Consider the following 128031-nt stretch of genomic DNA (forward strand, 5'->3'; position numbering starts at 1 on the left):
CCTGAAGCCTCCGCCTGCGGCGCTGACGGGCGAGAAGCGCATCATCAAGCTGAACGGCAAGCGGTCAGCCGAAGGCTCTCTGGACGGCATCGTCATCCGGCGCCGCACTGAAACCAGGGAGGCCACGCCGGACGAGGGTGCGAGGTCACGCGTCACGCCCCCAGCCGGCGGCGCCGCGCCGGCGGGCGTCACGGTCGGCGCCGTGGGCGCGACGGCGGAGACGCAGCCGGCAAACAATGGGAAGCAGGAGCCGGTGGACTGTTCGCTGGACATCAAGGCGAAGCTGCAGGTGGAGAAGCGGAAGATCAAGATACGAAGGAAGGTGTCCGGGCCTGAACCGGAGGCGAAGCGAACTGCTGGAGATCGGTGAGTGGCGGTTGCCATGGGGGCCTCATTTTGGTGTCAGGTAGATAGGTTGGCCCTTGCGCCTCAAACAGATGGGAACCTCGCCCATCTGAGCTGTCTTTCGCTGACGATCATTGGTTGACTCATGTGGACGTCTTGTCATTTGAATATGAACTTTGAGACAGCAGAGGGGTTGTTTTCCTTCTACAATACAGCACGATGTGCTGGTTGCACTGGGATGCGTGCGTTTTACAGTACGAAGGTTCGGCCGCGGCGATTTGAAGGCGCGTGGGCTGTTCAAGTCTTGGTTCGTGAGTTATGATTTATGTTTTGCCTGGCGCTGGGTACATCCAACAACGTGCTTGAAATGCACTGAACAGGTCACGCTTGTGAAAGTTCATAGTCGGCTTCCGTGATCCGCTGTCGGGTGTGTGTCAGGAGCTGACAGACGTCAACGTTACTCATCCCGCACCTGGGCCCTCGTGCGAGCGAGACCTCAGCCCGCCGACCGAGCGTGCCGTGTGGAAACTCTGGGAAATTTGTCACCTTCAGCGACCTGGCCCGGCCAGGCCACATTTTGCAAGAGTGAATATCTTTGCAACCACGGATTGCAGGTTTATGCAGTTTTTGGCAACATGAAGCGCGGCTGTTGTGTACGTTTTGATTTATACATTGTCAGGCATTGTGGTGTGCCAGATGTTTGACCGGACGGGTGTCCAATGCAACATCGCCACATTTCCACGACCCGACCTTTCCGATTGAATTAACATGGACGAGCTGGAGCCTGCAAAGTGGAAAAATCAACACCTGGAGAACATGGATTGAAACCAGGTGCATACATCGCCGACTCGGGAGTGCAGCGGGATGGGCAGTGCAGCACATGGGACTGGCACACACTCGGCATTGCAGCACATGGGACTGGCAGATCCAGACTGACGCGAAAACGGACGAATATTTTTTCGCAAAAACCTTGGACGATGATTGCAGATAGTCAAGCTGTCATGTCCAAGTAAAGGTTATACCCGTCCTAAGTTTTTAAGGATTTATTCTGTGCTTCAACAATCAGAGCAGATGAAGGGACGAAACTAGCTGGTGGTGCAGGCAGACATGACGTATAACTCAGTCATGATATCGCGGAACTGTCCTCCCCATTGGTGCGCCAGAAAGCGAGCGGCTAGCGACCATTGACGGTTTCCCTCGGGACCAATCTCCCCCCCCCCCCCCCCACACACTGAAACCCCTCGGAGCAGGCCTGAGCGACGGCTCCGGTCGTGCGGCGCCGCAAGAGACGTCTCACGCGAGGCCTGAACGCTTGCACTGTACAGTGTAATGGTGGAGGACTTGGGAGACAAGCTTCGTGTCTGACACGCATCGGTGTCTCCCAACGTTGGGCCAGCGGAGGCGCGCGTCCCTCATGACGATCCGGGAGGCAGACGGAATGGCGATCCTCTCCCAAAGTTAGGAAAGTGCATACTAGGCCTGGGATGGCGCATAATAAAAAAAAGATCAAAATATGTTTTCCGTCCCCCCCCCCCCCCCCTCCAACTCGTCTTCCTAAGATTCCTCGCCTGATGTGAAACGGCATGACAGACTCAATGATGCCGGAACGCTCGCTTCGGTCACTAGTCACTTTAATTGCGAAATTTGGCGCTAGATGGCAGGAGTGGCCGGTGTTAAACGTTCGTGGGAACTATAGCCTTCGTTTTAATGTTTTTCGCATAAGATTCACCACCAATGAGGCTAATTAATTCTAAGCCACCGCTGCAATGTTTGCGCTATTTGGGGCGACGAGCATGCGTTTTTAAGAATTTGACCGAACCGCGAAAACTACAAAAATGGTATCGCGAGAAGAGGTCGTCTGCAAGGACCGCAGACAGCCTCGGAAAGGAGGGAGGGGGCACAGGGATGGCAGAGGGTTCTTAGATGTTAAGAGCCCCCCCCCCCAAAAAAAAGATAATCGGGGCGAGTGAAAGTGATGCGCATTTGTGAGGAACTCTCTTGAACGCTTAAGGTTGCTGAGAAGGAACGGATGAATTGGAATGGAACGAAGGAATGGATTGGACCGGGCTTGTGGCCCCAGATCGATACGGGAGCCCTCATTGACGCAACACGATGCCTTATCGCTGCAGAGGTCCGATAATTGGCACAGGCTCAATTTCGGCTTGACGAGCCCTCGGCTGAAATGAGTTGGAGGGCCACCCGTTCCACACTGAAGGCACTGACTGGTGCGGGGCCCTTCCATTGTCTCATTCCGGACTCTCATCATGAGGTTTCATATTTCCCTCCATTGTCAGAGGGCCCCGACCAACGCAAGAGGCCCCTTGGCACTCGCGGTCCAGTCTCTATCTCTAGTCAGCAAGTATTCCCTTTGCCGACTCGGGACCTCTTACCGACGACGGATCCCTTTAAGGCACTGAAGGTCCGTGACTAACGGGAAGTAGGACGCAGCGTGCTGTAATCCATTGTAAAAAGAATATAGAGATCACGGTGTGAATTATCCTCGATTTTGTTTAGGCGTTCACTGTTCGCCAGCCCTGTTCGAAAGCCCCCACCACCCACCCGATGATTCTCCCGAAGCTCGAAAGTCCGCGGGTATGACGCCATCAGAGCACTCAGCCGTGACGTCGCTATTTGACGTCACTCTACTCAATTTCGGCGCGTGACTGCAGACCACGGGGGGGGGGGGAGGGCATGGTCCCAGGCGCGGCTCCAGCTGCTGGCACGCCCCGCAACGAACTCGCCGCGCCGTCGAGCGCGGCACCACCTGCTCGCATCACCCCTCCCGCGTCGCGACGCCCCGCCGTCGGGCGACGTGTGCCGAACGCCGGCACCACCGCCGCCGCCCCCCCCTGGCGGCGGCGGCGGCGGCGAGCCGCCCGACAGGTCACAGGCGTTGGCAGGCGGCGGCGTCACGTGGTCGGCTCGGGTGTCGGCGCCGCCCCTCCAGCCGGGCCGGGGCACCGCCGCCTGCCGCCGCGGCCGGCGGCCGGGTCCCTGCCAGAGCGAAGCGCGGCACGGTCCGGTTGAGGTTGACATGTCCCTGAGGCGACGAGAGGCAGCCCGATGGGGCCTGGGACAGGGGCTCAGCGGGCCCTGGTGGACGCCCATAACACGCTGACTGTTCCCGAAGTAGAATAACTGGGAACCGAAATAGCGACAGTAACATCATTTGGGTCAGGCAGCTGAGCGGACGAGGTGATCGGCCACCGTGAAAACGCTGATGGGATGCGGTTCGTGGAGCCATATCATTCCCAGCAATCGTGTCTGAGCCGGTGCGATGGGGCCGTTCGAGGTCCGCCGCCTCGCTGAGGTGGCTGGTGCCCCTCAGCAGTGCGCGTGGCGGCGCGCTGCTGGTTGGTTTTCTGGCAATATGAGTTTTAAGTTTTTATGCTGGGTTATCGATATTCAACATACCTGGAGGTCCTGGTGAAATCATGAGATAGGGCAACTATTGGTTACACCGACAGTTCTGAACGTTTCAAGCCGTGAGCATAAACCCAGCCTGAAACGTTTGCTTAAACAACATAACCAACGTGTGCGCTACAACACGGCACCTTCTGGTGTCTCGAAGGTCGATAGCCCACCGTAAGAGCTCGGTTCACCCCCGGCAAAATCGACAGCCGTCAACCGCACGCCCCCCTGCGCCGGGCGGCCTCGTCCAGAAGGGCCATCTTTGGCGTGTCGCGGTCCTGCCATCGACCTAGGCGTCGGCGCCGACTGCCTCCCCTCCCCCCTCCGTGTGTGGGGCCAAAACTGGCCGTCGGCGCCGCCCTGCGCTCGCCGTCGGAAGCATGCCATTCCACGGCGGCCGGGCCGCGCCAAACGGAGCCGGGCGGCGGGCGACGTTGCCGGGGGGAGGGGGGCGGGGACGAAGCCGAGGCGGGGCGGTGTCTTGGCGGCGGTGTTGCCGGGGCTGGGATGCAGCTAGAGCGGGAACGGAGCCAGGGCGATGACGGAGCCTAGCGGTTACGGAGCCAGGCGGGGACGGAGTCATGGACGCCATATGACCGACGTGGTCGGTGCGCCCCAAAGCCCAAATAATCATCACGGGGGGCGGAGTCAAGCAGGGACAGAGCCCCGGTCCACGCCGGGCAGGGACAGAGCGCAGCACGGACGGAGCCCCGGTTCACGCCGGGCGAGGACGGAGTCAGACGGAGTCGGACGGGGACGACGCCGGGCGAGGACGGAGTCGGACGGGTACGGTACCCGGGCGGGGACGGAGTCAGACGGGGACGGCGCCGGGAGAGACCGGCGTCGGACGGGGACGGCGCCGGGCGGGGACGGAGTCGGACGGGGACGGCGCCGGGAGGGGACGGAGTCAGATGGACGCGGTATGGCCGGACGCTCCTGTGCCACGTTGTACCCAAACGAAGCGAGTCTCGTTTGTAGTCGTACTCGGATGATCGTCTCGATGGGGTGGAGCACATCCTCAAAAAGTGAGCTGAGTTTTGAGGTAGGACGTATTGTATCACTTTGAGCAATCTTATCGCAGGTGTTTTGCGTGGTAGCATGGGTGTCGATTTGCATTCTTTTGCTGGGCCCCTGCCCGCCCCCCTCCTCCTACCTCCAATGTTGAGTTGGGCCTGCGAATGCGGTTTGCCCCCCTCCCCCGCCCAATATTTTGGGCTGGAATATTACAAAAAACGTAGGAAAGAATTGGCCCATTACACAAGTACGATCTTCTTTGATTCTCCCTCCTAGCGGCGTTTCCAAGGAGGGTGCAGCAGCTGGGTAGCTTGAAACCCTGACCTGAATGTTACGTCTTGAGCCGATGGGTAACTTGACACATTGGGGTGAACTACTTTATAACTTAACTGCTTTCTTTGTTGTAAGCCCAGCTGTTTCCCGCAACCTAACATGATTTTGACGCCACGGATTTTTCGATGCAAGATCTCCTAAAACAACAAAATTGCGTAGCAATTTCAACGTTGGCGCGGCATACATGGTGCAAATTATGGGTCAAGTTCCAATTTAAAAATTATGAACTTTCACGGAAAAAGAAAATTTTGCGCGGGACGATCTTTAGTCTCTGATACCGCGCTAAGCATAAATAATTGTTTGCACACTTCAGCCGCTATTCCATTATTGTCATGCATATTCAACACATCCATTTTGCCTTTGTCCAAAATGCAAATAACACGAAAGGACCTCCAACGTGCCATGCGGCTGCGCGACTTCGGCTGCCGTGTAACCGGGCTGACGCCTTCAAGCCAACGGCTAAATTACCCTCGTTGGTGGGCCATTTACTATGTTATCTAATTTTATCCTTTTTTTGCTTTATTGTATATCCGCTATATACGCATTTGTTCTGGAAGGCAAATCTGACACTGCGCGTTTCGCTACATCACGAATGTGGCCAGCATAGCTGCAGAGCTCTGCCGAAGTCGGGCTTCCGCCACGGTGATTGGCGTCTCAGCGCGACAGACGCTTTGTTGCGAGTATTTTACGCGTTACAGCCAACGGACTCGTACAGAGGCGGTGTGGTCAAAAGACATCGCCTGCGATGTGAAACACAGTCACACCTAAAGTGGGATGAATGCATGACATCATCGGGACAATGTGAGAGCAGAGTTCGAGCTTAGTCTGGAATCGTGTGGCCGATGTGTTATAAAATGGACATGGAGCTGCATAGCTGTACCATTTCGAGGAACTCAGCTACTCGGAATTAAATCAGACTGTCAAGTTGCAGGGGTTTCAGATGCATCCCTGTGTGCAGCAGATTATGATACCATTTAATAATGCGCAATATTATGCATCTGAATCAAATCTATTTCTAGGCTGACCATTAATCACTTTGTCATGTCGATGAAGAGCTAGCCCATATCAAGTTGAACTGGCTTACATCATATGACGTCCTTCCATTTGTAGTGTCTATGTATCGTCGAAATGAAAATCATTTACATTCCCCGTATTATCATACCCTCCCGGGCTACCAAATAGAATGAATCCCTGTTTGACCTTGAATAAACTAACAGTTCCCCCACCACTGGTTCTATGGTTCGCACCGGACCAGACCATACGCGGGCTGAGCGAGCTCCATAAACACCACATTTGGCGACGAGGTATTTTTTCGAACTCGCCGGAGAGTTTACCATACCCCAGCACCCTGAATGTTATCTATACGGCAAGTTAAATGCGTTTCAAGGCGGGCCAAGATGGCGACCGCCATATCGCCGCCCGCGTTACCGCCGTTGAACCCCAACGAACCCGTGGCTCCGCGATGGACTAAATGGTTGTCCCGCTTTGATAACTACCTGATCGCAGCAAAGATCACTGATCCTAACCGAAAGAAGGCTCTGTTACTGCACTGTGCAGGAGAAGCCGTGCACGACGCACTTGCCGCGCTGCCGACGACGGCCGACGAAAACGGGACGGATTCATATGGGAGCACGAAAGACGTTTTGACGTCACACTTCAGCTCGAAGAGAAACATCCAGTTTGAAGTGTATACGTTCCAATCTACGTACCAGGAAAATGGAGACACTCTGGATCAGTTCGCAACCCGTCTGCGAATGCTCGCGAAGCACTGTGAGTTCACCGATGTAGATCGCGTGCGATCGCGATTAAGACCCGCATTATTCGCGCCTGCAAATCGACCATGCTCAGACGCCGCGCACTGCGCGAAACAATGACCCTCACCGAGCTGCTGACCATCGGAATAGCGTTGGAAACTTCGGAGGCACAGGCCGCAAATATCGAGCGCTGTGCCGATGTAGCAATCAACCGTGTCCAAACCTACCGTCCGCCGCACCATCAAGCGCCTACCAATCGACACAAATCCAAGTCGACGCCGCAGCCGTCGACCACACGCGGGATGTGCGGAGGAACCTACCCGCATGACGGTGGTCCCACCAAGTGTCCGGCGCACGGAAAGACATGCTACCAGTGTGGCAAAGTGAACCACTTCAGCCACATGTGCCGCTCAGGAGCCGGCAGATCGCACATGCCACACCAACCGAGCCCCGAAGTACAATCACAATCCCATGAAGACGAAGTCTTCAGTGCGTCAGGTCACTGAACAGACGGAGTCACCTAGCGACGGTGAGTGCGTTTACGCTCTGGCTACGCGTCAAACACAGCCTCGCACAACCGTGCAAGTCGCAGGCACATCAGTTGGTGTCATTATCGACACAGGGGCCAACAAAAACCTGATCGACAGCATCACGTTCCAACGACTGCACCCACCACTGCAGCTCGCTCCCACCAAGACAAGGTTATTCGCCTACGGAGCCACAGACCCTCTGCCGATAACGGGGGTGTTCACGGCCCCAGTAACGCACGGAAACCGCACCGTCACGGCCAGCTTCTGCGTCGTGGAAGGAGCACACGGATCGCTCCTCAGCTTCCAAACGGTGAAGGACCTCAACCTGCTGGAATTCATTCAAGAGGTAACAAGCAGCTCTCCAGGCAGAACACTGATCGAAGACCTGCTGGGAACCCACCCCATTACCGAAGGAATCGGCAAACTCAAAGACCACCAAGTGGAACTCCATGTTGACCCAGCGGTAAAACCCATCGCTCAACCGCACAGGCGCATACCGTTTCACACACGGAAGGCTCTGGAGAAGGAACTCCACTCGCTCCAGGAACAGGACATCATCGAACCCGTCACCGGGCCGACGCCGTGGGTATCCCCAGTCGTGTGCGTCCCAAAACCCAAGGACCCGACAGCTATCCGCGTGTGCGTGGATATGCGCCGTGTGAATACCGCTATCCAAAGAGAGAGAAACCTCACTCCAACAGTAGTGGACATCATCCACGACCTAAACGAAGCAAAGGTATTCAGCAAGATCGACCTGCGTTCAGGATGTCATCAGCTGGTACTCCACCTGAGCAGCAGACCGATCACGACCTTCTCTACTCACAAGGGTCTGTTCCGCTACAAGCGTCTCAGTTTTGGTGTGCGCACAGCCAGCGAAGTCCTCCAGAGCGTCACCCCAGCACACGCTCAGTGGCATTGAAGGAGTCCGCAACTTCTCTGACGATATCATCGTCTTCGGTTCAAACCAAGCCGAACACGACAGAGCCCTGACCAAGGTCATCCAAAGGCTACATGAAAAAGGGCTGACCATTAACCGTGAGAAGTGGGCCTTCAACCAGAACAAGATGACCTTCTTAGGCTACACGTTCTCATCGGAGGGGATGCCAGCAGATCCCAGGAAGGTATCGGCGATCGTGAACACCAAGGCACCAGAGAACCCATCGGAAGTGCGAAAGCTTCCTCGGCATGACGAACTACCTGTCACGGTTCATACCGAACTACGCCAACCTCACGAGCTCGCTGCGAGCTCTCTCCAAGAAAGACACTCCTTGGGAGTGGACCAGCCATCACGAGGCCTCCTTTCAGCGACTCAAAGAAGCTCTGAGTAGCTCTGGAACGATGTCCTACTTCGATCAGAAGAAGGACACGTGCCTCATCGTAGACGCCAGTCCGCACGGACTCGGTGCCATCCTGTGCCAGACCACACCTGAAAATCCTGAGGACATCAAGATCATCGCATACGGAAGTCGTGCTCTGACCAGCGTGGAAAGCCGGTATTCGCAAACCAAGCGAGAGGCCCCCGCCATCGTCTGGGGATGCGAACACTTCCACCTGTACATACACGGTCAGAGGGTGAAAGTTGTAACGGACCACAAGCTGGTGCAACTCATCTGGAGCAACCCAGCGTCGAAGCCTCCAGCGAGGGTTGAGCGCTGGGGTCTGCGCCTGCAACCGTACGATCTCGAAATCGTCTACCGACCTGGGAAGGACAACCCAGCCGACTACATGTCACGCCACCCACTAACCAGCGATTCAAGCGACGGAATCACCATGTCCGATAAGACGGAAGCCTTCATCAACTTCGTCATGAATTCTGCTGTACCAAAAGCCATGACTCTCGAGGAAATCCAGACCTATACCGCAAGAGATGGAACTCTCCAGAAGGTCCTCGAGCTGGTGAAGTCGAACCAGTGGCACACCGTCACTCAGCGACCTCAAGAAACTGGTCAAGGCGACGGTGACCACGACGCCCTGAAATGTTTCGCGGCCATCCATGGAGATCTGACTGTCTCGGAACACAACACCGTCATCCTTCGTGGAAATTGGCTGGTCATCCCCGCTGCGCCTGCAAGGCAAGGTCATCGCCCTGGCCCATCAGGGACACCAAGGCATCGTCAAGACGAAGAAACTCCTGAGAGAGAAAGTGCGGTTCTCACGCATCGATACACAAGTGGAAGCCACCACCAAGACCTGCACTGCATGCCAAGTCACCGAACCAGTTCGATAGAAAGAACCTCTTCAGATGTCGCCGCTCCCGACTGGACCATGGAAGGAGATGTCTACTGATTTCTGTGGACCTTTTCCATCGGGCGAATATCTCCTTGTTGTTATCGACGACTACTCGAGATTTCCGGTTGTCCGTACGACAAAATCAACCTCTGCTCGTACCATCATCCCCATCCTGGACGACATCTTCTCGATGTTCGGGATTCCCGATGTCATGAGAACAGACAACGGACCTCCGTTCAATGGACATGAGTTCGCCCAGTTCGCGAACTACATCGGCTTCAAGCACCGCAAGATCACCCCGTTGTGGCCAAGAGCTAACGGGGAAGCAGAACGTTTCATGAGAACGCTATCAAAAGCTGTGAAAGCTGCTGTCGTCGAGCAAACGCCCGATCAAGCAGGAAATGAATAAGTTTCTACGAAACTACCGATCGATACCGCACAGCACTACTCAGAAGAGCCCGGCTGAACTACTGTACGGTCGCACAGTGAAGATCATGCTGCCGTCTCCGATAACGACACATCCGGAGGATGGAAAACTGCGCGAGACGGACACAGCCGCGAAGAAGAAGATGAAAGAACAAGCTGACCGTGGAGCCAATACAACGAATCTTCAAATCGGAGACCAAGTTTGATCCCCGAATTCAAGAAGGGAAAGCTGACAGCCTCGGTTCTGCCCAGCGCCTTACGAAGTGATCGGAATCCAAGGCACGATGGTCACCACATCACATGGAGGTCACCAGGTGACGAGAAACGCGTCGCTATTCAAAGCGTGCCCGAACCTCCATGGACAGGACGCTGATTGCTCCGAAGAAGAGGACGAGGAACAGGCGATAGATGACATCCTGGAGTCCATGCGGCGCCACGCCCCTATTCTCCGCGCCGCTACTGCGTCCTCCCACGCCACGACGTCGTTCCCGGCGCCAGTGTGTTCCCCGACCATGCGTCATCGCGCGCGGCGCCAGCCCGCGTGGATGGAGGACTATGTGCAAGCGATCATCTGAAGAAGGGGAGGGATGTAGTGTCTATGTATCGTCGAAGTGAAAATCATTCACATTCCCCTGTATTATCATACCTTCCCGGGCTACCATATGGAATGAATCCCTGTTTGACCTTGATTAAATAAACAGTTCCCCCACCGACCGTTACCACGCGTTTTATGGTTCGCACCGAACCAGACCATACGCGAGCTGATCCAGCCCCATAAACACCACACTATTCAACGCAAATTTGTGCGCACCTCAGACGGCGCAACAATTTAATACTAGCCATTTTATGTGGCGGTCCTATCAATAGCACGTGTATTTTCCACATCACTGTTACAACAAACTCACCCTCACCGTCGTGCTAACAGCACGATTTTTCATGCATCCAACTGAAGCAGTTCGCTTTTAGCCTCAACCGCACACCACTATTTGTGAATGTGAATTTCTCATGATGCATTGTTGAACACAGTTGAGTGCTGTTGAGCAACCCATAAGGGATATGATTGGATTGCTTATTACAATTGTTGATGCTATAACGCAGTTGAGTTGAAAAATGTTGCAGGACACTAAATTTGTAGTGAAAGCTTCGCGTTCCACTTGCTGTTCACGCGAAAATCGTAACTTAAAAAGATCAGCATTTTGCACGGGAGGCGCTGCGACCTAACTCCACGCGCAAAAATAAAATTGGGGTAGATTGAGCAAGTTGGTCACATGGTTCACATGGCTTCGCTCCAAAACCCCGTAACTGGATTCGTTAAAATAGCTAGATATAAACCGCTCCATGGGAACGAGGCGTATGTTTGCCGTATAGAGCAGTGTGCATACCAACAGAAGAACACCCTCTATCTCACCACCAGAAGACACATGCACGATGCAGTAAGCTTGACGCAACTAGGGACAAAAGACACGCAAAGGTCTGAGACGTTAAAATTAAAAGCTTCGGAGTACGGTAATGAACGAAGCCCTCATAACTTGCCCTGACTGCGTCTCCCACAACCAAAAGTGGGTACCGCCACCCATGGCCGCCATAAAAGGAAGGCTTCGGCGTCCTGAGACGGCCTCCAGAGGGCCGCCTATGTTTTTAGATCAGAAGGGGCAAGTGCCTCTAGTGCCCTCCCCTTGGATCCGTCCCTGCGGACCGCTGTGATGCTTAAAGTTAAAGCTTAAGAAAAAAAGAACTATACAAAAATTCAGTCTAATTGCCCCTCGCCAAAACAAAGTCTGTTGAAAAAAATCGGAGGAAGAGATTGTCGAGCCCTAGGCTCGCTCCCCCCCCCCCCATCATTAAAAAAGTTATAATAACCCCTGCGTGGTGGTACTGGCAAAACCACATGCTGATCTGAGCTTGTTGTTCGTGTTGCGAGCCCACCATACGGGCTGGTCCATTAGTGCTATTTCAGTTCAACAGATAATTTGGCTCCGATCTTCTGGTCAGGCATGCATATACATCTTTTCGTATGGAGGTCTTTGAAACGCTGGCTCCGTGCCAGGGGGGTTCCAACCCGCCAGCCCCCAGCTGATACCATACAGGTCGCTGTCTCTGGGACCATCAGCCCGGGCGCAATGGACCCAGAACCCCTGCCGTCGTATCTCCACGTTGCAGGGATGTTGACACCTCATGACTGCAGGAATATAAAAGCCGCCATCTGAAAAGCAGTAGTGTGGTACTTCTGTTCTCGCGCGGTAGTTCCGTCCAGAATTCTAATCAAACGGTTGCATTTATATTGCCTGTCCCAGCTTTTCTAGCCGTGTGCTCTGTGAATCACATTCTAGATGGCATACTTCAATCTGCAGATGTTATTTGGATACAGACCTCAGGTTCTTCCTCTCCATAATACTGTGTTATCAGCATCACTCTGGATGGACACGGACACGGACACGGACGGTCACGGAATGGACATGGAACGGACACGGCGTTCACTTTGTGTGCATCGCCCGAATTAATGTTCCACGACCCGGGCTCGATCCCTTCGCACGAACGTTCTCCAGAGATTTTCCCAGGGCGACGCCAAACAGGTCCCTAGCCCGCGCACATGCTGACCGCGGCTAGAACACCCCGGCAACACCCCATTCCGGTAGCCAACAGCGTAATCGAAACGGGGGTCAGACATCCCTGGCAGAAGGAGCGCTTCACGAGGGACCAAAGGGCTTAACCGCCATCCAAACTTTAGAAAAAAGTAGCATTGGTCCTTGAGCCATTGAGCGTTAACTGGAATGCAATCACCACAAACAGCTATCGGCCCCCGGTCTTGGTGGGCCTCCCATTTGGCCCATGTCCAGTAGTCCTCCCGCCCCCAGAAGTCCCCACCGCATCCAGCGAACGAGGTGGAAGGGGGGGGGGGGGGGGGTCGGGTCGATAGGGCCCAGACTGGTCGCCGTCAGCGCCGCCAAGCGGCCGTCCCGGTACTACTGGCAAGGGCGCGGAGGAGCTCGCTGGCGTGTAGTTTGGGGGGGGGGGGGGGGGGGGGGGGGGGGGTGGGGGGAGGGGAAGAGCATGATGAGCCGGCCCAGCCGCCCCTGGGAGCAGGACGGCCTACTGGCCCGGAAGGGTGACCCTCACAGCAAACCCACCAGGGGCAGCGGTGCACCTGCCGCACTAGTGCCACGCGACGCCAGTTTGCAGCAGAGCACCAGTCTGGACACTGGCGCTCCGCACCCTCGCGTGCCGCGGGTCGAGGATTTCAGCAGCCAGGCCCGGCAGGACTCGTTAACTGGTGAAACATTCACACGCCTGAGTGAGTCTCTCGTAATGCGAGGCTCAATGACCAGCATTGCTGCCGGGGTGCGCGATATCCGCGGACGCCACCCTTGAAGCCGGGTGCTGCGACTGTCAGCGCTGGGCAGGGTTCAGCCGAGCAAGCGACTGTCAGCGCTGGGTAGAGCTCAGCCGACCAAGCGACTGTCGGCGCTGGGCAGGGTTCAGCCGACCAGCGACTGTCAGCGCTGGGTAGAGCTCAGCCGACCAAGCGACTGTCAGCGCTGGGCAGGGTTCAGCCGACCAAGCGACTGTCAGCGCTGGGCAGGGTTCAGCCGACCAAGCGACTGTCAGCGCTGGGCAGGGTTCAGCCGACCAAGCGACTGTCAGCCCTGGGTAGGGTTCAGCCGACCAAGCGACTGTCAGCCCTGGGCAGGGCTCAGCCACCATGTGTCCCGTGGGCACGAATCCAATAGCTGAGGAAAACACAGTCTTTAATATTTACACTGTATTATGTCTCGAAAATAAAACAGTAGCAAAATGTGAAAAATCAACACATATTAATAAGTACACTCGGATCAGGCCGCGTAGTAGATACTCCAAAATACATTCCACATCAGTAATAAAATATATGCAAAGTTCGTCACGTGCCCTCAGACCCTGCCTTACAACTGAGCAAGATCTCCAACATCGAAAAGTAATTGTTTGTACACAACAAAAAGCTCGCACAACACAGACTGTGGGACGTTGGTGGCCGTGCAGGATGAAAGTGACGGTGAAGTATCTAATTTACATCACATTGGGGTATATACATAGGACATAGCACTACAATCTATATAAGTATTTGCATTAATCATAAATTTCCATTGTATTATTACATTTACGTATTTGTTCGATAGTTGTTCAGCGAATACTCATGGAATGTGCACTGCCGACCCACCCGTAAGGAGAGCGGACGTGCTTATCAGCGTCCTACGGGCCGTCTGCCCGGCTACACCGCTAGCGATAATAAGACTTCAGGTACTAGTTGGGGCTACAAGCGAATTCCCGGTACGTGCCTGCCGACACTCGGCGGCTATAGTAGAAAGGGGGAGGGGGTGACGGGCCACCAACGCCCGACCTCACACGCCACGCCAACATCCATTGATTCCGGCGCCACCTCTAACATCCAGGAGTATGTACAGCGACGCGCGGGGCTGGGCCGGCAGGCCGAGCCCCGTCAGCGGCCGCCGCGGTGATGGGCCGGCCGCCCCGGCCCCCGTCAGCGGCCGCCGCGGGGCTGGGCCGGCCGCCCCGGCCCCGTCAAGCGGCCGCCGCAGGGCCGGCTCTTGGCTTGCGTCGCCGCATTCCGACGGGGCCGGTCGATGCTGTGCCGCGGCCGCTCTCAGTGGGGCTGGGGCCGACAGCCCCCCCCCCTCTCTCGGCGCCTCACGTGACCTGAGCTGAGCCGGCGTCACTGCCGTGCCCCCGGTCGCGCCTGTTCTGAATTGAGACGAGAGCTCGCATGCATAGCGCTACATACGGGGGCGACGCTACCACGACGGGCGGCCACACACTTCCACCTCCAGCAGGATCGACGTATTTGCATACGTTTGAAGGAAGGCAATGAAGGCCCAGTTATTGCCGCTGAGTCGATGGTGCAAAGTAACTTCATTGTCGTGTTTTAAGGCATCAACGACGTAAAAAAGTACAAAACGTTGAAGTTACTGGGAGGAATCACGACACAAAGTACTAGGGTTGTCTAAGGTACAAACCGCCAGCGCGATGCCAGACGGCGGGACATCTAAACGGGCAACGCAAAGGTACCACAACAATTTTGGAAGACTATTACTCATCTAGCAACCAAACTGGTGTGGAGGCAGTAACCACAAAAATAAACACCTACACTCTACACAGATTCACGTCCCTGTACGAAAATAATCTCGTCCGTCACTCGCACCATCCGCAACATATATGAGCTATCGTAAGAAAATAAAACAGTTTTGTGCTCCGTTTCATTCTGTTGGTGCCTGCGCCCGGCCACAACGGCGGCGACGGCGGCGGCGGCGGCCGGCTATGGTCCGCTAACAGCGCTGTTGCCGCCGACCGGCGTGGCGCGCCTCGCGGAGGCCGGCGGCGGCCACGACGATGGCGGCGGCGGCGGCCGGCTATGGTCCGCCGGTAGCGCTGTTGCCGCCGGCCGGCACGGCGCGCCCCGCGGACGCCGGCGGCGTCCGCAGTGCGGTCCGGGCGGCGCGCGCGAGCGAACGATCGATGCACGCCCCGGGCTGGCGGCCGGCCAAGTCGCCCCGAAATATCGACGCTGGTGGACGAGCGGCCGCCGACGGCCAGGACACGGCTGGGCTCGCCGGCGGAGCGACTGAGTATTTTACAACCGTGAGTCGAACGTAAAACAGGGGCGCTCCGGCGGGCGGCGGCGGGCCGGCGCCACTCCACACCTTTGTGCGAGGCGAGCCGCCCCACAACGGCGGACGCTGTCTCACTCACATGCACGCGGTCACTCGGGAAGGCGAACGGGACCCTACGGTCGGAGAAACCTGCATCGACGGGAAAGACCACTTTCCTAGACGCTGGAGCGTCACTCGAGGCCGGCCAGGCTGACGGTGACGCACACTGAGCCGACCGGGCGGATGATGACGTCACTCGGAGCCGGTGAGGCTGGCGGGGCTGGTGCGCTTGGAACCGATGGGACCGAAGGCGGTGCCGTCGAGCGGCGGCGGCGTGGCCGTCTCAACGCCCGAGTCCGAGTTGAGCGTCTCGCTGGAGCCGTTGGAGGAGCCGTCCCGCGCCGTGGCCGGGGTGCCGGGCGCATCCCAGGCGAGCGCCGCCGGCAACCGGTACAGCAGGCCGGCCAGGCCGTGTCCGTCGGCCGAGCCGCGTCGGCCCGGCACCGGCGGCGGCTCTGTCGGCAGGCTGGCCGTGCGGCCGCGCACGTCCGTCCTCTCTCGCCCTGGCTCCAGCTGCGGCTGCGCTGCGGCTGCGGCTGCGGCTGCGGCTGCGGCTGCGGCTGCGGCTCCGGCTCCGGCAGCGCGAGGCCGCGCAGACACGCGCTCAGGTCGGCCAGCGGGCCAGCCACCGCGCCGAATGATGGCGGCGGCGGCGGCGGGGGCGGCAGCGGAAGTGGCGGCGGCGGCACGCCCGTCCAGCTGCCGCCCAGGCCGGTGCCGCCGAGCGGTCCCAACAGCCCAGTGTCACCGTCGTCTAGGCCCAGGTAGGGCAGACCAACGGCGGCGGCGGCGGCGGTGCCGAAGGCGCGCGGCGTCGCCGCCGGCCGCAGCCAGCTCCTCGCAGCGAAAACTTTCCACCCGGGCTGCTGATGTGCATCTGGATGGCCTGGCGCGCCTGCTCCACGTCGGCCTGGCTGACCCCACCACCTCGAAGATGGGCCGGTGACGGCGCGAAGGCGTCGTGATGTACGTGCTTGTGTCCTGCTGGATGCGCTTGATGGTGGCGCCCTTCTGGCCCACCACCAGGCCCACGAACTCGTACGGCACCTCCACCGACACGGTGACGTCACCCTCGCGCTTGGGCGGGCCCAGCGCCGGCGCCGGGCCGCCCGGGTTCTGGCGGCGCGCCTCGCGCAGCTGGCTGAAGTGCTCCGCCGCCGCCAGGATCTTCTTCTTGGCGAAGCCCACGTCCTCCTTGCGACCTGGCGGTGTGGGAAGGCTATATGGGTCCAGTTCACTGCTGACGGGTACGTTTGGTTCGCGAGCGCGCCGTAGCCGTGGCCTAATGCCAGGATAGGTAGTCACAGGTGGCACGGGATGAGCAGGTGGCGCCGACGGCGGCGCAACACGACAAAAGGTGAACGCCGAGCGAAACTTGGTCTTGTGTTCCTGACATCGCAGCAAACGTACGTCATACCAAAACGACTGGGCCACGCCGATTTGTGCCCGGTCGGTAAGCGCCGAAACAAAAAATAAAGTTCGCATCATTAAAAAAGACTGAAAACGGCGTGACAGTTAAGTGGCAATGCAATGTACGCCCAGGCAAAACATGACAACGGCAGCTGCTGCCATCAGTCAGCATTGGCATCAAGCCTATTAAAAAAATGCGGTCCGGCAGACGAAAGTGATTCAAGAAAATGGGACAAACGCCAAACCAAAGGATTTGCGAGGATTGGGCGAGGACAACATTCGTTTCCTCCATCCCCGTTAGGGGCAATTTTACGCAGGCACATCAGAACAGACAACAATAAGACCATTCTGATAAAACATCTACGCGTGCTTCACCACGGACAAGGACGGCGAAAGCTATAAAGCAGCAAAACCGAGCGTAACCTCGTTGAAGCAGGACTGTAAAACATTAGTCAACCGTGCCAAACACAGAACGTTTTACAAATAAATGCTGATGAGCTAATAAACCAAGCAGTCATAACCTTGACTTTGAGAATAGCATTTATCGCACCGACAGCAATTATTGATAGAGGTCTCCCTTGTCAGATGCCGCCAGCACGCAGAACGAAGCGAAAACAGATGCGTCCACCACGCGATGGTGATGCCGCAGGCCACGCCGCGTGGCGTACCTGTGATGACAAACACCGGCTCTTCGTCCCGCTTCGGCGTCTTGATGTACGTGTTGGTCTCAGCCCGGATGTTCTTAATCTTTCCCCCTGAAACAGACAGCGGGCGTGAATCATGCTGTGCGGAAACGCAACATGCGGCGCGGGGGCTGACAGCACAGCCGTCCGCGGTCTCAGAGCCTTCTGACAGCCCGGGCAGCGCTCAGCATATGGATAAGATGGCGAGGACAGGAGACAGGCAAGGTTGATTTATCTTACGTGTGGGAAGTCCGACCCGGCACATGCGACGACATTCATGTGTTTTTGCCTCATCACGTTAGGACACCATTCTCTTCTTTTTTGCCCGGGTCGTAAGCAAAAAAAAACCGACTACGTCATCATTTCGTCATTAGCATTACTAGGCGTGATTGAGGCTGATGCATCACAACACAGACGACCGGCGCGGTCAGGACGCACGGCGGGCCGCGACCGCCCGCGTGCAGCACGCGCCGGCGCAAGTCATCCCGCGAGCGTGCAGCACGCCCTGCAGCCGCGTACAGCGCGGCAGGGAGAGCGCCGCCAGCTATGAGCCGCTACAGATCGGCTTATTGAGACGACCACTCTGTGTTTCTAACTTCCTAAGCTATCGGGCTCCTCTGCTCCTAATGACGAGCGTTCTCATCGCTTGGTCACCGTTCGCCACGTCATAGTATACTGCAGGCATTTTGCCGAGTCCTTCGAGTCCTACTTAACCGCGTTCGCACGGTGACCGAGTAGCCAACGCGTGAACATCAAAACACAGCGTCTGCAAGCGGGCATGGTCATCAGAACAACGGCTTCAGTCGCCAGTTCTTCCGGTATACCTCATGCAGTTATACTGACATTTGAGACCGCATTCCGTATTCAAAGAACCCTTCGTCACCGTTCTGGAAGTCTAGCATGCTCCAGCTATCACGTAAAACGCCAACATAAGCATATTTAGTTAGACGCGTCCCACGTCGAATGAAGAATTCTTTGACTGCCTATCTGCCGAATAAAAAAACAAAAACGGTGCACCACTTGAATCCTTCTTTTCAAAATCTGCAAGTTTTTCTTGCTCCAAGTTAGCATCTGTTATGAAGCATACCTTGTTCTCACATAAACCAGTGTAAACGCCGGCGTCTCCAATCAGTCCTTGGTGTTTGGACCATCCTCCTGATCTGCCAGCACGCGCCAACCACGTCCTGCACGTCCTCCGACTCCTCCCCGAGCCTCGGTCGCGCCCGTCCTGCACGTCCTCTGGACACCTCCCCGCGCCACATCCTGCACGTCCTCTGAACTTCTCCCCAGGCCTCGGCCGCGCCCGTCCTGCCCTCTGGACTCCTCCCCGGGCCTCGACCGCGACCGTCCTGCACGTCCTCTGAACTCCTCCCTGCGCCACGTCCTGCACGTCCTCTGGACTCCTCCCCGCGCCACGTCCTGCACGTCCTCTGGACTCCTCCCCAGGCCTCGGCCGCGCCACGTCCTGCACGTCCTCTGAATTCCCCCCCCCCCCCCGAGCCTCGGCCGCCCTACGTCCTGCATGTCCTCTGGACTCCTCCCCGGGTCTCGGCCGCGTCCGTCCTGCATGTCCTCTGAACTCCTCCCCGCGGCACGTCCAGCACGCCCTCTGAACTCCTCCCCAGGCCTCGACCGCACCACGTCCTGCACGTCCTCCGAATTCCCCGCGAGCCTCGGCCGCGCTGCGTCCTGCACGCCCTCTGGACTCCTCTCCGGGCCTCGGCCGCGCCATCGATCATGGCCACACCCGCACATGACCACAGGCGTCATCGGCCGGCGAAGCGACCGGCGGCCGCTCTGCAGCCGGGCCAGCTGGGGAGCTCGGCTACAGTGCACGCCGCGTGACACAACTCGCCAGTGCGCGTAACGGCTCTCCACACACCGCAGAGCAGTGGAACATTGGCATGTTTTCCCGGTATGTTGCATACACCGTCGCCATCTATCGGGACCGGTCGTCATAATATAGCCAGCTCATGGCAAGCCAAGCCAGCCTGAGCCCAGCGACTGCAGTTTCATCTCTTACGTGATGCGTCGTCATCTCTTACCATTCTGACTTCCTCACTACCCACATCCAGGCGATCGGGAGCGCCGCGCCACGAGCCAACGGGCCGCAGCCAGCGTTATAACGCACACTCCATCCCTGCGCAAAACAATAATGAAAGTCGCACGATCCGCCAGGGAACGACTGCCAACATGCACAATGACCACGCGATAACTATGCAATTAAATGACTTTCCAGCCAGTGGTAAGAAACCCGTGCTTCCACGAAGCTGCTTCAAAGCCTGTGGTAACCTCGGCCCAGTACTGCGCGACACTTTCCCTCTCCGCCTCCTCTCATTCGTCTGCACATTTCATTAAAGTTATTATGTTCTGCACCCGACAACAATGTTGCGGGCTCCATGGTAGTTTACCCGGTTGTCTCGGTTGAGCAGGTACGTGAGGTCGTAGCAACGACAAGAACCAGTTTATAGGCAGGTTGCCACTGGAGTATATAACCCGGGTGAAAATAATTGGACCGGCCGTTAAATCGGGCTTTAAGCGTATAAAACTGCAGCATGCTCTTCCTGTTCATTTCGTCTCTCTCTCCCTCTTTTGTCGGCAGTTCTCCTTCCACGACGCAATAATTATGTTAAGTTCTGACCTTGGCAAAGACACCATGAGAGACAAGTGCGCAATGACACTTTCGTCATAGAAACGCTAGCCCATAACATTGGGACCTAAGCCGAAAATACAGAAACAGTAAGATATCAGTTGTTTGGGGGCTTTTGGGCTTAAACCTGTAAAAAAACTCACTTTCCGTCTATTAAAAACTAAAATCAATTTGTTTCGGGGTGGACCAGGTCGTTTTACGCTGCAAAGTGACTGAAGGGCAAACATGAGAGGATTGAAAACTGACAGGCAAATACAGGCATATGTAGACAACGACGTACGTCGGACAAGACAAAGACAGGCAAATACAGGCATATACAGACAACGACGTACGTCGGACAAGACAAAGACAGGTAAATACAGGCATATACAGACAACGACGTACGTCGGACAAGACAAAGACAGGCAAATACAGGCATATACAGACAACGACGTACGTCGGACAAGACAAAGACAGGCAAATACAGGCATATACAGAAAACGACGTACGTCGGACAAGAAAAAGACAGGCAAATACAGGCATATACAGACAACGACGTACGTCGGACAAGACAAAGACAGGCAAATACAGGCATATACAGACAACGACGTTCGTCGGACAAGACAAAGACAGGCAAATACAGGCATATACAGACAACGACGTACGTCGGACAAGACAAAGACAGGCAAATACAGGCATATACAGACAACGACGTACGTCGGACAAGACAAAGACAGGCAAATACAGGCAAATACAGACAACGACGTACGTCGGACAAGACAAAGACAGGCAAACACAGGCATATACAGACAACGACGTACGTCGGACAAGACAAAGACAGGCAAATACAGGCATATACAGACAACGACGTTCGTCGGACAAGACAAAGACAGGCAAATACAGGCATATACAGACAACGACGTACGTCGGACAAGACAAAGACAGGCAAATACAGGCATATGTAGACAACGACGTACGTCGGACAAGACAAAGACAGGCAAATACAGGCATATACAGACAACGACGTACGTCGGACAAGACAAAGACAGGCAAATACAGGCATATGTAGACAACGACGTACGTCGGACAAGACAAAGACAGGCAAATACAGGCATATACAGACAACGTTCGTCGGACAAGACAAAGTTGAATGGCGAACGACGAGCAGGCGCCCCCACGGTTCAACATACAACCGTATATCAGAAACATTAATCAGACATTCGTGCATTGGTAAATCTAGGTAGTAAATGAAGAAGACAAGACAATAGCATAACTAACGACCGCTGCGTAGGTAAGAATACAACAGACAAGCCGCGATGGGAATCGAACCTACAACCATCGGTTATGCTCGCCGCATCAGCAATCCACACAGTCACTCTAAATGAGCTGTCACATCACTACGGTTGGGCTCGGGCGAGCTTGCTCCGTCCCGACCCGAGCGTGACGTGTATTACACCGAGTGACACGCCGAGGCAGGACCAGCTGCAATCAAGGCGCAGCTGGAGGCCATAAAGACGCCCTGTGTGGTCGGCCCCCAGAAGCCTTTAAAGCTCCACATCCGGCGTGCTGCTGCGCGAAGCGGCAGAGGGGAGGGGAGGGGAGGGGAGGGGCAGCTTTTCCTGGGCCATGGCGCGGCATCAAGCAACAGCGCACTGATGTACACACGGGCAGATCCACCGTGTGGGTCGGGCTAAAAAACCATCTCCGGTCCAGCGCATCGCTGGCTGAAGAGGCCGTTGACGCTGTTGACCGCCTACATATAGTTTGCACAGTCTGCACACAATGTGACTGATGCCATATGCGCGTGAGTGCGGTGTGCTGTTACGCGCACCATAAATGTCGGCAAAAATTACATGAGTTAGGGATTACGCCTCAGCCGCACACCTAACTGAGCCCACCGGACTGCTCCAATATCACGTCATATGCTGTCAGAAGAGCTGAAGGCTCAGCGCGTGCCAGGCATTTCGTCAAAGGCACGAGCACAGCCAGGAAAAGGGGCCCAAGGGACCTACCCTTATGAGACGCGATTGCTTTTATTTTCACCAAATGGCTCCAACAGAAAGTTTTAAAAATACAGCGTGACGCGTTCTCGCTGAAGTCCACTCACGAAAATCCCTGACTGCGCCCCTGGTTTAGGGAATTTATCAATATTTTACGGTAATTCACTTCCACCTCTTCAGTCGTCTGCCGTGCGTTTTCCTCAAACACCTCGTGGGTGGCGGAACGATATCAAGACGTCCATCTCTTTACAGTACAAACATTGGCCCACCCTAGTTCTGGAAGGCTATTGACCCCCAGTGGCTCCGGCCTTTTTACCATCGGATTCCTTACAAAGCTACCACGAAACCCTGCTTCCAGTTGACTTATAAACTTTCCCCTGGCCTTTGTCGGCTGGCGCAAGAACCCCCCCCCCCCCTCACGAGCAACAGCACACCTACGCGGCATCTTCCCTCCCCGTCACCCCTCAGCAGACCCGCACCTCTCGCCCAGTGCCAATCAAGGACGGCAGTCGACGCCGCGGAGAACGCACGGAACCCCGTCCGTGGCCAGCCGGCCGCCCATCCACGCTTCACCGTACGCCGCCGCTCGCTCCCACGATCGCCCGCGTCCAGCGCCCTCCCCCGCCACGGCGCCCGGGGCACGATAGGGTTCAAGGGCAGCCAGGGCGGGCGGCGCGGCGCGGCTGCCCGGCACCCACGTGGTTGCGCGGTGGGCCGGCCGCCCCCCCCCCCCCCCCGGCCCTTCCGTCCCCTCCGCGCGGTTCCGAGACGGCCGGCTCCGACCCGGTCAACAATTACCCTGTTTACATGGGCAGCTGTGATTCGAATTAAGCCGGGACCCGTCCTCGATCCGAACTATCCGGCCCATGTATACACTCACGCGCCGTTCCGCTGATTCGAATCGTGCGCCGGAGGAAATCCCTTCCCGTGAGAGGATCATCCGTTCAGGAAGGGATTTCGTCCGAATTATCGGCCGTCAGCTGTCTAAACAAAAAAAAAGAAAAATGCCTGGCGCACGCAGTTCTGTTCATAGCCATTTCAGCTTTGTGCGGTGTTACCGCTTTTCCACGGGTTTTTAGCTATTGCTCGAGACGGTTCAAGTCCAAGATGGTAAGGGAAAAGAGAAGGAAGGTGAAGTTGACATCATGCTGCTAAAACTACTCTTATTATTGAGGGCCTTGAGTGGCTAGCACCACAGAAATGCTCACGTAATTTAGCCTTGCTAGGCGCTTGATCTATGCAGACAGCAGGCGTCGACGGTGTTTGGTGCTATCTTTGCGCCTAAAGGTTAGATTAGCTTACATCTGGGGCAGGCTCCATGCGTCCAAAAGCCAGATGGAGGTAATATGGTTATTTTATATAGCTTTGACTTGTTCTCATTTTAATTTTGGATTGTTCAAAATTCTTGCAGAGAATGCCTCCAAGTTTCGTTCATTAAGTTAATACCTTAAGTCCCCAGGGGTGTTTTTGCAGATGTTCCGTAAATTAGGATGCTGGTTGCTTGTCAGTTTAATTTGTGTGAGAAAGGTAGCTTAAAAATTGCTGCATGATATGACGGATGAACAAGTATAGATCATTGCAGTCAGCTCGGAATGTGAACTTTTTTAATGGTAGGACCGAAATTGCCCAATGATGGGGTCAAAACAGCAAGAAAGCAAATCTGAACACTGGATGAAAATAGTTGTCATCATTACTCTGCTAAATCCAAGTTTGTGTGTTCCATGTGCAGGAAAACAGTGCATAAACTAACACCTAACACGATGGCACATGCTGCATGGAGAACATGTCTGTGTTGCATATCATCACCTGTTTTTGTGCTGGTGATTAAATATGTCACCTTGGTGCTTTTTTGTGATGGGTGTCTTTGCAGGCCACTAGGTAGGTAATTCAACTGTTCAACAATTCTTGCAGGGAGTACCAATAGTTTCTTTCATTAGGTGAATGCATAAATGCCCCAGGATTGATTTTGCAGACATTCCTCCTGTGACTTGAACATTTGGTTGACCACCTATTGGCAGGAGGGATGTGCTGGATATTGGTGACTGGCTTGTCAAGGAAATATGAAGTTACGTCACACTGGTAGACCAACTGGCAAGGAAGCGGGGGCTGGAATATTTGTTTTTGATGCAATTAGGCTGTTTGTTGCTTGTTGGTTTAATCTGTGTGAGATAGGTAACTCAATAATTCCTGCATGATGCAAAGGATCAACAAATATAGGCAATAGATTATTGCAGTCAGTGCAGAATGTGAACTATTTTTAATGATGGGACCAAAATTGCCCAGTGATGGTTCCAAAATGTCAAGAAAGCAAATGTGAGCACTGGATGAAAATAGCTGTCATCAGTACTCTGTCAAATCCAGGTTTGTGCATTTCATGTGGGAGAAAACAGTGCATAAACTAAGTAAACCCAACATAATGCCACATGATAAGCAGAGAACATCTGTGGTGCACATCATTACCTGTTTTTGTACTGGTGAGTAAATATGTTACCTTGGTGCTTTTTTGTGACATGTATCTTTGCAAACCATGAGCTGGATAATTGAGCTGTTGTTGTAATTAATCATTTGTTGTGAATTTTGAGCCCAGATTGCTTTTGTCATGACAGCTCTGGGGCTGGTTCACATGTTATGATCTTTGGACTGTGCGAACACAGCTGTTTGTGCCACCTAGCCATCAGTCCATATCAGCCAATGCTGTTGACTGCAAGGATATCAAAGCAGTTTTTCAACCCTATTATGTCAAGAAAGCAAATAGCTGCATTCTGACTTGCCAGTCCATGCCAAGTCTAAATGGCAATGCTGCCCTCAGGTACTGATGATGCATTGGATGGGGAAAGACAACATAGTTACACAATTTTTGCCACTAACTATGTAGCATTCATGAGTCATTTCTGTAGCTTAGCTCACTGTTGCAGGCTGCTCATAAATGCATTAGTGTGGGAGTAGGTAATGTGTTTCTTGGGCTGCGCAAAGTAGATGACATGATGCTGGGTGGCATACTGATATGAGTGTGGTAAGTTTGTGAGTGTCATTGGCCAATACAAGAAAATACTGATTTCCTGCTAGCCAAAGTTTCCCGCTAGTAAAAAATTGCATATAACACTGCTTATGTGACAGATTTGGCAGTGCTGACTGCGCAACTCTTGTGTTTCAAGTGTTATGGCTTGTGCTGTAGCTATAAAGCCTATGAGTCCCGCACATATCATTTTTCCAACGGAGTCCATCTTCCTCCTCGCCCTCAAAGCTGTCTGGCGCCCACCATGGCTCGTGACATTCGCCATCCATACGCAGAGTACCTGCTTTTTTCTTCTTGTTTTGTTCAGTTCGCCTCAAAAGCGCAGTTTTCGCCCATAATCCGTTCCTTGATTCGAACTAAGCGGGATCGAACTATCGACCGTTAATCCGACGTAAAGCCGGTTTCGCCCATGTAAACGCCCCTCGCCGAGAGGGTTAACGTCGCATGATCCGTTCCGATCTTAATTCGAATTATCCTCGGCTGCCCATGTAAACCGGGTAAATGCGCCTCAGTGGTTAGCGGATAGTGCGCCGACGGTCAGAAGAGCGCGATTTTCCCGGGCCCGGCGTCTGGAAAAGGTCGAAATTTAGAGCGCCGGCACTTCGAGAGGGTTTGGGTTGGGGGGGGGGGAAGCGATTTTCGGCAGCCACCGGCTTGGAGCGCGTCGCTTCAGAGGGCCATTGAGGCCCGACAGTCCCGCGCCCGGCAGTCGGCGGCGGCCCGGCTGGGCCGCCGGCCGGCCGCGGTGAGAACAACAGACTTGCGCCGGGCGGTCCCGGACGGACGGCTGGGGACGCGCGCGGGGAGCACACAACCAGCAGCGGGGCAGCTCGAAATCCCACTAGCCGCGCTCCGGGCAGAGCGCCTGGTCACCACGTGCGGCGCGTTGTGTACCACGACGCACCGAAAAAGGAAACGGTCGATACGACTGACGCACGAAAAGAACCAGCTGAAGCCCCAAACTACATGCGCGCTTTGCTTCTATTAAACATTATAGTTATTATATTAGGCAGCGCGCATTTTTAAGTTCCAGTCCTTCCATAGCTCACAGCTAACGCACGGGCCAAACAATGCAACCAACAAGGCAAATGCGTTCAGCATTTCCGAAATAATTTATAAGAGAGTAAATTGCACCCCAATGCCATGTCAGGCGAACACTGCCCGCCCGCGTGGTTGCAACATAAATACAACCAGACTATATCAGCGATGTTCTTTATCTGTTAACGCGGTGTCCTACGGACTGCTTGCAGGATCCCAATGACCTCTTGTGGTTGCAACGAAACATCAGTTGCCCACGCACCAACTCGAAAGTCGACAAAGAGCACGCGCATCAGCGTGGTTAATATTCCAACCGTGAGGAAGCTGTTTACGCTTGAAGAAGTCGTTTGCCTCATATTCTTACGTATACGCGCCACGTTTGTATGAACACTTCAACGGAGGTGGCCATCGCGCCGTCCGTAGATACTGAAGTTGAATGCAAGTGGTCAACGGGTTATGGCACGTTCACACGGGTGCTTTCTACCTGCCAACGGAGTGTCAAAGACATGCGGCAGTTCACGAGAAAAGGGGTGACAAATAATACATACCGGCGGAGGCTCAAACTTGGATCCAAGAACGCTTACTCGTCCCACTTTTAAGTCACTTAATATCTAAACGTCCGCTCAAGCTATCTCAAATATTCAAGTCCATAGGAAAACTGCACTCGACAAACCCCGGCAAATCGTTTAAAACGTGATACCACGGCCACGTAAACACTCACTATAAACCTTACGCGGGGTATAAGACCAGCCGGAAGCCAAACCAGGGCCACCCCGTTTAAGTCCGATAATTCGACCGACCTGTACCCGACTCACTACTAAAACACGTCGTGAGGCGTGGGGGAAGCGCTGCGATACCAGGCACAGACATGTCCCACCTCGTAACTCATCCCGAAACCTTGGTAATGGAGCCCAGACACGCCAAGAGCACACACCAACGAGGTCTTGGGGCACTCAAGACGCATCGTCTCCGAGTTAACGGACTTTCAAACGTATAGTCTGATCCGTGCGTTCGAAAGTCCGTCATCCATGACAGTTCAGAAGGCAAAGGTTCACTTCAGGCTATACATTAAGGCAGGGCAGCATTTCCCCAAAGCGGGGTCTCAAACTGCTGTATACGACGGCCTCAAATGGCATAATGGCGGAACTGTCCTTGCAATGCGTTGTCCCGACATCTGGCGATGACATCCAACCAAACGCAACTTAGACCTCAAATGGTCATAAAAAGCCAACAACGCGAGATCTGTAGCCAAAGCACAATCCAAGAATCGAAATCCTCCGTGCGTATTAAATCTAGGCCAGCATATCCAAAAGCGTCGAAAACCAATTTGACAAACGGCATTTGGGACACCAAACGGCTGTAACATGAATACTTAGTCCGCGACAATGTCCAGCAGCTCACAGTCGCTACCCACGGCTGGTTGGCAATCTGCGTTCGTCGCCTGCCCGTGAGCATATCTTCTGCTTTCCATCTACGGCGCAGGACCGTCACGGTGGTGTCTCTCGTTTCCGCAATGCGAGGCGCTCTTCACTCATATGGCGTTCACGAGTTTATTCATAACTCAGATTGGTTCATCACTGGCTAGTTGTGTTTGGCAGCGTTCATAATTTTTGCCGACGACGATGAAGTTGTAATGATCGACATTTGTGGTCGCTGTAGTTGATGGTGACTATCTAGTATTTTTGTTTTGTTTATTTTATGTTTGTAAAATTTATTTGCTAATCATAGATTATTTATCTCGCGACGGTGAAGCAGCGCAAGACAAATAATATGGGCGGCTCCTGGGCACACAAAGCTGGGCTACACACCTGCGTCCTATTCATAGTTCAGCACTGTGTCTCGGTTGGTGTCGTAGGGTGCTGTACTCGACACCGGTTCCACAAAAGGTGACATCACCCGCTTCCCAATCGATTTCTGACGCGGCTAAGTGTCGGACGGTTATTAGACGGTGCATTGGCATATGCCGTGTCTGCGGCTGAGGTGAAACGTTTCTTTTTCTTTTTCGCGGCGACGGCAGCTGACAAACTGTCACCATGTGGGAGGATCAGGGTACGCACTAGGTTCGCACGGGTGGCGTGCAGCCTCTCGCAATCATCCAGCTTTACGTGTCCAATGCTCCTTAAATTGATGGCATGCTAACTCCACATCGCACCGTGGCACGAAAACCACACATAATCAAACGGCTTGGACGCTCGAACAGCTTGAACGCACATGCCCTGAAACTGAGGCAGCACAACATTTCAAAGGAATATTCGACATTTGAAGATATTGATGCAAACACCAGATACAGCAAAATAAGCCCACTTATACCTGTTGGTACCCTTTAAAGTGGACAAGACTGCTCTAGACATCATAATTTATCTTTTACGGTTCGGAGTACGTTGTTTGATAACGTCATCGTACTTCGCACAACACCGGCTGATCGCCAGTTGACGACCATTGTATCTAGAAAGCGCGCTCATGAACGACAGGTATGAACGACTCACCAATTATATCTGTCTTGGCGATGATCGTCGGATGGCCAATGGAATGGCAGGATTTAAAAGGCGTTATTGTGACGTCATGGATGCGTGGGTGACATTGAAAGTCCGCACGAAATAGTCTGTACATCTTCACACGACATGTGGGTCAGAAAGTAAGGGGGTTTACGTCTTGAGGGTAGCGCTGTGCACTCCACCGAATAATCCTGAAGATGATTATTTCAGCTCAATATTCCACATCAATGAGGAACACCCCCTTTAAAGAATTGCACCTCTCACTGCTGCAACCTGCACGAAGCCAGGCTCTGCGCCTGCAGACGTCGGTTTCCAGACAGCATGACGGTCAGACGGAGACGCTCAAGCAGAAATCTGAATTGTTCAATTAAGCTGCCTTTGGCCTAGCTCGCAAACAACGGCTTCATGGCGTTGTATGGGGAAAAGAAATACAAAACGTGTTGCCCCGGGCCGCGACTTGATGACTCCTAACAAAGCAGAGGGGTGATGAACCAGAATTTGAGGTTCTTTCTAATGTACAAGTCATGCAAAGCCAAATGAACGTGTTTTAATGGACGGAGGTATTGAAGTGATAAGTACCTGTATGATACAGCAGTCAATTCAGTCACGGGTGAGTCCAGAGTAAACAATGAGGGCCACGCGCAGAGGAGTGTACAACGGGGAGCGTTGAACACTTCTCTGCGTTCCCATATCAAATCTTGGCGTTTTTACATGCAAGTGAGTGTTGATGGTTAAAAAATCGATAAGACAAACAAGCAGCAGTAGACTGAAGACACTCGATGCTGTTGTCACGCAATAAATCTCTCGCAACTCCGGAGTGCCAAAATGTGCTTCAACAAAATTCGGAGGCACTCCCCCAAAACCAGCCCTCAGAAAGCCCACGCTTCGCGCACCCATTGTCACTTCAGGCGCTGTGAGGGCCGTGCGACTTGGCTATCACTGAACTTACTGGCACTAGATTGCATCCGGTGTTCATATCCGCTAATCACTTTCTGGTGAGACATGAGCAAAGGACCCGACTCGAAGAATGCTGAAGATGAACTCACATGGAACGGCAGACTCATGTTTAATACGTCGATGTCATGCCGCATCATCTTTTTTGGAGCGTCTCCTGCACAAACATTCCATCCAGCTTCGAACAAGCTTCACACCGAGGCGGCCGGCCGACGTTCGAACGAAAAATGCCGGAGGATGGCCCAGCGCAACATGCCGAGGCCCATCCGATGCCCACACCGACCACCGACAACCCAAACAGCCCCCGTCAAACAGCACCCCACCGGCCGCGCGGGACCTCCCTTTGTTTGACCACCTGTCCCGCACGAGCTAGAGCGCGGTGTGCGCGACGCCATGTTGGCGCAGTGCCAAGGTGGCCCCGCCGCCGGCCATGCCGGCGTGCAGATATCGTGGTTGCTTGAACTCGCGCGGGAATGGCGCAAGTTATCGCCTTGAAACGCAAGACGGTGCCGAATTGGAGACGGCAGGCGTTTTCACTTGTAAGTCTGTGCACACATCGCTCAGAAAGTATTTCTCATTTTACACTCCGGGATGACGTACGGGCGGACGAAGCCACTACTACCTCACGTAATTTTTTCCCACGAGACAAAAAGTGGGCGTGGTGCTGACACCGCATACCGCCAGGCCCCGCCCCGCTGTCTCAGCGGGCACTCACCCTTCTTTCCGACGATTTCGGCGACGTGCTCAGATGAAGGCACAGGAACGCATTCCGTGGTATTCGCTTTCATACGACAGCCCGGAGCAGGCATACCATCAGAGAAGCAGTCAATATAGAACTGGCTTCGAATGTCGTCAAGACTGCGACCGCAAGGAGCTGTGAACTGTCCGAAGTATTTGGAGTCGTTCCTCAGATCAAAATCACGCTGCAGCTCGCGAATCAAGCGGGCTGTTTTTTCCTCAAGCCAGATCCCGGGTCCTGCGTTGCTTCTTTCATTTGGAGGAGCATGCGAATTCAGCACCACGCAGTCCTCGCTGTTGGGAGCTAACTTGCCAAACATGATGTCCTTAACAAAGGTGTCCAATCCGATGCCCTGCTTATCGCCACAGAACTGCTCACACTGCTCTGCCAGCCACCGAACGGCGCGAATATATGACCGGTAGAACGGCGAACACGAGTCAACCAGGCCACAGTCCCTGCCGCTGCTTGTTACTTCCCGGTGAAATGCGCTATATCTACCGCCACGGAGGTATTCACTTTTAGACAGACTCACAAACCCATCCATCGCCTCACCCAGCGAGTACGTCCATGCACCACTCCCACACTGCACCAGCCCCGACACCGCTCCCCACACGACGCGTCTCAAATGGCGGCTATTAATAACACGCCTGAATCCGGCGCGGGGCCCAGCGCATCTCCAATCTCATTGGTCGAAGCTGCGCAGTCGCCCTAAGCGACCAATCAGCTGGCGAGAATTTACCACACGTGGTTGTTGGCGGGTTATTCGCGCGTTGTGTTCGAGCGTCTTGCATTGGAGGCGCCAATGCCTTTGAATGGAGGTGTTCTGCGGCGGAGGCGGTTTTGATCCTGTAGATATAAAAATCTCGCTGGCGTAGAAAAAATATGTTGTAAAGTCGCCAAATGAGGGAAGTCTTCTTGCTTAGCCGGAAGGCCCGCGAAATACCAAATGTAAATAGCAGACGCCGCTGCGGGTATGCGACGCGGTGGCAACGTAGTTCGTGAAGTTATTGAAGTCGTCTCGAGGATCAGCGCTAGTTATGAAGGACCGGTCATTTCCGTACCCCGGAGCTTTTCGGTTTATCCAGTTTAACCTCAGGCGGATTTTATGGCCCTACCTGTATGTATAACGTGCGCGGGTGGCCGGCTTGGTACCCGCTCGGGTGGTGGGGGGGGGGGGGGGGGGGTCAGTTTGCCCCCCTCCCCCGGATCTCGGGTACTAAGAAAGCTAGTGACACAAGATGTACAGGGTGTGTTCACCTGTGCGTGAAATCACTTCGGTCAAAGTTTCAAGGTTCCTAGGTCATGACCTTCGGGTCAAGAAGGTCAATTTCCAGGTTGGTCTCCAAAGCGCCCCCAGAACCTAGATAACTGTTTCTAAGCAAAAGGTCATATGCTCATGCAAGGTCAGTAACCTTGTTTGACTTTTTGAAGGTCAAGGTGACCAAAATCATACAAGATTGCTTTGAGTTTTGCATTTGACTAAACGACAAAGAACGCTAGGCAGTATGTTCCTAAAACAAAATGCTGACCCGGGTCATTTAAGGTCAATGACCTATTCTGATCTTTAAGAAGTCCATGGAAGGTGCATAATGCGGTTCCTGCTATCAATAAACTCGAAATGAGCACCAGAAACTATCCCGTACAGCAAGCCCTAGAGTAACAAAACAGGTTGGTTTGACCGTGGTGTGACCTTTATACCTGACCTTAGGTCAATTTAATTTGCTCATTCAACTGTTGTGTTGTCTAAGAAAGAATCTCAGAGATGAATCGCTTCGTCTAACACACCTTTGCTGGATCAGATTGAAGGATTCCCTAGAAATTGCCTTCGCTGAAACCATGGTCTGACTTTGACCTGCCATAGGTCAGCGACCTTACAAGGTACATCTAAATTGTTGGTGCCAAACGATCTGCAATTCAATTTTCCACAGCTATGCAAAATTTGGCGCGGCTACGCCGCGCCGTTCGGAAACCATCCTGGAAAAACCTTCGGGGAGGGTCAATTTGACTCCCCTATCCGAGCGCGGTTAAAACATAGTTTATCTGCCCAGCTGTTAGGTGTTATCCTGCAGTGAGAGCTAACACGACTTTACATTACGAAGGCAGATGTTCCAGTGTTGTTATGTGCACTGTTCTACAGGCAAACATTTATGCTTTGTTTCTTTCGAGCAGTGCACATCTGGCTACATTAACGAACCCAGTTACGAGATTTGGGGTCCAAGCCATTTACCCAAATTACACAGCTATTCCAATTTTACTTGTTTTTTTTTTTTTTAAAAAGTCGCAGTGCTTCCCGTGTAAAACAGTGTTACTATATCAGAGTTGTGATTTTTGTGTGAATCGCGAGAGGCGCGTGAAAATTTTGGTCTGAATTTGGCGTCTTATCACATTTTTCAGTTCAGCTATGTCATGACACCAACAATTTGCATCTGCAATTAACAGCATGATCACTATCAACAATACTCAGCAATACTCAATTGTGGTCATCAACTCATGATGAACAACTTACATTGACCAGTGGTTGCGTAATATCGAGGCTGGAGGAAAACTGCTTCAATTGGATGCATGAGAGAGCGCTGTAAACACAACGGTGAGGATGAGTTTGATGTAAATGTCGTGTAGAAAATGCATGTGCTATTAAAAGGATCGCCACATGCATGCTGCTGAGCACAATCGTGATGTGGAGAAACGCAGCGTGGTGGATTCGCCTTCCGGAATAAGTGTTTATATATTACTGATCAACACGGCCATGGCCGTTGACTTGACAGTGTCAGCCAGGCTACAGGCCAGCCGACAGTCGCGTTGTCGCATGAGACGGCAAAGGTTCTTTTGGGCCAAGCTAGTAAGAAAAAAAGAACAGAATTGGATACAAAATCCATCGCGGAAAAATCCTCTTTCCGGATTTTTTGTCTTTTTGTAGGTAATCTGTGCCTATAGTTCAAACTAACGGCGCGCACCTCCCACCAAGAACATTCCGTTACCCTTTTTTGTTTTCTTATGATACCTTGCAGCACAGCAATTCGGATCTCAACTTCAAGTAAAACAATATTACGTGTCTAGCCACCATTGGTAGAAGACCAAATGTCGATTGGAACAAAACAATTTCCACGAGGCTAAGGAACCAGTGGCGCCAATATCATTTTAAGTTGCGGGAAAAGCGTCTGGGCTTACATTTAAAGGACAAAACAAAAACCAATTATCAGACTGGGTTGTCCAATTTTGAGATGCGTTTTTCAAACATGCCGGTGTTACGCTGGATGAACTAAAAACCACAACCCATGATATGTTAAGCCTTTCCGAAGCTACCCATTGACCATTGCTTTAGTGCTTACCCATGTTTTCGTGCTGCTAAATTAAAATGCTATGAGTAGACTTGTGCCCGACTCAATTTTTTGTATTCGGCTCAGGACTGACTCACAGATTTTGGGATCCGATTCCGCTCACGACTCAAAGCCATCCCAATTGTTTTAAAATCGATTCATTTCAGACTCATGGGCTTACACTGATTTATTTGACTCATGACTCACACAACTCGCAAACTAAAAATCTGATTCAGTTCTGGCTTGCGAATATATATATATATATATATATATATATATATATATATATATATATATATATATAAATGACCCAGCGGCAAATCGGTAGTTTGAGTCTACCAAATGCAATGCAGCAAGCAATACCTCTCCTGTGACCTGTTACCAACCAACTCTCCCAACTCCTAGCTATAAGGCTAGCATATTCTTCCTGGCACCTATAGCCCAGACACATTAATAATATAGCATACAGTGTAAACTACACGGCACTTTAGACCGACATTTGGCATTCTGCGCCTGCTACGTGCCAGCCAAGTGCATTCACAGGTAGGTGATCTCATTCCCATTAGCCAGTACCAGCTATGCCGTCAACGACCAAATCAGATATGTGAACAATTTTATATAAGATCGCAGTTCTTGCAAAAACGATAAGCCAGCGTAAGTTACAGACATAATATGGCCTTATCTACTTACCTGAACTTAATAAGCATTGCTAATCACAGCTACATTTTTCACAAACCTCACAAACAACCCCAGCAAAAATCCACTGCACTCGACCCACGTTTTTCAGTCAGCAGGAACTGATCTGAGCTGGAACCTGAACAAATGTACAAGAGATAGGCTAACTCAGGCGCCGACTATGGTTTGCACCAGGACACTTTAAAATCATCTCACCAGGCCACTTTATGATAGGTTAGGAGTCAAAACAGGTTTCCGCGCTGCGTAGGGATAAGTGCTGCGCACCACTTTACTAGCATTCCAAGTTGGAGGCAAAATTTGCGCAAGCTGCATGTTGCCTGGAAATAGTTATTGATAATATTCTGGGAGGTGGTCATGTGCGCCATGCAATGCGCGCACGAACCAGGACGACCTTGCTGTCTACACCATGTAGTCTCAGTTAACGCATGCTTAGAGCATTCAAGTAGTAGTGAATGAGGGTCAGGTATGCATTTGTTCCTTGTTGTGACAATTGACAAAAAAATGACTACGTAAGTTATTCAGTGCATTAGTGAGGAACATTATTCATATAGACAGGACAGAAGTATTAGCCTTATTCCTCAGAAAAAAACAGGAAAATGGAAACATAGTTAGGTTGATATTTGATAGGGACATGTAGGGACGTTTACGTCAATTATACATGCAAACGATTTCAATTGAAGAGGCATCGCACATCACGCGTCAGGCATCACTTACACATGTCAGCGATTCTAACTATTTCTCCATTCTCCTGGTTTTTCACAGGAATAAGGCCAATACTACTGTCTTATCTAAAAATATGACCATCTCTTTGATTTACATCAATAGGGACTTGATAGCAACATCATATAGGGACTTGATAGCAACATCATGTAGGGACTTGAAAGGGACATGGTCTATGTCGGTGAGTTCATGCGTCCTATTCGTTTGACATATAATGGGCACCCGCGAGGCGCTAAAAACAAAGCAGGGAATACCCCTTTCGGTGACCATTTTTTGGAAAAACACGCTCAGGCTGAAATCGAGGGAAGTATGGACCCTATGCCCCTTTTAGGGCTCAAAGTCATCTGCAGGGCACAGGACCACCCAGACAAAAAAAAAGAAATCTATTCTTGTAAAAAGTCGGCGACCAAATCTTAACATACAGGGCTCATCATGGCCAATTATGCGAACGTGGTATGTGCCTCTATGTGTGACGTGTGCTAGGTTAAAATCGTTTACATGTGTAAGTGATGCCTGACGCGATGTGCGATGCCCGTTCAATTGAAATGGTTTGCATGTATAATTGATGCGTGATGTGAGAGATCTGTTTACTTCAACTCGCTTGCATGTTTGAATGAAGCTTGACGCGTGATGCCTATTTGCTTGAATTCGTTTGCATGTTCACGTATGTCCGCACATTCTAGTTCTTAAAAGGCCCTGTATCGTGGAAATGGCTGGCAATCGCTCTTTGTTTGATCCCCTGAGTGTTGGTGTCCTGTAAAAACTGTGGCTTGCTGTTTAAAAAAAAAACTGAAAAATCAAGTAGAATCATCGGCAGGCAATTTTGAATTCACTTCTGTTATTATTTCGATAAAGGCATGTTGCCCAACTATCAACCTAACTGTATCTCTATGCTCTTGGTTTGTTCCGAGGAATAAGGCTAATACTACCGTCATCTAAAAATATGACTATCCCTTTGGTTTACGCCGGTTGCAGGCAATCAGACAATCAGGTAGATCGGACAGATAGATGATCAGATAGACAATCAGACATTCAATGAGATAGCAGACATTCAGGTAATAATTTGTAGAGGTAGCAGACAACCATTCACTGATTTTAGGACAGGATGTAGGAATGTAGTATGTCTGTGCCGTGCAATATCCTCTGCTTCCTAGCTGAGGATTGGCAGACTAGTTCAGGGTGAACGATATTTTGTTTGCTGATTAGAAATCATAATAGCAAACTTAGTACTAATTTCTAAAAAAACAACTAGATAACTAATACTTCATACTGTTCTTTCCAAGACTGAAACGGTCCTTTAATTGGATGGGATGTGCTGTTTCCTCATATTACTATTTTCACTTAAGCCATACGATAATGACTCACTGACACATTCTTAGTACTGTTTTGCTCACAATTCAGCTCATCAAATTTATGAAGAATGTCATTAAGCCCATGACTCAAAGCGACATTTTTTCCTGTAAATCGATTCAGCTCACGACTCAACCAAAACCATTGACTCATGAGTCGATTTGTGATTCAGTTCGAGCCAAACACAAGCCTGGCTGTGAGTCCTGGGAAGCGTACGAGGGGGACGCGTGACTCAGCGCGGGAGGTCGTTGGAGGTTGCCTCGACGCATCTCTGTTTCCGTGCATAAGTGCCATTTAATCGCCGTGTGTAATGCTCGTTTGCAGAATCATCGAGGAAGCATTCATACTGGGTAGATGTTTGCTTGTTTGACTCGAATGTGTCGCCGAGAAATACAAAATGTTGACAAAGGCTTTGCTCGTGATTTTCCATGAATGAATTTTCCAGGACAAATGAACACCGGTGTAATTATTTATCAGTTAGCAGATTCTGGGAGGATGAAAGGTTGAGTGCAGGTCTTTCTTCTGTTCCCATTCGGTCCTTTGTAAAAGCATGCCAGTGCAGACTAAAAAGTGTGCAATTACTCAGCTTCCTCTTCAAAATATCTCAGCCTATGAATCCGTGTTTGTGTCATCGGGCCTACAGTTGCACGGATGAACTTAACCAGTGAGATAGACCCATGCACCCATTTTCACCAACACCTGAAGGATTATTGGGCGCTTGATCATTTTGCAAAGCAGTTGTGGCGAAATGTCCCAGAAATACGCCATCGTCATGCTTAAGAAAGTTACGTTTTTGGAAAAACCTAGTCAGCAAATGCTGATCATCAAATATCATCTTACGAATTCACATTTTGAGCACAAAAATGACATATTTGTACTGCCCTCAGGTCACCCTTAGTCCCGCAATTTAAGGTCAAGAGGTCATTAGGTTAAAACCTAAAAAAAAACGAAAAATCTGAAAGATGCTTCCATTCTTTACGTCATTGCAAACTCAACGATATGTGGTGGTGTGTCATTCCCATTGCTTGGACAAGAGCCATCGGTCACCAAAGATGCTCATGTAGGGTGACCAATCAGAAACGCCGCAGGCTTTACTTCTGCGGTCGTTGCTCTCATCGGGCTGAAAGTCTCACAGCTGGGTTCAACGCATCATGCAACCATGTGGACGCCTTTTCATCAAAATATAAGTTTGAGGGTGTTTATTTGTCATTCCACTAGTCGATTTGCTGTGGAATGCCCCGCCCGTGTACCTCCCGTGCTGCGTCACGCGTCCTCCTCGTGAATCTTCCAGGACTCACAGCATCTTATTTAAGTGTCACAGAAATATGGCTAAGCACTAAACCACTGGCCAACAGGTAGACTCGGAAACGCTAAACGAATCATGAGCTGTACTTATTTGTTCACCCAAGGTACCACCGGTATGTTTGAAAAACCCACTCCAATTATCCCTGGTCTGATGCCATGTGAAGGACCAATCTGGCCTCGAGCAGACCTTCTGGCTGTTTACGTACTGCTTCCATAGGTTATCATTCCTGCTGGTACCAAACCACATATTACGAAATTCATTGTAGATTCGTGTGTCAGCCGTCAGGGTTTCACAACCAAACGCGCAAAACTGGGTCAATCATGGGTAATGCACTCAAAATGCAAGTTTAAGACACCATCCAGATGTTCTTCCCCATACAAAGGTAAATCACCATTGTCCACTTGGAGCAAAAAAAAAACGACACAAAAAACAAAAACAAAGGATATTTTACTGCCCTAGGGTCACCCCAGGTCACACAACTTAAGTTTACCAGACCACAAGCTCAAAATTACAAAAGATTGCGAATTTGGAACGCCCATGATATTTCTTAAGTCATGGCAAATTTGACGATACATAATGCTGTGCCATTCTGATTCTTTAAATGTGAGTTATCGGCCAACAAAGATGCATTTCCAGAGTGACCTATAAAAATGCCGGAGGCTATAACTCGGTGCCTGTGGTTTGGATCGAGTTGGAAATTGCGCAGCTGGATTCAGCGCATCAGATGGCATTGTGAACTCATCTGATCCACTGCTGATATGAGAGGGTGTTGGATGCCGGCCGATATGTCGTGGACGCCCCCCCCCCCCCCTTCCTGTCAACACTGCTCCCTCGAAAGTCGAACGGAGGCCCCAGAGGATCCAAGGAAAGCCCCATTACGTACATGGGCTGGAGCATGAGCAATACGGTGAGTCTCGCCACCGCGCGAGGAGGCCCCGATTAAGAAGACTGGTGACGTCACGAGGCCGATACTTTTTAGTTAATTATATGTACCAAGAATTTGAAAATGGGAAAAATAAAAGGGATATGAAGATGATCTAGATGGGTCTGGGATATCTGGGGTTCATACCTGTTCAGTGGGCCCCATAGACCTGGTTACCACTTGGAAAAGGTCGGTTTTCCGCTCCTGTGCGTGGTACACGACACGACCACGACCACGCCGTCAGCTGGGACATGTGGCGTTCGACCTCCGCTTCAGCAGTGACATCATGGCTTTTGTCCATAGCGGATAGGGTGGGAGTAGGGCACTTAGTGCTTGGGAATTACGCATGACCGAATTTAAAAACCTCCTCCTTGAGGACCGAAAACTGCTGGGATGCCGGCTTCTTTATTTTCCCGAGTCGAATGCTTCCGTTGTCTCTCATGTAGACAATGGTAAAATCATAACATTCAGCAGTTATTAAAACCTTAGCTGTGCTGACGAACCACGCTGCCACATCCATATCGCGTAAACCACCAGGTATATATGGAAACAACGGTTTTGACCTTTCTATAATATTTGAGACGCGTCACCCGCTAAACTAACATCCTCTGAAATGGGATATTGCCGCCGCGTGATCGCGCATGCGCGCGGTAGTTCATCATGCATGCCGCCATTTCCCTGCCCAATTATCGTTATATTGCTGCAGTTCCGTTACTAAAGAATCACTGCCCAAGCTCCTCTTGGAAAATTTTATTGGGTGACGACACACAACATGCTTCGCTAGAGTGCGCTCATCCCCAGAACACACGTCTCAATAGCTCAGGTGGCTAGAGCGGCTGCCTCCGTTTCAGCCACCCGTGGGGAGTGGTGGAGCGGAGTCTCCGTTCTTGGCTGGAATGGCCAGTAGCAGCGCCCGCGCGTAAGGTTAGGTGACGTCAGAGGGGAGACGGCCCACACCGAGCATCACGACACGATAAGCTTTCGTCGCCAAATCCTGCCGGTGATCGGCAGTCTTGCGATCGGATGATGACGGTCAGACTCACGCAACAAACACTGCTTATCGTGGGCACTGGTGACAGAAATGAAAGACAGAAAAACAAAGTTCGGGCTAGACAAAGTTCAGGTGACAAAAAGACAGAAAAAAAGTTCGGGCTAGAAAGTTTGGAAGCGTTACAAACCCACATCTCATTAAACCACTTTGACACAACTTTCCAGCAGTGTGGCACAGCAGTTCGGGCCAAACAATAATCGATGTTATCTGACTATCGTTTTTTTTTTTTCAAACAGTAGCATAACACGCCGCGCTGTGCCAGGGACGCAGCCACGATTTTCTTTTTCTTTCCCTTCCAGGAAGGGGAAAGGATTTCAGTGAGCGCTCATTATGTGAAACTAAAGGAGCCGTGTATGATACTCTAGCATATCAATAAAAATGCGGGCACAGGGATGGACCCGGGCTTCCGCCCCCCCCCCCCCCCCCGCTCTGGCTCTGACTGAATCCTGCTCAGTATCACTGTAGGCTCGAAGTTTTCCGACTTCGTTTTGCAAAATGAAACGTGTGCGGCTATTTGCGGCCTGATATGTGTTTTCCAGTTGAACGAGAGAACACCTGAAGAAAAGCGGAGTTCATGCTCTACCATCACGGTTTGCAAGTGATCAGGCTTGAGAACTTAAGTTTAAACACGGTTATTACTGACGTTATTTTGAACAGCAAAAATCCGTCCTAAGAATTCGGATTTATCGCTCGCGTGACTATACATGACCGAGTTGAAAAATTATCTGTTAGTCACTGGCATTTGAGGTTGCCGCCCCATTTTGTACAGATTTTATTGATTTCTAGACTGAAAATGCATTTAACTGGGATCTGGCTATCTCAAGTTGGGTAAATTTGCAGCACTGGGGTTTTATTCCCCAAGGTTAACAGGACGTAGAAGGCCCTTTCTCTGACTGGCTGACTGGTTCGTCCTCACTGACCCAAAGCGACCGCGGTCTGTTGACCTCAAAATCAACAGTACGGCTGCCCTTACCACTGCGGCCACTTTTGCACGCACAGGGTCACAAGGCGCTGGCTGTTGGGTTTTCCCTGCGCTTTGACGGTTAGCCGGTGGGTCTCTCTGTTCTTTCGGAGTGCATTGACTTGTGGCTGTTAAGACAACCTACAACTGGCGCTAGCTGCTTTTCGTCATAACAATGCTGGCGGTTATGGAAGTAAATTATTTTACAGCCGATAGAGAAGCACTCGTGGCGACCTAAAACTGTCCTAGTGCATTGATTCATCAAGTCGTGCATAACCTGAGGAAGCTTTTGCCTCATGCTGACCCCTAAGCTTTGCGATAATGCATTACAACAACCTGCCCGTGAAACAAAAAAAAGCTTTTCCTCGAGCATCCACATGCCAGTTGTCAAACAGCACCACGACACGACGACCCCATGGCAGTCTGACCTAGTTAAGGTCAGCTGCCGGTTGTCAAACAGCATCACGACACGACGACCCCATGCCAGTCTGACCTAGTTAAGGTCAGCTGCCAGTTGTCAAACAGCACCACGACACGACGGCTCCATGCCAGTCTGACCTAGTTAAGGTCAGCTGCCAGTTGTCATACAGCACCACGACACGACGGCTCCATGCCAGTCTGACCTAGTTAAGGTCAGCTGCCAGTTGTCATACAGCACCACGACACGACGGCTCCATGCCAGTCTGACCTAGTTAAGGCCAGCTACCAGTTGTCATACAGCACCACGACACGACGGCCCCATACCAGTCTGACCTGGTTAGGGCCAGCTACCAGTTGTCATACAGCACCACGACACGACGGCCCCATACCAGTCTGACCTGGTTAGGGTCAGCTGCCAGTTGTCATACAGCACCATGGCACGAGGGCCCCCTACCAGTCTGACCTGGTTAGGGTCAGCTGCCAGTTGTCATACAGCACCATGGCACGAGGGCCCCCTACCAGTCTGACCTGGTTAGGGTTAGCTGCCAGTTGTCATACAGCACCATAGCACGAGGGCCCCCTACCAGTCTGACCTGGTTAGGGTCAGCTGCCAATTGTCATATGGCGCCATGACATGACGGCCTCCTACCAGCCTGACCTAGTTAGGGTCAGCTGCCAGCTGGCCTCCATCGCCAAGGCAAACAGGCACTTTTGCTCGGAAGCCCAGTACCCAGGCTGTAAGCATAGCGGCAATATGTTCTGCCAATACGCAGGTCAATAACCAGCCCGGCTGCAGGAGATCAGCCAATGCAGTTGTCGGCTCCGTCTATGACGGGCGTCTCCTCTCAGGAGCGGCGGAGATCGGTACTCTGGCGTGTGGTGGTGGTGGGGTGTCTCCTCTCAGGAGCGGCGGAGATCGGGACTCTGGTGTGTGGTGGTGGTGGGGTGTCTCCTCTCAGGAGCGGCGGAGATCGGGGCTCTGGTGTGTGGTGGTGGTGGGGTGTCTCCTCTCAGGAGCGGCGGAGATCGGGACTCTGGTGTGTGGTGGTGGTGGGGTGTCTCCTCTCAGGAGCGGCGGAGATCGGGACTCTGGTGTGTGGTGGTGGTGGGGTGTCTCCTCTCAGGAGCGGCGGAGATCGGGACTCTGGCGTGTGGTGGTGGTGGGTGTCTCCTCTCAGGATCGGCGGAGATCGGGACTTTGGTGTGTGGTGGTGGTGGGACGCCTCCTCTCAGGAGCGGCGGAGATCGGGACTCTGGTGTGTGGTGGTGGCGGTGGTTTGGTGTTTTAGGGCGCGCCGGCATCAAGGCCATTTTGCGCCTACTCAATGACGGTCATCTATATCTTTAATGTTAGGCTATAAGTTCGCTGTCAACTAGCATCAAGCGGTGTCACCAGTGCACTTACACTGAAGGCTGCCTAAAAGTAATATGAAAGTCTATGTGTGCTAAAAGTGCGAGTATATCTGCAATTTCACAACATGGGTCTCGACCAATCAGCCGGTTCGGCTATTGTGCGATTGTTTTCACTTCCCAGCCTATCGCGTCCTAAGGGACTCCCCCCTCCCCCCCGTTCACGACAACGTGTTCCTTCCAGGGCGTCACTTTACATACTTTTGGGGAGGGGAGCCCCAGCGCTGTCTTGAGCCCCCTGAATGTTCCTCTGAGCCCCGCCCCCCCCGCCCCCCCCGCCCCCCCCCCCCCCCCCCCCCCTCCAATGAATACGGGACAAAAAGGACTGCTGGACCAAGGAAATGAAGAGCTACACTAGGTAGCTTAAGACATCACAGATAGTTTCATGTCTATTTTGTAGCGCAGAGTATCCTGCACGCACCTTTTGTGTTAGCGTCAGTTCAACTCCTCTATCTGCTAGGCCGGCCTGCAAATATTGGCAGGTGTTTTACGAGATATCACATGGAGCGGGACAACAAAAATGAACTGCGATATGCGGCAGCTTGTTAGTGTAACATAGCTGGTTTCAAGATACCAGGGTTTAAGATTTAAGATTTATTTAAGATTTATTTTGCGATTTATTCAAGCTTTAAGGGTTTGGAATAATAACTTACCACGGGCGGTACGGTTCAAGAACATTGCATGAACATCACGAGCGTTCCAGTCATTCAGACTCACGTTTTATCACTCAGCACGCGGTACCTTGCTGAGGTCTTGTAAATCCAGTTTTACTTTCAGGTGTTTGTATTTCCTGGCAGTGCGCATGATGCATTTTCCGCAACCTCCCCACCGAAAATGTATGAAAACACTCTTCTCCGCCCTGCATGCATCACGCCGCGCCACTATGTTTAAGACTGTCTTTTTGCACATCGGATAGACCTCCATAAACGATAAACGATATCTGTTTCCTCTTCTCACAAAGCTGCAATTTCACATGGTTTTGAAATGGAACTGTCATATTCCAGCAACGATCGGTTCAGGCGATGGGAAAAACTTGATCCCTGACATCGGTAACGTAAATCTAGGTGGCTGAAATCCGGGGAAAATCATTTTTGGGGGCAGGCAAGGTCAACTTAATCGACTGAGGCCCTCCGAATGACATATGAAGTAACCCTGGCTGCTGCCGCACCTAGTTCCAACACGGCAGCGTCCATGCATCATGGAGTGCTTCTTTCGGCAATGGCGTGGACTCTAACCGTGCCAGTTGTTGCGCGTGCCGGTGCGGTTGTGGAACAGCGGGTGGCTCCCTGTCACCGCAGAAGCCTTCTGCTGGTTTTTATACGAGACTCTCCACCATCGAGCACATTTGTGTTGCGGAAGCTTTCTGTCGGTAGTCTCGGGGGCCTACCATCACGACATTCAGTGACGTTCGGGGCCTCCTGCCGCGCCATTGCGACCAGATACGTCAACTGTTCCAACGCTAGGGCCTCCTGTCATTTCTGACGTAGGCCCCATTCCTAGAAGCATCTGGCAGCGGGCAGGCCCCTGGCCGCCATAGGGGGCCACCGATCCCCGGCCCCTTGGTACGCCACCATTGGTGCTATCGCCAATACAGCCATCGCGCTCGAGGTGAGCTGCGCCTGACATTAAAACCTATATACACAAACTGAGACTTCGGCGAAGATGCCGGCGGAGAGCACTGCGCCGCGTCCCGGACCTGTCGCTGTGTGGATAGCCAGTACCCCCCGGTGTGATAGATGATCATGAGCCAGGGGAGCGCCGCTGGAGAATGCGCTTCTGGGGGCCGACTTTTGGCTTCGTCCAAGACAAATAAAGATGATCGTGGAAGTCTCTGCGGACGGACGATGGTCGGCTCCACATGCGACGTGTGAAGATTCTGACAGTCTACCAAAGGAACATCATCGTCCCAGCTGGCGTTATCTGGGAGAGGCCTGGCAGTGCTTTGTTTCTCGGACTTGTGACAGACGCGGCCATTTTGAAGCATTGCCTATGGAATTTTCTAGTAGGTAAGCATTTTATTAAAACTTCAGAGCTATTTAGCACCTGGAATCCAAAATACGTATTACCTAAGCGTTCGAGGACATCAAGTAAGTTGTTAAGTGCATTGGCGAGAAACATTATGCACATAGATAAGACAGTAGTAATAGCCTTATTCCTCGGAGAAAAACCAAGAGAATGTAGATACAGATGCGTTGATATTTTGGAAACATGCCGTTATCGAAAAGAATAGCAGAAGGGCTTGGGTTCAGTGCGTATGCATACCTCCATTTTTCGTTTTTTTCCTCTCCGAGAGATAAGTCTATTTCTACTGTCAATCTAGATGTTTGAGGATATCATCAAATAGAGCTGGCGCCAGGTCCAGGCACGCCCATCGACAATGCATCTTTGGATGTATTTGCTTAATTTCGATGGGCCTCATTGTCTTGTTCAATCTAAAATGTACGCTGATTTTAACTTTCTGTACGGAGCCCCCTGCGAACCTGCAACATTTGGACTTGAGTGAAAGAGCGAGGAGCTGGTCCCCGGCTACCTTTACCAGAGTCTTTGACAAACATGGCTAGTAGTTTGCAAGTGGTGCTTCCGTAGGCAATTCCATGTTTATGCTATCTCTTCGTTCCAGGCGTTATTGCTAGTTAAAATGGACAACAAATTCATTGAATGTTCGCAGACCGCAATTCCCGTTCGCAGGGAATTGCACGACTCTTTTACCTGACCCACCCTAACGAAGTTCTTTTAGAGCGGTCGTAACGCGTTCCGGAAGCCAACACCTTTGCATCCAATGAGCGCAAGTCCATGCAACTTTAGTGTCGATCAGTGCAATTATTTACAATGTGTGCTATACAGCTAAGCAAGCCTCTACATTCCTGCTGTTTCGTCAGGCGAATGTCTTCTAGAGCATTGCAATATCATTGCGCTTTCGCCTCCGCCAATCGGTTAATACGCAAAGTCTAAAGAGCGTAGCAAGTACGTTGAGGAACACAGATGAAAGCAGGTACAGTCGTTCACGACGCTGCGTCGCGGTGACGCACGGCCAGTGGATTATTACAGATGTAGGCATGAGCCATCGCACGTATAAATTCTGTGTTGTAATAAACATTTGTGATATGATATCATGGTTTCCCAAATGTTGATATGTGCAGACTGCCGCGCGTCGTTGTACGCAATCCGCATGGACGCACCCGTTTGGGGGTATTTTTTAAGAACTAGTAGCATCTCAGCGACTAGAACAAATGAAGACGTCAATCAAACTGTGCCAGATACACCAGCTACAAAGCTCTGACGTATCTCGAAACTGTCCAACCAATAGGTATGTCTGCCCATTATCGACCGCGAATCGGTCAATATCGCTTTGTCCGAAACCGTTCTCAAATGCATGGTGCCGGGTCCCGACCGAAAAATTGGACCATTACAAAATTTGTATGGCGTGAAGACGTGGTTATTGTGATCAATATTCTCCAGTAATGTTTCCAATTTTTGCATTACTTTGTCCACGATTGCCAAAAATCGTAAATAAGGGACACTGATCAATGTCATCAATCTAAATTACCAAGTAACACCAGATTGGTAGCTCGCAGCCGGTTGTTTTTAATCAAGGCCATTTAGGGATTACCTCGCGAATTATGCATCACTAAGACGACCTCTGCTATTGAAATAGTGATAAAGCTGACTGCTATCGCTCGCTGAATGTGTCTGACTCATTAGCTGACTTGTTGACGCTATCATGATATCAACGGACATTCAACATATCTTCTTTTGTCTCATCCCACGTCGCACGCGGCATCCTATTGATTGTAAGCAGCTTACTTCTTATACCTGAGTGTCTCTAGACTCAGCTCATTTGCATTTTGCTGAGGAATTGTCTTTGGGTGCCTTGGTGATCAACGAGCCCTGCATCGTCTTAAATTTTCGTGACTGTTCCAAATCCTACTGTCTTGTGGTGCTACAAGTGCGTTATTATCTTGTGACATTACACATCTCAGGGGACCGTCTTCAGCATCTCCTAGATCAGTTGGAGATCTTTTGCATGCTTTCAGTCCTAAATCAACTTCGCGGTGAGTCTTCTTGGGGACATTGGACTGTCCCTGGGATTTTGGCCGTGCTAATGCATGCCATAAGACTTTTGACAAGTCGTGGCAGAATGTTTCGGGAAGTCATGCACCCCACGCGAACCAGTGGGTTGTCACGGAAGCCTTACTGGATCAGAACACCGCGGGCCTCGTTGACTAGGCCGTTGTGCTTTTACGACAGCTAGGGAAGCAATATTTATGCTCCAGGTTAAGGGGACTGCCCCACATTTGCATGAGATTTTGACCTGAGATAGCCATTTTCAATGTCATTCCCTGCAGTGCAAAATTGTACTCTTTTTAATTCCCTAAATCCGCTTGTTTCTGAGCAAGAAACACGCAAACTTGTCCAGACTTTAACTTCACAGGAATGCATGAGGTTGTAGAAACGCCACACGAATCTGCCCACTGTAATGGTCATAAAGTGCTCAGGATAAAAAGCAATGTAACCATTGGAATGTTCCTATCTTGAGAGCGTCAGCACAAATCCCCGCAGCGGGAAGCAGCAGTTGGTTGCCAGCAGTTATAGCCGCCCCACAACGTCGTGATAGAAAGACGTGTGCGATGACGAAACAAGCCGCGTTTTGTGATGCATAACGCAGAGAGTTGGGCGGTTCTACTAGCTGTGGCAGACAATGAGACTGATAATCGAGCAACATGATAAAAGTGCCGTATCCGAGAATGCCAATGCAAGTACAAAACATGGCATCGCGGAAAGACATACAAAAGCACCATGAGAAAAGACCAAAACACATACACACACATATGACTAGTAGCGTAAACGTACACGTACCACTACCACTAAACGTACCATTAGCTCATCTTGCTGAGCTTGCGGTGTCACAAGTGAGTCACTCGGTCCGCTACAGTAACGGCTTATCTGGCAGCGGGCTGAAACGGCACAGAAACTTCGCATTACATCAACAATCGATGGCGTATTGAGCAGCAAATGTACTAAATATTGACATTTTGTGATTAGAAACATTCTGTTATACTGAAAAGTATACCAGTAATAACGAGTGAGCTCTTCACTTAAAAACTGTATGTCACAGTATCTTAAAATGTGAAACACCCTCTTGAAGTCGTGACTCATGAAAATGGTATCATCCTTTGGTTCGATCACCTGACAGAATTCCGGACAAACAGTAGAATGGACAAAGTTTTATGGAAAAAGTCGAGGAATGGTTTGATGAAAGTTGCTGCTGCCTTAAACCAGCTCAATAGTTTGCAGTTCGCTTTCCGTTATATATATATATATATATATATATATAATATATATATATATATATATATATATATATATATATATATAGCCGTCGACTGTTTTTGTGAAGCGGGTGTTTTCAAGGTGAAAGCGCACTCAATGCGATTCTATCGCACGCCATGCAGATCAGTTTTGAATCCGATACAGCCGAGCAGCAGTGGAGCCGAATTCAAATCTGGATTGGCCTGAAACAAAACGGACTCGGGAATCGAATGCGATCTAGCAGGTAGAATGGAGTGGAAGTCTGCTTACAGCCTACCGTTTTTTTATATTTCGTATGAGCTCACTAATTTCATCTTCAACACAAATAAACGGCATGTACATAGGACCGCCGAAATATGAATGCCCCCCCCCCTCCCCACCCCCCCCCCCCCACTCCATCACATATACCTGTAATGATGTCTTGCCAACCATGGTGTCCCTTTGATATGTATTAGAGCCCGGGGTCAAGTGAGGATTTTTTTTCGAGGTTTGAGCAATCCCGTTCCCCAAAACTGTTCCATTCCCTCTTTTTCATGTATTCCTTCGCTTGAAGTGTCTGCCAATTAATTTCCATACGTATTTCACCGCGTTTTTTTCAGAAGCAGAGCTACAGCCCAACTCCCAAAGTATCAACTTACCTCCGGTGCCGGTCTGCATGTTATTATACGTGATATGATGGGTTAATAATTGCATACTTACAAAAATATATTGATGACCGCTGAGCGACGCTACTAGGCGGATGTGGAGACGTATCTCCCTCTATCTCCAGACTAAAGGGAACAGTCCCCCTATCCCAGCAAAATTTTTCGGGAAGAAGCGCATTCTTTGCAAGTAGTTCCACTATTGGGAACAGATTTTTCGTCGGGACAAAGTTCAATCACGTTTGCCAGCGTTAAATTCCTAACTTTGCGCCGTTACTGAGACCTGCTGAAATGAACGCTGGGCGGCATTCTCAAGATTGTCCGAGGGTGCTTAATGCCTTCAATCCAGTGCCTGGGGTTAAGGCCGAATGCAAAGTGACTGGATCACTGCGTGGCTGGAAATCCATGCATGCGGATTTCTTAAAAAGGTGCCTTGCATTGGGGATCCGGGTGCACAAACTATTTTTGTACCATCTGGCTCCATAACGATCCCATGTTCAATCCCTTCCACCTTCGTGCTTAGCCTTTTGCGATAGTTTTGGAACGCAAATTAGGTGTGGCTCTGCAATTCTGTGCTTGTCCTCTTCTGTCCATTGCACACCTGGAAGCGCTGCTCGGCATATAGGCAGCTTGCATGATACCGTCAGGATAAAATATGTTCTTGGCCAATGCCCGCCGAATTCAAGCAAAGTGCATGACAGTTAGTTTTCATGAAGCTTACAGTTCCAGTAAGATGTAGTAATACCCAATCTAATAAAGTTTATCTTCATCTTATCGTTATCACTCTGGACACGGACATCGATTTAAAATGGAGATAGACGCTAGGCCTGGGTCGGAGAGGAGGGGCGGGGAACTCTGCCCTCCAAGGCTCTCTGAGCTTAGCGAAAAACTTAGCGAACTTTTTGGTACCTTTATTTTAGTCTGTTTTACACCCCGTGGGCAACTTTATGTTCCAAGCAGGTTAGATCACTGACTGTGGTTATGTCCGAGGTGAAACTTCTAATAAATTGCACCCATCATAACTTGTTGATAGAGGTATAAAGATTTCGACGACACTTAGAACAAGTGTCATGTTATACATATTACATCCGTCCCACATGTTTATCATAGAATCGACTACGCATTCTCCAAACAAGATCGTCTGTTTGCTTGTCTCAATACGACCCTGGCCTAGTCTTTACATCTATTATGACCGCTTATGACTAAAATATTGGCCCACATAATGTGTTGCTACGACTCGCAATTCCGCGTTATCCTCACTAGTATTTCATTGCTTTCTCCGCGATGCTTAGGATGAGGGCTCCTGACCAGCCAGTCGGGCAAGGCATTTTGACGGCTGGCTGAGTCCGGGTGAAACGAAAGTTCCCTCTTATCTTCAATATTGGACCTCTTTGGACATATTGTGACATTGACTTAAACAAAAGGTAAAAAATCTCATTTCCTTAGAAACCGCCTCCCAAAAGGCTTTCCCGAATCGCTCCCGAGTTTCGTGTTTGTAGCACTTGTGCCTGCGGAGATGGCGTCTCCGGGCGCTAGGCTCGGACCCAAGGTACGTCCCCGCTGAGGCATCCGAATTTTAGACGGATGAACATGGAGACTGGCTTCAGACTTTGAGGGAACACTATTAGAACTGGCTTCACAGAAGCGATCAGCCGGCGGAACTAGCGGTGTGGCAGCCTTCTGGAACTAGCGGCGTGGCAGCCCTCTGGAACTGGCGGTGTGGCAGCCCTCTGGAACTCGTTTGGGTTGTGGCTGCCAGACGGGCACCAAGTCAGTGACTGGTCCGAAAAGCATGATATGTTAATGTTTTTGGCCCATAGAGATTGTCTCTTTCCCGCCCAATTATTCATTCTTGCTCATTAAAACCATAAACTTTTATTTCCTAGCCCCAAACTGCTCCAGTTTGAATCGGCCTGGACTTTGATTCTTTTTCGGCAGGAAAGTCGCTTATCTGAGATACCAATCACACTCCGCATGCTTTCAGAGATCGGTAGAACGTATAACGCCCCTGCAAGCAGCAACATAACTTCTTCACCGTCTCACCCTCGACGAGGAAGAAGAAGAGGCTGTCGTTCTGGTACGAGTCAGCTGGGTACTCAACGCCCGGGGAGGACCAATAGTAAGATCATCAAAGCTAAATGTATTTTGTTTGAGTTCAGTCATTTGTTGTCGGGGCTACAATCGCCGTGTCGCGATGAGACCGTCGCACACATGTTTACAGCTGACCAGGGCTGAGTTCACCATTAAAATAAAACTCAAGCGTGATGCCATCGAGTTTTTTTTTGGTTTCGTCATAATACGTGTCTATCTTATGTTTAATGACCTTTTGCAAGAATTCGTTATCTTTACAACGGATAAAAGAGCACCACATACCTGCGACATTCGACGAATGAGACGGTCAACAACTGGGACTCGATAAAGTCTGTAAAAGAAAGTCATTTTAACTTTGTCTCATAGTCCCATGCCTCCCTACCTTACAGCCCCAATGTCTCAATGGAAAAATTCGTCAAGGTGCCATGGTTGAGGTGCATTGTTTAAATTTCACGCTTATTCGAACTCAATGGACTATCTATCCAAGTAATGGTTTGGCCAGACGGCAGGGGATAATAGAATTTGACGCACGAATCGGTTTTTCAAAAGCTTTAGAACCATTATTACGCTTACTGGCAGTGGCACCTTAGTGTCATAAACTGAATGTCGTATTCACCGGCGACTTCTCTAGCAGCGCTATTCCATCCTCCCCCAAACACCTTGTGGCATCAGGGACCGCTTTTGAGAGTTACTTGTCGGTCTTCTTGCGCACGTTTTTAGCATAGGACCGAATTCAGTGATGCTGGAAATCGCATGTCGTGTATGTGTACATCGCAGTCAGAACCAACCGGGACAACCGGAGCAAAGGCGCAGCAAAAACAAGTTCGTTGCGGATAGGACCCCCATTACTGGCTTCTTCAATGTAGCTTCACGGTGTTTTCATCACAACACTGTGTTCACAACGTTGTATTTAATTTAAGACGGTCAGTATTTGCTTCGGGGAAGATGCTCACTTACCGCTCAGCCGTGCGGAGTAAGTTGACACAGCCCGTGCCAAGCTGCCCCGCACGCAACATTATACAGCCTCGGGGAAGATGCTCAGTTACCGCTCAACTGTGCGGAGCAAGTTGACACAGCCCGTGCCAAGCTGCTCCGCACGCAACATTATACAGCTTCGGGGAAGATGGTCAGTTACCGCTCAACCGTGCGGAGCAAGTTGACACAGCCCGTGCCAAGCTGCTCCGCACGCAACATTATACAGCCTCGGGGAAGATGCTCAGTTGCCGCTCAACTGTGCGGAGCAAGTTGACACAGCCCGTGCCAAGCTGCCCCGCACGCAACATTATACAGCCTCGGGGAAGATGCTCAGTTACCGCTCAACCGTGCGGAGCAAGTTGACACAGCCCGTGCCAAGCTGTTCCGCACGCAACATTATACAGCCTCGGGGACATCTAGGTGCAGCACGGTCACGGTGTGAGAGATGTCAACGACATAGCTGAGGACAACAGGGCAAAACGATAATGTATCGACACAAAACCTAATGGAAATCGTTCTGGCAGAAAATTACCCGAAAATGAGTGAAAAGTCAGGTACGAAATATCGATTTGGTGTCGATATTGCACCATCTCCTCACTGCGCCACGGCCTTACGGCAAAAAGACGCCCAGTGGACTTTGAAGGAAGGAATTGGCGCCATTGTCAATTAACAAAGTTGTCACGGTGACAGGCCGTTCGTTTGTTCCCAGCGAGCGATGTCTCAAACATCCACTATAAAAAGCAAAGCAGTCCGGCCTTCCCTGACAGATGTTAGGTACCCATAGTACCAACCAAAAAAGGTGATCCCTTTGTAACGAAAATCTTGCATCAGTAACTGAAGCGGAAGGTCGGCTGGCGACCTGGGACGCAAGGTGCGTCTCCGACGCCTTCCGCAGCCACGGCTGGAGACAGGCGTCGACCTTTACCGTCAGGGTAGATCGCCAGAGACGAGACAGGTGGTTTCGCCGCGGGCTTGCCCGCCGTCACTGGCCACGTCACGAGGCCCCGGGGCGGGCCTAAGACGACGCCCCGCCCCCTGGGCCGCGTCGTTAAAGGCCCGTGGCCGGCCCGCTCCCAGCAACACGCCGCTGAGGAGGTGCGGCGCCTTCTGCTGGCAACAATCGCGGCAGGACCCGCGCGCCCTGACCAGGCGGCGTCCCCGCTGGAGACCGCCGTCGACTCCGACTCCGCGTCCCAGTCAGCCCCCGGTCACTGAGGAGACGTCACTGCGTGAGAACATGAGGCCACTTCAGCGCGGCGCGGTCCTGGCTCTGGGCATCTTCTGCTGGACGCTGGTGTCCGCAGCGTCCGAGCCGCCAGTCTCCGATGGCACAGTCCTCAGCGCGCCGACCGGGCGCTGCAGCGAGCATGTGCTGAGCACGCGCGCCAACCGCACGCGGGTGTTGCGCGGCGTGCAGCCCACCGTCAGCATGGCCGAGGCGGTCGGCGTGTTCACCGGCGTCGGCGTCTTCGCCTCGCTGATCGCCTACGGCTTCCACATGGTGCGCAAGCACGTCTACCACGACGCCGACAGCCTGGACACGGCGTTCGACGCCGGCGGTAAGGTGTCAATCGGGCTGACGGCCACCACGATCGTGTCGCAGTGGACGTGGTCGGCGACGCTGCTGCAGTCGTCGACCGTCTCCAGCCTGTATGGCATCAGCGGCCCCTACTGGTACGCCGGCGGTGCCACAATCCAGATCATCCTCTTCGCCATCCTCTCCATTCAGCTGAAGACGCGCGCGCCCGGCGCCAAGACGTTCCTGCAGGTGATCCACGCGCGCTTCGGCCCGCGCACGCACCAGGTGTACTGCCTGTTCGCCTTCCTCACCAACCTGGTGGTGATGATGTCGCTGACGATCGCCGGCACGGCCGTGCTCAACAGCCTGGTGGCCGACCTCAGCCCGGAGATGTCGGCCATGCTGCTGGCCATCGTCATCGGCGGCTACACGCTGATCGGCGGCCTGGGCGCCACCTTCTACGTCTCCTACTTCAACACGGCGCTCATCTTCATCATGATCCTGATGCTAATCGTCGAAGTGTACTACAACCCGAACGACAACCCGGACAACCCTTTCGGCAGCTCGGACCGGCTGTTTGAGTTCGTCAGTTGCATGCGCGCCCCCGACGGCAACCAGGACCACAGCTTCCTGACGTTTCTCTCGCAGGGCGGCTTCATCTTCGGCATCGTCAACATCGTCGGCAACTTCGGCACCGTGTTTTGCGACCAGGCTTACTGGCAGAGCTCGGTGGCGGCCAAGCCGCTGCAGGGTGTCTGGGGCTTCATCCTTGGAGGCCTCACCTGGTTCGCCATCCCCTTCTGCCTGGCCACCACCATGGGCCTGACGTACCTAGCCATGAGCTCGGCGCAGGACGCGCCGCTGCTCACCGACAAGGACGTGTCTAAGGGTCTGGTGGCGCCGATGGTGGCGCAGGCGCTGCTCGGCCGCACAGGTGAGTACGCCATCCTGTTCCTGATCCTGATGGCCGTCATGTCGACGGGCTCGGCCGAGGTGATCGCGGTCGCCTCCATCGTCATCTACGACGTGTACCAGGTGTACCTGAAGCCGTTCCGGGCGGACCTGGCGCCGGGCGAGTGTATCCTGTGCGGGCGCCGACCGCGCGCCGGTCCCGACACAGTCAAGGTCTGCCGCTGCCAGGCCATGCAGCACTGCCGGCCGTGTCGGCAGGACGACGAGCTGCAGCGCCGCGCGTCGGGCCTCGTCAAGCCGGCGTTCGGCTGCCCTACGCACGGCGCCTACCGCCAGTACCTGGCTCACCTGCTGCGCTACAAGAACTGGAGCATCGTCTGGGCGACGTTCCTGTCGGTGCCGCTATGTGTGCTCTGCTGGACCGTCGACCTGGACCTCGCCTGGACCTACTACTTCACCGGCATCCTCATCTCGTCAGCCGTCGTGCCGATCGCGCTCTCCGTGCTGTGGGTGCGCGCCAGCGCGCGTGGCATGGTGGGCGGCGCCGTCGGCGGCTGCGTCTGCGGCATCGTCAGCTGGCTGGCGCTGGCCGCCGCCTACCCGGGCGGCCTCGGCGACTTCGTGGCCAACACGGGCCGCCAGCGGCCGATGCTGATCGGCAACGTCGTCTCCGTGTCTGTGGGCGGCCTGGTGTGCGTGGTGCTCTCGCTGCTCGACAACGCGCGCATGACGGCCGCGCAGATGGATCGCGAGTGGGAGAAGACACGCGACATCGACAACCCGCTGACGCCCTGGGTGTACACCTACCGTCACTGCCTGCAGCTCAGTGACGCGTCTGAGGCCGCCAGCTACCACGAGCGTCCGCCGCTGAGCGGCATCGTCCACCGCTTCCGGCTGGCCAAGCGGACGGCGCTGGTGGCCAGCGCCGGCTTCACGCTGCTGTTCGTCGTCATCTGGCCGGGCAGCATGATCGCCGCGCACCCGCTGGACGATGCTGGCTTCCTGGCCTGGACGACCCTCTCCAGGGGCTGGGGCTTCGTGGCGGCCGTGTTCATCATGGTCGTACCGCTGGTGCAGGAGGTCATCTCCATCGCCTCCCATTGGAGGAAAGAGCGCCGGGAGACGCCTGGCTCAGAGCAGATCGGACTGTCAGTGGCGGGCACCTCGCAGACAGGTCGGCGTTCGGACGAGAAATGATCGCTGTTCGGTGGCGGTGAGGTTCACCGGTCACCGCTGCACACTCGAGCTTAATGGGCGGCGCCTTTGTGGTTAAGAGGGATACATGTTTTCGATATATCATTATGAAAGAGCATGTGCTCACGCAGTGCAGAGTAGCGCTCAGCACTGCGAGAAAACTGTGCCGGAGCATGCCTTGATCTTGGCTGGGCGCCTCACTCACTAACCACGGCAGTGTACCCGGCAAGTGGTCGGTGTCGGGGCTAAGAACCATGGCTGTCTGGTGTCGATGCTACGAGGCTGCCACACCGGGATTTGCGATAGACCATATTTTATTTGCGATTTTTTTGCACGAAATAACCGCGTGATCTCATAACAGCGAAGTTCGTCGCCGTTGCGAAAACGTTCTCTGCAGTGGGTAGAGCGACTTGGGTTGTGCAGTTTGTGGTGCATTGACCCGTCGAATGGAGCAGTTTAGTCTTGTAATGTGAAAAGGGCTTTGAACCGAGAACAAAACGCGGCAATAGTGGTAGCAACATTTTGCGTCTCGCGTTCCTGATCCATTCAATCTTTCCGGCCCAAATGGCATTAAAGGGATTGCACGTACCACATAAGACCCCGAAACACAGGCGGCTGAGTTAAAAAGTATTCACGACACGTGCCGAGTACAGGGTCAGAAGGTAACTTGATATGGGACAAAGACGCGTTCGCTGGGTTGCTATTTCATGATACCAGCTAACTGTTGCACTAAAAACTAGCTAACTATTTCTAATGATTACTTGATATTTTCGTTCATTAACGGCCTTCTGGTGTGCGAAAGACCGCTTGTGCTCGGCATAGCTCGCAAGGTCCTTGTTTTCAACGCCGTGATCATTTTGTGTGCCAAATTCTCCACTAATCTTGCGCAGTGAGAAGCGATTACGACTTGTCTTTATTATCCATGGCATTGCTATCATCGTGACAACGTCTTTGTTTATAGCGTTGCGGCCTGGGATGAAGCACAGCTGACAGCACAGATGACAGCACAGATGGCAGCTTTTCTGATGCTCCGGATCGTGTTTCGTTAAAAAGAGCCGCTGAGAACCATGATTTTCTGTTCGCGTCAGTGTAATTAAACGTACGAGATATCGTTACCGGCATCAACACGTTTAAGGCGTAGTTGATCTTGTTGCGACCCCATGCTTAGCTGTTTGGTGCTCAGAGAATGATATCCAAAGTACACATCTTGGAACAGCTAATGACCTATCGCACGCCACATGCACTGAGAACAGTAAACGAGTGGGTACAGGCGACGGCCGGGTGGCTGCGCCTAAGAGACATCCCAAGGTCACGTCACGACTGAGCATCAAGGTCACGACCGAGCACAGACACGCTCGCGGCGCGGCAGATATTGTGGACACTGCCTCGCCAGCGGCCATTAGCGGGTACCTGACGACCTGACCTCGGACGGCAACGCTCTGAGCGTAATGCAAACGTCCGTCACGCTCAGATGTCCGCTGTCGGCCGGATAGCTGACTGAATCAGTCACGAGGGCCTGGCTGGCTGCGGCCTGAGCAGCCGTATTTGAACGGTGCCCAGTTCCAAAATTCAGCGACTCGGCCAGGTCACGCTTTTTAGTAGCTAGTGCATTTGTCACCACTGACAGCTGTTTCATGAAGGTTTCAGCTCCACAAAGCGCCATTCTCTAAACACCGTGTTGTGGAAATCTTTAAACATTTCCATACAAGCTGTTTGATTAGAAGAGATTCCTGCAAGACTGGTTGAATTATAAATCCTGACTACCCCGTTTCACTCACATGGGACGCGTTCAGTTGTGTATAAATGAGTGCTGACGTGTCGTTCTAATGTGAGCTAGGCCTGTGGCCCGCTGCGGCAAGCAGTTGGCGCGGCCCGCCTTCGGCCCCAACAGCTGGGGCCGCCCGCCTCTGGCCCCAGCAGCTGGGGCCACCCGCCTCCGGCCGGCACCCGGCCCCAGCAGCTGGAGCCGCCTGCCTCCGACCCCGCGCCCGGCCCCAGCAGCTGGAGCCGGCCGCCTTCGGCTCTGACACCCGGCGCCAGCAGTTGGGGTCGCCCGCCTCCGGCCCCAGCAGCTGGGGCCGCCCGCCTCCGGCCTGGCACCCGGCCCCAGTAGCTAGAGCCGGCCGCCTTCAGCCCTGACAGCCGGCCCTAGCTGGCCGGTAGCCGACACTCACACAAACCGTGTACGGGAGTGGAGGCAGGCCGGCTCCGTCAGAGTATGTAGTCATCGGTCCAGGCTCGACTTGTCAGGATCGATGCGGCGGGTGTTTTCGGGCCGCGGGGGATGACACGGCCAGCGGGATACCGGTACCGGTATCGGCTGCCGTGTACCGGCAGCCGATATATCGGCAGCCGGTACCGGCAGCAAAATATATCATTTACTATTCCGTATCGGATGGGTGAAAACAGTTCTTGGGCTACAATTAGGCAAAGACCATTTCGGGTCAATTCAGGGAACAGGGAACAGGGAATCTGCCAAACCGTTTCGGAGCCGTGCGACTCACACGAATCTGCCGTGGCTCTTGCGCGTGGCATGAGTGCGGAGCACCAGTAAGTGCCTGATCCGGCCAGATACCTGTCTTTGCAAAAGCGCAAAGAACGGAGCCCGTGTCTTGTCATATTGATATGGCAATACCGCTCACGCCCGCCTCCAAACGAGTCTGCCAACAACACGCGTCACGGTGCGCGAACCTAACTCCGCGGGATCTGGCGGCCATATCTCTGTTCAGAATCCGTCGTTACCTTCGAGAATGCGCCGCCGCCGTCAGCTTGACACCCGACGCGGTGTGCTCGTCAGCTTGACACCCGACGCGGTGTGCTCGTCGTGACCGCAGCCGCGCCCAGAGAGAGAGAGAGAGAGAGAGAGAGAGAGAGAGAGAGAGAGAGAGAGAGAGAGAGAGAGAGAGAGAGGAGAGAGAGAGAGAGAGAGAGAGAGAGAGAGAGAGAGAGAGAGAGAGAGAGAGAGAGAGAGAGAGAGAGAGAGAGAGAGAGAGAGAGAGAGAGAGAGAGAGCGGTTGCTGGCGGGCAGCCGGCCGGGACGCTCGCTGACGGAAGCCCTCAGGTCTTCCGCACCACCAGGGGCGCAGCGGACGGTGTGCCGTGTTGCTGCCGGATAGTGTTCGGAGCAGACGCGCTCGTGATCCCGGGGAGAACGAGAGGGGGAGGGAGCGCAGGTGGCGTGGGACGGCACGGCACGGCACGGGACAAGACAGCGGGACGGGACGGGACTGGACGGGACGGAACAAGACAAGACAAGACGGGACGGGACGGGACGGGACGGGATGGGACAAGACGGGATGGGACAGGACGGGGCGGGGCAGGAGGCAGCGGAGACTGACCGGCGGTGACTGAAGCATTCTGATAACAGAGCGCAAGTAGCGAAGATTTGGAGAGAATAAGGCTCTTGACCGCACGCTGTGGCTTACTGAGTGCCAGCGCACTGCGCCTGAGCTCGTGGTGACGAACGCCTGACGTGCTACCGTCGGGAGTAGCTTTGCTCACGCTCGCCACCGTCCCAGGACGACACACGCCGGAAGAGGGGTCGAATAAATTGATGGCAGCGTATCAGAAAATGCCTGGGTGCGAACGGGCCTCCAACCGTTCGCATTCACATAGTCACAATATCAGGCCGGCACTGACCACGGATACGCTCGCGCTAAGCTGTTTTAATGGATTGATTGCTAATTGGTGGATTTAGTTTTTGATTGGTTGATGCCAGATTATAGCGGCCAGATCAGATAGACGTCAAGTCAATTACGTGTTGTGTGCTCGCGTACGGCCCACAAACCGCTACACAATGTCAACACCGTCCGATCCATATGTGCGATCGACCGGCAAGCGGCCGGTATCACGCTTTCCGAAACCAGTCTCAGCTGCACTAACCCACGAGACATTGAACTATGAAAACCACGCAGGTATGCTAAGCAAATCAGCCTGACCACCACTAGCCGGCCACCCTATACATTGTTTTTTTCAATCTCTTGACCAGTCATGGAAGTCGTTAGTCCCCTATTCCGCAGACAGGTGTTGGATGCCTGGCCAGACTCCCCGGCAGATCTTGCAAGCAACACGGTTTGTAAATTAGTGCGCGCGGGCTGCAGGCAAGCGCCTCCGTTTGCTGTCTCGAAAAGGGGACTTCCCAACGCGTTGTGCGAACTCAGCCCATTCCTACTGACCTATTCCTCCATTACCCTGGATCAAACCCGTTGATACAGACATCCAAAATTTTCTGACTATCAGTTCAGCTTTTGGTATCTTCTGAACTACCGTGATAATTCATTTGCCTTCCATCCCATCGCCCATTCAACAATGCGAGCTACGATTCTAAAGCTTTAAACAGTCGTTAGACATGGCCTGCGGTATACTTAAACAAACTGCCAACAGGCCAACCCCCATTGCAAAAGGGGCTGGATGGGAACAAAACAGAACGCACGGCCGCAACCGAGTACTAGATGTCAGTGGACTCACGCGACAGGTGCACAGCTCTTCATTCACGAGAACCAGGGCAGCAGCTGTTTTCAAGACTTACCAGTGGGCCCGAATCGCTCGCGTGGTCACGTACAGCGCTGGTGATTTGAAGCCACGTTTGTGCCTTCACTTTGTGCGCAGATGCGTCTAAACATGTGTACCTGGCGTGGTTTTCGCAGTGCATGTATGGCCGTGCTTTGGCTACGCCATAACGGTTAAGACCACGTCTTCAGTTTGATGGTGACAGTTGTTCCCAGACTGTTGCCGGGGTGCCCACGCCAGCCCCGCCCCCGGCCGCGGCCGGAGAGCGGCGCATGATTGTGCAGGGGACGCGGCCATGAAGTCACACGCCGGCAGCGCAGCTCGAGCCCCGCGGGCTGCCGTACTCGACTGAGAGGCTTTGGTTGATGGCCAGGCGTGCGCACCCGTGCGTCTTTAAATGAAACGTTTTGCTGTTGAGGTTTCGAATTATGGTCAGTACTGCTGTGTCTAAACTCTATTCTATGTCGCGTCCCACACTGTTCACCATCTCAATGTGGCGTTTTTCGTGTGCAGTTACCCAAATGTCTGCTCGTGAAAGACGTATATCTATCACTTCTGTATTAAAATAATTATCTATGCACAATACATGCCAGATGTTAGTTAAACCTACGCGGCTGGTAAAACGAGCGGGGACAAGCGATGCCGAACAAGACCACACATGACTAGCAGCGCCTTGAACGGAGCAAATCAGACTGCCAACAAATGTATAGAACAACACTGATATGATCCTTACGTAACGGTAAAACCACACATATACGCTCCGCATGTCGCACGGAGATTGCGGGCGGGAGCGAGGCCGCCGTACCCGAGTCGACCCCGCTGTCGAAGCGGAACGCCGCACACATCCGTCCAACAAGGGCAGCGCCCAGCCACAGCGCGTACAGCCAGCGTACACAAGAACCACCGGCGCGACATCGCCCAGCGCTCCCGCCCCTCGTAACCAGTACCGGAAGCAGCGCGCGCGTGGGGGCGCGGGTCGAAGCCAGCAGCGCCGCGCGCACATTCAAAGCCAGCCGCTGGCCCCTCGCCCGCCGGGCCGCGCCGACCACCCACGCCCGGAGGCCGAGTGACGGCCGGCCGCCGCCCTCCAGTGCAAAGCTCTTGGCATCACGTCGCCGCGGGCCCGGCGCCGCCGCCCGCGCGCCGGGCGACGCCAGAGCGCGACACCAGTACCTCCATAGACTCGTATAGAAATAACAAAATAGCTCGGTAGAATACGAGTGGGCAGCGCGCGGCGCGCGTGCCCTCCGACGCCGGAAGACACGGCGCCGCCCTCAGCCATCGCGCTTGCACTTGTGCGTCTCGCTCTTGTTGAAGTCGATTTTGGCGTAGGTGAGTTTGTGGGCGCCGGCGAGCGGCTGACAGCCGGCGGCGTCGTTCTCGGCCAGGTCAAGCGAAGCGTACACCAGCTCCTGCTCCTCGGTCGGCAGCGTGGTGAGCGACTGGGAGCCGACGCCCGTTTGCGGCCGCTGCGGCCGTTGCAGGCTCGACGGCGGCGGGTTCGACTCGTGCCGCTGCCGCACCGGCGCCGGCCCCGCAGCCGCGCCGAAGTTGGTCAGCGAGCTGCTGGTGGTCAGCGGCGTCGGCGTCGGCGTCGGCGTCGGCGTGGGTGTCGGCGTCGGCGTGGGCGTGGGCGTGGGCGCCGGCGTCTGGCGCGGCGTGGTGGCCAGCGAGCCGGAGAGCGAGGCACGCGGCGTCACGCTGGCCGCCGAGCCGCACGGACTGACCGAGCTGAGTCGCGGCTCCGGCTCGGCCGCTCGGAACACGGGCGGCCCAGCGCCCGCCGCGGCCGCCGGCGACTCGGCGCCGCCCGCCTCCTCCTGAATGCTGTTGGACGAGGAGAGCGACTGGGACGAGCCGAGCCAGGAGGGCGAGCGGTCGAGCGACGACGGCGGCGGCGGCGGCGGCGGCGTCTCCTGCGAGGAGCTCGGCGACAACCGCTTGTGCTCCTTCTTGCCGCGCTGACTCAGTGAGCGGAACATGGTGCGCGGATTCATGGCGTCCAGCTTTCGAAGCAGACCGCCGCCGCCGCCGGCCGAGTTCTTGCGCTGCACCTTGCCGGGACCCTGGCGGCGGCGCTCGTCGAGCGGTGTCGTGTCCGACTTGCGGCGGCCGGCCACGTCCGGCTCCGTCTGCACGCTGAGCAGGGCCGAGACGGGCCGCGCCGGCACCTCCACCACGCAGTAGGTGTCCGGGTCGCGGCGGCTGCCGGCCGGCCGGTGCGCCAGCTCACGCTCGGCGGAAGAGCGCGCCGACTGAGACCGCTGCACGGCCGTCGGCGCCGGCGCCCGGCCCGACCCCATCGTCATCTCCAGGTAGTCGGAGGCGGCGGCGGCGGGCGCGGGCGAGGCGACCGGCGCGGGCGCCGGAGCCACCAGCGCGCGCGGCGTCATCGCCAGGTAGTCGGAGTGGATTGCCGGCGGCGGCAGCGGCGGCGGCGCCGCCAAGCCGCCGCTGACGTCCATGTTGACGTAGTCGGCCGTGCCGGCGGTGGACGTGCGGCGCGCCGACATGTCCATGGTGAGGTAGTCGCCGGACGGGCTGGCCAGCGGACTGCAGAGCGGCGCCGGCCGCGGCGACAGCTCCATCGACAGGTAGCTCGGCTCGGCCGCCGGCGCCGACGTCTTGCGGCCGGCCGCGTGGCGCCGCTTCAGCGAGTCTGCCTGCGAGCCGGACGACGTGTCGTCGTCCAGGTTCAGCGGCCCCATCGCCAGATAGTCGTCGTCGGTGTAGTGGACGGCCGGCGCCGGCTGCTCGCGCCGCTTGGGCCGCCGGCGCCGGCTGCCGCCACCCGAGCGGGCCACCGGGCCCAGTGCCACGTACGCGTCGTCGTCGCCGCGGCGCGGCTGGCGCGCGGCCAGTTCGGCCGGGCCGGGGGAGCGCGACATGTGCGAGCCGGCTGGCGAGCCGCCGCGCCCGGCCGGCACGTCCACCGGCGCCGAGCCGTTCTTCTTGTCGCGCCGCTTGAACAGCAGCCGCCAGCCGCTGTGCGCCTGCGCACGGGCCCCCGGACGTGAGGGGCCACGACAGGGGATCGCGACACGCCAGACGCACGACCCACGTACACCCGCACTTACTCACCACTTCTTCACGCCCGCACTTGGACAGGCATGAGAGGGCATGGCGACCGGATACTAGGCATCTAGTGACGCGAAAGAAAAGCGAACCTTCCGAAGCGTCCGCTTCCGTGAAATGTCCGCGCGCAAATGCCTGCCGAAGGGTGTTGGCGCGCACCGGCGGCGCCGGCGGCGCGCGGCACGTCCTCGGCACGAGCCGCCTCACCTTGTCGCTGCCCTGGCTGCTCTGTGAGTTGCTGCGCGGCCGGTGACGCAGGCTGTCCTGGCTGCCCTTGGACTCGGCGGCGGGGCTGCCGGCCTCCTCGCGCAGCTCGGAGCCCTTCCTGCGCCGGCGGTAATAGTCCTTCAGCGACGTCACCGTCGAGTCCAGCGACGAGCTGAGGCTGGGCGAGCCGCACGGGTGCGCCGAGCTGCGCGCGCGCGCACCACAGACGGGGTCAGCACGGCCGGGCGGCGGCGGCGGGCACGACTGTGCACAACAGCACGCATGAGGCTGGTGCGCTACTGCTCAGCCAATGTCATCGCTGAAGGCTTTTTCCATTCAATTGAACAATACATATATACAACAAGGCAAACTGACACGCACTAAATATTTCTGAGCATTGGTGTGACTCTTCTAGAGCTTGGGTCCAGGGTATTGGTGACAGCTCCTATCTGTGTATATTAAGTGGTACGTGGGACGCGTTTTCTCTGGAATCGTGAACCCGTGACGTATGGAGGTTTAGTTCACAACGGTACAGTTCAACGGTACGATGGCTGTGACTGGTTTATGACGAGGATAAAGTTATCACAGATATGTTTTGATCGTAAGTACTTTTCCCACATACGTCATCATAATGAACTACGACGCACGACGCATCGTTTGAAAACACCGCGTCGAACGGCAATGAACGTTGCTACAATGGCAAGCAGATAAGGGTTGGGGCAGGGACTGCTACGCAGGGAACTTTGCTTACACGACACATCAGGGAAACCCCCACCGGAGACGGGACCCACCGGGGCACGGCCCCACCGGAGACGGGATCCACGCGAGGACAGACCCCCAACGGAGACGGACCCACCGGGACACAGCCCCCACCAGAGACGGGACCCACGGGGGCACGGCCCCCACCAGACTGGACCCACCGGGGCACGGCCCCCACCGGAGACGGGACCCACGCGAGGACAGACCCCCAACGGAGACGGACCCACCGGGACACAGTCCCCACCAGACGGACCCACCGGGACACAGCCCCCACCAGAGACGGGACCCACGGGGGCACGGCCCCAACCAGAGACGGGACCCACGCGAGGACAGACCCCCACCGGAGACGGGACCCACGCGAGGACAGACCCCCACCGGAGACGGACCCAACGGGGCACAGCTCCCACCAGAGACTGGAGCCACCCTAGGAGAGACCCCTCCTCGGCGGTGCCCGGTGAGCGCTGTGCCCGATCGGCTGACCTGCCGGCGCCGCCCGGCTCGCCGGTGGAGGGCCGCTCGGTCGAGGTGGAGTCGCTCTCGGAGCGGTCACGACGGCGCGGCATCAGCGCGTGACTCAGCCGGCTGCCCAGCGACGAGGCGCGCGTCCGCATGCTCTCCGTGTCCGACCTGCCGACGGCGGCATGGTCCCAGCAGGCCGCAGGTGGCGCGGCGATGGCGCGCCACCCGCTGCCGGCTCCCCGCGCCGCTCCGCCACAGCGGCGGCACGTGATGAGCCCAGGGTATCGCGACAGACGAGTACTTAGGGCGCTGACACGATAACGACCTAGGACCACAGCCAAACGCCGGGGAGCAAACTTATTTCTGAGTCATCAGCGCAATAATAAGGTTTAAATCCGAGGCACATGCACCATACAATGTACATTGTAATCCGAGGTACAATACATGTCTTCTATACCGCACCACCAAACGATGCACGCTGGTGATGACGTCACGCGCGGGTTTGATGGGATACGCCGACACGCGCTGGTAGAGCGCGTCCGCCACTCCAGCGTCCAGCCCGGACGACCAGCGTGCGGTCTGCCGTACCTGTTATGCGGGTCGGCGGCGGGCGGGCCGTGGCGGCCAGCCGCCGCTGCGGCCGCCGCCGCGTCCTCGGACGGCGGCGTCAGCACGGTGAGCGGCGTGCGCTCCAGCTGCGGCTCCGACAGCGGCGTGCCCGACGTCAGGCTGCAGCTGGAGGCCGGCGACACCTCGGCGTACGAGTCTGCCGCAGCGGCGCCCGGCCAATCAGAGGGGGCCGCTCACAGGAACACCATCGTCGCAGTGGAACATTCAGAAACACAGCGGATGCCGCAGGGACAGTGCGTGGCGTCGCGGTCCACTGAGCTCCTCCGTTTCGCCAGGGGGTCTCATACATTCTGTGGTAGTAATTCCAGGGGATATACCACAATACCAACTGCGGAGAGCCAATTTCCCAACTTCTACACCACGAGTGAACATTCGGGTCACGAAGACCTGACAATTCATATAGTCATATTCGGCGTAAGCATCTTCCGGGACACGAGTCTGCCGCCTCCACCTTACATCAGGTCATAACGCAAAGGACACACCAGGGTATGAACGCAGCTACATTTGCCCAGGGTCGTGACGACAATAACACCTCGAGCACACGTCGTGACAGCCTGACCCTCCTGATGCCACACTCACACCCACACGCGCTGTGAGCAAGGGTGCGGGGCACAGGGGCGGCCCGACGCTGCGGTGCAGACCCCGCGTGACACGGGGGCGGTGCACACACACACACACACACACACACACGGTCTGTGCGCCGGTGGTGCACAGGTGCCGCTGGCCGTGCACACGAGCTACGTGGGCGCCGGCCGCACGGCGCAGGCGAGGTGCGGAGCTAATGGGCCGGCGGCCGCCTGCGCGCGCTGCCACGCCCAACCACCCACATACCTAGACTCAGGGGGTTCCAGTCTGAAACGGAGAGGCAGCTGTACTGGGCGGGTCGCGGCCGCTGAGGCTCCGACCTCATCACCGCTAGGCAGAGGCCCACGACACGCCCCCGTCTCCGCTCCCCCCCCCCCCCCCCCGCCAAACGGCGGCCACCACTGATGGCCGGGCTGACCCAGCCGGCGACCCGGCGGCTGACAGCCCGGCAGTTGCACCTACCGTCTGATATCTTGCTGGCCCGCTTGCCCGGCTGCACGTCCATGTAGGGGCTGGCGGCGTCGACGGTGAACGACAGCTGACCGGGCACCATCGGCACGTAGCCGTCTTGGTCCGCCGCGCTGGAGCTGCGACTGTGGCTGATGTCTGCCGACACCCGGACACGCCGTCAGCAGCGGGCCCGTAACACGTCACATACAGACGTCAGCAACGGACACGTCACACGTCGCACACAGACATCAGCAGCGGGCACGCCACACGTCAAACACGGACGTCAGCAGCGGACACGTCGCACGTCACACACACACACACACACGTCAGCAGCGGACACGTCATACGTCACACGCAGACATCAGCAGCGGGCACGTCACACGTCAAACACGGACGTCAGCAGCGGACACGTCGCACGTCACACACACACACACGTCAGCAGCGGACACGTAACACGTCACACGCAGACGTCAGCAGCGGACACGTCACACGTCAAGCACGGACGTCAGCGGCGGACACGTCACTCGTAAAACACGGACGTCAGCAGGAGACACGTCACACATCAGGCCCGGACGTCAGCAGCGGACACGTCACACGTCAAGCCCGGGCGTCAGCAGCGGACACGTCACACATCAAACACGGACGTCAGCAGCAGACAAGTCACATACAGACGTCAGCAGCGTACACGTCACACGTCACATACACTCAAACTCAATGAATCCACTGAAAAACGAAAGCAACACGATTTCCTGCCGACCGAGCGGAAAGATTGCCACCCCCCCCCCCCCCCCCTCCTCCTCCTCCCCCCGCAGCTTGTGCACTGCCTGGCTCGGGAACAGCGTCAGGCGCATGTCGCGGCCGGGTGTCAGACGCCGGGACGTACCGTCCGAGAGAGGCGGCAGGCCGGGCTTCATGGACATGTAGCTGGCGTCGTCGGCGCCGATGTCGGCCGCCACACGCAGCATCGGCACATAGCTGTCCTCGGTGAGGCTGGAGTCGCGGCTGTGGTGGCCTAGGTGGCCCTGGCTCGGCGCTGCGGTCAAGTCAGGTCAGGTCAGGTCAGGTCAGGTCAGGTCAGGTCAGGTCAGGTCAGGTCAGCTGGCTGACGCCACTCGGTATCACCGCTCTGGCAGGCACCCGAGGCGACCGCCGACCGACCGCACAGCACAACACCGCTGGCTGAGTGCGGCGAATGAAATGCCGAAGTGGTCTCACGTCTCACGGTCCCACGGAGACCATCGCAGGGAAAATATCGCAGATACACAGCCTGCGGCCGGCCCGGCGCCGCGACACTCACTGGGACTGATGACGCAGTTGTCGGGCGTGTCGGCGCCGCCCGAGTAGAACATGGGCAGGTAGGCGGCGTCGGCGCCGGCCGGCGTGCCGTGGCGGGCGGCGCCGGCGCTCGGCGACACGTTCATCGGCAGGTAAGGCGACTCGGCGGCGGCGGCGGCCGGCGCGCCCAGCGCCAGCGACAGCGGCGGCAGCACGCGCCGCCGGCCCGGCCCGTCCGCCAGGTCGTGCCCGAACGCCCGCGACGGGTTCACTGGCGGCCAGCACGGGCACACGCGATCAGAACCGACATACGGTCGTCGAGTCACCGACAAGGGGGACCCGTGCCGGACCGCTGCACACTGGACCCTACGCGCCCTACAGCGAGGCGCATCAACTGGCGGCACGCGGCCACAGCCCTGGACATCAAGACAAGTGCGCAGAGCACGCAGCACCCCGAAGAGTACCAAACGTCACCTGCGTACGAGGATTACAGTGCAGACACAGTACGCGACTTCAATCAATGTTCCCGAAATGCGAGCCTGCCACATCCAACGGACATAATTCAGGCGCTCGCGACCAGACCACCAGCTAATTGGTGACCTGGCTGACACCAGCGTGCCCCGGTCCCTGGAGCCCAGTCCCGCCGCGCCCGGAGCTCCCGCGGTCCTGGGGACCGGCAGCCGCCCGTCCCCCGGCCGGGCCACGCACCTGGCAGGTAATCGCCCGTCTCCTCCACGATGATGCTGTCCGGCGTGATGGGGTGGCACATGGGGGGCTGCTCGTCCATGCTGTAGGACGAGTTGCTCTCCACGGAGGCCGGGCTGCGGCGGCGGCACGCGGGTAAGGCTCGCACACCGACGCCGCCAACACGGCGGCGGCAGCGGCAGACGCCGGCGCCGAGCGTCCCGGCGGGAACGGGCGGACCGGCGGCACACGCTTCCATACCGAACGGTCAGCTGCTGCCGCGGTCGCAGCGCGGGGGAAGGCCGCGTGGTGGCACACGCTTCCATACCGAACGGTCAGCTTCTGCCGCGGTCGCAGCGCGGGGAAGGCCGCGTGGTGGCACACGCTTCCATACCGAACGGTCAGCTGCTGCCGCGGTCGCAGCGCGGGGGAAGGCCGCGTGGTGGCACACGCTTCCATACCGAACGGTCAGCTTCTGCCGCGGTCGCAGCGCGGGGGAAGGCTGCGGGGTGGCACACGCTTTCATACCGAACGGTCAGCTTCTGCCCCGGTCGCAGCGCGGGGGAAGGCTGCGGGGTGGCACACGCTTCCATACCGAACGGTCAGCTTCTGCCGCGGTCGCAGCGCGGGGGAAGGCTGCGGGGTGGCACACGCTTTCATACCGAACGGTCAGCTTCTGCCCCGGTCGCAGCGCGGGGGAAGGCTGCAGCAATGTCCCGGTTTCTATACTCGACGTGCTTTAGAGACGCTGCCGACCTGAGCATCGCGCCGCAGCCGCGCCCTCAACCTGAGCAGGCTTGGATGACGAGTCACTGACCTGACCTTACGGCCCCCCGGCCGGCCTTTACCCGCTCAGGGGACAGCCCACCACCGACTTGGCCGCTGCGGGAGCGCCGAATCACTGACCTGAAGGGACTGCCAAGCAGCGGCGGTGAGCCGGCCGTCATGCTCGAGCTGCGCGAGTGGATGGCGTGCGTCCGGGCGTCAGTGGCGGCCCGGGCGCGCGTGTGATGCCTGCCGGCCGACCGGCCCACCGTCAGCCGGTGTCATGCCCCGCATCCACGCGGCGACCAGCACAGACACTGACCAGCAAACCCGCAGATGGCCACAGTGAGCGTTAGAGCATGCCCCACGTACCTGCCACCTGCTCTGACACTTCAACATCACCCTAGGCTGTGGTGAAAAGGTGCACCCATGCGTCGGACCATGGCGGTGGTCGCTGGTCGTGTCAGGATCGGGAGGTACGTACCCCTGCGGTTGGCCGTGTGGGGGTCGGGAGGCATGTATCCCTGCGGTGGGTCGCGCCAGGGTCAGGAAGTATGTACCCCTGCGGCGGCCCGTGTCAGAGTCAGGAGGTACATACCCCTGCGGTGGGCCGTGTCAGAGTCAGGAGGTACGTACCCCTGCGGTGGGCCGCGTCAAGAGTCAGGAGGTACGTACCCCTGCGGCGGGCCGCGTGACGGTCGGGTGTACGTGCCCATATGACGGGCCGTGTAAGGGTCAAGAGGTACGTGCACCTGCGGCGGGCCGTGTGACGATCGGGGGTACGTGCCCATGTGGCGGGCCGTGTAAGGGTCAGGACGTACGTGCACCTGCGGCGGGCCGCGACAGGGTCAGAGGTACGTACCCCTGCTGTGGGCCGTGGTGCCGGTCGCTGTTACCCTCGCTGGTGGTACGCGGTCGGTTGGGCACCGAGCCGGACCGGTCCCGGCCGGGCGTCGTCGACAGCGAGATGGTGTTGACCGACGTCTGGGACGAGTTGTTGGCTGCGGGGTCCGTCAGGGCGCGAGGTGAGATAAGGACGCACCATCCCCGCCGCCGGCCAACACACACACGCACGCAAGCACGCACGCACGCACGCACACACACACACACACACACACACACACACACACACACACACACACACACACACACACACACACACACACAACACACACACACGTGCGGCGAGGTGAGATACGGACGCGCCATCCCCGCCGCCGGCCAACACACACACACACACATGTGCGGCGAGGTGAGATACGGACGCGCCATCCCCGCCGCCGGCCAACACACACACATGTGCGTACAGATACGGACGCACCATCCCCGCCGCCGGCCAACACACACACGCACACACCCACACACCACACCACACCACACACACACACACACACACACACACACCACACACACGCCCACGCCCACGCCCACGCCCACGCCCACGCCCACGCCCACGCCCACGCCCACGCCCACGCCCACACCCACACCCACACCCACACCCACACCCACACACATGTGCGTACAGCGTTGCTCAGAGTCCACAACATTACGGCTCAAGGTGCATATGTGTGACGTTGGATTTGCAACACCAAGCAGCGATTGTACTGACACAAGACATACAAATTGACCTCTCATAAACGGAGGCCTTGACATGTCTATCGCGCCCACAATCAGCTGGTCAGGTACGATGCGAGCAGTGACGGCGGAGCCGAAACAATAGCAGCGTGTCCGGTGTTGGTCCAGCATTCACCGACGTCGGCCCCGTGGTTAGGAAGCAAATACACGGTTTGCGGTACACGAACACTGGCGTGGTTAAATGCCCCAGCGCAGCAACACCAGACACTAGACCCAGTCCATACAGCACATCATCTGCGAGCCACAAAACCCAGCCGAAGCCCCGTCCACACATGGGAGGCGCAATCTGTGACCATCTACAGACCACCAATTTGTATTCAACGAGCCATCTCTCCTTCGGAAAGATGTGTGTGCTAGAATCAACTGATTGCTGTGCTTGCAGTCCCCTATGTAAAAGTGGGGGCCGTGGTCAAACTTCGAGTTATTCTACAGCGAAGAATGAAGTGATTCGTTGCACAACGGTGCGAGAGCCTCTGCTCGCCCGGCACGCAGTGGCGGACTTTTGTACGTCAGACCTAAATGCACAGAATTAGTGACAGTCCAATAAGAATGCCAGTTTTTACTAGACAGATACCAGCCTTTCAGTGTCATCGTCAGCTACCTGTTACGTTAAATGAACCGCTGTTCAAGCCTCACCCACATACGCGACAAAGGCCATGGAATGCATAACGACTGCACGCCGCGCGGACTCCGCACTATTTACAGCGTTAGGATTAGCTCGCAGCGGCCTCTGTGCCGAGCCGGGTGACGCAGCCAGCTCCTCCCGGAGCGCCCGTCTGACCCCGGTCAGTCCGCGCCCACCCTCCCACCCGGGAGCCGTCAGCGACGGCGGCGCAGAGGCCCACTCCGGCCGGCAGCCCCAGAGGCCAGGTAAGGTCAGGTCAGGTCAGGTCAGGTCAGGTCAGAGCGGCGAGGCGTCAGGCGTTAGTCAGGCGCCCAAGCTGAGAGACAGAGACGGAGGCGGGCGGGCGAGAGAACGGGCAGCGGTCCGGGAGAGAGGCGGGGAGATCAGACAGGCGGGGTGGCGGCGCGCGAGAGAACGGACGGCGGTCTGGGAGAGAGGCGGGGAGATGAGACAGGCGGGGTGGTGGCGGCGCGCGAGAGAGCGGACGGCGGCCCGGGAGAGAGGCGGGGATCCAAGCGGGGCGGCGGCGCGAGAAAGAAACGGGCAGCGGTCCGGGAGAGAGAGGCGGGGAGATCAGACAGGCAGGGTGGCGGCGCGCGAGAGAACGGACGGCGGTCCGGGAGAGAGGCGGGGATCCAGGCGGGGCGGCGGAGCGAGAGAATGGGCAGCGGTCCGGGAGAGAGGCGGGGCGGCGGCGGACGAGGAGCGGGCCGGTGCGTCTCTGTCTCTCACATGAGTAGGTGTTTCGTCGACCTTTGACGGAGATGGGCCGGGACGGCTCGGAGGCGGAGGGCGCCCGCGGCCGCGACTCGCCCGTCTGGCTCTCCGACTCGCTGCTGCGGGAGCTGACGACAGCACAGCACGGCGATAGACACGGCCACCACTCGGTCACGCAGCTCCCCGACTCGCTGGGAGCTGGCGACCGCATCCCGCCGACAGTTGGAGATGCAGACAAACGAATTGGTCGCCTGGATTTCCGAACGGCTCCTACGGAGGCTTTCAGATTCCTCCTAGCCCTTATGTGCGATGAATACAATACTGACACCATCCGTTACATGCACTGCATGCTACAGTTCAAGCAAATTAAAAACAGCAGAAATGCATTTTAAAAAATACATTTGGCCTCATGGACGACTAGAAAACCAACACAGTTGTCACGCCACTCTCTCATAACAGCGATGTCTTACTGGGAAGCAGCTTGAGAGCCGCGTGCCAAGATGAATAACAATGAAACAGGGACTACCATCTTCAATTCCAACTTACTTAAACTTGGCCTTCATAACTTCGTGCATGTTTTGAGCATAGATGCGCTCCTCGAGCTGCATGTTGATCTCGCCGGCGCCAAAGCAGGAGGTGCGGCCCACCTCCATCCAGAAGAAGCAGTCAACATGACGACAGCCGCGGATCGTCGTGAACTGCCCGGGAGAGCACGACTGAGGTCATCACCTCACCACCGAACCATCGCCACGCCACGGGTCAGCTCCGGCATCGTGCGCCCCGACACCAGACCGCTCTCTAACGGCAGGCCCACACACGTCACCGACAGCCCGCATCGGACGCTCGAACGGGCGGGCTCCGGCAGGCCTGCGCTCCGGCCCGGTGGGAACGGCAGTGGCGCCGGCGCACTCACCGGCAGGTCGTACGTCTGCTTGGGGTTGTCCTTGTTGATGAGCTGGATGCCGTCCGCGGTGAGCCCCACGCAGTACTGTCCATTGATCTTCTTGGTGCTGCCCAGGCCGCGGTCCGTGATCGTCACGTCCCACATCCGCTCTGTCGGACGTAACAACGCCGGTGTCGGCCCGTGCAGACGTCCCGCACCAACGCACCGACGACAGAGGCGCGCCAGCGGGTACACGCACGCACACGCCGCTAAAGCGCACTGGCCACGAGCACAACCGTCACGGGACGGGCACGCTCGGCACAGCGCGCACAAACTGGAGCAAGCACAAGCGGGTGCATCCCGATCACACACGCACATCCTTTCCCTCGAACGCCACCGAGGCGGCGCCGGGGCGTGGCGTCGGCCGCGGCCCGCGCCAGCACTCACCGTACTGGGTGCGCGTCTGCTCGTCGTCCGGGTGGCGGCCGCCCTGATGGACCCAGCGCAGCTTCAACAGCCAGTCGGTCTGCTCCTCCTCCGTCTCCAGGCCCAGGCTGTAGCTGGTGACGCCCATCAGGCCGATGGCGTACTTGCACTTGGGCTCCACCTTGGTGCTGACGCTGAAGCAGGGTGGCAGCGGGATGGACCTGCCGGCAGCGACGGCAGCGTCAGGCAGCGCTCCAGCGCCGACGCAACGTGCGCACCGCTGATGCCGTCCCAAGTATGAAGAAAACGTGCGGTTACAAGCACGGGACTAGGGAGCGCAGCTAGAGCAATGCAAAAGTCCCTATCCCTGTCTTCTTCCTAAGGCATCTAGGTGTGGGCCTGGAAAATCTAGGTGTTTCGGGGGTTTCGCACATAGGACTATGATGTGGCACACAATGTACAGTTCAGACCGAAAGCGACACGCACGCCCTCCACAAGAGATATAAGATAAAGCTGTTCCCCTAAACTACATATAGACAGAGAACTGTCTGTTTGACTGTTGTGACTGCTGTCCACAAGAGAGATATGATACAGCTGTTCCCCAAAACTACAGACACACAAAGAACTGCCTGTTTGGATGATGTGAGCAGCTGGATCTCACAGGCCCCATATCTGTGGTGATGCGTGCAGCGCTGACATGGGAAGTGGCATAGTTCGTGAAGGTGACAGACACAAGTATCACCGGCCCAACCCTTCTGGACAACAGCGGCTACCCTCACCGGCCCGACCCTTCTGGGTAACAGCGGCTACCCTCACCAGTCCGACCCTTCTGGCCAACAGCGGCTACCCTCACCGGCCCGACCCTTCTGGGCAACAGCGGCTACCCTCACCGGCCCGACCCTTCTGGGTAACAGCGGCTACCCTCACCGGCCCGACCCTTCCGGGCAACAGTGGCTACCCTCACCGGCCCGACCCTTCTGGGCAACAGCGGCTACCCTCACCAGCCCGACCCTTCCGGGCAACAGTGGCTACCCTCACCGGCCCGACCCTTCCGGGCAACAGCGGCTACCCTCACCGCGCCCGACCCTTCGGGCAACAGCGGCTACCCTCACCGGCCCGACCCTTCTGGGCAACAGCGGCTACCCTCACCAGCCCGACCCTTCCGGGCAACAGTGGCTACCCTCACCGGCCCGACCCTTCCGGGCAACAGCGGCTACCCTCACCGGCCCGACCCTTCTGGGTAACAGCGGCTACCCTCACCGGCCCGACCCTTCCGGGCAACAGCGGCTACCCTCACCGGCCCGACCCTTCCGGGCAACAGCGGCTACCCTCACACCGTAGCGGAGTCTCGGTACGGTGTTCGGAAACAGGGCTGCACTATAATGGCATGCCCACGCTCGATACCATTACACCAGGGATGTATTTTCCTATTTTTGTCTTTTTGGGGAAGGGGGCTTCTGTCCCCCTTACTTGGACTCGGGCCACCAACTACGGTAAAAGGCTCAAATGCAAGGATAAACCACTTTGTTGGCTTTTTGGGGGAACAGATTTCTTCATTTTATACTAATCATGCCCCCAACCAACCCAACTTATTACAAAACTAATCCCCTGCATTTCACTGACGATATCCATTCATCGTGAAGACATAGACCAGCATACATTTTACACTTATCTCCAGTCTTCCACTTCTTGTCAGATTCATATATGTCCATTGATGCAGTGTCCTGCCGCAGCACAGCCCACCGCTTCTTGAATTTCTGTTGGGACATGTGAGAGCATTCAACAGCTGACCACTTTGGTATGTCTGACAAATGGTACAAGCACAACAGATCAACCACTCAGGCTGCTGTGCTGTTGCTGTGATAATCCAGCCACTCTGGTACAGCTGACAAATGGTACAGGCAAAATGGATCATCAAACAAAGTCAGGCTCCTGTGATAATCCAGCCATCCTGGTACAGCTGACAAATGGTGCAAGCAAAACGGATCATCAACCAAAGTCAGACTCCTGTCATCATGTGACGTCGCGGGGAGCATAAGAAGATTGCCATTATTTTGAACTTTTTCCTCATCTGCAAATCAAGTGTCATCGAACTCTCAAAAAGTGTAGTGATTCGAATTTTCGGCTACAGGTCACTCCCAAACAACAGCTAAGTCAGCGGCACAACAGCTGTCACCATTTCGTCCAAGGCGACAAGCTGGTTTAGAAGTGGAATATAGCCAAAAACTTCGCCTACCACGTTGTCCAGGAGTCTCAACAGAGAAGTAAACACTTTGGAGCTGAAACGACGGTTGGCCGGATCTAGCACAACTGACATTGCGAAACGCACACTCCATGTGAATGACTCTCTTGCTAACAATAAGCTGAAGGATAAGCTCTACAGCAAGAACACAATTATAATGGGGGAAAGACAGTAAACAATTGCCTTTTAACAACCGCCCCACGACTGCACATAGTAAGCTGGTCTCTCCGCCCAGCCCGGTAGCCGCGCAAGGCCCACCTTCTCATCCTTCCTGCGGACTTTGAGGTAGCCGGTTTTGGCGACGTCATCCTGGGCGTCGGCCATGGCTGGCGGCGCGGGGCGGCGCGGGGCGGCGCGGCCGGACAGCCCGGGGCGGCGGGCGGCCCGTCACCAGACGCGGCCGCAGCTGCCTGCCACACGCTGCAATAGCACAAACGCACCCCGAGCTCAGGCGCGCGCAGACGGCTACAGCAGCCACACACAAGGTGGGAAGAGAACAGGCACATGCCAGGTACCAGCAGCACGCCAGGTGGTTGTATATCTAGGCATACAGGGTGCTACAACAGTGTGAGGTAGGGAAGCAAGTGACTGCTCTCATAATTCACGAATGCTGTGAAGTTTGAAGACTGAAAATCCCCAATCAAAAGATATAAAAGTATGACCCCACTATGAGAAATGACTCATTTGCACCACTTCACACTTCCACCAAAATGTGCAAATAATAATGATTGGGGACTAACGGCACGCGGATTACTGGTAAAACCAAACATGTATTCTTCAATGAAAATTACAGATGTTTCACCATTTCTACTGCATGTCACCAGGCTGTAAAAAACTGTCTGGAATCTCAATACCTATATGACAACACACATGCTTTAGACTTTGTGTGGCACACAATCAAAATATAAGACTGCATGGCTAAATTTAAACTTATGTGGTGGATTCACAGTGATGACATACACGCTGTGATGGCTTTGAAGTAAAATGGTAGTTGTGAATTTGACATTAGCTTTGTTTGAAAATATTATGATCTCAATCAAGCTTTTCACTGAGTACAAAACATGGACACTGCTAAAAAGACACTTTGAAAAGAAGATGTAAAACACATGAGTCACATGTACATTGCCTTGGCTTTAATGACAATGAGAGGTAGCTGCCACTGCTTTGACCATATTTGACTTGCTCTGGCATTTGCTTTGACCATGTTAGACCTGCTCTGACATTGCTGTCTTGTAGTTCTTGAACATCCGCCAAGGTTGTCATGTTGCTGAGCATTTTTGTATTTTTGGCAAAAATTTTCACCAATGATCTGATGATAACTGGCAGACTACTGATATAAGAGAGAAACAGTGTCAGCCCAATACAACTGCACTGGAGATCTGCTTGTAGCTCTACTCCACTTGAACACCAGTTCAGGTGTTGTAACACTGTGCAGTCTTCTTTTAAGAAATGCTCAAATCAATGTCAAAAGTCATTGCATTCTGTCAAAAACATGATTGCATTCAGGGGGCTGGCAATTTGCAGGGCAACTGCTGATCAGGGACAGAGTAAGATGCTTTGTCAAAATCAAAATAAATATATCCAGATGGTGCTCGCCATCTTTTTTTGGTACAGCTGTCCAATTGTGACAACTGACCGTTTTTGAACAACGCCACATAGGTATGAACAGAGGAGACTGTCCTAACCTGGTGATCATTTGCCTGTTCCATGACCTTACACAGGTCATGGAACAGGTTAGTGACCTCATGACCTTACACCAACCACAGATTCCATGACCTTACATACAACTTATCTTGAAGGAACTAAATGGTGGTTTGGCTGCTCCATCCTTATTTCATTCAAAATGGCTGGGATGCTACCTAGCTTCTTTCCTTACCTTGAGGGGTTCCTTAAAAAAGAGCCCTCCCCAATGATATTTCAGGAGCACACCCAATGGTCTGCATGATCACAAATCTGGTATTTGCTTTCTTCAGTCAGAGTGAAGTCAGTAAACTCCCCAGCCCTTTGGTCTTTTACCAGTTTGCTCTCATCATGGAACTGTTCTTTTGCCATAATCAATGCTTGATGTGTTTTGATTGCTTCATGGACACAGTCAATCAAATCTTTGATTAGCATTAGTATGTCAATTCTTGCATCCATGATGTGCCATATGGCCTTGGGCTTGCTTCTTAATGTTCTTTGCCAATCCCACTTATTTTTTCTTGTCTTATTTTCCTTGCATTCTTACTGACACAATTATTAGATTTGCAATCTAAGCAGAGGCTTTATTATGAACCAGACATTAAATATGTCACAAACTGCTTAGTTCTTCTTTGAATATTGATGGTGAGCTGGTCCATGAGAAATCATCTAACCTCTGTCTGCCTTCTCCTTGTATGTTGTTCAGTGGCTTTGACAAGTTCTGCCATGATTCTACCTGCTGCACTCTTCCAGGCTGTCAGTGACTTCATATGAAATCCAGTTTGCCTGTCTAGACAATCCCCTGATATTCAGGTAATAAATATGATTCACATACAAATACAGTGGATCCTTGGTCAGCATGTCAGCACAGTCTATGTTAATTCAGCCTTACACCAAGCACATATTTCTGCTATGTCTAAGAGAAAAGGTGTGCTAAATACTGGACCCTTCAAAATACTTGGGAATATTGTGTACAACCTCATCATGTCCATCCTTACCCTTTGGTCAATATAAAACACACATGCTGCATTGAATATAGCAAATACCTGCACCAAAAGTCTCATAAAGGTGTAATTACTTACATCACATGGTTTCCTCGAAATGAAACAACAGTGAAATCAGCAATGCCTATGATCACTGATCATCACCAATAAATAAACACCAACTTCTCATGATCCAGATGTGAAACCCCCATAACCAAATGGTTACAGTGAACAACACACAAAGTTAAAAACTACAACTATCAAAAGTAAAATGTAGTGCAACAAGTATGAGAAGTGTCCCAGGCATGCCTCTTAGCCACAAACAAATATTACCACGGTCAGAGTTCTCATCATGAAAACACGTTGAGCACACCACCCACGTCGCGCCACGTTCGTCTAGGTAACTCCCAACCGACAAATCATCTTGTTTTATCAGACTTTCGGCAATAACAAGCAAATAAAACGCGTCAAAAGTAACCATCAGCCTTCAATGTTGCAAAACTGCCAGAGGAACGTCGACTGACCTCACCAGTACAAAATATAGTATCTCAGGTATCGATTGGAAGGAAGTGACAACCACCGCGACGGCAGTGCCCAGCGATGAGCGAAAAGCAAAACAATGTAACGCAGTTAACGTTGGTAATCACTAATTCCCCTACCAAGAAATCTGCGCGCCGCACACCCACTCACCTTCACGCAGCCTCTACTGCGTACAATTTCTACGCTGGCTAGTGTGCGGCGATCATTACGAGGTCACGTGGGCGGTTGTAAACACATAACGCGCATGCGTACTTTACCATTCATCAAAACGGTGCGTGGTGCGCGTGGAGCGTGTGCTGCCGCTGGGCGGGCAGGCCGGCTGTGTTCGGTTGCGGCTGTTGCGGCTAACCGGTGCGTATTACCCGAACTCATACTAAGGGCGGCACCTCAAACTCACAGAAGAGTGGGCAGCCATTTTTTTTTTCACGGGGGCCACCTCCGGACAGCAGGTTTCTGCGCAGCAGGCACAGGAACATTTCAACAAGTGTGGGAGTGGACATATTTCAGGGACTTACTGGGAAGGCAGCCCGGCTGCCAGAGGAGAAGATGAAGGACTTGTTCTTAATCCATGAATCATCGTGGAAGAAGGTAACTGTGGTTGCACGCCACCGTATGCGATAAATGAGAAGCTGTCGCTTGGCTTCTAATAACCCGACAACCGTCGGTGGCAGACCCCGAAGCCTCATATGTTCTAAATCAACGTGACGAGAGAAAGATTATGGTCTTACTGGTCCAGATCGGACTGCCGTGCGAGGTGCAGAGCGAGCGAACCTGCCCGCAGTCTTAGTATTGGCGGCGGTCGGCTCCGCAGCATTTGAAACTTGGAGCAACGCAGAATGTCGGGTGCCGCGTGCTAAATAACGGCTTATTTGACAGTGACGAGAAGATATAATGAAAACCAAAATACCACGATCAGCTGAGCATAACAACCCAGTCCAAGTCTTGATTCCAGGGTATTCTTCGCGGCTGTTTATCTGTGGCGTTACATAATCACAGTGTGTAAGTGACTAGTATAGTATTAACGGGCATCTCACCACCAGCGTCTGCGCGCGGCGACAAGACAGCAGGTTAGTCCGCCAACTAACTCCTGCCAGTTGACACCGGCCAGATCCACAGCCAAGAAAGTCAAGCAAAGCGTCCCTCCGGCGAAAGCAAAGAATTTCTCGACGGCCAACTGGTCAAGGTTTTCCAAACCCGGACGAATGTTGCGAAGCCCAACCTGGCTCAGCGAAGAGGTCGCCCTGGCACAGAAACTTTGATGCTGATAATATGAACTCTAAGCCGCTAGGGAGGACGCAAATATACTTTCCTATTATACTTTCCTATTATATTTCCCATTATACTATTATACTATTTCCTATTATACTTTTAATTATACTTTCCAAATATACTATAAATACTTTCCCTCCGGCGAAAGCAAAGAATTTCTCGACGGCCAACTGGTCAAGGTTTTCCAAACCCGGACGAATGTTGCGAAGCCCAACCTGGCTCAGCGAAGAGGTCGCCCTAGGCACAGAAACTTTGAATGCTGATAATATGAACTCTAAGCCGCTAGGGAGGACGCGTGGATAGACAAGAACCTGTGTCGGTGAAGACCTCGAGGAGACTGTGCACTCCAGCTACCCCGTGGAGGACTTCAGCAGTTTGGAGCCATGACGACGGCTATCACAAGTTAGTGTTCGGGCAAGACGTACTCGTCATGCTCTTACGAAACCTGGATCCCCGCAGGTCTGCAATGGTGGCTATTGTTGCAGACCACCACCAGCAGCAGTCGCTTCTCAGGCAGCGCTTCACCGTGACTATCAACAATGGCCAACACCAATCCCTGAAGGTAAAGGGGCTTTTCACCGCAAGTATGAGCAAGAGTCATCGCCAGTCCCTGGAGGTAACGGGGCTCTTCACTGTGACTATGAACAAGGGTCATCGTCAGTCCCTGAAGGTAACGCTTCAACAAGGGCCAACGCCAGCCGCTGAAGGCAACGGACTATGAACGCAGACTAAGTCGCGTTACACCGCGACTTTAAACAAGAGCCAACGCCAGTTCGTTGAAGGTGGTGGGTCTCGGCTTGATAGAGCATTGCTCTCCCGAGGTCACCTTTACCTCGACTTCTCGACAGTGAGCGGTCGATTTGTTCGTCCTTTCGTGGGAGGGCAGACCAATAATGTGGCGCACGGAAAGCTCTGCGACCGTAAGCTTCCTTGACGCCGAAAGCCAGCTGCAACAGGATCACAGCGCACAGCCTTATCCAGCCTGCCCACACGTTCCCATCCAGGCACGAACCAATAGCCGTATTGCGTCGTGCCTGGTCTCGGTTGCTCAGCGTTCGATCCATCCGCTGCTGGGGGGGGGGGGGGGGGGGGGAGGGGCGAGCCAGACAACGCACCGTAGTGCGGTAACTCGAAGGGGACAAAGTGTGATAGAGCACTGACTGTGCGGTATGGTTGCTTAGACTGTATAAGAACCCGCACAAAACTGTCCATTTTTGTTAACCACTCTGCACTTGAAACCTTGCATGCGCTGCGTAGGGCGCTAACTCTTCCAGCAAACCTTTGTTGTGGGATTTTATTCTTGGAACAATGTGACGCGAATTTGCCGTGCAGGAGACAGATCACGTGGGGGAATATCTAAAAGAGGGCCATCTGTTATTTGTATTTATAATGCACTATATATGAATCACTTAGTTTGGTCAGCATTTGCATGGTCTGAAGGCTGGATGATATAACAACGATTCTGTTACGCTTTCGTTCAATACAGCCCATATCGAGCTGCTAAAAAGGAAGCGCAGAGAGACGTTTTACTTGAAAGATTTAAATTGAAAAGCCACTCACTGCACCTGGTCCAAGCCAGGCATGCTGTTACCAGATTATTTGGCACATGAAAGCAGCACATCCGGAGTCGGCGTCTAAGAAACCTTATGTACCGGCGGAGAACGAGCAACATGCATTAAGCTGAGGATAGACGGGCACGACGCATTTGCGTGGGTATCCGAGTTCGTGTGTGTGGTAGGTCACCCACACCCCAGCGGAAAGCATGGATTTGGCACTTTTAAGCCAGGTCACCGGTTTGTGTCAGATCTCGGTGGCCAGGTCATATGTGAGATTTAAATCTAGTGCTAATATCATGAATCGTACTGATCTGGTAACATTTCGTCCTTTAGGTGAAAGGAAGTGTATGGGCGCTGCAAAGATAACGCCACTCTGTTGTATGCCCCAAAACGCGTGGTTTTATGAAAACTGGTTTTGAGGGCTGACTGATGGACTATGTTTTGTAATTGTCACCACTTCCAAATAAATGTTTAATCTGGGCCCTGAGGGATAACAGAAATCCAGTGTAAGGCAATTGTTAGCGAGGTGAAGCGGAAATGACGTCAGCGTAACATATTGCAGTATTTTTCATCTAAGTGTGCCACTAAGTCTCAGAACAGGGCATGAAGCAGCAGATAGTTATGTCAGCGCTAAAGTGAGCAGGATCTGTAAGAGCAGGTGACATTTATCATCGTGGAGATAATAGCGCTGTAAGAAAATGAATGGGATTTGTTTTTGCTACTTTGTTTGGAATTTCTCTCTCGCCGTCATGGTAAAATTAAGCCGTTTGCCTCACCGCTTCGCTAACAGCTTGAAACTTATCTAATTCAACAGCAACGAACTAAATGTAACCAGCGAGTTCAACAAGGGCAGATGAGTTGATGAAAGGAACTCATTGGACAAGAGGAGCTTATGGAACGGAAGCTACGCATTGGGCTGAGTGGCTGTGGCGTGATGAGCCCGCCTGGCGGGGCACACGTTTTCTAGCTAAACGCGGCGAGAGCTTTGTTGTTAGCTCGCATGTTGAAAACAAGCTTCAATATACCGGGAAGCATACTGGTTGAAAGAAGATGCTAAACAGCCATTGAAATGTGTTATGAAAAAGCTGGGAGTTTCCAACATCACTCATGTCCAGGGGCGCCGTGAGCATCGCTGGAAACGACGAGTAGCTTGGTAACGTATGCTATTGACTTTGACATGTTAGATATTCCTTTCAACCAGTACCTCCTGCTAAATTAACGTTCGGTCATTTCTGGTATAACGGTCATAACAAATCGGTTGTTTTCAAGAACTGACATGCCAAAAAGAAAAGCAAAAAACAGATTCAGGCTTTCCTCATTGACATCAAGAAGGTTTAGATATCCAGCATGGGGAAACGACAAATACTAAAGGATTGCAAATACATGGGGAACATTTCGAATATCACTCGACAAGGGTCACAATTGCCTGCACATGTCGGCGACAATTTCGAATATCTCCCGACAGAGGTCACAGTTGCCTGCGCATTTCGGCAACATGGCATTTGAATCCAATATCGGGCTGTCTTTTCGCGACGCGGCCATAAAAAAAATGGACGAAATGCTACATTGTCCATCCCACATCAACCCTATGATCACACTGAAGGGGACGTTGAAAAAATCCTGTCTTGAATGCACTCTCCTATTTGCCGGCGGGTGCACGTGCATTATCGTGTTGGATAAATTTTGCTAGCTAACTCACCTCACTGGATGTATTTCTGATGGCGCCCGAGCGAGTGTTGGAGGTAGGCACACGTCTGCATCGGAGTACAAAATATCGGAGTTTGAGACCAACTAGACACCGCGGCTTCTCGCTGTGAAAACAAACCAAACAGCGAACTCGACATTACCGCACCCGCGCAAACATGTGTGGTTAAACGTAACGATGAAGTTGGAAAATTCCGTTTTCAATGCACATTGGTGCAAACAAGCTTATTGGCGAGATAATGCATGCTGACCATCGTGTGGCCGACCCTCCCCCCAAAAAGAAGAAGAAAAGATCACACACACCGACTAAAAGCACAACACATGTACATTTGTTGCTTGTTATTTTTTCTTTGGCAGATTTAAACTTCTATGTTGTAGCTGCGGCAGGATACGCGAGCAAACAAACAGTCACGCAGCTATTTTTTCAGTAGATTACTGATTCTTTGATTAGGCGAAGTGAGGCAGCCCCCTTAGAGTTTAGGTTTTGTGTAGGTCTGCATTGCAGACGAGGGTTTGGAACAATCTGCTTTAAATGAAAAGGAGTAGACAAATAAGCTGGAACTGCCTGGCCGCGGTCTCCGACGTTTTGGAACTTCACGTAGCTTCCATTCCAATGCTGATTCCCTCAGCGAAAAAAAGTTCGATAAATGGGTTATCACTTGTAAAATCTTGCGCACGAATCAGCATCGGCATATTTGGAAGGTTAACATTGCCACGGTGAAGATTGTGACCTGATGTCACCAGTTTCGAGACGATTGACGAAATCAAACATCCTATACCGGCCACGACAAGTCACGAGGGAGCAAGTGACCTCAGAGGCTAGGATTGCTTACAGTGCCTCAATGTCATTCAGCTGGTGTCAAGGTCAATATGACATTGCCTGAATTTATTACGCACGGCGTATAGACATGCTATATTGTCACAGTGGCGAATCCAGAGCGGGGAGGGGTGGGGGTGGCACGACGGCACACGTTGGGTCCCGAAGTGACCCATAAGCTTCGAGGTGGCCGACAATCGGCCGAGCGGACTCAGCGTCCATTATACACAAACGCAACAAACTTGGACATCTTTGGGTCTTCAGGCAACCCAAAAAAGTCAGAAGCGAAAGTGAAGTGCCCATGAGCAGGCACAAATAATTCCTCGCTGATTGGGGCGGCGATTGCAAAGATTCAAGGCTCTTCCAGAGGCCTTACGACTCTACCCAGAGGCCTTACGCTGTTGCTGGGGCCTTATATGTCCACTAACCGGGTCACTTTGGTCGCTAAGTCCAGATTGCTTTCCACGTTGCCCTCGATTTTTAAAATTTGCTCGGAGACTCCCACGCGGTTGTCAGGGGCCCATAGGTTAAACTGCAAGGGCGCTCTTCAGTGCCCGGCCCCGCTGGGGATGACCAGTTTGTCGCTCTGGTTATAACCCTATTGGTTGTGGACCCCCAAATGGTCGTTCACAAATAGCGCCACACGTACCTACTTGGTGAATTTCCAACCCCAATCCTCCGCTATCGTCAAATGGGTTTCCATGGTTAATGAGTTAAATGTAATGGGTTAAATGGGTTACCTCATGACCTTAGCAGCATTGGTGACGCCCCACCAATTCCTTTCCCATCAAAGCATAACTTTACCTACGGACGGCCTCTTACGACGAACGATGTTAGAACTTCAGATATTTTGTGATCGTCCAATTCACACTTTTTCAGCGAATTAAGTCCACAATTTGGCCGTTCGCGATTATACATCCGATTGCGTGCTTGTCATCAAATTCAAGTTGCGACAAAAAGCTTTTCGGTGCTTTGGCAATTCGGTGCTTTTCTATTCGTGCTATTTTCATTCGCCTAAATTTTATAGTCGACATATCGATGCTCGATAATTTAACATTGCGGATAATTTGTTTTGGGTCAGTTATCTTGTTTGTAATTTGCACATTGTCGAAGGCTAACTGAGCTAGAAACCTTTTACTCCTGCTTTTTATTTTTGGCATGGTGAGCAGAGTTCTTATGCTGAGTTATCGACCTTCATTATACAGGAGGTGCTAGGTAAACCACGTCATTGAGCAGGTTTTGGCTCTTTTGTCAATACCCGGCGTCTGAAGGTGTGCTTATGATTTTGAATGAACGAGGTTGGACCTTGTTCACTCGTACTCATAGGCTCAGCTTGAAAGGTCAAGCATTGACAATGCAACCGTGTTTGCTCTGTAACGTCGCTTAACCAGTGGCTCCTAGTATACTGAAGGATGATAACGCAGCATAATAGGCCTGAGTGTATGCTTTGTTATTACTGCACTATGTCAGGCATTCCAACTATCTGGACATTTATAGACTTTTGTCAACACGTACATCGACAATCACAACCCGTCGGTAGTTTAAATAATGTCATGGACACCAGTCTTGGAAGAAAGGAGATACAAGTTCGCAATATCATTGCTGGCGACACGCTCCTGTTCTACATATGTGCAACTCGGTAGACGTGTACTCGCGTTCTATTTTTGTATTTAGGGCATGGAAGAGACAAATGGCTTGATTGACGGATGCTGCTCGGTGTTTTGATGGTCAAGGGAGAGCTGAAAACACAACCTATCTGGTTTCCCGTTGGTCAATACTTTGTGTAGAAAGGCTTACATGGAGGAAGTCAAATACTTTTGGACGTCAAGCCAGTCAAACCGCCGTAGGACATTGTCAAATTTACGTCGTCCGGAGATTAACCCTAGCTGCAAAGTTGAATGCGTTCTGCAACTTGGCTACGGTCGTGCTAGGCGCTCCTAGAGCGCCTAGAATGATGATAGGCGCCCGTAAATGTCTTCTTTGCCTGAGCATCGGAGATTCTCATCCATAAACAGCGGCAGGGTGGTGGGTGACTTACGGGTGGCTGAGGTCGCTCCTGTCTCCATAAGGTAAAAATTCCACCTCACCAGTATTCACCACCATGTGTTGGAGAAACCACCTGCACATTGTGTTCACGGCCATCTTCGTTGCAGATCCGACAGCCTGCTTCGTGATCCGATGATGATGATCTGCGTGTTGTTAGCGTAACAGGCGACTGTTACGCGGAAGCCGTTGCTTCAGACGGTGTGGCAAGTGAGGTCAATCAGGTTATGTTACACAGCAAAGAGGCAAGGTCGGATCCCCAAATACGCGGATAGTCATGTTTTAGGGACAAGGCAGCGTTTTTCTCATTTTCATTCGCTGCGAATGACCGTCCAGATAGCTCTCTAACCACCCGGCGGATATTTGGAGGAACGGAAACTTCTTAAGAAGGGTAGAGTACTACACCACATTAGAACAACGGCTTAGGTCCATGAGTGTAAGAACTGTTTCTTCAGATCGCTACATGACATGCAAGACTCGGCTGTGGTAATTAAAAGAACTGCCTCGCATTTAAAGATAGTGAAGCAAGCACGAAATATTGTGAAATAAGCTCACTTATAACTATAAGTATGTTTTTTTAGTGCAAAAGGCTGCGCTAGACCCCACAATTTATCCACTTGGTAAACATACTCTTCAATACGTCATTGACTTCATCATCGCACCTTGTACAACATTGGTTGAGAGCCAATTTTGAAAAATATTATTTTTCAAGATCTGATCCGAACCCTTTGAATGAATGGATTTCTGGGATCCGAATTCACGCTGATGAATGCTTGTTGTGTGGGCCCTGACCCCTTACCATCTGATCGCGCAATTCCAGGCATCGGCAGAACTTAGTGGCGAACCGCGATGCTCGGCACGGTCCGTCCCGCCCTCTGACGTCAACTGACCTTTAGCGCGACCGCTGCCACCGGCCGCTGGTCATAGCTGTTGGGGACAAATAGCGAGCGCTCAAAGCGACTCGAACCCACGCCACCTCGCGCGGGTAGATGGGAAGGCAGGCACCCTAACCAACTGAGCCACCGGAACAGTCAAACAATTCATCGCCATTGTATCTGAAAATCGTGCTCACAAGGGCCAGGTTATGAAAGACTCGACGATTGTATTTTTCTTGGCCTTGATCGCCAAATGGCCAATGGAATGGAAGGATTTCAATGGCGTTTCATGATGTCATATGTGCTTGGTGACCACGAAATAGCCTACACACAATAATTTACTCATTTTCGCTGCCATGTAGCTGAGAAACTAGAGGGGTTTAGGTGTTAAGAAAGGCAAGGCTGCGAGTTGCACGGAGCGATCTTCAAGATGGCCGTTTCAGTCCAAAACCCCATACAAATATGAAAACCCGCTTTAAAAGATCGGCACCTGTCGAGGGACGTTCCACGAATCCGTTGCACCCGTGCTCACACTGAACAGACGGACGTTAAACTCTTACGTCCCGATTGGCGGAAGTCCGTTCTCGGGGTGATTGAGGTGAAATATGCATTCAGTTCGCTTGGAGTGAAATTGACATGTTGGATGGATGAGCTCCATCTGGGTGCTATAACAGGTTGTAGTGAGCGGTACATCAGTGGATGTGCACCACTGGTGCGCTGCACCACCAAATCTTGAGTCCCTTCCAATGGCTCGCTCGACCGCCTCAGCACGGTGTGGGTACAGCTGCCTGCACGTCACAAGATCACCGCTGCTTTTGGGAGTCCTGCACATGCCAGAAACACGTCTGCGCGTGTACATCTCTGCTTTCAGCGTCGTTGTCACATTAGCTGTGATATTTCCTCACTCACAGATGGCAGCGATGGGATGCGCAAGCGAAAGTCCTATTTTTTTTTGCCAAGTCAAGCTTTTGTTTTGTATTCGAATTCGGTCGAATAGCCTTCGGTTGAACATCATTGGCCGATTTATCCGGGAACTGTGTACTCCAGCGAAATGTACACGCCAGCTGATGTGTCTGCGTCCAGACATCTGTGAACTAGTGGTCAGCGAACTTAAAGGTGTTGACAGGGCTGACTGCCATTGACTGCTGATGCTGATATCTAGAAAAGAGTCGGATGAGTAGTGGTAAATGTTCATCTAGCATCCGCGCGGTTTACCCGAAGTTTATGCGTGGAACCCTTGGGTCAATCAGCTTACGCACAGTAGTGCCCCATAGTTCACACTGGTTTTCAGTGTTCTTCGGTTGCGTGTGCCACGCGTCCCAGGTGAGCCAGGCACATTTACTTGTTGTCATGCTGTTGCAAACTCTAAACGATCGTCGAGCATGTGCGCAAAAGTCTCACGTTGTTAACAGACTATGACCGCTACACTGAATGGTGGGAAAGTACTTATGTCGATTATGCCAACGCAAGTGTTGTATCTGTCGACCAAATATTTTTGAGTGACGTCACCTTTCTCCCTGTCAAGTAGCACAGGTCTTGTGAGGTATGCATGGGCCATTTCACATCAGTGATACAATGTACCAAAACTGCTGTGATTGCGTGCCTGCCTGTCCATGATTGACTGGTATGCTTGCCATTAGTCATTACCATTCAGACAGAACGTCAACCTTTACAATGTCAACGTTGATGCATAATTCTTACATGAGGAATGCAACTCATGTGAAAGTAGCCATAGAAAACACTAACTGATTAAAACGGGCAGACATTTGTCGCATCGCAATCACAAATTACGAAACAGCAGAGACGAGGGTATTTTTCTTACAGCGCGTTACGTATTCGACTTGTTTGCGATGCAACCGACTCCATGGAAAAAACGCCAATGCAACATTCCATAGTCAGGTGAGATAATTATCCCAGTGTGAGGCAGGCGGGTACCATTTGAAAGGGTCCATACGGAAGTCAATTCTCCCCTTCCCCAAAAAACGAATGCCCGCGTGTTCTCCAAAGCTACCGCTGCATATGTAGCTGAAGGCCTGTCTGCAAACATAAAAATAGTTGTCATATTCGCAGTACTTCCGTTATGCGGCTGGTAAGAGCAAAAGCCTGTGCATTTCTCCCTGCAGGAAATAAAGCCAGAAGCGTGCGCAGAATCTCACTATGGGGGTACAACTCGCCATTGTCAATGAAAGCTCATTTTTGTCGAGCTGTAGGCGCGCTAATCTCCCTTTTTACCTGCCATCGTATTTACTATACCATCATCATTATTAATTTTGAGCATTCAGTAAAATGCACATACAAGGAAGTGGTCCAGATTTCTATGAGGTTTTGAACTGAAATAGGCATTTTGAACATCATTCGATGCAGTTCACAGCCCTGCCGTTCTCGACTTGGGTAGAGCTGTCAACAAGACTTGAACCCCTCAAGTTCCTGAGCTACACATCCGCGAAGATGGGGAGACCATTTCGGAAGCATTTCGACGTCACCTTAGAATTCATGACGCCATAAAACGTCGTTCAAATGCCCGTGTCCCATAAGCCATGCGGCGATCAAGGCCAATAAAAATATGGCTGTGTCGTTCATATCGGACGTTCGTGAGCACGATTTCCAGGCATGACGGCCGTCAATTGGCATTCCATCGATGTTGTGCAAGGTATGATGACGTACTGAGGAGCATATCACTTAACAGAGAAATTGTGTTTCTAAGCAGTCTTGCCTACTAAAAAGAATAGCGATAGTCATAAGTGAACTTGTTTCATCATATCAGATGCGTGCTTCATTGTCTTCAAATGTAAACCATTCCCTTTAATGAATGTGAAAACTGTAAAAGATGGGGGGGGGGGGGGGGGGCATGTGACTGTGGTTCCCCCAGAGTACACCCCTGAATAAACTGCGCCCTTTGTCTGCCGTAAGATGAACAATGGCCTACCTGAATATAACCGTAAAATTACTGATTAAAAAAAAAAACATGATATACTGCCACGTAGACGATTGTTCCGGTCATACGGCAGCTGTGATTTAGTACATTGTCGTTCGTCGGAAGCGCAGCTCGGCGGGGCGCGGTGCTGGATTGTTGGATTCCCCGGAAACCCTCCGACGTGTTTAGTGCTGAACGACTATTACGTTTTTGGTGTTTTTGAGGCCAGACATGTCCTTGATTCGTCTTGGCGTGCCTCGAATCGATGCTGACTCAGCAGTTTTGGAACCCGATTAGTGATGCGAATCCGAGAAATTGGTTACCAAAGTTAGTGAAACCGGTCTTTGATTTAGGCCATTCTATCTTGCTGATTCAGATTCAGATTCTGAATCACGAACAGAAGGGCTAAATCAGAATTATGGAAGCAAAAAAAAACCCCAGATAATAGTCAATATTAAAATAAAGCATGCGTCATTCTGTTGCATTCAGCGACTTTTTAAGATATGTAGCAGTGATGTTTACAGCCACAGGAAAGTTTATAGGACGTAATATTACGGATGGGAATCCACGTCGGCGTAAGGCTATTATTTGGCCCGCTTGTGAGTGTGACAGTCAGTACAAACTGCAGCCTATCAGGTCGTATCAGCCTGTTCTTATGCGCAAGTCGCATAAGAACAGAGACCATACACATGATGGGTATTGTGTTCATGGCATGACCCCATCTATTCTTCGCCCGACTTATAGTTCCATAATCGGTAGATGTAAAAACCCAGACTTTCGTGGCACACGGCCCGGTCGTAAAAAATGTTTCACGTGCTTTCAAGAGCCAACAGCGTCTGTCTTGTGTCAGTCATATTTAAGGTTTAAAGTGAACAGAACTCCTCAAATTGCCAGTGTCTCAACCACAGCCTTTAGATAATTAAGAGAGGCCTGTGCTGCAGCATGACCATGTTTGTCTCACACGGAACATAGACTCCACATGGGCCCGGAAATCTTGCTTTTGTGCAGTGTGAAACGTCTTGTATCGTTTTGGTCCACGGGGTAAAACTAATCATTCAATTCATTAAACAACCCATCCAGTATGAAGACACAATTGAAGTGAACCAGGCTCATGGATGGAGGGCGCATCAAGGCAGTGCAAAGTCTCGTAGAATTACAGACGCTTGTCACGAACATGGGCTTCAAGCGTTTGGCAGGAACCCAAACACAATATGGAAACATGACGACATTTATGCCAAGAACAAGCAGGAAGCAGCATTCCTTTCTCACGGCCTAGATCGCTGGGTATCATAAACACGCGAGTATTATCAATACCATGGATACCCGGGTACAGCAGTAAGACAAGCATATTCCACAATGATCTGGATTCCAAAGTCTATAAAAATTTATTTCATGTTACTGGAACATAACGAAACTAGCGAGTTTTGAAGTGGCAGAGCATATTTGGGATAAGCTGCCCCTGTAACCAACCAGAATGTGCGCACTGATAGGGAGCATTCATTGCATTTGAATCACATCCACAAGACATTTTGTCAACCAACAAAGGGAATTCAACCAAGGCATTGCAACAGCTATGTAAACAAAAGTTACGCCAGCTACACGCGCTGCACATCTAATCATATCACTCATGTAGGTGGCCACTTGGCGGCCTCAAGCACTCAATGCTCTCACATCACACTGCACGAGATGAGCTACCACTAGTGAACAATGACCATTCAGCAAAACACAACGACGTAAATGTTCCCTTATCCAAAGGTTGGATGAGGTTGGCTCCACTCGGACGAACACCCATCAACATGCACCGATATCACCAACGTGCAGATTTGGCACAGATCCGCAGTGTGCACCCGGCGCCCACCCGGCGGCCGCCTGCTGCTCCGCCGCCGGACTACGGCCGCCGGCACGCCGACCCCCTGTGGCGGCGCTCCGATCGTGCGCATCTACTCGGGCAGCAAGTCGTCTCCAATCTCGTCATCCCAGTCGTCGTCGCCGCCCTTGCCCTCCTTGAGCATGCGCTGGTGCATCGGGCCCAGCGGATCCTTGTACTTGGCGTCTGCGGACGCGGGTCGGAGGTCGGCGATCTGGTGAGAGGTGAACACGGGTCCAGGGGCAGCGCAGCCGGCGGCATAACCAGGTTTGCCCGGGCCACTGGCTACCGGCCAGTGAGTAACGAGGTCAACGTGAGAACACATAACGGCCTGTAACGAATTTCTTGGCAATGCAGATCTGAAAATATGATGACTGGCAGGCAGGCGAAATCCGGGCTCGAATGGAAAACAAGTAACGATAAAAGCAATTCAAAGAAAGTAAGTCACAGAAAGCACTCGTGAAACGAATGCCATGGATACCGCGGTCAAACGTATGGGCAGCGAACGTTAACATAAGCTCGGACACCGGCTCACTCGTAGTCAAGTGCAGTGATATTTAGTATTTGTGCTGTGTAAGGCCATATGCCATATTTCGATGTGGATGGAGCACGGCAGGATGGCGCTTGGGAGAGAGCTTACTTACTGAGAGCCGAGAGGGATTTCTAAACTTGTTCATTGGGAGATTTGTGAAGGATGCCTTGTATACGCATCCATAAACAGACCTGCCGCATAACTAACGCTTTTCTCGTCACTGTCCACTAATGTCATTGCACTAGATTTATGTGAGACAGTTTGGCTGACACTCCGGTCATGTCCGACGTTGGGCGCCAGTTTGCCGAGCCGCGGGTGGGCTCACCGATCTCCTCCTCCTGCGGTGGTGGCGTGCCCCCGCCGGCGTCCGTCTGACTGGGCTGCGCCGTCGCCTGAGTCGAGGACGCCGACGGCGTTCTGTCCATGCTGGTCGCCGAGCCGTGCAGTCCGGACCGATACGACGCTGCCGCACAGCCACGGGATGCAGTCACACGAAGGCAAGGCACTGCACAGCTACGCGATGCAGTCACACTACAGCAAAGCACTGCACGACCACGGGATGCAGTCACACTGCAGCAAAGCAATGCACAGCTACGGGATGCAGTCACACTACAGCAAACACTGCACGGCCACGGGATGCAGTCACACTACATCAAAGCACTGCACGGAAGAGTATTAGTCACCGATCCCAAGTGTGGTCTCGAGATCACACACACTGATCCCAAGTGTGGTCTCGAGATCACAGTCACTGATCCCAAGTGTGGTCTCGAGATCACAGTCACTGATCCCAAGTGTGGTCTCGAGATCACAGTCACTGATCCCAAGTGTGGTCTCGAGATCACAGTCACTGATCCCAAGCGCTATTCCACCTGGGGACATTGCTGTCGCCGGCTTCTACTGGCTACTCCAGGCCCGGCACCCGGCGGAGACCCGCGCCAGTCTTCGTGTCATCATTTATTCTCCATACGAGACGACAAACAGAACAATCATCAGTTACGCACCGTTCGCATTGTTAGTTCATGACCCGGGGCAGATCTTTTCCGGAATTTCCGGAATTTCGGAATTTCGGAAAGCGGAATTTCCCATGGCTCGGATCCCGTTAACTTTTCTTTAGGGCTCAAACGACTAGGCTAATTAACTGTGCAAGTTACTGTTACTGCTCTTAGGCCAGTTACTGTTACGAATTTTGGGTCACCTGCCAACGTCCTTCCCCGGGTCACGCACTGGTTACGCTAGGCGAAAATCTTATGCCCTGCCCACGCTTTGTTCAACGTAACGTCCCAACAAGTGACGTCCACTTGCCCCTAATTCAGCTAGAGGTGTGAAACAAAGACGGATGTGTTGCGTGCTATGAGAGGACATCCAGCTTTAAAAGTTTCAAGCGTTGCAAAAAGCTTAAGGGTTTGCAGTCGCATTCAAGTGTAACGCTACGCTGTCCCGCTTATCCCTATCCCTCGTTGCGATTCAGTCACGCTCGATCAAAACTGTCCCCTTCTTCATAAGTAACGTAATATGTGGACAGCTGTGATCAGGGTTAGTTCCACGAGGATGTTTTTTTTAGTTACATGCACACGGAACAGGACTGAATATAATGATTCGTATATTCTAGTGTTCATGCCAGCCAATCTTTACAGTTTGCGCTGCAAGGTTCAGGCATAGTTCTGGCCTTAGCATTGGTTCAATGGGAGGCCAGTGTGTTATAGTGGTATTGACATTACAACAGTGCCTCGGGCCATATCGTCAGGGTGCAGTCACCTTCAGAAAAACAACAAAGAAATTTGTCGCATATTCACAGAGTGAAGCAGACTGAATCAAAAGCATGCCACTATCTTATTTTCCAGTGGGGTAACGCGAATTATTCGTGTTGTCAGTGTGATTCGATGCCTTAACACGCCTTCAACCGTAATTGACCTTCAGTGTGCCACTCCCGTGTACAATGAAGACACTGGCGCGGTCGCAAAGATCTGCTGGCATTGAGCGGAGGATTTCCAAACTCGACCTAATGCAACCCTAACCGCGAATTACCGTTTCACCACCAATTACTCATGACCAGCAGATTCATCTTGGTTCATGATATTCGGGTCTCGTGGGTGAAATAGACTGGCAGTTTAACCTCGAACGGCCTTTGCAAGAAGCACAGATATATCTGCAGGTCATATCACGTCGCACGTTTGAAACCGCTGCATATAACGATGCGCCGCATGCACGGCCGTGAATGAGCTGCAGAGTGCAGATTTTCAACTTATTTGAGGCGCATAGGGTACGCAAACCTGGTCATATCGCCACTTTTCAGCAAGCAAATGTAATTCGACTGGGTCCAGAAACGTGGTAAACGTAGGTCGGCCAAGTTTCATCAAAACCCACCGAACGGTTCACGTAGAGGGATGCATCACTTAGAGGGATGCATGGAGAAAAATCGGAATCCGCTCATATTTGGTCGGGTTTTCCACCAGATTAAAATTTGCAGCTGTGAACTTTACTCAGTTTTCTCATGCTGCCTGAAGTGCTTTAAGATACCTTGTAATAGTGTAGGGGATAGGCGGAGTAGGACGACGACTCCCGCCGAAGAAAACAGACACTAGGCAAAGCTATGTTATTGCCCTCTCCAAATGTTATGTTAGTGTCCACATTTAAGTTCTCGGAGTACGCTTTTGTTGTTTTCGCCAATACATTTTCAAACCGCTCATTCCATTTTCCGTATCAATAGTCAGTTGTGCGCACTAGTCGATGGATGGTGCACAATGTAGAAATTCAAGTTCGTAATTAGCAGGCTGGATCCAAAAGTTGCTGTGAGTGGCGTATGTCCCCATTATCAAGTTCGTTGCTGTTTTCGGTGATGCACCTCTCGCTCATTGCACAACGCTCCTCTTAATCGCCGAAAAACCGATGCTTGGGAGCTGGCTTAATTTTCGCTCCCACGCTAAGTTGTTGGACCCACCAATAAGGGGAATATTTCGCTGTCGTAGCTTTACGTAAACACACTTCAGTTGGATTATGGTTCTATGAGTTTGAGGGGTTTTCGTATTAAGCATACAAAATATCGCATCGCATCGCAGAACTGATCTTACGGCCGCGGGCTCTGCCGGGGAATTGAGGACGGGAGCCCGACCTAGAAGATTTCGACACCATACCCAGGAGTATTGTGTGAGAACGATCTTGAACATCAGTCCAATTCCGAACCTTTGAATTGGTGACGATCCCCCTGTCTACCCAGCTGTCATTGACGTGCGTGGTTTGATTCTGCTTGGCTGAAGACAATCTTGGAGACCTTTTAGGCGATCGTGATGTGTAACTTAGATAAGCCTCCCTATCAAGAGACAATGCTGGCATAGTTACGTCAATCAAAAGAACACAGCAAGGCTTAGAATAGAACAAAACTACCGTACTGCGACATCTCATATAAGCAAGGAGAGAAAAGAGCTCACTTCCTTGTTTCTTCATTCGTTCTTCCCGATTTTCCTTGGACTTTTCGGCCCGTTTGAGCTCGATGGCGTAGTCGGCCGCCTCGGCCAGGCCGAGATCCGTGCAGATTCGGACCAGGAACTTCAGACCTGCCGTAACATGAGCGAAAAGCCGTCGGATCAGCAGCAGCAGAAGAGACAGGCACATAAACGAGGACCTACATATCCACAGCGCCGGAGTTGATATCGCTCACACGCCGCAGCAGACCGTCTTTCACGAGGCCAGGCAGCGGCCTCCTCCCTTGTGTCCCCAGCCATATGTTCAGGGATGGCGGAGTCCCTGCTGGGCATTCGCGCGGCGCCGGCCAGTACGTAGTGACATGTCCTGCCCCGCGCCGCCGGGCCATACCCCAGCGCTCTCTCACACTCGACGTTGTCGGGGAACTTCATGTGGATCTCCTTGTACTTGGCGAGCGCGCGCTGGTAGTTTCCGGCGCGGCGGAAGCAGGAGGCGATCATGAGGTGCCACTTGACCTCGGCCGGCTGGATGAGCGTGGCCCGCTCGAAGAACATGATGGCCTTTTCCGACACCTGGTGTTCGATGTAGTACGAGCCGAGCCAGTCGATCACCTCCAGGTTGGACGGGTAGAAGCGGGACGACTGCCGGCGGGGTGGCGAGACGCATCAGCCGCGGCCTAACCGTGTCCCATGCATTGATGCGTTGGCATCTGCGACAGTGACTAAGGTACAGGACAGGCCGAACTGAGTGCATCTGGACACTGTCGCCGCAGGGCGCATTCGGCCGAAGGAAAATTATTATACGAATAATTACCCCTCCGATAATCACTAAGAATATTCTCCATTTACACTCGGCAGGTCAGGAATTCCACAGATTCGTCTCCCGTGCGCTGTGCGTCGACGGTCATAGCCATGCATAGCAAAAAAAGAAAATAAAAAAATCCGTTATGTGTGTCAATCACCATGCTCTTAAAATCTGTAGGGTTTCTCCTCGGTACCGAGAACTACCGCGGATAATTTTCCGTGTTGGCAGTGCCGACTGTCATTCCGGAAGTTTCCCAACATCCCGGATAACTGTCTGCGATTATCTGCCAGCCAAACGCCTGCACAACACATCATTGCCGGGAAGTGTGGCTCCGTGCGACCGCAAATGCGACAGGCGACTTCTCTCACATCGAAGAAGTACTGGTAGGCGCCCTGCTTGTCGCCCTCTTTGTCGAACAGGGTGCCCAGGTGGAACAGCGTGTCCGGGTCGGTGGGCACCAGGCTCAGCATCTGCACGAACCTGCCGCACGCGCCGACCTAGTCAGAGGCCCGTCCGCTGGTGCCCGTCAGACTCCGTCTGGTAACGCCCGGCACCGACACGCCCACACGGACCCATCTCCAAGTCAACGTACGTGAGGCAGATGTTGCCGTTGGGACATTAGCCCGCGTGGCGTTATTCATCACCGCTAAACATCATCTGTACACCGGACGTCGACCAGAGCCTGCACGGACTGCCGGCCGCGCCGACCCGCGGCGGCGACACCGCCCGCGGCCTACCACTCAGTCGCCTGGTCCACGTCTCCCAGCAGCTCGAAGCAGCTGGCGATCTGGTAGATGATCTGCGGGTGTGAGCGCACAATGGTGTGCAGCTTCATGAACGCGTCCTTGGCTTCCTGATACAGGCGCAGGCGCTTGTTCACGAGACCTGGACGGACGGGAGCGGAACAACCCGAATCAGAAACTTTAGCCAAGCTGATGGCGACTGAGCCAGTGGATGGGATTAATCGGTCACAAGGCGCCAGCACCCGAAGATCAAGGGACGGAGTCGAGATCGGCATTGACAGCAACGTCGCATGCATCCATAACCTGCGTGACAGGAATTAATATATGGCATCAACCCATCACTGTTTCTCGCAATGCCTGCCCATGCACCAGAGCATCACGTAAGTGGCTACTGTATTTACCGAGATTGTAGAGCGCCTGCACGCAAGAGGCGTCATTGTCGAGGGCGCAAACGTAGTACTCCTTGGCCTTCTCCAGTTCGCCCTTCTGGAGCAGACAGTCTCCCAGATTGACAAGAGCCGGAGCGTTGTAACCGTCAGCGTCGCGCGCCTGCTCCCCGTACCGCTGCGCCTCCTCCCACTCCTTCCGCTGGGGCGCGAGGTAACGGTGTGTCAGGCGGGCGGCACAGGTGCCGGCAGCCATAGCGACGCCGATGGGAGTCTTGCTCGGCTAGCCATATCGCCCCCATACCCCGCCTGACATAAATGGAGTGAAGTTCGAAAACCTTTACCCGATGTTGATGACGATGGCATGGCACCAAAGCAATGCAACCCAAATAAATCGGTATGAAAGCTAGGTTTTGCTGTGTAATGTGGCGCAGTAGCGGTGCCGCACTATAACTGAAATTATGTGATGAACCATAAACGTACGCATCTAGCCAGAAAGTACCGCAAGTGCAGCAAGGCAACGGGATACCACCTACCAGAAAATAGAGAAAGGCCAGGTTGGTGAAGGCGTGGGACGCCACCTTCGTTTCCACCTTGTCGAACACTTTCAATGTGTCGATCGCGACTTTAAAGTCCTTCCTGCGCAGGTGCATGACGGCTTTGTTGATCTCTAGATCGCTGGCCAGCTCGGCGTGCTGTGAGTTCTTCAGCGTCTCCACGCACCTGGGGAGACGGGCCACAGCCTCCACCCACGGAAACAGGCCATTCTGGGTGTGGCCGCCCGCTGCCCACCACCCGGTCACCACGGATGGAAACTGGCTGGAAGCCGCGTATGGGCCGGAGGCGCGGCAACCGTCCTCACACATGGCCACGGACCGTTCCGGACGACTCTTCCAACCACCGGGCGGGCACCAGCGGCCAGCCATCGCATAACTGCAACATGGTGTCAGGCTGCACCAATGTAGCCAGAGTAGCGGAGGGAGCGGTGCTCCTCCCGCCGCTCCAGGCGTCTAGTGCGGCCGCCGTCCCGTCCGGACCAGTCAGCGGCTGGGGAGCGCACTCGGCGACGAACGGACGGTACAGCGGCGCGCACAGCCCACGGACTGGCCAGGCGAGGACATCGCCGGAGGCCGGCGGCGGCCGCACCTCTGCGCCCGCCCGTCGGGTAGACCCTCTCCCCCCCCTCACTGACCAGTCGTAGGCCGCTGACACCTCGTCGGGGGTGTCGCCGGTCGACGAGATCAGCTTGGAGGCGGTCAGGATACACTGCTCGGCCTCGTTCCGCAGCCGCCGCTCCTGTTTGCGCATGGGGTCGTTCTTGATGACCTCGAGCACCAGCGACGTCTGTGGGTCCTTCTCTGCCTCCTCCTGAGGTCGGAACGGGCAGCGATGACGGCCACACGCCGCACTGATGGGCGCAGTGTGACGCACGAGACGGCCTGACGCCCCGCGACGGCGAGGTCTCCGGCATCAGCTGCAGCTGCAGGTCGCATGTGCCAGGATAACAGGTTCAGAGGACGCTCAATCCATCCTAGTGATACAAACTTCACTTGTCTAGCTCATTGCACCTTTGTGTGTGTTAATTAAGAGAGCAAACTAGCATGCGCAAACTGTGTTCATGTGCACTGCTGGATCGGCAACTCCCATCAAGCATAGTCCCCCTGGTGCAGTGGAACGGGGAAAGTCAGGCGCAGACTGCACGCACTTCGAGATCTTTATATTTAGCTTCCTTTTCCATATCGAACGGTACTTTCAGGAGCTTCTCGAAGGCGTCCTTTTGCTTCTCCTTTTCTCCCATGGCTTGGAAGCAGACCACCAGGTGCAGGCCTGCCATGACACACAAATATCACCGAAAACGCCAGCTGCCGACGGCAATCGGTGACCTTCCCTTGGTGGCGGGCAAGCATAGTCTGTTCACAAACTGTGCTGAGGCTCGGTTTAAGGCTACATTTAAAGTCATGCGAACAAGCATAGCAAGTCCAACAATGCCGCAAAGACACGTCTTGCCTTAGTGGCACGCAGAGCAACCATTGCTTATCTATCGAGTGAAAGTGCTAGCCGTGCAGCAAGACAGGAACAGACGGATAAAGCGGCGCACCGGTCTGGAACGACGGCTTCTCATGCATGCAAAACTCGAAGCTGGTGATGGCCTCTGTGTAGTGACTCATCTTCACAAACAGTATTCCAATGTTGTGCATGATCTTGATCCTGTGAGGGACACCAATACATATATTTGGATACATTCTACAGGCCCGACATTACTCAAATCGCGCCCACACCTTAACAAACGGGTTATATGTTCGTGCTACGGAACGCCTCACAAAGCTTAACCCTCGTTGGCACGCGGTATGGTTCTGTTTCAAAAACACGACCTCCTCGAGCAAACTTAAAAACTTGACGGCGCGTAATGTTAAGCTCTAAGCAGCAGCATTTTTCGGTGCACCAGTGCAGTTGACCTATCCCACCGGGTCAAACGAGATCACATCGCGTTGTTGGCGTTTCTGAGTAGCTGAGAGCGACAGTACATAACCTTGCATGACCTCAGTCAAGCCAACGGGTGCTGCCGTCATGCCAAGACCCTCCCACTCATTGGGAACCAATCAAATCAATATTTTCAAGTAAAAGAGAAAAGAAGCAGTACACAGAACTAAACATATATCAAGGGGCGCCAGCTGTCCACGTTTATGCGCTGCGAACCTTTGAAACAAGGCCATCAGTTATGACTTGACGTGGAAATAAGTTAACGCTTTATGCTGAAGTGATCTGGTGTAGGTATGGAAAGTCGCTTGTTGCCGTAGTCTGCAGGTGATCACATTATCTGAATTTAGCAATGCTAAAACACAAAAAACGAGATTGTGTTTGATTTATTTTTTAGTTAAGACAAAAGGCGCACACTTACCACAAGCAAACATTGAGGGGTGCTAGGGTTGAACTATGATCACAATTGCAGAAGGAAGTTGGATACTGCTGTCCTTACCCTTTCATAACATAACATTAGGCATTAACATAACATAACATAACATTTCATAACATTAGGCATTACAGTGCTTGGTAAAAATTGTCGTCTCTTTAGGCATTGCCAATGACAGATCTTGTTGGTTTGGCTCGTAAGGACTTTGTATCGCACCTGAATGTTCGAACGCCGCGCTCCATGAAGGAGTGTTGCATTCAACGAACAAGCGTTTTGGCGATCACGGAAGCATTCAACTTTCAACAACGGAAGCATTCAACTTGCCCTCGCTGCTATCAAAACTATTCCGAGCTATCACATTGTTTTGCTAACAGTCGAGTTTCCTTGTAACATTGGACCAATTTGTGAAACATTGCGTAGGCATGCATCATGCCGGTGATAATCGCCAGTCGCCCGTATGACTGGAGTCTGTGGGGTCTTGGGAGACCCCAAAGGAAGCTCAATCACTGTGCAGGCTCAATAACGAGGATCAAGAGTTCAAAAATGTTGAGGAAGAGCCGAAAACGCACCAACACGGTTTCAGATGCAAAGATCCTCACATGCAGGTTAAATAAATGTACATAATTGTCTTAAAACATACTTGGACGATTGTTGACCGCTGGGAACCTGGTCCAAGGCCATGCGATAGTACTTGAGAGCCTTAGGATACTGCTCCATCTTATAGTAGATGTTGCCCATGTTCACTTTTAGCCTCTCAGGGTTGTTGAAGCTCTTGTTCTTTGTGATCACGTCGTACGTGTTCAGAGCCTCCGTGAATAGCTCGTTCTTGGCATATTGGTGCGCCAAATTGGTTAGCACCTGAGGAAAGTAGCAAACCAACGTGAACACCTGCAAATACGGACAAACACGGACGCGTTTAATTCATGCACATACAACTCTCATCTTCCGCTGCTAAACTTAATCGATGCGGGTGGCCAGGAGAACACTAGCCGGTCAAGTCCCAACTAGCCGGCAGCTGCCAGCTGTCCACACGTGGCGGCAGGTCACCTCGGAGGTCGGCCAGCCAGCACACAGCGACAGCAGCAGTGATACTGACCAGGAACGTGAGCTCCATGTTGTGCGACTCCATGAGGCCGGCCTGCTCGCGGTACCGGATCAACGTGCGCTCCTTGGCCGACGCCTCCTTGGCCTTGTCGAGCGCCACCTTATCGTCGTTGCGGCAGCTGGCCAGGCACGACTCCTCCACCAGGTCCATGGTGCGCAGCTCCAGCTGGCGGATCTTCTCCTCGGGCCTGGCGCACGGCACGGCGACGGGCGCACGATGCAATGTCGGTAACGGCGGCCGGCGGCACGGCACGGCGACGGGCGCGCGGTATCGGTAGCGGCGGCGAGAGGTGCGTCAGGGAAGCCGATGGCGGCTTAGGACCGGGAATATCGTACTGACCGACGGTGCGATGTCGGGAATGATGGTCGCCGGCCCAATATTGGGAGCACCCCCGACGGTACCGTACCGGGACTTCCAGCCGGAGGTACAGTACTCCTGATCAGCGCTAACGGTACTAGAAGGTGCGTAACATCCTGAGGTGCAGTATCGGTAGCAGTCGGCGGCTGTGTAGCATAGAGAATACTGACAAGATGCGACGTACGTGTCGACCACCTGTGTCTCCAGTACGGGCTTGGCGCTCTCCAGACCCGGGGTGCCGGCTCCTGAGGAGTACCCGGCGCCCTTGACGGCCGTCATCGGACGGTTGTCGTCCTGGCTGGCCCGAGCGACGGCTGTCATCCCGCGCACCTGTCACATCCGCACGTCAAGCGCGTCATGCGGTCACATGCTAGACCTGCCACACAGTCCGACCAGACGGCCTTCATGACACGGAACTTTCATATTGCGGACCTATCGCACCAAGAGGCGAGCATGGCGCGGATCTGTCCTGCTGACAACTTATCTGCGCCAGGCGGTTGTGTCATCGACTTGTCACGACGTCAATCAAACATCCACCAGTCCTTTCTACCCGTTTACCAGCCGTCTATCCGGCATTCTACCGCAAACCAAGTGCACAGACACGTCGGGGGCCACACCAGACATGATTGCAACCGGACGGAACGTCAGCGTCCGCCGGTGAGGTGTCACCGCCATGGCACACTTCAGCCAGTCGGTGATGGCCTCAGCACCAGCTCGGCGCCGGCGCACCCGACGTTGGCACTCACGCCGGCCGTGCCGGGCGGGGCGGCGGTGCGCAGGCCGGCCCGAGCCTGCGTGCCCGGCCGAGCGCCGGCGGCGCCCGTCGCCAGCCGAGCTGTCGTCTGCCAAACAGACGCGGACGTCACAGCGGGCGTCACAGCTGGCGTCACAGCGGGCGTCACAGCGGGCGTCACATCGGGCTAACTTGCAGCCGCCACCAGGCTGGACGGTGCTCACTCATCATAGCAACACAGCCGTGACAATATATATATATATATATATATATATATATATATATATATATATTTGTGTGTGCATGCGTGCGTGCTGGCGTGCGTGCGTGCGTGCATGCGTGAGTTGAAGTTTGATCACTATGATTCACGGCATGAGCAGCTGTTGTTATCGAACATGCACTGAAACGATGTTGTCCTAGAAAACTCCGGGAACACCCTAGATGAGATGAGATGTTTATAGCTGAGCCATGCCAGTACTTACGGTGGGTCGTTTGCCAGTGCTTGTCTTAACAGCCTGCTGAAAACTTTCATCATTTTCCATCTCGGTTGCATCAAGGGAGACATCATAGTCGTACCCTGAGTACAGATCTTCCTCCTCATCAGCCATGGCTGCAGTTCTCTCTTAGCTCTGTGGATGCCACTGCGGCTTAATGACAACTCGCACAAAACGACATGTCGTTGAGCCAGCACAGGCCAAACGCGAGCCGTTGCATCGTTCGTTGTAGTGCCGTTGCATTGGCTGCTTGCTCCAGGGCTGGAGTATTCTGCTTTTGGTGGTCCGGTGCACTGGTACCGCGATGAGAACTCAACCCGGGCAGTAAGCGACGGCTCGTCGGGGGCGACCTGCGCTATAACCGCCAATCAACGAGCCTATCGCCAACATGAGCGCTGCGTACAGGGTCCCAAGCGGCTTACCCTTGTGGCGATCGCACGACTTTGTTCGGGTCCGGCCAGGATATCGGAACTAGTACAACTCCAGTGAGCAAAACGTCGTGGGTTCATTGCCAGCGGGCCTTTACTAAAGGACAACTGACACCTGGATGTAAGATTGCATTCGCCTGTGAAATGCAGCGGCTTCATCAGGTTTTGAGGTCTGGGGCAACCGATGACCGGGGAGGGGACTGGTACTCTGGGACCAAAGATGAGACGGGGGAGAGGGGGGGGGGGGGGGGAAGGGCGTTACTGCCATGGGGTCGCGGCTGCAGCCAGGGAATCCATATGCCTTATAGGGGAAAGACCCTGGCCTGACCCTTGCCGCCCCCTCCCCCCCCCCCCACATTGCAGACACCCCCGATGTCAACTGGATACAAGCTTTTTAGGTATGCAGAACCATGAAACATCTTCACTGGAGTCATCTCGTTCTGACCTGCCCATCAGTTGTCCCTCGTCAGCACCACCCAACCCCCACACTGGTTACACTTCTGCACGTAACCAGTCTGCAAACCATGACAGATTTCGACGAGATCTCGTTGGGGCAAGTGATATTTGGGGCAGGCTGTCTGCCCCAAAAAGTGCCTCGATGTCTGCTTAGGCTGATACCCATCATACGCGCAAAACTTGGCCGGGAAAAATGTAATACGCAAAACTTCATGGGGAAAATGCCATATTCGCAAAGCTTTCTCGGAAAAATGCCGTGCATCCAAAACTCTCAAGACTTAGGCCTTGCCAGGAGCCATCTATGGACTGCAGCGAAATATGAAAAATGCGGGTCTAGGGGGAGGATCGGAGGGGAGCGGATCCCCTTTGGTTACACCTGTTATATGAAAGTACCTAAACTTAGACCTATCGGTAATCAAACCATTGCGACGATCTTCCCATAACCCCTACACGATTCAGGTCGTTGCTTTTTCCTAGCTTTATGCACCTTTAGTTTCTACCATGTATGCATCTAGCTTGCCTAGGTCTGGGAATTGGAACTACCTTAAAGGTTATAAGGGGGACTTGCTGGAAATGAGGATATTTTTACTTTGCCCAGATACCACTGACCTTGGTACCACGTTTACTTTTCAGTTGCCTTTGCTGCCCCGGCTTCTGCTTTCAGCCAAGCTTCGAACGATGCGCGCAAATGTTGCCATGGTGACGAGGGTTAACAAATGTGGTTGGTGCAACCTTAATTTACTGCCTTTATTATCGCGAACCTAATGAACCATGCAACCAAGGTTATCTGACGGCATGCCGTGCAACCACGACATACAGCCAAGGCATGCAACCACGACACCAGCTTGATTTAATGCTCTTAGAGCGAAAGACCAAAACATTGCAAGATTTTCGCGATCTGTAACAAATTTGAAAGCCACAATGAGTCAACCAACACGCGTCTTAATTCCGCTTTAGCTGGAACGAACGGAAATCTGGCTGTTCGTCAAACACAGCTATTCCTGAAAACCTGAAATATTGCCACTGTTTCTTCGTGTCTTCAGCTGTGACGCTTTCGACGCAAATGCAGCCACAGAAAGGTAACAACTGTGTGCAATTTATCACTCAACAAGTACTAATCCCACATCGTCCAATGTATTGCTGTATGTAATTATAGCATGGCTATGTCCTCTGGTGAGGATGACGGAAGCCGAATGGGTAGTCCGTATGGTAGTATTCTATGTACTGAACTCAGACATGCTATATTGTGGCTAAAACTCCCTTTCGACGTGACCAATTTCCCTAACAACGCCAAACAACACTAACTTCGCCAAAGTTCTCTTTTTAGAAAGGGAGCACGAGGCATGCCACCATGCCCTTTTTATAAAACGCAAGCGACTGCATCTGCCATCTTGGCGCTGGTCTTGCTCTTTGCACCATGTCAAGCTCCAAAGTAGTTCCACACATCGACCGCAGTCGCTTTAGGACTTTTCATATCTTTGAGATCGGGGCAGTTAAATCTGGCACATTAGAAGAAAACGGACTAACGCGCTGCTCGCTTAGATATGCATACTCCCGTCATATAGCAAAGGCACTTTCCTCCGTTTCAATAGAATGTCGTTTTACGTTGTGTGTCGAAAAAGCACCAACATTTCGTATTGACCGACCGTTGTCTGTTGCCGCATGCGCATAATATATTTCGCATTGACCGCAAATATCATCGCGACACAACGTTGTTGGTACAATGTTATGGGAGGTGTCAAGACAAAGAAAAGGTGATGACCTGACATCGCGATGTCAAAGGTTAGGTCAAACGGGTCCGATAAATAGCTTCCCATACATGAGAATCGACAATAGTAATTGCATGAAATCAGTTTAACAGTCACCACGTTGGGCCCAACACATCTTTGGTAAAATATGCACCATAACATATTTTGCACATACTTGCAGCAATCGCAGCCGTTCGTGGCCAGAACCTGTCCAGAGTTGGGCTACAGGCGGGGGCAGATATGGACAAACAGCATCATCACGCCACCACTGATGTCGCCACGAGCTCATTTCAATCGGTATTTCCCTGAATAGCCTCGAACCATAGCGCATTTATAACGGGTTTCGCACGTTGAAAGGGAAAGTGTGCTTTTACAAACAGGAATTAACTGAAAGGGAAGGCATTTCTGTACTGTGCTTCGATAGTACGAAGCCCAACGTTCTGCACAACGAAGTAGACGCAACGAACCTGACAGATGAAAAGTGTTTCGCGTATCTCATATACGACGATACAAATACCTGAAATGATCTTGTTCGCCTATGGCAGAAGCGGTGGGTGCGATAAATTGTCCCAAGCTCAACCGAAAATAGAGCCACTCGGGCTGGACATCCGACTCAGCAAAACTCAATGGGCGCACGGTGCACACTCACAAACAGTGGGGCAACATCTCGCAGCCCCCCAGTCACTCCGCGCCAGTAATCCAGCCAGACACCCATACACCAGCCCGCAGCACTCGCAGTGAACGGCTACATGCACAGGTTACATCACAACAGTGCATTACAGCTGATAAAACTATGTTTGCAGTGCATACCACGGCTTCCGAGGAAAAGTAGGTATGTGCAGTGTGGCACAAACATCAGTCGCTTTCAGTCCCTTAGAGTGCATCAAACAGCAGCACAGCAAGGAAAATGGCAATCCGATCGGAATGAGAATGACCTTGGATGCCCTTCGATGACAAAAGGCAACTGTTAACGTTACACGGCGTGTTCAACAGTTTTGAAAGGGGAAAGTCAAGAACGGAATTGGTCGACTGAAAAAAGTTATACACAAGATCCTGATTTGTTGCCAAGCCCTGGCACCTGAACCTTGCGCACTACATAACTGCTTTCGTCGCAGCCGACGGAGAATGCAGCTACCCCCGATCAGAGTGGTCCTCCCCGTCCGCCCCGCTCGTCCGAAGCGCGTGCTGGCTGGATGGCGTCGATGAACAAGAGTTCGGGGCTGCCGGCCCGTCCGTCGGCGGGCCCCAGTGCCGTATCACCACCAGGGGCACCGCCCCGACGGCCTGTCCGTCGGTGGCGGCCCCTCATCACCGCGTTGCCGTCATCGAGCCGCCGACCTGGCGGGCGGGCCAGGCTCCGCTCATGACCCTGGCCTCGCCCCGCTCTCGTTTCATCGCATCACCACCACAATGTTGCCGACCAGCGCCGGCTGCAGCTGCTCCAGTGCCGACGCCACCTCCGAGAACGGCACCGTGTGGTGGATGTTGGGCCTGCAACGGGACGCCACGTGAGGACCGCGCGGCGATGGGGACCCCGTGCCAGCCGATTACTCGCTTACAGCGGATGAAGCAGAATTTCCGTCGGACACAGTGAGATGCGCAGCAGTGGCTCCGCACCAGCTTAAAATGAGATGAATTTATCGAAAGAAGACGAGTCGAGCATATACAACCTCGTGGATACATCACGCTCTCGTTCAATGAAGCATATAGCCTATGTTAGTTCGACGAATTCGCGGGACGCAGACATAATATTTAATCGGATTATGTCAGAATCCAAACAAAAGTTCACATCAGAGCACGGCTAGACGGCGTCGCCGTCCATAATCCTACCGACAGCATCGCTCCTCTAGCGCGTGAACCACTCCGCAGACTCGCTCAGCACGCCGGCACCACCTGCGGACGTTGGGCCCTGAGCTGTGTAGCGCATACAGCTGACGCAGAGCATGCCTGCCGACCCGCCTATGCCAGAGACACGGACCCGACAGAGACCTACGGCAGAGCATGCCTGCCGACCGCCTATGCCAGAGACACGGATCCGACAGAGACCTACGGCAGAGCATGCCTGCCGACCGCCTATGCCAGAGACACGGATCCGACAGAGACCTACGGCAGAGCATGCCTGCCGACCGCCTATGCCAGAGACACGGGCCTGACAGGGACCTACGTCAGGGATACCGGCCCGATACTCCTGCTTGCGAAGCCCTGTTTTCAGGGACAGGCACCTCGAGGCTTACGAATTTGTCGGCGCCTGAGGACGTGTGCTCGGCGGTGAGGTGATTCAGCGTTGGCCATTTTAGCAATCAATCAGCCTCTCGCGGGGCGCAAGGGATGATACGCAGCGGAACAGGGCACGTGAGGGCAAGTGCCTACTTTTCATTGCGAATGTCAAGAAAGGGGCTTATCTGGCATTTAAAGAGCAAGTGACATATCTGATAAGCAGAATGGGTTGTGATCGGAGTTCACAACCCATTACGCCGTGAGCTGACCACTATGACGCCGTGAACTGAAGCATATGAACAGGGAACCTTCAACCAATGCATCAAGAGCGAAGCCACTGTGGTGTTCATTCTTCTTTGACATATTTTTGGCCATGCTTCTTCGACTTGAGTAGTTCGTGGTCATAGCTTGTAAATAGTCACGATGTTTTCAAAACACAGTTTATGTCGATGATTGTGGATAAACGGCGATTTAAAAAAAAATCGTCCTCCGCGGCCCCGGGCACCGGTAGCGGATATCTCCCACCGAAAGCAGTCCCGTTAGCCTGGTACCGATCGCAAACTGTCCGCAAGGCCGACACTGCCACACAACACTGCCTCGTCCGACACTCCCACACAACACTGCCTCCCACACCATCTAGCGATGGAGTACGCCGCTAGAGAACACACAACAGACAGTTCTGAACGATCGGGCGGACGGACGGTTTGAACCATTCCGACGGCCTCGGTGCCACCTACGGCCGCCCCGCCCCGGTGCCGGTCCGCGGACCCTGCCGGCCGCCCCGCCCCGGTGTCGGTCCGCGGACCCTGCCGTCCGCCCCGCCCCGATGCCGGTCCGCGGACCCTGCCGGTTGCCCCGCCCCGGTGCCGGTCCGCGGACCCTGCCGTCCGCCCCGCCCCGGTGCCGGTCCGCGGACCCTGCCGGTCGCCCCGCCCCGGTGTCGGTCCGCGGACCCTACCGTCCGCCCCGCCCCGATGCCGGTCCGCGGACCCTGCCGGTTGCCCCGCCCCGGTGCCGGTTCCGCGGACCCTGCCGTCCGCCCCGCCCCGGTGCCGGTCCGCGGACCCTGCCGGTCACCCCGCCCCGGTGCCGGTCCGCGGACCCTGCCGGTCGCCCCGCCCCGGTGTCGGTCCGCGGACCCTGCCAGTCGCCCCGCGCCGGTGCCGGTCCGCGGACCCTGCCGGTCGCCCCGCCCCGGTGTCGGTCCGCGGACCCTGCCGGTCGCCCCGCCCCGGTGCCGGTCCGCGGACCCTGCCGGTCGCCCCGCCCGGTGTCGGTCCGCGGACCCTGCCGTCCGCCCCCGCCCCGGTGCCGGTCCGCGGACCCTGCCGGTCGCCCTGTCCCGGTGCCGGTCCGCGGGACCTGCCGTCCGCCCCGCCCCGGTGCCGGTCCGCGGGACCTGTCGGCCGCCCCGTCCCGGTGCCGGTCCGCGGACCCTGCCGTGCCGCCAGCGCTCACCGGATGACGTTGTCGCGCAGCTTCTCGGCCACGTCCAGCAGGATGTGTTGGTAGCGGCCGAGCCGGTCCGAGCTGAGCAGCCAGGCCTGAGTCAGCAGGAAACACAGCGAGCCGCACTTCATCAGCAGCCGCTGAGACACGGCCGGCTCCAGCTGCAGCACGCCGGGGAGTGTCACAGGTCACAAGGGTGGTCACAGGTCACAGTGTTGGTCACCGATCACAGGGATGGTCACAGGTTACAGGGGCGCTCACAGGTCACAAAGGTGGTCACAGATCACAGGGGTGGTCACAGGTCAAAGGGGTGGTCACAGGTCAAAGGGATGATGACAGGTCACAGGGGTGGTCACAGGTCACAGAGGTGGTCACAGACCACCTCTGTGACCACGGGGGTCACCGAAAGCTGCGAAGGCCAAAGGACACAGCGCGGGTACCAGACACACAGTGTCGGATTGTGCGTGGGTTTCCACGCTGGACAGTAAACATGTTGCGCAGTCGGAACAGAAAAAGGAAAACAATGCTGTGTTATAAAAAACAATTCCAGCTACATTTGAAATAGTGTACACATATGAAAGCAGTCGTCTTAATTTACACCGCAGCTTTACGATAACCAACCTGCATCCAGGCCATGTCGAATGGGAATCCTAGTGTGAGACAACAGGTATAGAGGGCACACTTTTGTCAGTGGATTATATCGGACAGGAGGCTGTTTTCAATCATGGTCACAGGTCAGAGCCATGCCACAGGAAGGTCACAGGGAAGGTCACAGGACGTGTCACAGGTTAGAGAGCGGCCAGCCAAATGAGGTGGTCGGCCCGGCGCCACTTCGCCGCTCCAGCTGCGGGGCAAGGGCCCACAATACATCTAGATCCCAGTAGAACCCACCGGTCACACACCTCCAACGGGAGACCCCTCCCCTCCCCCGCCCGCCAGCACCAGTCAGGAACCACACCAGCACCAGTCCGGACCATACCAGCACCAGTCCGGACCTCACCAACACCAGTTCAGGTCAGCACCAGTCCGAGCCACACCAGCACCAGTCCGGGCCACACCAGCACCAGTCCGGACCACACCAGTACCAGCCCACCGTTACCCGGACGCTACTGCGTGAGATCACACGCGCGACGCTAGCCAGCGACGGCGGGTTACCTGCAGGCTCGCCTGCTGTGTGACAATGCGACCTCCGACGGCCAGAACCTGCGAGCTCAGCCGCATCGGCCAGAAGCTAGATGGCGCCTCCCAGTCCGGAGAGTCGCCCACCTGTTCGGAACAGCCCGTCAGGCGCTGTATCCGCACAATCCTTCAGTTGGACAGAGTCGGTGCGGGCTTACAACCAATATAGCATTACCGACAGTCATATATTGACCGAGGAGAAGCGAGTATCTGCGAAGATACTGATTGAAGAGAAGCGAATATCTGCTACGATATTGATCAAAGAAAAGCGAGCATCTGCGAAGACATTGATCGCAAAACATTCTGCTGGCCGACATCAACCCGCTGCAGGGCGACCCACGAATGGCGCACGGCTTTCTGAAAGCCTCGGCCAGCAGGACAGAGTTGCCCTGTGAGCAAGTTGGTCGCACCTTATGCCTGACCAGTCTGACCACAGGTCCACCGCCGCTCTGTCCCCACCCACCGGCTGCTTGACGTTGGCCTGATCCACGATGATGTCGACGCCCTGCTGCAGCGTCTCGTCCATCACTATCTGCTTCAGCTTGGCCGGCTCTGTGCCGCCCGAGCAGTCCAGCACCACTGCCAGCCAGAGGGCGCCGGCCAGTCAGCCCGGCGGACACATCACACCCGACCCTGCCTGTCGCAGTCCAGCACCACTGCCAGCGAGGGGGCGCCGGCCAGTCAGCCCGGCGGACACAACACATCCGACCCTGCCTGTCGCAGTCCAGCACCACTGCCAGCCAGGAGGCGCCGGCCAGTCAGCCCGGCGGACGCCCCACGTCCGACCCTGTCTGTCGCAGTCCAGCACCACTGCCAGCCAGGGGGGCGCCGGCCAGTCAGCCCGGCGGACACACCACACCCGACCCTGCCTGTCGCAGTCCAGCAACACTGCCAGCCAGGGGGCGCCGGCCAGTCAGCCCGGCGGACGCTCCACGTCCGACCCTGCCTGTCGCAAGCTGGCGTCCGCCGCCCGCCGGCAGAGCACGCATCGGGTGCAGATGAGCGCCGAAACCGCAACAACACAGTCACGGATCCGAGGTCGGGGGCCGGGTGGCCAGCGCCTTCGGCTCCCACGTGGGGACCCAGGTTCGAACTCTAGTTGCACCATGACCGCGAGGGCACCAGTGGGCACCAATTCGGCACCAGTGTGGCCGCCACCGTCGCTGGCGCTCCATAACAGGATGTTCGGTGACCTAACGTCGCATTATCTTTTTAAAGGGGGGCAGGGGAGAGAGGGTGCTGCCATCAAAGGCTGTTGCTGGATCAAAGATCGAACTTGTCCCTGGGATGTTGGAGGGTCACGACCTCGGTTATTGAGGGGCCACGTTGGGATCTAGCCCACCAGCATGAACACAGCCTGGGTGTAACACTTGTCAGTTGACGGGCCAGCTGACGAGCCGCTGAACACTTGCCAATGAAAGGCCGATAAAAAAACGCGTAATCGCTCGCAAGGTTCGGTACATCGTTCGACTCGTAGTCATAGCGGGGTTGGGCCTGGCGAGCCAACTCCTTACCAATGTCCAGCTTCAGCGACTCCAGGTAGCTCTTCTCGTCATCCGAGTGAGCCGAGGTGATCACCTTGCCCCCGAAGTGGGAAGCCAGCTGCACGAGCACCGACCCGAAGCCGGTCGCGCCGCACGGCACGAACACTGAAACGGCACCGGGGCGCGGCGTCACCGGGCGTCAGCGGCGGCGTCCGCCGTCTGCCGCCCGTACTGGCGGACAGGCCCGGTACCCGCCCGTGTCCCGGCGCTTCACGAAGCAGGACGGAACGGCACGCGCTAGGAACAAAGCTTGGAAAGCGTCCCCTACTGTAACCGGTCGGCAGGGTAACGTCGTTTGGCTGCGAGCCCGACACTCCCCCTGCACACCCACAGAGCGAAACCGTAAAAACTTAGCGCAGCTGCATTCCACAATCAGGTCAGCGCTGGTCGACAACAAATGCAATGACACTAGCTTACACGACCAACGCTCAATATAAGGCCTGGACCAGCACGTTTCATTCCTTTCTTCATTGCGAATAAAGGCATGTATGTCCTGAAAGACCATGCCATGAGTACACAAATGCAGCTGGAAAAAATAATAAAATTTACAAGCGAGATTCAAAAATATAAAGACAGCAACAAAAAAACGCGACAGATCCACCTAAATTAAGCACAAAAACCTCAGTTAAGGAGTACAAGGTGGCTGTTGCCATCTGACATCTGCAGACTGCGGACTCTCACAATAATCGGATCTCACATTCTGCAGATCCGTTCTTCCACATTCATCTTCCACCCAACCAATTGGGTGCGGCCATTAACTATCAGACAAGGCTGTGGAGAATGTTTCTTCCCCATAGCTTGGTAACGCTCTTCTGGAGCGAGCGGTCACGACATTGACATTGCTGTCACATCGGCCTTAACCACCGGCCCGAAGACTGCGTGAAGCCCGGCCGGCAGTCGAGCTGGCAGTCGAGCCTGAAGTCGAGCCGGCAGTCGAAACTGCGCGTCGGACAGGCACCCGAGCACGCCGCTCCATACCGGTGTCGGCCGGCCGCAGCCGGGCCTGGTAGACGAGCGCCGTGTAGGCCCGCAGCGCGTCCTCTAGACAGCTGGCCGCATGCGCGTGCGACACAGCGGCAGGCTTGGTCACTGTAACACAGCGCCACGCGCTCAGTGGCCGGCTGGCTATGGGACATCAGCGGGGCAGCCTGCTCCTCTGGGACAGGCAGGTTCTGTGGATTACAGGCGACCCGGGGCAACCCCCGCGCTGGATGGGCTCTACGGTCTTTACGAGCACACAAGCGAGGGGAAAAGTGTGCAAATGTCACATGGTTGACGCTTCAATATTCTTTTTCTTTATTTTGCGAGCATACACACCCATGTGTAAGGCCTCCTAATGCATTTACAAACAGACTCCAAATATCAGAAAAACGAAAAACATCGGAAGAACGTGGCAAGAACGCCTGCGCTCACGCCGCGCTCGCGTGCGCACATCACCTACCGATATCGTACTGGCTGACGACGACAAACTCGGCGCAGGCGGGCCGATTGCCGTCGATAGGAACAATGCCCATGACATGCTCTCCAGGGCTCCAGAGCGTGACGGCGCTGCCCACCTGGTGCACCACCCCCGAGAAGTCCTGGCCCATCGCCAGCTGTGGGGTGGGGGTCAGCACTGGGGTCAGAGGGAAAATATGAGGAAAGGCCACACTGGGCACATAACCACTAAATAGTGCCATAAATGCATAAGTGAGTTAATATTGCAATGAGTGCATGAGAGTGCAGGAAACATTCACTCAGCACCATCACAGTAACAGCAGCCATGATGACCTACCACATCTAGGCAGGTAGACAGCAAATGGCAACAGTGCCTTCCTGTTAACATCATCATTGTGATGGTAATAGACTGACACATTGCATCAGAATTTCATCAGTTGTGCTTTGTTTCAGTCACATTTCATAGCATACCTCGGTAAGCCCAATGTTCTTCATGAAGGACAGCAATGATTGTCCCACATGGTCAGATTGCAGGCTTTCACTTGTATAAGTACTTCATCCTCTTCAAATGATGGTGTGTCCAGCTGAAACACCAACATAATTTATAAGATGGGTGACCTTAAAACAACGCAACAAAAACCATAAGTGGAATTAAAAAACCAAATTAAAATGAAATGCAAATACATAACACTGCAAGCATGTATAGGCACATCATGCACCAAGCCAAAATCCAATTCTGTGAATATATAGGCAGTAGAACCATGAACACACAAATATGCAGATGGCTTCTGACTTATCCATTGCTTTACAATGATGTTAGCAATTTGATATCATGGCTGCTGTGTAGTAGTAAAATACAACACCAAACCATTTGGTAAACAAAGTGTGCAGCTTGAAACACAACAAGCCCTCAAACTAATTCACTGAAGATTAAAATGCGACCAGATGCAATTGAAAAAACTTCAAGGTGAAAAAGAACCTACAACATACCAGCCTATAAGTGTTCCCTCCATGAGTCACAAGTGTAATCCAGAGCAACAAATTTCAATGATTTTTAATCATAATTTGCTTTTGAAATAAGGGTAGGTTAAGTTGGAAGCTCACTCTATTCTATTATACACAAAATATAAATACTTAGAACCAAGGACTTCAAAGAGACTGAAATCAAATTTCCTTGAATATTTTTCAGTTCACACAAACCAAAACATTGATCATTCAACTTGGTAAGGATGAAGAGGTTTCAAGTAGAACACTCTGTTAAGTCTATCCACACATAAGAGTTAATGTTGAATTAAATAACCAGGGCCAAATTCAGAAATAACAAGCCAGTTTGCAGTAATCAAGGAGAACTTATCCCTCAATCAGCCATGCAAGTACCAAAGTAAAGAAAGCCGCTGCCAACTTACCAGCTTGCTGAGATATGGCCCAGCCTCAAATTTAACACTAGTTGAAGAATCAGAACCAACTGAGTTGAATGGGAGATATAATGCCCTCATGGTGCCTAAGCAAGAACACACCTCAAAAAAATGCGCAAAGAGTTATTTTACGTGCGATTATTACACCACCAGTTATGTCACGTGAAATAATTCGCAATTGTTTCAGTGGTACGCGCAACAAACTCCTAGGAAATCAGCATCGGTAGTAAATAATCCTGTTGGCGAAAACCAACCAATGTCATTTATGCGTCACATTGTCTTTGAAAATGCGCTGCCAAATTCCAGTAAAGCACCAATCTGTAGAGGGTTCTTACCAATCACGTCGCCGCGCGCCGTCTGTTTGCCGTCTGCTTTTCCTTTTTCTTACGCCTCGTTGTCGTCACGTACATGGCCCGCCATGGTGCTTCAATTGATTCCGATTTCGAAGGTGCTGCATTATGAAATGATGCATTTCGAGCGTCGGATAAGCCTGGTGTTGGCCGCGTTCCATGCATGCATTCATCCGCTTCCTCTACTGATAACACCCACCCAGCTCTCCTTCGCCCTAAATCATGTTGCATCATAGACTGCATAGTCGTACTTCTCCCCAGCAAGCAGGGCCCAAGGGGCCCACAAGGAGCCAAGATCAGTTTGGCCTGGTTTTTTCGGTGGACTCGATCTCGTAATCTGTGCTATCGGATTTAATTAGAACCCAGCTGCGCTCAATGCACTCAGAATACGCTGGCGGACGCTGCCATAGTGCTCTTCGCCGAAATGTGTGCGTCATACTCACGTCATAGCTCGAGAACTGCGACCGAACGTCCCAAAGCCAAACAACAAACAGTACCCATCGTGTATTTCGAGACCGGTGGCGCCATCTGTAGATGCGGTGCGGTGCGCCATTTCCCTTTCGCCAGCTGATCACCGAGTCGCCGGCCATTCTGCCACCAACACTGATCCTGTCCTGGTCAACGCTTCCTCTCCGTCTTCCACTTGTACACCGGCGCTTGCTTGGAGTTGCCCGGGTGCACCTTCTTCGGTGGTAGCACCTTCTTATCCTGGAAGACCAGTAACGCATTCTTTCGTCATGCCGTAAAACACACGGTACCGGGCAGTCAATGACGACTCGCTTATCGTGCGACGGCAAATAGCATGCTAAAGCGGCAGCGAATGAATAGACATGGCGAAGCACAAACATAAGCTAAAGACGCGATGCGCCCATAAACCTGGAATCCGACGCAGCAACAAGGTGTCAGGACCTGTCTAAGAACGCTTGAGACAGTTTCACCGACGACCTACTGTGCAAGACAGCTCTAAAGCCTGAGAGCCCACATCAAACGGCAATGGCTTCGTGCTGGCGTCCATGCCACCCAATGTCAGCGGTGGTCCACCCTCGACCAGCGCGTCGGCGATACAGGCGAGTAAGTGGCGGTTCAGTGCCGTACCTGCAGGTGCCGCTTCACCTCCATCCTCCGCTCCATCAGCGCCAGGGTCTTCTGCCGCTCCAGACGCTTGGTTAGCTCGCTGTAGCGGGCCTTCTTCTCCTCCAGGATGCGCTGGCGGCGGGCGAGAACGTAATGACACACATAATAAGACAGCTGGGGCCCGCGACCATACTGATGACACGAAACAGTTCAGCGTTCAAGCGAAATCTCGTACGCCGGCACGCGTTACGCACCACAAATTGGCAGAGGGTGGGTTCCAAATGGCTACTCTGACGAGCGAGGCCTTACATGGTTCCTAGCCTTTACTTATGATCAACAAAGATTACAACGGCGCCATCCGGCAGGCAGGTGCGAGATAAGAACGGCAGTGGTTTGATGAGTTTGCGAGCTTGAGCCAACGCCAACAGGGCCGGTTATGGTTATTTGCCCCCCCCCCCCCCCCCACACACACACATACACACACCAGCCCACAATCACCTGTCTTCCAAGTCATCGCTGCCGTCTGCACTTTCCCTTTCTCGCTACCGTCTGTCCTCCCAAGCTCCGCTTCCGTCTGTCCTCCCCAGTCCCGCTGCCATCTGTTCTCCCCAGTCCCGCTACCGTCTATCCTCCAAGTCCCGCTGCCGTCTGCCTCTCCTTTCTCGCTGCCGCCTGTCCTCCCCAGCCACGCTGCATCTGTCCTTCCCAGCCTCGCTGCCGCCTGTCTTCCCCTGTCCCGCTGCCACCTGTCTTCCCCTGTCCCGCTGCCACCTGTCCCTCCCAGCTCGCTTCCGTCTGTCCTCCCCAGTCCCGCTGCCATCTGTCCTCCCCGGTCCCGATATCGTCTGTCCTCCAAGTCCCGCTGCCGTATGTCCTCCCAGTCCCGCTGCCGCCTGTCCTCCCAGTCCCGCTGCCGTCCTGCCCTATCAGTTCTGCTGCCGTCTGCCCTCCCAGTCCCGCTACCGACTGTCCTCCCAGTCCCGCTGCCGTCTGTCCTCTCCAGTCCCGCTGCCGCTGTCCTCCCACGTCCCCGCTGCCGTCTGTCCTCCCAGTCCCGATACCGACTGTCCTCCCAGTCCCGCTGCCGTCTGTCCTCTCCAGTCCCGCTGCCGTCCTGTCCTCCCCAGTCCCGCTGCCATCTGTCCTCCCCGGTCCCGATACCGTCTGTCCTCCAAGTCCCGCTGCTGTCTGTCCTCCCAGTCCCGCTGCCGCCTGTCCTCCCAGTCCCGCTGCCGTCTGTCCTATCAGTTCTGCTGCCGTCTGTCCTCCCAGTCCCGCTACCGACTGTCCTCCTAGTCCCTTCCGTCCTCCCGCCGCGCTTCTCACGTCCAGCTGCTGCTCGCTGAGCTTGGCGGCGGACGGCAGCCGCGCCAGCTGCCTCCAGCCGCGGTCGGTTGTAGGCGCGGTCCAGCAGCTGGGGCGCCGTCCGGAGCCGAGCCGCCACGTCCAGGCTACGGGCTGGAGCAGCGGGAGGGGGGTGGGGGGTCAGACGGCCGATGACAGCCGCCAGGGGAGGCGCCGGCCGCTCCGAGGCACGCCACGAGGTGGCAGGGTCACAGCTGACCGCGGCCGGCACGCGGCGCGCAGAAGGCGGGGCACGGCACTCTCGGGGCACGCACGCGTCCTCACCACGGTGGTCGGGGCTTGCTTAAGCACTGGGCAGACAGGCAAGCAGAAGGCCCAATTGTATCTCCAAATACAGAGCATTTACTTCCAACGAGAAGCGATCATATATATAATGAATGGGGTAGTGTACATCATGTACTGCACAGGTGCGTCATCGTACAATTAGAGACAGGTAGGTACCATGATCCGTATTAAGATGCTGCCTTAGTGCAGCCAACAACATATGTGATGCCCCTGCTGATGATCACAGGGTGACATTAAACAGCATTGCAGAACAGTGCCAACTATCTCGCTGCACCGCACGTCAAAAGATGCTAGCAGCTGCACGGATGTCGTGGCGCCAGTTGTGACCCGCTCCCCAAATGTCACGGGGAAGAGGGCGCCGCTCCAAATGCTTTCGAAATGCGTTGTACATCCATAAATGGCTCATGGTAGTCCGTCTCTGCATGTAGAGCACGTCTTTGCAGTATACCAGGCATCCAAATATACCCCGGGACTCGAAAACTGTTGGCAACACCCGGCTGGGATACATCCGAGTGAAGCTCACACCCAGCTGGCATATATCCGGGTGAAGCTTGACTATCTTGCTGACAACACGCAGCGAATGTAACATCCACATCCGCTCCCAGAGGGTCGGCACACATCATCCGCGCTCGCAAGCACAGCAACCAAATCCTCCGCACCGCCGGCCGTTCCCTCACCTTCCCGCTTGTCGTCGGTGAAGAAGACGTGCGTGTTCTTCTGCTTGCCCTCGGCGTCCAGCAGGTGCAGCTCGGCCGTCAGGCGGGCCAGCTTGCGTGTCTCCAGCTGCCGTCGTTGCCGGATGTAGCGGATGTCCTGGCTCTGCAGCAGCGCCACCTGCTCCTCCGGCAGCTCCTCCTCCTCCACCACCTCGTGGTGACGCCCGTCCTGCCGACCATCAGCCGGTACAGAGTGACCCGCGAGGCGCGCCGTACTGGTTTACCTCAAGCCGACAGCCACGCCACGGCCCACGCTCAGCGCCCTCCGGTACCTCGGGGTGATGGTCACCCCGGAAGACGATGGTGGTGTGTGTGTGGGGGGGGGGGGGGAGGGGGCATATCACGCCACACTCTACCATGGCACCCCCTGTGGGGGAGAGCTAGAGCAAACCAACGTGTTTGTGGTATCCAAATAACTCGAAACCTGTCATCGCTAACCTTCGTTGCAGAGTTGACCATGTGAAAGTAGAACTCGTCGGATTTCGGTTCAGAGCCTTCCTTTTCAGGGCCTTCAGCTGGTGCTTCTTTTTATTGTCTTCACTGAAATTGGCGACGGGTGTCAAGAACACCAACCATCTGCCATGAAGCTTGGGGGCATAAAAAAACCCATCTCTTGTTCAGCTCAAAACTATGACCCTGCTCAATGCCATGACCCTGACCACTGCACATAACAACCATGTAACATAACTCCGCTAGCGCGCAGGCTAATCTAAAACCGCTGGACGGAGAACAAGCAACATAATGTTTGCAGTCTTACAGAAGGATTCAGATGGGCAAACCAGAAAGAACCCCCAGACACCGGACTAGCAATCAGAAGACTCCGGTCCGAACCTCACCAATGTCCAGGAGAGAACACTGGCTGTAACGCATACATGGCTGATAGCCAAACGTTATTCAGTCCCTCTCAGGACTTAGCAACACCTGGAGACGGCCGGACAATCAACTGGCCGAAACGTTGTGTACATACGAACTCACCACACAAGGACGACCGTCCGGACAATTATTCAATCAGCATGATGCATGGCATAAAAATCAATCAATCACCCTGATGCTTACGTTTTTGACAAAAGTGGAGACGCGCTACTCGAGCTCGCTTTCGTTTCGGTTCAACAGACAGTCAAGCAAAGACGCCGGGAAACAACAGAAACATTCCAGATGATTACAACCGACACGGACTACCTGCATGCCCATCACAGCTTTTCCCAAGCACCTCTCCTGCCCTGCAGTGACCCAGCACGTTGGACACACAACCTTTCCAAAAACGAGGCTGAGGGTCAGCGGTTGTTTCAGAGCACCCGGCGGGGTTCATTCCCGGATGTTCAGTACACCCTCCTCGGCGGTGGGAGCTGGGTGCGCGCCCACCGGGGGCGTGTCCGCCGGTCGGCCCAGTGGGCGCGCGTCGCCGGCCGCCGACCCCCTGGGGGTGGGGGGCTGGGTGCGCGCCCACGGGGGGGGGGGGGGGCGTGTCCGCCGGTCGGCCCAGTGGGCGCGCGCCGTCGGCAGCCGACTCCGCCCCGCGTCCGCCGATTATTCCACGTGTCCAGCGCGGCCGACCGGGCGGCAAATAACGAGTAATGCCCGACATCTGGTGACTTAATGTGACAACACGCGGCGCCCAAGTGCTCGGACACCGCCAGGGATGGGGCGCGCGGACGCCCCACGGCCATCGCAACCGCGGCCCCCTCCGGGCGACGCGAGCAATTGCTCGGGTGGTTCACATACCGGGTAGGCTGCAGTCATTCTACTGTAAATTCAATCCAAAACATGGTCAGTGCAAAAATAGGCACGCAAGTACTCGAGAATACAGCCGCTGCTTTGTGACGTACTTTGCTCTGAGCTTGTAGTCCCGCTTCTTCTCTAGATGTCCGAGGTGTTGTCTGGCGGCAGGCTGCAACAAATCACAACAACATGAGCAAGATCAATAACATTTCAGTGCATAATTAAAACATTAGAGCTACTTTTTATAATGAACACTTATGCTGAGAGCACACGGTCCAGCTAACCTTCATATGGGGGCAGGCTGCAACAAATAACAATAACATGCACAAGACCAATGACATATAAGTGCATAAGTAAAACATCAGAGCTACTTTTTATAGCGAACACTTGTGCTGAGAGCGCACTATCCAGGTAATGACATTCATACGCATAGCTCATCAGAAATTCAAGATTGTCATTCAGTCCACCCTTTGGGGCTTTTCAAAAATTTGTGGACCCTCAGTGACACATAAGTCCCTGCAATCTTGAGTGCATAATGTACAAAAACACTGGGTGGCACTGCAACATGTGATCCAAGTACATCATTGTTTTCTGTACAAATCTTTAAAACTGGGTACTTTAACCTTGACCTCAGGAGTGCAACATGCTAAATGTATTTCATGAGCAAAAAGGGTTTGTGAGAAGAGTGTCATTAACTATCAGTTCAGCACAGACACTAAAATTAAAATGTTCCAAACACAATTAAAAACTTGGCAGGAAAAAGTCTGCTTTGGCTGTGGCAATCACAAGCTCATGCCTACTGGATCATGGAGGCTTACAAGCCAGCTTGCAGCTCAGCTCATGGAATACCAAAGAGCTTTAATACATGAGCAGATAACAATACAGACATTTGACAACCACATTAAGGTCACGACAGCCCACCTGATGTCTCTCCCTGTGAAATTTCTGTCCCTTCACTGCATTCCTCAGAGAAGACATGCCCACAGGAAATGCTGGGCCCTGATTCTTCAACCTCCTGTTCTGAGCACTCAGCTCAGATCAGTCAATTACTAGAATCTGGAAACATAAGACCACACAATTAGTTTTGACAGTGCAACAGCATAAACATTTAGAATAAGTGCACCATTACAACCACAAAGAAGAAACAGAAAAAGACAAATGGAAAGTTTGCTTGTCATTGGCAAACTACCACTGCAGAAGTAGACTGCAAAAAGTACATGCAATACCACACACATCCAGAGTGGCTGCAGTATTGCAACAAAAATTTCAGTGCTTGCATGTAGTAACTGAAAGTGCTCCATGTTTCATGCATGGTCACCACCAATTTCAATGTGTTGCAAGCTGATATTGGTAGGAACTAAAGTGCTGTTATGATACTTACATGAAAAAATACTCTGGGATTTTCTTACAAGAACAATTCTTTGGAAACTCAGCTTAAATTAGTGTGGTGAGTTTGTCTCATATGAGCACTAGACTCAGCACACCAATTTGAAATAGGCCCATGGCCTGAAAGACAGATGTTTCAAACTGGCCACAGTGGGGACACAAAGACAACAAGCAAGTTGGTCAAAAGATGTTGATGCTCACTGTCAAATAAATGCAGTGATATCAAAATATTTGGAGTATTTCTGCTAAATTTACACAAAAAACTATGGGCAAACAAACACCCAAAAGTTCATAGGTGTTCACTTCTCAAAAAGCATAGATGAGTGATGATATGATGGAAGTACAGCCCAGAATATAGCAAATGCATCTTACAGCAAACACTTCTGACATAACAGTGACACTGCAGAAAAATATCAGTATGTGCAAGCTGTTAACCTGGGCATTTAGTATGGTGCATGGTTACCACTAACATCAGTGCATAGAGAGCCAATGTTTCAGGGAATCATGGTGTTAAGCCAGTAGTTTCAGGCATTAGTATCCCAAAAACATTTTGCATACAGAACAATCAAATTACTCAATGTAATTCAGCCTGGCCCTGAGGTTGCCCTGCAAAGGTTCAGCAAACTAGTATCACCTCAGTATCTGACATTGAGATTTTTGCAGGCTGGAATACAGGCCATCATCAAAAATGGTATCACCTGACCATCTGACACAGTGGATGAATTCTTGCTGACTTGAACACAGACCTTCATCAAAAAGTGGCAAAGCCTAATATCATGAGTTGGAAAGACTAAAACTTTGACGAATGTTACGTCACAATCTGTGCCATCCATGAACATTTGCATTGATCTGGAAACATGCACCTTAACACATTTTTTGAAGAAGGGGCATAATATTCAATAACTTTTTACTTCATGTACACCAGGTATCCACTTCAAATGTCAACTGATAAATGCGGTCATTAAATGAATTCAGTGGCAATGCTGGACATCGGCAAATCATCATGTCACTCATGAACTTAATTTGGGAAATTCTCTTCTCTAACCAGGGTGCACGACAATGCAGAAAAATTCAGAACTATCTCCGGGCTAATCATTTCTCCTTTAACTTGAATGAAAGGCCTATTGTAACCACAATCCGCCACACACCGCCCCCAACACAGCTTGTCACGCGTACCAGCATTAAACCATCAAAGTCCCTTGGTGCCACCTGGTGCCGTTTTTAACACATTTGCCATATGTGCGTCAGTTTACCTGGCAAAGATGCAACTACCATATCTATAGATTACCTACACAACCTTTGTTGTCCAACAAAATCTTCATTCAAGTAAATATATCCATCTCCGTTTGATAATCTCAAAACAACTACAATCTGATTAGGAAATATTTGTCTCACACCTTCTCCCGTTCAGAGGGTGGCGAACGTGCGAGGTGGGCGGTGCATAGAAGAGGGAGATAGAGAGAGCGAGAGAGAGAGAGAGCGAAGAGGAGAGAGAGAGAGGAGAAAGGAGAAGAGAGATGAGAGAGAGACGGGAGAGAGAGAGAGAGAGAGAGAGAGAGAGAGAGAGAGAGAGAGCAGATGAGAGAGAGAGAGAGAGAGGAGAGAGAGAAGATCGCTTCTGGAAAATTTTTAGCATTTGCACCGTGATTCTCATTGGAAAAAGCGGGGGTAAGTGGTAACCATGGTTTTTGTATCACCTCATCATCCGCCGAGAATACAACGCCGGGGATATCATAATTCTGTATGCTCTCCCCCCCCCCCGCAAAAAGGAAACAAACGTAACGAAGATTGGTCCAAGGCGTTTCACCTAAGACCACGCAGTTTCCAGCGTTGGAAGCAGATAAAGGACACGACGACGTTGGAGCTCAGAGCTGTTGAGTGTCATGCTCCCCGGCCTGGCGGTCTCTGACCGGGGTTCAGCGTTCGGCGTCCGACCTCGCCGGCGCTCGCCGGCTCCGGGCCGGACGTGGAGGCAGCGTACGTCCGCGCAACAATGCCTGCTCTCAGCGGCAGGAAGCCGGTCACGACGCATCGGCGTTTTTATCAACCTCGCCAGCGCGCCAGGGCGCCGGAAGCGGCGTCGTCAGGCGCCGCGCCGCATGATGGAGGGTCGCGCGCAAGAGGGGGTGTGGGGGGGGGGGGCAGATGGATCGGCAGGCATCATCCCGGGGAGAAGCTGTGGCCTGTGGCATGTGACATCACATGGAACAGCTGTCTTTTTAGACCTACTGCTGTGTGGTTGCCCCCATTGTGAACGCCTAAAGTGAATGTTTTTTCCGTACGGCATAGCGGACCGGCTGTCGCCGAAGCTCTGCTTTCCTGTTTTACAAACAGCCTTATGAGGCGGCATAGCCACATGCCTAATATTTAATTATATACACTTATCCCGGCGTCACTGCATGGCTGTATCACGCCAATGGATAGGTACCTGTGTTTGTACACTGTGTTTCCTTACAGCTTCTAATCTCTGAAAATACGACACAACTAGAGCGTCTGACATGCCCACACGGAACCGGCGCGCTAGCCGTCGGCTACAGATAAAATGGGGCCTTTGGAATGGCGATGATTGCTCCGGTCCGTACAAAAAGCAAAGCAGATCGGTAAATTAAGAATTATGAAGGGAACTGGCAGACACTGTTGTTTCATCCTTCCATGCCTACGTCTTACAACGCACGGTATAATCTGAATGGCTCTGGCCAATTCTTTTGTGGGCTCCATGCGATAGTCTAGCTCCTATGACACCTATGCTCTCTATGGGCTCAAAACTTAAGATTGTCTGGTTATGGTTCGGATAACATTAACTGGCACCATAAAAGGTTAGGTGTAGGTACCAAGAACGATACACACGGATCCAGAAACGGACGCTATGAAACGTGCGATGCAAGTTTAACAACACTTCATGTTTGCAATCAGTGAATGAAATGAAAGTGAATAAAAATGAATAAACTAATGAATGGCTACACCAAATAAGTAGGGGGCATTTACTACGACTGGATTTTAGAGGGCAACCCAAAAGCATTCGTCGCCGCGACGGGCCCTCGGATTAAGAGATCAGAAAGACAGAAAGGACAAAGCTTAAGAAAGGACAGCAGCTTCGAGCCGACAAGTTAACGGGCCCTGAACTGCGATCAGATCAGAGTCGCTTCCTGAGCAACGACGAGCCCACCGATGGGCTTCAGGTACGATCGGACAAGAAAAAGACCATCAGCTTCCATAGGACCAGGGACGGACCACCAGTCGGACTAGAAATTCATCCACAGCTATCATCTGACCAGTCAGACCTGTGACAGGCCTTTGGCGGCGGGCAGACCCAGTCGCAGACACACAGCTATGATCAGGGCCGGTTAGCAAAACTCATCTGTGGCCAGACCAGTGACGGGATAAGTCAGCCAGAGCCAGCTGATCTTCGCCCCGCCCTATTTGGCGACGGTGACTTGGCGCCAATCTCGTGTGACGCTCCCCCTCCCCTCCAGCTGGTCTGGGTAAACGATAACGGCCGGGGGTCGGCTGAGGGGGGCAGGGGGGGGGGCGCCTGCGCACGGGCTCGTGCACAATCCGATTTCACGGTCGGGCACATTGATCATGACGGGGGCGAGCTGCGACGACGGCCGTGACCAATGGCTGTCGCCGGCCTCGGCAGGCGGAAACATTCGATGTCAATTAGGCGGCGCCAGCGCGTGTGCCGGCTGCCCGCCGCGCCGCCGGATATCGATCACGGCGCTGCCGGTGCACCCGCTGCTCCGCGCGCTCAGGTCACGTCCGGAGAGACGCGCTGGCCTGGGGCACCGGGGTCAAGTTAGGGTGAGTTGATGACTCCTGGTGTAGGTCGAGGTGAGCCGATCACCCCTGGTGTCAGGTAAGCCACAGTTCGGCGCGCTGACATTGGCTCCCAGGGTCAGGTCAGAGTGGGTTGATGATACCTACGTCCAGGTCTGTACCGGTTCAGTTGATTCGGTGATCATGTCAACACCAGTATTGCTGTTCCCTTGGGTCAGGTCAGCACCAGGAATGGCGCAACAGAGGCTCCACGTCGTCTCCAGTTCAGTACGAGAGCCTGTAATTCCCCGAATCTGGCGCATTATGAAGGCACGCGGTGACAAGGATTCAGTGGTCTCTTAACAGCACCGGCCATTTCCCAGGCACTAACGTGACTGATTGGTTAAAGTTTATCTAGCACTGGTACGGTCGCGCCACCACTGTATCATCATCGTTATGGGAACAGCTGGCATCAGTTATCCATATTCTGAGAGATTTTTGCGGTTGTGGTGAGTGACAGAAAGTAGCATAAAACACGAACGAAGTTTATCACTTCGGAATATTTTCACTACTGACTACCGCACATGTTTGTGGTCACAGTGAAGTTTGGTTAGCCACAGAACGCCTACAGAGCGCATGCATTGATACGACTTGGCAAGATGCATGACGCGGCGCGTCCCAGTGGAAAATACCGCGCTGCTCGTAGTAGCCCAACGGGTCACGATGCAACGGTACAGAACTGTGTTCGGCCTGACTCAGGGGCACAAATAAGGATGTCACTGCCCTTTGCTGGCCAACGAAGCAGTGCAGCATCCGCCTTCCGCGCTGTCAGATAGACAGCGATAGCAGCTGGTACTGCGTTTAGCTCGTGTCCACACCGACATCCCAGCTGGAGGCCCGCGCTGTCCGCCTCCGACGCGGACAGCGCGGGCCGCTGGCAGTCATGGCGGCCCCTGACCGCCAGAATGGCGTGGTTTCCGGCGCCTTGTCGACGATATGCGGTCCGCACAGCGCGTGTCCAGACCCCGGCCAATTTATGCGTGTTTTATCGGCTGATTATGACCTCCGGGGAGCGATCGGTCATGTGGCGGTCCTATCACAGGTCGTAAATATGGCCGCCGGCGGCGGTCACCGGTCGACCGATAAGCGGCCACCGCCGTCCATCAATACAGCTGTTAGACACAATCTCGACTCGGCACGATTGATGAAAGGTGCGCCTGCGATTTACGATCGCCGGGCCCGGCACCCGGCTACAAAGCCCGCCGAATCACCCGTTGATCCAAACGGCCCGCTCCCAGGCTTTGGCAGCGGGGCTTTGCTGCCGCGCGGCGCTTCCCCTTCGCGATCGGGGCTTTGTTTTGGTAGCGACGGCGGCGCATCGCGGCGTTATTTTGATTTTCTATCGCTCCCCCGGCCGCACTGCTTGGCGTGTCTCAGCGAGCACGGCATTAGCATTGCAAATGCGCCTCCCCCTAACCAAGATGAGTCGGCGATAGCTGTATCGCCGGAGCGTCCCCTCCATGGCGCGCGCGCCTCGCCTCCTCTGGCCGCCCGCAGCCTTCCGAGACAATCAATAAAAGAAGCATAAAATAGCAGCGGCCATGTTAAGTGGGCACGTGGCGCTGTCATTAGAGTTCCGAGGCGGAGCGCGGACTGTTTCAGTCTGCAGTCAAGTCGAGACGCTGGGCACCTCTCCCGCGCTCTCCGCACCCGGTCCTAGCTGGAACGGAACAGGTGGCTGATGTCGGTGGTAGTGGCGATTGCCCGGTGGTCACGCTCCTCGCATCTTCCAATTCTAATCTTAAGCATCGGTTTTAAGCAACAGTTTGTGTTTAAGTTTTATGGAAGAATACGAAACATTTCTTTTTTACCATTATGTGCCGCGACAGCACTGCAACATTTCATGTTAGTAGTGTTGCGATACGAAAATAGCAATTAAGATGCAAGACATTACTAAGCCTGTTTTAATGCCGCATTTATACATTTTAAACCTGAAATTGCATTTAGCCCCAATAATTCTGCCATAAAACGTTTTTCAAACACTTACTCCGAATGGTTCACATGAATGGATTTGGCTGGGAGCACCTACTGAGCCAACTTGTTGTGCCTATCGTCAGTGCGCCATCCAGGTTGTGCCACTCAGACCAACCGATGATTTCGCCGGAGGCGAGAATATGTGGTTTTCCGCCAGGCAGGACTGAGCCTACCGCGCGCGCAATACCGCGCAATGCTGCGGCACGGCAGCTCCTGGGTCGACTAACGTTGGCTAGCAGACGCTGACTCACGTGGCCGTTACGCTACGTTGTCTAGCAGGCCTTCTGTACAAGTCGCTGACCAAACGGCCTGTG

The 128031-nt window shown here is 53.6% G+C and overlaps 6 protein-coding genes and 1 pseudogene across 8 annotated transcripts in view; 2 read left to right on the forward strand and 5 right to left on the reverse strand.

Annotated features, from left to right (window-relative positions):
* The window catches only part of LOC119101341 (uncharacterized), a 4247-nt gene extending 3876 nt beyond the window's left edge, over positions 1-371 (forward strand). For all 3 annotated transcript variants that reach the window (XM_037224656.1, XM_037224658.1, XM_037224657.1), the window contains exon 4: positions 1-371. This exon is cut by the window's left edge and continues 114 nt beyond it. In XM_037224656.1, coding sequence (XP_037080551.1) covers positions 1-370 — 370 coding nt within the window. In that variant the 3' untranslated portion in view covers position 371.
* A 15562-nt stretch (positions 372-15933) lies between these two features.
* Positions 15934-31320, reverse strand: LOC119100196 (RNA-binding protein MEX3D-like; annotated as a pseudogene).
* A 21792-nt stretch (positions 31321-53112) lies between these two features.
* Positions 53113-55503, forward strand: LOC119100197 (urea-proton symporter DUR3-like). Its single transcript, XM_037223307.1, has 3 exons — positions 53113-54519; positions 54643-54840; positions 54949-55503. Exons 1-3 carry the CDS (start codon positions 53113-53115, stop codon positions 55501-55503), a joined length of 2160 nt encoding a protein of 719 aa, XP_037079202.1.
* A 5780-nt stretch (positions 55504-61283) lies between these two features.
* Positions 61284-78782, reverse strand: chico (insulin receptor substrate 1 chico). Its single transcript, XM_037223308.1, has 21 exons — positions 78619-78782; positions 75685-75846; positions 74844-74941; positions 73206-73405; positions 72789-72928; positions 72422-72573; positions 71891-72003; positions 69761-69899; positions 69040-69147; positions 68158-68270; positions 67472-67720; positions 67058-67207; positions 66187-66330; positions 65240-65275; positions 64972-64987; positions 64531-64677; positions 63292-63496; positions 62935-63002; positions 62469-62562; positions 61824-62243; positions 61284-61478 (listed from the first exon to the last, which is right to left on the reverse strand). The coding sequence occupies exons 2-21, from the start codon at positions 75748-75750 to the stop codon at positions 61284-61286; spliced, it is 2853 nt and encodes a 950-aa protein (XP_037079203.1). The 5' UTR covers positions 75751-75846; positions 78619-78782.
* Positions 78783-91230: 12448 nt separating this feature from the next.
* LOC119101366 (intraflagellar transport protein 88 homolog) lies at positions 91231-102266 on the reverse strand. The gene is made up of 14 exons (XM_037224697.1): positions 102117-102266; positions 101567-101762; positions 101111-101328; positions 99658-99767; positions 99265-99386; positions 98752-98927; positions 98096-98282; positions 97575-97761; positions 97168-97315; positions 96799-96910; positions 96033-96267; positions 95632-95757; positions 92532-92669; positions 91231-91860 (listed from the first exon to the last, which is right to left on the reverse strand). The coding sequence occupies exons 1-14, from the start codon at positions 102251-102253 to the stop codon at positions 91748-91750; spliced, it is 2205 nt and encodes a 734-aa protein (XP_037080592.1). The 5' UTR covers positions 102254-102266; the 3' UTR covers positions 91231-91747.
* Positions 102267-105535: 3269 nt separating this feature from the next.
* LOC119101775 (quinone oxidoreductase-like protein 1) lies at positions 105536-114121 on the reverse strand. Its single transcript, XM_037225199.1, has 8 exons — positions 114089-114121; positions 113622-113775; positions 113159-113269; positions 112151-112285; positions 111100-111215; positions 110613-110723; positions 109467-109618; positions 105536-107282 (listed from the first exon to the last, which is right to left on the reverse strand). The coding sequence occupies exons 1-8, from the start codon at positions 114110-114112 to the stop codon at positions 107183-107185; spliced, it is 903 nt and encodes a 300-aa protein (XP_037081094.1). The 5' UTR covers positions 114113-114121; the 3' UTR covers positions 105536-107182.
* Positions 114122-115870: 1749 nt separating this feature from the next.
* On the reverse strand, positions 115871-121597 carry LOC119100199 (putative U3 small nucleolar RNA-associated protein 11). Its single transcript, XM_037223309.1, is given in 8 exon segments — positions 115871-116090; positions 116478-116588; positions 117742-117914; positions 118784-118991; positions 119261-119298; positions 119301-119362; positions 120649-120710; positions 121463-121597. Coding segments are annotated over 8 exon segments (801 nt in total). The 5' UTR covers positions 121520-121597; the 3' UTR covers positions 115871-116000.
* Positions 121598-128031: the final 6434 nt, after the last annotated feature.

This window comes from Pollicipes pollicipes, unplaced genomic scaffold, assembly GCF_011947565.3.
Source record: "Pollicipes pollicipes isolate AB1234 unplaced genomic scaffold, Ppol_2.1 Scaffold_4881;HRSCAF=5763_pilon_pilon_pilon, whole genome shotgun sequence".
Lineage (NCBI taxonomy): Eukaryota > Metazoa > Arthropoda > Thecostraca > Pollicipedomorpha > Pollicipedidae > Pollicipes > Pollicipes pollicipes.

Coding starts and splice junctions, on each gene's coding strand:
- LOC119100197 (XM_037223307.1), top strand. CDS start 53,113: ATGAGGCCACTTCAGCGCGGCGCGGTCCTGGCTCTGGGCATCTTCTGC. Junction 54,520..54,642: donor CCGGTCCCGACACAGTCAAG/GTCTGCCGCTGC, acceptor GCCTACCGCCAG/TACCTGGCTCACCTGCTGCG. Junction 54,841..54,948: donor GCGCCAGCGCGCGTGGCATG/GTGGGCGGCGCC, acceptor ACGGGCCGCCAG/CGGCCGATGCTGATCGGCAA.
- chico (XM_037223308.1), bottom strand. CDS start 75,750: ATGGCCGACGCCCAGGATGACGTCGCCAAAACCGGCTACCTCAAAGTC. Junction 69,900..71,890: donor TCGACGAAACACCTACTCAT/GTGAGAGACAGA, acceptor CGGACCCCGCAG/CCAACAACTCGTCCCAGACG. Junction 61,479..61,823: donor CCAACAGCATTCAGGAGGAG/GCGGGCGGCGCC, acceptor CAACGGCCGCAG/CGGCCGCAAACGGGCGTCGG.
- LOC119101366 (XM_037224697.1), bottom strand. CDS start 102,253: ATGACAGCCGTCGCTCGGGCCAGCCAGGACGACAACCGTCCGATGACG. Junction 98,928..99,264: donor CTAAATATAAAGATCTCGAA/GTGCGTGCAGTC, acceptor TTCCGACCTCAG/GAGGAGGCAGAGAAGGACCC. Junction 95,758..96,032: donor GTTCCCCGACAACGTCGAGT/GTGAGAGAGCGC, acceptor ATGTTACGGCAG/GTCTGAAGTTCCTGGTCCGA.
- LOC119101775 (XM_037225199.1), bottom strand. CDS start 114,112: ATGAAGAACATTGGGCTTACCGAG. Junction 111,216..112,150: donor GTCGCTGAAGCTGGACATTG/GTAAGGAGTTGG, acceptor TCTGGCTGGCAG/TGGTGCTGGACTGCTCGGGC. Junction 110,724..111,099: donor AGGCCAACGTCAAGCAGCCG/GTGGGTGGGGAC, acceptor TGTTCCGAACAG/GTGGGCGACTCTCCGGACTG.